Genomic DNA, 107,181 nt, shown 5'->3' on the forward strand with positions numbered 1-107,181 from the left:
GATGTTGCATTTCCACTGCATCGTACAGCTCTACTCAATTAGCACGGAAGATTCTAATAATTGGCTTCTATTAGCAATAGATGTCTATACCTGGAAAGTAGGGCTGCTCAATTAATCATATTTTAATCGCAATTACGATTATGGCTTGCAACGATTATGAAAACAACGTAATCGAAATAAAACGATTTTTTAATTTTTTATTATTATTATTACTTTTTAATAAAAACATTTATTGGTTTTTCAGTTGAGTTATACTTAAAGTTCAGGGTAATCAACTGTTAAAAACATACTGTTCACATTTTTTTTCTCCAATAAATTGATGTTTTCAAAGTAAATGGATAATCGTTTTTAATAATCGTGATATCAATTATTGACCCAAATAATTAGGATTTTTGCCATAATCGAGCAGCCCTACTGGAAAGTGATCAGTCTCTTCGGTACGATGAAGGTTTGAAAAAACGACCTCTTACCAAAAGTACATCATTTGAGCCGAACCATGTTGTGGAAATGAGGCCAGAACTCATGGCTGAACTTCAACCAATTAAAAATATGTTTGATGTAGAGGTATTTAATGGCAGAGAGCTTCACTTTCTGCAGATCCAATATACTTTGAAATGTAAGACCATATTTTAAATCTCTGACCGAGTTGTTGAATCCAAATACTTCCTTGAGTAGAACTTGATTGCTGCTACTTATCATGGAGAAATGGAACACCAATCGCACACAAAGCAAGCTTCATGATGGACAAATGAAAGGAATAATTGGAAGGAAAACAGTGGTTGAAAGAAAGTTTGAGGAAATCAAAATGAACGTCCTCCTGTGTCTGCATTAGCAGCATGTTGCATCATGTCCTAATGGCTTAAATGCTCTGAGAGGAGGGAGAATAGAAGAAGGGATGCAGGGCGAAGATGAATGCGGAGGGCAGGGACACAGAGCCTGACCGCAGCTAAATGGCATTCGCCACTCGATGAGACGCTGCTGATTAAAATGCGCGACAGAACGGTCACTTAGGACTCTCAGAAAAAAACACTGGCATTTTTACAGAAGCTCATTGTGTGTGTGTGTGTGTGTGTGTGTGTGTGTGTGTGTGTGTGTGTGTGTGTGTGTGTGTGTGTGTGTGTGTGTGTGTGTGTGTGTGTGTGTGTGTGTGTGTGTGTGTGTGTGTGTGTGTGTGTGTGTGTGTGTGTGTGTGTGTGTGTGTGTGTGTGTGTGTGTGTGTGTGTGTGTGTGTGTGTGTGTGTGTGTGTGTGTGTGTGCGCGTGAACCAAATATATCAGACACTTAAACAGACATCGGTGTCACACAAATAAAAAGACTAACACACTTACAAACAAAAGTTAGAACAATGCATACAAAATGTCAGCAGACAATGCTCCTCCACCAGAGTACCTCTAAGTGCTTCGTTATATAAATCCTTTTTAACATCGATTCACATTTGTGCTGCAATTTATAAGCTGTTCACTTTGACGCAGAGTGATAAGGCTTGTGAATTATGAATGATTTGTTGTGTTTAAATGGCATGTTCAGTAACAGTAGGTTTGTGGGACAAAGTGAGCTACAGAACTTCTTTTGTACTCGACCTTGATTTTTCTTTGCTGCAGATTTTATGTTTTGCTTCAAAGTAGAAATCCCTTTGTTGCCTAATTTCCTTCACCTAGCATAATCTTTCAAGGACAATGACTCTTTAAACATCCTTTTTTATTATGTAACCATGATCAAACCGCGTCTTCATGAATGTCAGCAGTTTATACGGCATGTGTTGGCAGAGGTTTTGTATCTGTTTGTCGTAGTTAAAGTAGCTGGCTTGACCTTTCAATAGTACAAACATGTGTCCGTCTGTCCTAATATTCTCACTCTGTCCTTCTTTCCTTGCCTTTCCCCATCATTTCCTCTCTCCTTTTATTCCGCTGAATCTCCCACTCTCAAACACCATGGAAAGAACACACACACTCCAACAGGCGGTGACATTAACATCATGCTTTGCTGCTGGAGTCCCGTGTGTTAGAGGGGATTTGATGCCCCTGCAGGCCTGTGTTAAGCTGATCCAAGGGGCCTCTGTTACTGAATCAAACAACTGTCGTATGTTGGTTGCTGCGTTAACAGGAAAACCCACGCACTCCCAACCCTGAAAGCTAGACAGGGGCATGGCATCAATGAGAGTGTCTGCCTGTGTTTCACTAATCTCGCAGGGAAACTGGGATTTTGAATTACATGCGGGAAGATTCAGAGCTCAGCGAATTACTAAAGCATCCTGAATAACCGAAGAAAACACACCTAGAAGCATACTTTTACCCCAGTATGTTATACATCACCATGTCACTCTTTGTTAGAAGGACACCAATGATCTCATACTATGCCACTGTAGGTAAAAAGAATAAATGAAGGTGTATAATATTCCCACAAACATTTGAAAAAATATGAATATTCTCTCGGATTAAAGTGGTTATTTTAGGGGGAAATGTACCAGAAAAACGACTTACTTAAAATGACATCACACTTTAATCCTGGAAAATATCCACTTTTTTCCTCGGAATAAAATCCCCCTTCCCGTGAATCCTAAACTTAGGCGATCAATCTCACCTGTCTTGTTGCCCTTTGGGGGCCGACAAAGTGTTTGTTTGTTTGTAGTTCAAAATGTGGAGCTTTGATGGATGACTTTTTAAGAGATTGTCTGAACGACTCAGTTTTACAAAGTTGTAAGTGGGTTAAGTGTCTTCCGGCCTTCACTAACACTATCGAATGATGTTTCATCATTGGCAGTTACTAATGCTGCAGAGTCAACTCCTGTGGCACTTTGCCTGTATCATTATGACTGTGTGTGGGGGGATACGCTTGCATAAAGCCCTCCTGACCATCTGTCTGACCTGAGCCTGTGCCAGGAATCAGGACAGCATGCAAACCACCCCTCTGTTTATCAGACCAAGTATTACTTAACACCATGTCTCAGAAACACTTGGAGCACATGGGACAATAAACTACACAGCAAAATAATTACAGTGGGGCAAAAAAGTATTTAGTCAGCCACCAATTGTGCAAGTTCTCCGACTTAAAAAGATGAGAGAGGCCTGTAATTTTCATCCTAGGTACACTTCAACTGTGAGAGACAAAATGGGGGGAAAGAATCCAGGAAATCACATTGTAGGATTTTTAATGAATTAATTGGTAAATAAGTATTTGGTCACCTACAAACAAACAAGATTTCTGGCTCTCACAGACCTGTAACTTCTTCTTTAAGAGCCTCCTCTGTCCTCCTTGTTAACTGTATTAATGGCACCTGTTTGAACTCGTTATCAGTATAAAACACACCTGTCCACAACCTCAAACAGTCACACTCCAAACTCCACTATGGCCAAGACCAAAGAGCTGTCAAAGGACACCAGAAACAAAGTTGTAGACCTGCACCAGGCTGGGAAGACTGCATCTGCAATAGGCTTGGTGTGAAGAAATCAACTGTGGGAGCAATTATTAGAAAATGGAAGACATACAAGACCACTGATAATCTCCCTCGATCTGGGGCTCCACGCAAGATCTCACCCGTGGGGTCAAAATGATCACAAGAACGGTGAGCAAAAATCCCAGACGGGGGGACCTAGTCAATGACCTGCAGAGAGCTGGGACCAAAGTAACAAAGGCTACCATCAGTAACACACTACGCCGCCAGGGACTCAAATCCTGCAGTGCCAGACGTGTCCCCCTGCTTAAGCCAGTACATGTCCAGGCCCGTCTGAAGTTTGCTAGAGAGCATTTGGATGATCCAGAAGAGGATTGGGAGAATGTCATATGGTCAGATGAAACCAAAATAGAACTTTTTGGTAAAAACTCAACTAGACGTGTTTGGAGGAGAAAGAATGCTGAGTTGCATCCAAAGAACACCATACCTACTGTGAAACATGGGGGTGGAACATCATGCTTTGGGGCTGTTTTTCTGCAAAGGGACCAGGACGACTGATCCGTGTAAAGGAAAGAATGAATGGGGCCATGTATGTGATTTTCTGGATTCTTTCCCCCCATTCTGTCTCTCATAGTTGAGGTGTACCTAGGATGAACATTACAGGCCTCATCTTTTTAAGTGGGAGAACTTGCACAATTGGTGGCTGACTAAATACTTGTTTGCCCCACTGTACATCTCCCTTTGCCCCTCCCCTCTGACTCTGCTTTTCTTGTGAAAGCTGAACAGGGTATATTGACCTCTGACTCACCGCTCAAGGAGCATCACATGATCTGCTGAATCTGACACTGCTATTAAGCTGCATGGATTTAGCAAACTTTCATCATTCCTGCCGTGAACCGCACTTCCTGGAGATAGGAAGACAGAGACAGACTGGGAGAAATGCAAAGAGCATAAGGCAGGGAGAGGAAGTTAGAGGAAGCATAATGTTGTGCTCCAAAAGGCAGTATATGTGACACCATCAGGTCTGCAGATCTGCAACTGAAGTTTCATTCCTGATCCAAATATAAGGGGTGCTTTGAAGCATACTGTTGCCCCCATTTGGAATCCCAAGACTGACTTGTTCCCTCAACAACTATAGTAAAGCTCCTCTTGAGCAAGGCCTCAATGAAGATGTGTGTAATCCTCTGTGTCATGCTATTGGCACAGCTCTGGTGATGACCTGACTGAAATATCTCAACAATTATAGGATGGATTGCATTCATGGTCCTATTAGGACTTTGGTGATCCCTTAACATTCCTTCGAGCCACACCAGTATGTTGTCATTTTTGGGGTAAAATGTCTTAACTAATATTTGGATTACCACGTTATGCAAACTCCCCTCAGGATGAATTCGAATAACTTTTTGACTTATAATACAGTTTATGACCAACTGCCAGTGCAGCTATACAGAGTCAAACAGACAGAGAGTGGTTATCAGGACTAGATTGTTCCTCCAGAGTATTCTCTTCAATGTTTAACTGCTTGGCGACTCTCCAATTCCCCCCAAGAAACAGACACAATAATGCCTCCATTCAACCTTTTTTATGAAAACCTGCCAAACTCTCCTCAAACGCACCCAAGATCTAGAGGACAACTCATGCTAACCCTGTCTTCTAAAATCTAATGTTCCCATACGACAAAAGTGCATTGTAAATTACATTTTGAGGTAAACTAATGTTCTTAGGGAGGAGGGTCAAACTAGGGACTTTCACATCCCTTATGCAACGAGAAAAAAAAGTCAAGAATTAATTTAGTAACCTACATAACTTAAAGGTGACCTATCAGGCAAAATGCACTTTTGTACATCTTTTATACATAAATATGTGTCCCCGGTGTGTCAGGGAACTCACCAAGTGTCAGAAAACACCACCGTCTCTCTTTTCCTCCATACCCAAATCTCTAAAAACAGGGCTGCAACGGATCTGATACAGATTTGAAATATCTCTGACGTCAGGAACGAGGAGCTCCGCCTACATGGGCAACTCTCCACCTATCAGGAGGAGACACCACGGCCATTGCCGCTCGAAAGCGCTGGAGACGCTGTAGTACATATGCCAGGCCTGTTGGTGGAGCTGTAGTCTGCCACAAAAGCAGCGAAGAAGACTTCTCACAGAATCAGCCCTTGCAAAAACAGGGCTAAAAAAGAGCAAATAGAGCGAAATGAGGCATGGCTAAAATGCATGATCTGTTTGGTATTTATATAGGTATGGCCCTACTATATATATTATTAAAATATAGCATGATAGGTCCACTTTAAGTTACAACATAACCACTTCGTTAGAAATGAAAGAGAATATTGAGATGGAAAACAAATACTCCATCCTTACCTAGAGTTGCAAATGTACTGTAAGGTTTTGGAAAAGTTCATATATTTGGATAAAGCCAATCTCTCTTATATATCTTTCCTCCTACTACTTCCATCTGTTCTAGTACTCCAGGTCCAAGTGAGAAGGGAGAAGCCTTTTAGTCCTCCATGCCACCACAAGATTGATTGGAGTCACGGACTGAATAAGACACAAAATAAAAACCTTAACTTTTTCCCGTTGCGGTCCCTAAACCCCCTGTTGCTCATCTCGGCAGCTTGTTGCTAAGTGCAGGGCTTAATATAGTAGTATCATGTTCAGACCATGTTTGATTGTGAGGCTAAAAAGTCGCATTAATGAGCTTTCTCACTCAGAAAAAAGGAGGTATAATACGAGAGGAAAGGGGGACAATGATGAAGAAGAAGTCATTCATCTGTCACGCTGAAAGAAAGAAGTGAGAGCAGAGGAGGAGGAGGAGGAGGAGGAGGAGGAGGAGGAGGAGGAGGAGGAGGAGGAGGAGGAGGAGGAGGAGGAGGAGGAGGAGGAGGAGGAGGAGGAGGAGGAGGGAGGCGAGGCGAGGCATCTGTGTTAACAGTAATAGTGATGAGCCTGAAAGGATCCATTATTGCTGCTAGGGCATACAAACATGAGGGGGGGAGGGAAGACAGCAAATCCACCATTCTTACAGAGGGGGAGGGGACCTGAAGAATACAGATGATCTCAAGACAAGAAATAAATCAAGGCGAGAAAGAGAGGAAGAGCTCTGGAAACAATTAGTTCCTAACGCGACAAATCTAATTTCTTTAACTACTTCACGAGGATAAATATGCCTCCCTGCATGTGTGTGGGAGTGTTAAACACAGGCTGATGATTAGATATGAACCCTGTATAAAAAAGAAAAATGGCGCTCTCACCGGAATGGTTTTTAGGGTGTCTAACAGGATTATTATTTTCCTTCACTTGAAACCTTAATTCATCCGATAAGCATTCAGTCTAGACGACGCCTCACTGTGCCTCGTTCACTTCTCTGTCCTCATCTCTCTGTGGGTGTAAGCCCAGTCAGACGCCTTTATTCTGCTTTATGATTTTATAATACAGCAAATTGATTAGGTTATTTGTAGGTGTTATTTCATAGGTCTCCTAAGCATGGCACATTCAGCCTCAGAGATTTCTGTTTGAGTAATGCCACTTTGTCCGAACTGTAGCATCACTGCATGATTAATCTGACCCTGCCTGAAGTTAATTGTCGAGAGGCCTTTGCTGCTAGTGTTCAAATCTCAATCTAGTATACAGTGGGGCAAAAAAGTATTTAGTCAGCCACCAATTGTGCAAGTTCTCCCACTTAAAAAGATGAGAGAGGCCTGTAATTTTCATCCTCAAATCAAATCAAATCAAGTTTTATTTATAGAGCACATTTATAAACGATTTTTGGTCGAGCCAAAGTGCTGTACATATGATAAAATTAGCCTACAGTAGAGACACTCTACAGCACATACAACAACACAGATTGTTCAGAATATCAGTATGAGAAAAATGACACCCTCTGTCCTTAGACCCTCACATTGTACAAGGAAAAACTTCCGGAGAAAATCCACAGTTTAAGGGGAAACAATGGGAGAAACCTCAGGGAGAGCAACAGCATCCTAGGTATACCTCGACTATAAGAGACAAAATGAGAAAAAAAAATGATGGTGGAAAATAAGTAATAAGTATCTCAATAGGCGCATTCACACCGCAGCACTTTTCCCACAAAGGTTCATGAGAACTCTTTTGTCGCGTTCACACCAAAAAGATCCGGTACTAAAATTAGTTCATGAGAACCTTTTCAGTCCCTGCTAGAGAGGGAGAAAAAGGTTCCTATTTCTGATTGGCTGGGCGGATTGCAAACCACGCCCCGTAAAACTCCCAAAAAGTTTTGTGAATCCGCCATTTTATTATCCTCGCATTAGCATTATTAGCATTAGCCCAGCGCAGACACGCAGAGAGACTAACTTATGGCAACACAAAATAAAACAAGAAGGGAGCGGTGGAGATGAGGAGGTGTCGGCGTTCTGGCGATTTACTCGGAAGCCAGTTCCCAAATCCGGGGACTTCCGGCCGGGGACTTTGGGCGGCAGTATACGCCGTGAAGTGGTTTGCGGCCTGCCAGTAAACCCAAAGCAGAAGAAGAAGAAGTGACGTCAGCGGCTTCATTTGCCTAATCCACCCCCAGGGACTTTTTCCGGTGTGAACGCGATCTGTACTTAGTTCATGAGAACTAAAGAGTTCTCATGAACTAAGTTCTCATGAACCTTTGTGGGAAAAGTACTGCGGTGTGAATGCGCCTATTACTTTGTTATATACCCTTTGTTGGCAATGACAGAGGTCAAACGTTTTCTGTAAGTCTTCACAAGGTTTTCACACACTGTTGCTGGTATTTTGGCCCATTCCTCCATGCAGATCTCCTCTAGAGCAGTGATGTTTTGGGGCTGTCGCTGGGCAACACGGACTTTCAACTCCCTCCAAAGATTTTCTATGGGGTTGAGATCTGGAGACTGGCTAGGCCACTCCAGGACCTTGAAATGCTTCTTACGAAGCCACTCCTTCGTTGCCCGGGCGGTGTGTTTGGGATCATTGTCATGTTGAAAGACCCAGCCACGTTTCATCTTCAATGCCCTTGCTGATGGAAGGAGGTTGTCACTCAAAATCTCACGATACATGGCCCCATTCATTCTTTCCTTTACACGGATCAGTCGTCCTGGTCCCTTTGCAGAAAAGCAGCCCCAAAGCATGATGTTTCCACCCCCATGTTTCACAGTAGGTATGGTGTTCGTTGGATGCAACTCAGCATTCTTTCTCCTCCAAACACGTCTAGTTGAGTTTTTACCAAAAAAGTTCTATTTTGGTTTCATCTGACCATAAGACCAGTGGTGACTGTGTCAGCAGAAAGTATTAAAAATAATGATTACAAAAAAATGCAAAAGATGTATTAAAAAATATATTAAATATATGTTAAGATCATGGTTAATCATTTGATTCGTCTGTACATTGCTGTTTTAGTCTGTGTTCTTCTAATTAGTGTCTACAGTGTGTGCCTATTGAACCGTTTAGAGCCATGTGGGACAAAACCCGATCCTGCCTCTCCCTCTTACTGTCTAAGACTAAGTCAATGGTGACTGTAAAAACTACACTGCGCATGCTCAGAATATTTTCCTATATAATGTGTGTGGCAAAAAAATAATGACCATAGGGGAAAAGTGCTGCCATCCCCACCATACATCATCTCATATAATTCAGAGCTGATTGGCTGTAAGTACGTGTGCCGCGAAAAGTGTGGTGTGTGAAGAGGAGGAGAGAGAGCTGCAGTGACGCGTCCTAAAACCCGGAAGTAAGCTGCGCATGGCTTCCCTCGACAAAAAAGCAATGAGATTTCTCCATAGGATTTTAGAAAATAGCTCAAAATAAGATCTGTGGGGAACAAACCTGTTAGATAAATGCACGTTTTGTTCAGCCGGATAATATCCACATGTCTACCCTACTTTTATAATTTTCGAATCATAAATCTATTGATTAGATTAGATTTATGATAGACTTTTGAAACTACAAGAACATAAGGAGGACTTTTACAAAAAAGTAATAGAGATTTTTGTCCAGAAGGATAGGCAAATGGACTTCATCTTCAAGTCAAGGTAAGACCACCATTTTATTGAAAATTGGATCTTACTAAGAGAGAACAATCCAATATTTAGAATTTGGGTATCCTTTTTTTTTTAAACAGTCTGTTTAAAATGAATCGAAGCATCAGACTAAAAAAGCTTTTGAAAATAACCGAATATTTCGATAACGGTCAAAATATAATATTTGTAAATCTGACTCTGAAAGAGAAATATTGAACAATTCAATATTTAAATGATAAAATTACATTTTTTGGGTATCCTTCTGTTGAACTGTCTGTTTAAAATTAATTGAAGCATCAGACAAGAAAAGCTTTTGAAAATAATATTATATTTTGATTTAGGTCCATCCATCCATCTTCTCCCGCTTATCCGTGGTCGGGTCGCGGGGGTAGCAGTTCCAGCAGAGAGCCCCAAACTTCCTTTTCCCTCATCAACCAGCTCTGACTGGGGGATCCCAAGGCGCTCCCAGGCCAGCGAAGAGATATAATCCCTCCACCTGGTCCTAGGTCTACCCCTTGGTCTCTTCCCAGCTGGACGTGCCTGGAACACCTCCCTAGGGAGGCGCCCAGGTGGCATCCTAACTAGGTGCCCGAACCACCTCAACTGGCTCCTTTCGACGCGAAGGAGGAGCGGCTCAACTCCGAGTCCCTCCCGGATGACCGAACTTCTCACCTTATCCCTAAGGGAGACACCAGCCACCCTGCGGAGAAAACCCATCTCGGCCGCTTGTATCCGCGATCTCGTTCTTTCGGTCATGACCCATCCTTCATGACCATAGGTGAGGGTAGGAACGAAAATGGCCCGGTAGACAGAGAGCTTTGCCTTCTGGCTCAGCTCCCTTTTCGTCACAACGGTGCGGTAAAGCGACTGCAGTACCCCCGCTGCTCCGATTCTCCGGCCCATCTCACGCTCCATTGTTCCCTCACTCGAGAACAAGACCCCGAGATACTTGAACTCCTTCACTTGGGGTAAGGACTCATTCCCTACTTGGAGTGGTCAGATTTAGGTCAAAATATAATATTTGTAAACCTGAAGAGTCAGTGCCAGTGCCTCACCAGCCATGAACCTCACTGCAGAAGCTTATAGACATCTACGTTTTTTGTGCCCCACCACTTTTGTACATATAAAGTAACGCCACTGCATATGACATTCTCCTAATCCTCTTCTGGATAGCAAACTTCAGACGGGCCTGGACATGTACTGGCTTAAGCAGGGGGACACGTCTGGCACTGCAGGATTTGAGTCCCTGGCGGCGTAGTGTGTTACTGATGGTAGCCTTTGTTACTTTGGTCCCAGCTCTCTGCAGGTCATGGACTAGGTCCCCCCGTGTGGTTCTGGGACCTTTGCTCACCGTTCTTGTGATCATTTTGACCCCACGGGGTGAGATCTTGCGTGGAGCCCCAGATCGAGGGAGATTATCAGTGGTCTTGTATGTCTTCCATTTTCTAATATTTGCTCCCACGGTTGATTTCTTCACACCAAGCTGCTTACCTATTGCAGATGCAGTCTTCCCAGCCTGGTGCAGGTCTACAATTTTGTTTCTGGTGTCCTTTGACAGCTCTTTGGTCTTGGCCATAGTGGAGTTTGGAGTGTGACTGTTTGAGGTTGTGGACAGGTGTCTTTTATACTGATAACGAGTTCAAACAGGTGCCATTAATACAGTTAACAAGGAGGACAGAGGAGGCTCTTAAAGAAGAAGTTACAGGTCTGTGAGAGCCAGAAATCTTGTTTGTTTGTAGGTGACCAAATACTTATTTTACGGAGGAATTTACCAATTAATTCATTAAAAATCCTACAATGTGATTTCCTGGATTCTTTCCCCCCATTCTGTCTCTCATAGTTGAAGTGTACCTAGGATGAACATTACAGGCCTCTCTCATCTTTTTAAGTGGGAGAACTTGCACATTTGGTGGCTGACTAAATACTTTTTTGCCCCACTGTATATGTACACTAGGTGTTAAGGGTGTCTTTTTATATCCTATCAATACATTTTTACCACGTTTTTTTGCGTCTATGCCAAAAACACATATGTTGTTTAAGAAATCACCAAAAGTTTATTTTTTGTCATTTATGTTGTCATACATATATTTCTTTTAAAATATATCAACCACCCAAAAGTGATGGACTTGATATACTTTATCTTTGTATTCTAACTAAGTAATTTAGTAAACAACTTTTCCCTTTAAAGAAGAAACGCTTTAAATGCGGTTTCAAGTGTTTCATCGTTCTGTAGAACAGACACACCCTCCTCCTCAGGTCCGAGTGCATGCTGGGAGTATGGATTAGCCTGTCATGTCTAACCCACGAGTCAGCAGTTCCTCACACTGTCACGGACAAATGAGGGTGGAGGAAGGTGACCCTCAGATGCACGACACGCTTTCCAGATGTGTACACTAACACACAACAGTGCAAATACAAAAATATGAATTATTAATGAGTATTAAACCCCGGATTTGCCGTCTTCAGCAAGATCTTGCAATCCAATGGGCAAAGGAGAGTGAACTGTGCAGTCACACTTAACTCACTCCGCGTGCACCCTTTCCTGCTACACACCCATTAGCTCAGAGGAACTCATTATCTGGCCTTAGCTCTGGGTTTTACGCATCTAAGTGTGTTGCTTGTTTGTATGCAAGCATGCAGATACATGCTCATATTTTACGCACATGCTACACTTAACTGTGCATGCCATCGTTCACATGGCTGCTGCTGCTACAACCTTAGCCCCTTCTCTAATGGTACGTGTCTGGTGTGCGACCAACAACCAATCACATTAATCTCCCGTCCGGACACACAAGCACGCGGTTTGATTGGCTAGGGCTTGTACTGGCATATGATTTGATTGGCTAACGCTTCTGTCGACGCTTGAAAAGTTGAACTTTTCTCAACTTTCGAAGCGAGCAACGGAGGCAAAACGACGGAACCACAATGCAGTTCGGCAAAGCATGACGTCACCCCATTCAAAGTGAATGGGAAGCGTCTCCGTTGAAGCACGTGACGCTGCCGTGTGGACGCTTCACTTTGCTTGCGTTGCTCGCTTCAAAAGTAGAGCAATGTTCTACTTTTGAAGCTTCGGCGGAAGCGTGAGCCAATCAAACCATATGCTCTAGCCAATCAAACTGTGTGTCCGGGGCGGGAGATTCATGTGATTGGTTGTTGGTCGCGCACCAGACACGCCCACCGGCAAGCTTCAACGCACGCCGCCCTGTGGACGCTGTGTAACCCCTTCTTTCACTCTTAAGGCCAAGTTTCACACAACATGCAACATGTGACTCTATTACATCAAGATCTATACTTTTCCTGTGTAAATCAACCAATCTGATTTGGCTCAAACACAACAATCCCTTTAAATCTATAGTGCACTCACACACTTATCGATAAGAGGCTTTAAAATGGCTTATCTGGCATGATCAAGCGTTGGGATTGGTCACCAGAGACTTAAAGCAGTGAGAAAAAGCTGTGATAAATGAAGCTGCTGTTGACACGTCATCTAGTCCTTCAAATGAGTGTCTTTGTTCGCTATTGATTCAAGCAGAATGTGAAACAAAGGCTGAGGGTAGTGAGGCTGCAATGCATAATTAATGATCGACTCTTCCCCCCAAAATGCTGAATAGACGAGAGAGACACGTGTTCATGTACTTGCAGAGCACAGCTAAAGTAATGGACTGGTGAGTTCTCCCGTTTCTGAGTACAGCGGAGTACAGTGACGTAAAGGAAAGATGGCTTTGTGACGGGCTGTTAATAGATAAGACTAGTATCAATCTTTGTAAATCAACCATCAGTGAATACATGATTCTCCCTAGATCCATTTTCACGTTATTGCGTTAATGGTTAAAGCATTGATATTTTTAAATGCTTGCTTATTCGGCGGCATTAGAGAGAGCAAGGCTAGCTTTTTCCGCCTGTTTCCAGTCTTTATGCTAAGCTAAGCTAACCGAGGGATGGCTGTAGCTTCATATGTAGTGTACAATTATAAAAAGGACAAGCATATATTTCCCAAAATGTTCATAAATTCCTCTAATATTAGAACATCTTCACATTTCAACGGCTGGACCCAAGCCATGTCTAGCTTTTCTTACTTAAACATTTCCTAAATAATTAGGTTAACTAATATCATTCCAATAACTTGCATATAGATTCTTATTGCACTATTTCACTTTTTTTAAACTATTTTTCTTCTTGAATTTAATATTTACTTGCAGTATATTTTTGTGTTTATCTGTGTTATTGTGTTGCACTGTTGGAGAAGCCTGTGACACAAGATTTTCATCGGCATAACTGTAGCTATGTTCGTATGACAAAATAAAGAACCTCGAACCTAAACTGTTTATTCGGCTTATTGTTTCAGCACTTCATTCAATTTTCTTTTGGCAATGTTATTGTACTTACGGAGCGTCCACACTACAGCTCCAAAAATAGCTTGGAGCTGGGCGTGTCTGGAGCTTGGGGATTTTATTCAAGCAACACGGCCAACGGCCAATCACATGAATCTCCCGCCCCCGACATGCAAAGCAAAAACCCCCGGGGATTTTATGCGAGCAATATATATATAAACTCCCCAAACAGGCGAAAACCTACCAGTTTCCCCCACTGTCTCTGCCACCTCCCTCCATGCCTGGTTCCTCCGGTTTGTATCCCGGTAGGTGAAGAGGGTCTGGTCATACAAAACCGGGTGATTCGCTACGGCGATAGTTAGTTTCTCCTCCGACTTTTTTTGAAATATAGAAATGAACGGCGGGATATCTCTCCCAGCTTAGACGCGGTTTGATTGGCTAGCGCTTCAGCTGTCAGATTTTGGGAAACGGGATTTGATTGGCTGGCGCTGGCTACTCCGGCGTCCAGGCGACCAGAAGTTGAACAATGTTCAACTTCTGGTCGCCTGAGACGCCTCGCTCTGCTACCCACAATTCAGTTCGGCGAAAAAGCGCGGCTACGTGACGTCACCCCATTGAAAGTGAATGGGCAGATTGGAGCAGCTTGGAGCAGCTTGGAGCTTTCGACGCTGTCGACGCTGTAGTGTAGACGGGCCGTTACTGCTTCAAACGGGCAGCGTAGTACGTGATGTAACTGTCCACTGCCTGCCACTGATAAATAAACGAACAATAAATCATATTTTTTGAAAGAGAGTGAAGGCTGTTTCCTTGGCTGAGAGGAAACATCACTTCCTCTGTGCCAAGATGATTGACAGCCCAGTTGGCCACTGCAGCGCCTCCTCTGCACCTTCAGTGTGGATGAGAAATAGATGGGAAGAGGAGAGATACAGGTGGGAGAGAGAAAGAAACGCTGCGAGAGGAGGGAGGGATAGAAAAGCAAAGGATGGGAAAAAGGATGCCTTATTAATCAGAAGGTGTTGAGAAATATACCCTGGAGATCCTTTTGTCTGTGTGCTAAGCAACAGTTCATTCATCTTTCTTTCAAACACTAAATCCATCATATAGTTGAGGAGCGCACCCCTCCCCCGGATGCCCCCGTTTTCTATCCCTGTCTGTCTTTCAAAGCTAAGATAAGCCCAGCAGGTACGAGTGGAGAGCACACACACATGCTGTGGACACTGGTTTCATAATGCCTTGATGAGACGCTGCAGTGGCCATGACGCCTCATTAAACAGCGTTTCTGACGGGGTATCACTTCCAGCTAGAGAGGATTTGGCTCAGTGTCTCGTGTCTCATTATATTACACTGGTTGTTTTAGGCACTAAGCCGCTCCAGAGTGACCTACAGTGATTGAGCGGGTAAAAAGTTTGAGGGCGGGATGTTTAATGTCCGCCTACTGTTCGACATGCGGGGAAACGGGGATTAGGTAATGGAGAGTCGTAGTAATTGTAGATTTTAGTTGGATATTCATTTCCTGTGAGAGGAGCGAACGAGCAGGCGAACTCTGTTTGACGAGATAGCTGCTGACATGAGCCGGGCCAGCGCGACGATGAGAAACGCTGGTGCAAATGAACACAGCGGTGAAGGTGCCATAAGCAATCACTCACACAGATGTTGCTAGAAAGTGTCCTTAGAGGTAGACTTCAAGCTGCTTTCTAAAGCTCAACAGGGTTTAAAGAAAAAGCTTGTTAGCTTGTTCGTTGTTTTACACAAAACCACATTTTCTGGACTACTTTTTCCAAAAAGATGCTCATATATGGAAACTAAATGTTGAATTATAATATATAAAATGGATTGCTATGTACACATAGTGTACACAATGGAACTGCCACAAACCCAAAAACACTCAAGACTCAAGTCTTTGTTTTCCTGAAATTGATCAAAATGATATGATTTATTTTACACACTCAAACGCTTTACACACTTCTTCCAAATAGTTTTAGCTTCTGTATGAACTCACACACTTATGTATCTGATAACACACCCACATGGATTAACAAATGTCGATTGAATCAGGTAAAAAAGGCTTGAAGATTGATCATTTCAATGGCGTTTCACTGAAGTTTGTTGTGAGAAAAATACTTTCAGTTGATTCAAGTATTTTGTCTTCGTTAACAGTTTCTAAAAGTCGATTCGCTGTTGTTATTAACACATCAGCGGCGGACATATTGACTTCCAGATTGAGTCATTATTGGTTTATTGCGTCCAAGGAGGGACATAGACAGACGGATGGAAAGAAGAGGAGACAGAGGTTTATTCCAGCTGATGTTTTTTATTAATTGAATTATTTTGAACTTGTCAATCACTTACTGAAACTGTTGAATTTAAATAGTAGACTTTTTAAGAAAAAATTCAATTCCTAGCCATTGTTCTTTCAATTTCGTTCGAAGCTTCTCTGCCTACCCACACACACTTTATTATGTGGCAAATGAAAGTTCTGACAGCTGGCCTTAAGTGGCAGCAGAGTGAGTGATCACACACACACACAACCACAGGAGATGAGAGTATTGATTAGTGTGTTATTGTAGTGATGTGCGCAGGGATACGTGGCTCCCCTTAGCTCAGCCAATCTTTTGATGTCTACTTACTAGAGTTCATTCAAGTCGCAATTTGCCTAAATGTAAAAAAAAGTAACTGGAAAAGTAGCCACTCTTCTTCTCCCTTCTTCCCTGCCTTTAATCTCTCTTCCTCTCTGCAATTAAAGTAGCGCAACTCCTTTGAGTCGGTGTACTGCTGGGTTGCAGCAGTCATATTCTGTAAGGCTATGATTCATCAAACACTACATCAAGACATCTCAGTAAACACTGGTTAAAATGATGTTTCAAGATCTGGAAGTGGAAGCCTTACATGCCCTCAAAGACACACACACACACACACACACACACACACACACACACACACACACACACACACACACACACACAAACCTCAATTATACATGTACTCAATATTGTTGTGTCTTTTTGTCCTCAATACTTTCAATATGCCGAGATTATTCCTTTAACTTTAAATGATTCCCAACCTATTTGACAAGTTGCTCCAGCAGGGGTTCATTGTGGACGCTGTGTTTTGGGATTGTGTCTGAATGTTTGATTCCTGACAGATAACACACATTCAAATATAAACTGTGCCAGTGCAGTTGAGGACATTCAGATCGATCTGGCTTTTAGTGAGCTATAATAACAGCTAGTTAGCACAGTCAACTCACACAGAGTTTACTTTGTGTACTAGTGGCCCTTAATGTCTGATCCAGGTACAATATACGACACGTCTCTTTCCTACTCTCTGCTGTTTGACATTTCTCTATGAATCAGTCTCTTCCTGCCGTTAGCAGGCTAACAGATGACAGAAGGATTTCCCGGTTGATTTTGGAGACCCCTTGGTTCTACAACTAACGGATTTCTGGCTTAAAGGTAATAATAATGTGTTTAGTTTTTCTCTCTTCATTAAATATTCATTAGAAATTGCAACAAAAAAATCTAAGTTAAGGTCTGATTTGATCGATTTAATTGTCAACATAAGCAAACAACGCCACGACTGTCATTCAATTCTGATTCAACTGTTTGTTGGTTTTTTACCCTGATTGGCACAAAGAAGTATGTGACGAAATATTTTTCCAACAGAGCCACGCCCCCAGCACGAAGAAAGACTCATGTTACATAAATGAAACTGCTCGACCTTCGGTAGAAACCTGTTTGTTTTGGTAGCCCGTCCCTCAAAATAAGAAGCGACTGGGAACACACAAAGTTCAAAGGACCTTTTAGTGTCGCATTCTGTACTCGACCGGATACTCCAAGGTGCCACCGCGTACACGCAGGATAGTAAATACGGGTGACCTGGACGTGCCTGTTCCCAGGTGTTCGTCCCCCTGGGCCCTTTCAGTTTGTACGGATATAACCGTTAGCATTGTCCAGGAGCAGTGGGGCCTGACCCCCTCTAAACCATCTCGGCCCTGCGGCAATAATGGGAATGCTAAATTGCAATTGTGTATGTGGTGGATTACCAGGCCAGAGGGCACAATGTCAGAGAGAAAGAGACAATGGGGAGGGGCAATTGGCTGGCTTAACTAACACCTGCTTTTTATTTTGGCCACGTGCTTCGGGTTAACACGGGATAAACATGTCCAGGAAGTTACTTGTGGTTGTGGTTGGCCAAACTTCAGAGAATGAATAGTTTGTGATGACACTGGAGGTGGATTGATTTTTTCCAATTAGCAGCTTTAGTGGAGGAAATGAGCCTTGCCGACACCGAGTGTACTGCAGAAAGTGTATCAGCAGTTTCCTCCGTGGCGATCAATAGCCCTGTGATACAACCTCCCTCCCCCCCGCCCAGCCCGTGACCAAGTGGAGCTCAGAGATGAAGCAAGTGGGGGTAGGAGTGGAGAGAGAGAGAGAGAGACGGGGAGGAGGGGTGGGAAGAAAGGGTGGAGGAGCTGCATGTGTTGCCTCTGGATGGCCTGAAGATTCTTGGCTAGTTTTACAATAGGTGTGTGTAATTCACACTGCCTTACATCCTTACATCATTTCCTTTTATCCTTCCAGCTGCAGCAAAGTTACAATCCCTTACTTTTTAAAAGTTCTTATTGTTAAAATCAACACTGGTGGAGCATTGCCTACTGACAAACCAGACAATGTGTATCTTAATAGTGTATTAAGGATGGTGACGTTTCTCCCTCGTCTTACCTGTGGGTGTCATGTAATAAGCCTCTATGTCAGCCATGTCCGTGTGCAGAGCACAGTCCAGATAACTGTGGATAACTTTCCTGCTGTAGAAGTAGCGCGCGCCCATGAGAAAGAGGGGCGCACAGCAGGTCAGCGTGACGGATTTGGTCACGAAAAAGCACATTACTATGGAGAAATGGAAGAAAAATAAACGAAACCTGTCAGAAAAGAGAATCACATGTTTGATTTGGAGGAAATTGACCACACACAGAAGTAGAGCAATATGACATTTCAATAAAGTGAAATTCACATTTACATTTTCCTAAAAAGAGATTAGGATTAGTTTGACACAATGCAGCAAAGAACTGAAGACACATTAGTATTGCAGGGTAAAACTTTCAGTGCATGTTAGTATTAAAATCATTAAATCCAAAAGTCCAAACTCCAGTAATTAGTCGGGTGTAACGCTGGGGGGCGCAACCTCAACAAAGCAGGCTGGATGCTGCATAGCATGTTGTGTTTCATGCAATAACATGAGTTTATTCCAGTTTAGTGTCAAACACGAAGAGGGGGCTGCAATGGGGAATTCTACCTATAAATGTTACATATCCGCACGGAAATAGAATTTGTTTGGGAATTTCACAGGCAGGACTATTGGTTGTGCCTTGCAGTCCAAATATTGCCAAGTGAACACTTGTTTTTGCCGAAATATTCAAAAATGTCAACCGATTCTTTGATGTTGGCGTGCGTAAAGGCACCGTACACGTTACAAGTAGGCATTAATATCAACAAAAGCCAAAAGTGGTCAGTGCATGACTGGCGCAGAGGCGGGGAGGAGGGGTGTGCGCGCAGAGGGAGATTTTAATGTGAGTGTTGGGGTGCGCTGGCGTGGGGGGTTTGGAGTGCTTTTTTTTGGGTACGTGCGCGCACCCCGTGGGCCAATCCTCAAATTCATTCACTCATTCATTCACGGCGCCGACATGTCATCACACAAAATCAGTCCGCCGGTTATACACGTGCACCATGCCCGGCCATGCCTTTTGTTGCGCGAGGAGCAACATGCCGGTGAGTGCCGGTGGAAAGAGGCACCCTTTGGTGATGCTGCAACCATTTTTTTTTAAACTTCAGGACATTTACACGATAGTTTTAAGACAAGTTCCTAAAATAAATCACACTATAGGAATATCAAAAGAAAGTGCAACAGAGATTAGAAATAACTCATTATTGTTATTATAGGAAAGTGGGTCTAAAGATGCATGATGCAAAGTAAAGAGGGGGACTTACCTGTCAGAAGAGCATATAAAAACTGGGTCTTGGGATGCTGCCTGAGCCCCCTAAACGCCGTGTTGGGTATCCTCTCCATAATACCCTCGTAAAAGATGCGCCGCACCTCCTCGTGATCCCCGCACTCGAACTCGCGGATATAAACCACATCTTTCCTCACATCCCTCGCCTCTGCGGGGTTCAGAGCCGCGCTGGCCGGCGCAGAGCTCCACATCATCGACTCTTTTTTGGTCCCAGGTATAGCATCATGTTCGTCCGCAACAATTTTAGTCTCGCAAACCATTTTGGGAGACGAAAAATGCATGCAACTAGCCGCAAAAACCACAACAGCTCGGAAAAAAGTGTGGGGGGGAGAGTGAAAATTGATGAGGTTTTTGTTATAAAACAGAGAAACGATGAATGGGATAAGACGAAGGGGGATGTTCTGCTGCAACCCTGAGCGTTTCTGACGACCAAGAAGTGCCGTTGTGATTAAAGCCGTATTTATATGCCAGCAGGGCGGGTAGATTCAGGTTCAGGGGTTGGGGTGGACCTCTCGGCGCACAGATTGGTGGAAACGCAGAGGGAGGAGGGAGAGGCAGACTGTGGCTCTCTGCATCTGATCAGAGCCCAGAAGTGTGGGCTTTAAAGATGTGAGCCCAGGAGAAGTGGGTGGGATGGCGAGATTGCGTATAGAGGTTGTTTCTGAACAGGTTTGGCTTCTTAATGTCTTTCAGTGAGGAGGATCCCCGGTTTTTTCAGGTGGCTATTAAAGGAGGCGATACAAAGGCGCAAGGTAAAGAGGGGCGATGCGTCAAACCGGAGGAAACCCTCTAACAGGGAGACTGCAGCTTATAATGAAACTCTTAGCTTATTATTATGGAGGTTGAGGATCAATTTGAGGTGAAAATAGTAACTTTCTAATCACCTAGATCGTTTATAAATTACGTAATTGCCCATGTAAATATACTACTTTGACATAAGAAGGTGGGAAATATCTCCAATGGTCTATTCTGATACGAATCAGCGTTCAAATAACAGTTTAATCGTTAAAATCAGCTGTTATTCGCCATATAATGTGTGAGGCAGCCTCCTCCGCCTGTTGACTGACAGCTATGCTGCACTGCAGTGATTCCTCCCCGGCTTCCCTCTGCTGTGTCACCCTGCTCCTGTCATGCAACAGCCTCAACATGGAGAACATATCTCGCCTTACTGCGCATCTGAAACCTCCCATCAGCCATTCTGTCTGACTGAGACTTGCGCCAAAGCACCAGTAGCGACCACAAAACCGGCTTTACGCACGGTGGTGGAGCTGGTGATGCGACCCTTTGTTGTTCCCCCGACCCTCCCCAATTAACCGTGAGTGTCATTAAACACTCAAGCATTCATGAATTAAAGTGGTGCTATGACATGCGCGTGCTTTTGTTTTTGACAGCCCCAATATAACACTGAGATGTGTCATCACCGTCAAAGGTATAAAAGCTGTTAATGCTAAAACAATAATGTCCACTGCAGCACCGTTTTTTTGCATAGTGATATCCCCAAAATAATGTCGTTATTTTAATACCGTAAATAAGAAAATGTGAGGTAATATTTTCATTTAAGTCCAGAGAAGAGCCTCAATCGCAGAACTAGTTTGAACTAGATCAGCCTGCTATTGATAAGGCTGCATCCACCCCCACTCCCTCCTCCTTAAGGTGTCCCCCTCCTCCTCTTCCTCCCACCATATGAAGGAGGAGGCGGAGTGGCTGATAACCTGCATAGTTCTCAAAGTCCTCACAGTCCTCACACACTCTGCTCAGCGCGGGCATTTGTCAAAAAAACATCGAAAGATGTTTTCCACGCATCAACGCGGAGCTCTCCATACCGACCGGGCGGAAGATGCTCTGAGCATGCGCAGTGGGCTCTTCTCTATCGCTCCTGCAAGTGACGCGTTCAAGTTCTGTCGGTGATGTTGCAATCATGAAGTAAGCATGAAACTTCAAAACATCTAATTATCGACCATAAAATAAAATTATTGATAACAAGTACACCAATTAGCACGTGGTGCTGCCAATGTAATCTTGTAAAGTAATTAAAAAAGCCATATATATATGTTTATGACTTGTTATTTAGCTACTGCAGGAGCAAGTCTCTGCCTCAATATTACAACATTTGTTTATCCCTTATTTACATTTTCTCAAAGAACTCCTTACAAAAGGAAACTCGAAAAGCCCAATTCAATGTAAATGTACACACATATTTAAATAAATCACAAAGACAATTAAACATGCACACTTTTAACACTAAGTATGAGTATGTAGTGCGTTCTATGGTATGTGGATTTTGTGTATGCTAAAAATGTAAAAATCCAAACTACATTAGCAAGCATATTTGAGGGTGCATTTCCCTTTATTAAATTATTGATGTTAAATAATTAACATTTAGATTCCAAAGTTATGAGTTGATCCAAATAACGTTTGCTTGGCCGTGTCAGTCACGTGATTAGCATACTTCATTTACTAGCCAGTTTGCAGTACATACTGATTACGTTTGTATGAGGCAGTGTGTTAGTATGTGATTCTGAAGGCAGCCCTTATCTGACCGTCGTCACATGTCTCCTGAACATCTAATAATAATCAATCCGGCTGTCGGTGTGAAGCGAGTCAGCTGCAGAGTGGATGGACTTTCAACAGTGTGGTTAACTCACAGTAAAATAGTAGTGAAAACGCATTATAACCATGTCCAGAGTTCAGTTCACGGTTATGTTCTTTCTCTACGGAAGAAAACAATTACACAACAACCACGCGTAAATAAATCTGTGAGCCTTGTTGCCGGTCCTCAGAGCCCCACATATTGTTCTAATCTTCGTCTGACCTCTGACTCTCTGTGATTTCCTGCAGCTGAGGAACCCCCTCCCCCCTCTGAAGGTCACATCATGCCACTGCTGACTCTCATGCCTCTGCTCCCGCCGTGACCTCTGACCTTTTTCAGCAGGGCGGCCAGACAGGACTCTGCTCTTCAGAAGTCTGTCGTGTGTGGGGAACAAAAGGTTGTTTTTTTATCCTCTTCTCTGGGAAGGTTTTTTACAGCACTTTTTTATAAGAAAAGACCAATTCACATTCCACAAATAAGCAACACACATGAAGTGTTCTGAAGAAGGGTTATGAATCGCTGGGCCCCTGGGCACAGACATATAAACGACCTCCTTTAGTTAACTTAGGTTCCCCAACCCCCACCCAACCACACGCTGCCAATGGTCGTGTTACATCTTATTCTGTCAGTCAACTTGACCTCTAAGTGTCTGCTTTTGGTGGATCACATCCTAAACGTTACTATATTCTCTTGCTGGAGACGAAAAGTTAAATTAAGCTCAAGCTACCTGCTGCAACAGATCCATCCACACACAATCCTCTATGGAATTTAGGAAAACATGTAAATTTGTTATTTAATTCAACTATCTCCCCTAAAAAACCCTCGGCGCCTGTCACCCCCTCCTCTGTCTCCCCAGCCTGAGAAGGTTGTTTGTGTACAAATACAGAAAGCTCTAGTTCAGGGGTGTCAAACTCAAGGCCCGGGGGCCAAATCCGGCCCGCGACTTCATTTTCTGTGGCCCCACAAGAGCTTGCAAAGAATATGTTTGTTATATGGTTACATGGCGATTTACAGAAGCACGTTGCCCATACATGGAGCTACCTCGAAGTGTAGAAACACCCTCTCAAGAATGTGTGTTTTTAACACAGTGCTGAGATGGCTTAAGGTACAAGACACCAACATTTATTTAAAGTTCAATTTAGGCACATTTTTAAATATTAAAGACAGAATAAAAAGTGTGTCTGTGAATGACATCCTAGTACCTGAGGTCTGTCTCCCTCTTGTGGTCAAAGGTTAGCGGCACTAATTTATACTAAAATACTAAAGCATTTCTGATACATGAAATGAGGCCATTTCTGAGGTCATATTCAGAAAGTGTTTTAACTTTCCATTAGAAATTACCCCCAATAACCCTATAGTATTGAAAGTGATTTCCTTTTGAGACCGACTCATACAGCAGCTCGGGCCAATTAGAAGAAGTCCCTTTGACCTTGTTGCTATGGGCGATATAAGCCTTGAGACGTTCATGAATATCGCCTGTTGTTGAGAGATGTGGAGTTTCTTGACCTTGTGGTAGGAAGGGAGCTTTGAAAGAGTTTATATACAGGAAATACGAACAACCACCAAAACTTTGATATGATTGATTTTTTAATGATTGAGCCAAAAAGAGAACATTTTTGATGTTCGGCATGATAGACTGCTTTGTTTGATTGAAGTTGGCTGGGATCACTTGCATAAAAGTGACGTCACACACTTCTTTGAATCGTGTACTGTTGCGTTACATTATCGGGTTGTTGCTTATATTGCAATACAGCCACTGTCAGTCAAATATGATCAGTACATGCCCATTTAAGATCAATCTGAAGTTGTTAAACACATGATAAATAACAACTAAGTACGCTTTTTACAAACGTTTACCCTGAACGTTGCTTATTTATTCATTAATGTTTATACAAGGACATGGAGACTCACTTAAAAACCAAGCCTTCAGGGTTTTTAACAAATACATACAAAATAATAGTCACTTTTATTACATTTAATTAATTGTAATGTATTGAATACTGGACTTTTTTATTAATATGAACTGAATATGCCTAAGCCTAGAGTATATTGTTGCATTACACATACTGTGTGGTGGCAGTTGGACCATAAATAGCTGGGGCTTTATCTTATTTCACAATTCAAACCATGATTTCCTTTCCTATTTGTCCCCTCTGTCCATTTGCAATCTCTCTTGGGTCCATTCTTCCATAGCATTGGGCATGCGTTTTCTAAGATTGTCATATGATGAGTAATTCATGATGGAACAGCAGAAATATATATAATTAATGTATTATCATGCACATCACTTATTCATTGTGCCCTGCTAACATTGGCAAATTCTCCAGCGTGCTCTTGTTGCTGTTGCCAAGAGTTTACACTACTTTTACATTTTGATATCTCTCACACAGGGAGACATCTCCTAGATCAACGAGAGTATCGGGACATATTTAAAACGAGCAACGGGAGACTAGCAGAATATTCACTGTGACTCCAGATGTGCTTGTGTAAGTGTCTGATGACTGAACATCTTCACATATAGCTTGAAACTGGTTTAAGTTACAAAGTGTATGAATTAATGTCCTTTTTAGTTTTTTCTCATTAATCCAGTTGTGACAGCAAATAAAGTTGGGTTGCTTTTGTCCAGGTTGTTTTGTTTTTCTCGTCATGAGGAAAGAGGCATGCTGCTGAACGGCTTTTGTTTTATTTATTTCTCAGTTTCATTTCACACCAGCTGTTTGTCATCTTTCATAGCATCTCATTGATTGTTTCGTAACGCCCACCATGTTAGTCTTTTTTTATTTCTGATTGTTTTGTCGTCACAGACCTCTACAAAAGGCTGTCAACGAATCAGCAGCTCAAGAAGAAAATATACTGCTTGGAGACAAAATCCATACCTCTTGATGGATAGCATTTACCAGAATCTGAGGTAACTATTCCTTCTATAGCACACCACAAATATGCACATGTTTTATGTGCTTGAAAGGGATCTTACCTGAGCCACCAAGAGGCATTGGTATCACATCGCCGTCTCCATCTCTGTTCTCATAATTGGATCAGTGTAATGCTTTGAGGTCAAAAATAAGCTGGGAAAAAAGTCAAGGAAAAGGAATCAACACACATTACCAAGTAGTTACCTTAAAGTTATCAACACAAATGCTAAAATACATTATTGAAGACTCAAATATCTAGCTAATGATTCAGCAATTAACAGTGGAAATGATTCCTAAAATTCACCAATAAACAGTGCAAATATTGAGCTAAAAGTCATCAATGAACAGTCGACATATATATAACAGTCACAATTAAATAATATTTAGCTAGATAGCAGGAAAATGTGCTAAACTTTACCAATACACAGTCAAATATTGACCTTTAAAGTCACCGACATAAAGAGGAAATAGAAAGCTTAAAGTAGTGAATAAATGGTTGAAACATGTTGCCCCTCCAAGTGCTAACAGTGTGACTGAAAACTTACTCCATCCAAATGTAAATCCTCACAATTCAATTATATATGAAAAAGTCACAATATTCACTTTTATATAATAAATAGTTTTAACAATAAATTCAAATGAACATGAAAGGCTGCTTGAGCTCAGCTGACAGGGCAAAAAGGGTTGAACAAAATATCTACTTGTAGTCTTGTGCTCTAACTGTCATCTCATTCCCACTGAGCACACGGCTGAATTATACATTTGCAGGGGTGGGGGGGGGGGGGGTTGCCTTCTGTTATGCAAAATAAGATCCAAAGTTTGATAAGACGGTCCAAACTTTTGTGGCAAGGTCGAATGTATGCCTCAGTAAGATAAAAGAGGAGGGAAACATCGGAGGGTTTTTCCTGCTTGCCCCCGGCGGAGTATCTCAAACAGCTGGAAGGATTCAGTCAGCTTTGGAGCAGATGAAAGAGAAAGTTGAAAAGCTCCTGCAGAGAAAGGGGGAAGAAAGTGGGAGTGCTTGACGACAAGGCTTATCAGAGTGATTCAGCATTTACTTGATGTCCCTCTCAGTCACTCCTTCCCTTAAAAGTGTTAGGCTAAAGCTGCTGAAGCAACAGAACTGGAGTGTAATAAGCTGCTTGTGGTGCAGTAAAGGGGGATTTGCCTCGATATTGCTTGCGGTGCATGGCGGCCCCTCTGGGCTGAGATTCCTGGCAGGACACGGCGGACAGTGCAGTGCTAGGGTTTCATGTTTTGGATCTATTTACAGTGTTTTACCCCATCTGCATTTACAGCCATGGGGTAAGAAGAGAGTGCTGCATCGCTGCGACACAGCTGGCGAAATGCCTTCACTCAGAGCCCCTCCTGCTGGGGGAGAGGAGGAACTACAGGGTTACTTCACTTTAATCTATTGTAAATAGATGGATCAGTAGAGGCTGAACAAAAATACAAGACATACAAAAATACAAGACATACAAAAACAAACTAACAAAGATAATACGATGTAGCAAAATGGATCATTCCAACAAATTATTGGAGGATAACAAAAATAACATTAAAAACACAGGGAATGTATTAAATACCATTATTAAAAAAGGAAATGGAAAGGCACAATACCCAAACAGTTTTCTGTCAAAAAACGATACAGTAATTTATGACATGACCTCAGTTGCTGAAGATTTCAAGAAGTACTTTGTCAATGTTGGTCCTTGTCTAGCTGGGGAAATTCCAAATACTGGTTGTAGTGATGGTGTTGAAAGTAAAGATATTACTTTTTTTAATTTTGTAGCACTTTGAGTTTTGTTTACGCAAATGAAAAGTGCGCTTATAAATAAAATATATTATTATTATTATTATATGTGAAGGAAACTATATTCTTAAGAGGGACTGATGAAAATGAAATTATTGACACAGTTAAAAAACTTAAGAGTAAAAGGTCTACAGACTGTCATGATATTGACATGTATACAGTTAAAAACATTATTGAATGTATAGCCAAACCACTAACTCACATCTGTAATCAGTCGATACAAACCGGTGTATTTCCAAATAAAATGAAAACTGCTAAAGTCATACCAATACATACATCTGGAGATAAACATGTACTGTCAAACTATAGACCAATTTCATTGCTCTCACAGTTTTCTAAAATACTGGAAAAAATCTACTATCCAAGACTAAATGACTTCATCACCAAACATAACATACTCTATGAACAACAATATGGTTTCAGAGCAAACAGAACTACATCATTTGCAGTTATAGAATGTATGGAACACATTACTAAGGCAATAGAAAAGAAAGAATATGCAATAGCGATATTTCTGGACCTTAAAAAAGCATTTGACACGATTGACCATGAATTATTAATTAAAAAACTACAGAGATATGGCATTAGAGGTATTGCACTATCATGGCTATCCAGCTACCTACATAACAGGGAACAGTACGATGAACTACAAAGCCATAAATCACAACTACTGCAGGTTACATGTGGGGTACCCCAGGGCTCAGTCTTGGGGCCATTACTTTTTATTCTGTATATTAACAATATATGTGAAGTATCAAAAATTATTAAAACCATTCTTTTTGCAGACGACACAAGTCTACTCTGCTGTGGGGACGATTTAGAACAGCTATTGGTCACAATGGAGAAGGAACTGAGCAGGATGAAGATCTGGTTTGACCAAAATAAATTAACATTGAACGCAAGCAAAACCAAACTAATAATATTTTGGAATCGATCGACCAATACAGAGAAGAAACTCACTATAAATGGCGTCCAATTAGAAAGCAGGGATGCAAACTTGTCACCTTTCGGTGAAATTCGCCGTTTTGAATCCAAAATAGGTTGTTTGTGTGATTCATGTAGATCTGCAATAAAAATATTTTTGGGGTATGGGGGGGTCTGGGACCCGGAGTAATCTGAGGTCGCGAGCTGTTATGTGCCATCATACACGCATGTTTTGTTTTTTTATATATTATAATGAAGCGCAAGCTATGTGCTCGAGTCGTCCTGCCTGTCGGCTCTGCTGCTCCGCGATGAGGGTCTAGCTTCAGCAGCTACATTACCTACGGGTGCGTTCGTTAATATTAACTGTGTGGTCCGGAGTCACTGTGGCACAGACTGGGACCGCTGGTGAACAGCTGTTAGAACGGGCCGTTCAGGTGTTCAGAGCAGAGCTCCCTGTCGGAGCGGCAGAGCGTGATGTACACTGAGAAGTTTTTCTGTCGCAATATTATTTAAAGAATCATTGAGCTAGCTAGCTAACTAGCATACATTGTCACTATCTGCTAACGTTAGCTTTAGCCTTCGTTTTCTAATAGTTCTTTTCATAGGCTATAAAGAGGTGGTATAAGTATAGATATTGAGTAATAGAAGCACTCAGATCTTGTACTAGAGTAAAAGTAGAAGTACTCAGGTCTTGTACTTGAGTAAAAGTAGAAGCACACAAATCTTGTACTAGAGTAAAAGTAGAAGTACTAAGATCTTGTACTTGAGTAAAAGTAGAAGTACTCAGGTCTTGTACTTGAGTAAACGTAGAAGTACTTGAGTAAAAGTAGAAGCACACAGATCTTGTACTTGAGTAAAAGTAGAAGTACTCAGATCTTGTACTTGAGTAAAAGTAGAAGTACTCAGATCTTGTACTTGAGTAAAAGGAGAAGTACCAGAGTGGAGGAATGCTCTGTTACAGTAAAAGTTCTGCATTCAAAATGTTCCTCAATTAAAAGTAGAAAAGTATTATCATCAAAATATAGTGAAAGTAGCGACAGTAAAAGTAGTCATTGTGCAGATTGGTCCATTTCAGAATAATATATATGATATGTTTTATAATGATTGATCATGAAAGTGTTCTCAAAGCTGGTGAAGGTGCAGCTAGTTTGAATGACTTTGTAGACTGCAGGGTAGCTTGTGGATTTACTCCAGGTGGAACTAAAGTCTGATTTAACACTTGATTATATTTCACATCATTCATCCACATCTGTAGAGTAACTAAAGGGATTAAATACATGTACCTCTGAACTGTAGTGGAGGAAAAGTACACCATGTACCTCTGAACTGTAGAGGAGAAGAATAACAAAGTAGCAAAACATTGAAGTATCTCAAAATTGTACCCAAGTATAGTAGCTACTTGTTGAGTTGATGCATTTACACCACTGGCTATACAGATAAACCAGACTAAGCCTTGCACAGAGGCATGGAAATACATTTTCAAAATGCTCAATAGCCAAAATGATAAACTGACTGCTACACAATTAAAATAAATGCTTTTATATATTTCTATTAGATGTGACTCTTTAATGTTTCTGTTATTACTAACTGCTGCTTTAGTTGTTCTGACGGCTAACATCCTGTTATTCCTCATTTTAAAGCCGATATTCTGTGGGGTCGGGGGATCGGATCCTTGTCACCTTTTTCATACCTGATGAGTTTGCATCCCTGATCTTTATATAGCCTACATATTATAAAAGGGACACACACATTGCTTTACAATGTCATTAAAGCCTGTTATATAGCATGCGATATGAAGTATATCTTTGCCGTATCAGACAGGTATGGGTGTGGTATTGTGTGCATTACAGTGTTAGGCAAATTGTAGTATAAGTGCATTACAAAAAGCTTCACAAATTGTGTTATCATTGTATTTGATGGCAGTATTTCCTGCAGTTTGCTTTTATGCAAATGTGATGCAACTATTTGAGCAGTTAGTCTTTTTTAGAATATATAATTGGTCCAATACATTTAAAGAAATGCACTAGTTTAATCTTGTGAAATGTGCACGAGTAATAGGTGAACTGATGACATAACTTGCACAATAACGTCTAATGGAATCACTGCAGCCATACTACATATCCACACCTCGCTCTTTGGATGCAGGTGAACCTGTTTCTTATTTGATCTGGAGGAATACAATGGAGATTTGGCCCATTTCTGGCAGTTTGTTTTGTTTTCCTGTTTTGAAACGTGTGGACGCTTTCCTTCTGTTTCTGCAGGTGTCCAGTGTGGAGGTGGTGCGGGCTTACATCGACAGGATCCAGGAAGTCAACCCTTTTGTGAACGCTGTAATAAAAGACAGGCAAGATAGAACTATTCTTCTTTATCTGATACTTTAATCTAAGAGTATCGGAAATAAAATTCCTTGGAGTAATCATAGACAATAAATTAAGTTGGAAACCACATATAAGCTATATCAAACCCAAAATATCCAAATCAATAGCAATTCTGAATAAATCCAAATACCTAATTAATCAAGCTTCTTTGTTTATGCTGTACTGCTCCTTCATACTTCCATACATGATGTATTGTGTGGAAGTTTTGGTGAACACATAAAAAACAAATATACATCCTATCTTCATCCTGCAAAAAAGAGCCATACGAGTTATACATAAAACTACGTACAGAGAACCAACAAATAAATTATTCATCAAACTAAAAACACTAAAACTACAAGACCAGAAAAGTTTTTTTAAGCTTCTTCTTGCCCCTGTTGAACATGACAGATTATTTGAGCATTATTATTGTTGTTTTTTTTGTTTTTTTTGTACTTTGTTATAATTATTAATTTGAGTGAGAGAAAAAAAAGAAGAAAAAAAAAGAGGAGAATATATATATATATATATTATTGTTGTATGTTTTTGTTTCTGACATGTTCAATAAACGGACTAAAACTAAATAATTAAAAAGGTGTCAGTGTGGGAGGAGGTGAGGTCAGCTTACAGCTGGACCTTAGACATCACTTCTGTGGCTGGTAACACCCCCTCCCACACACACATACCATGTATACATCACTTCAGGGGACATTACATTGACTGACATGCATTTCCTGGAGACTTATCCTAACCTTAACCATTAACAACACATGCCTAACCCTTACCCTAACTAAGTCTTCACCCAAAAATTAATGATTCCCCTCATGAGGACCTCCATTATGTCCCCATAAGGGAGGCGAGTCCCCACACGTGACACTGTAAACAGATTTAGGTCCCCACAAGGATAGTAATACTAGGCCACACACACACAGCTTGCTCTGCAGCTCCTGAGAGAACAGAGGGGAAGTGCTGCTATGAATCAAGGTGTTGCTCAAAATTGAAAAAGCATAAATAATCATTGATGGAAATGCGTACAGAGGTGGAGACCTACCACCTTTATTCATAACCTACCTAAGTGCTAAAGTTGATCGTAAGATATTTAAATAAGACTTGCATAGTTTTCTGATGCCAAGATATTATTTTTTTCTGGAAAATTTGATAAATGGATGAATAATTTAGAGTGAAATAGTAAAAGAATAGTTTTTGCTTAAAAATGTACATAAATGATTAATGAGTGTTTTCGATGCTTTCCTCTAAGCTTTAAGCAGTAGAGAAACACAAAATGTCCTACTTTTTAATTACAAATCATAACAATGTATGTAAGGCGGCCGGTATAGTGTTGTCATTGATAACAATTGAGAAACCGTGTTTTTTTAAGCAAATATGCAAAGAACCACCTATAACTTTATACTCAAACGCTATTAGGGTTCTGTGACAGTAAACTTAATTTTTCCAGGTATTGGAGAATTTATAACACAAACAATTAATGGATAAATCAAGAAAAAATATTTGTTAAAGCCAATTATAGAAGTGGAGTTACACATAGTCATCACAGTGCTACAACTGCGCTGTGAGGCCTAACAGAGACCAAAACAAATAAAGGTCATTCATTGTTTTTTATTGATAGTGGTACAACATTAAGACAATAAATGTGGCGTCTTACTCTTGTGACACAATGTTAACAAAGTACACTGTTCAAGAACAAGCAACCATAAGACAAATATTATTTCTATCTCTATCCGTCCTACCTTCCCCCGACGATATTGCATTTTATCATACTATATCGTTCGTCACTATTTCTTGCATACACCTCTGTCAGGCAGAGAAAACCCGTGTACATAACAGAATCTATACATACAATCTACAATAACAGCAGTTTAACAAAAAGTGCTGTAAATTCATGCTACAGTGATGTGCTAAATCAAGACTTACAAATACGCTTTCTCCACCTAAAGAAAAATTAAAAAAGATTAGTTCGAACTTCTGATAACAAATTATTTGTTCTGATGTCGTTACAAATAAATCTTCATTGTTTGTTCCAAAAGATATATTACTTTCTTTTAGTTACCCAACTTTTTTTGCAAAAGGCAGCAAATAATTTAAATAATTTAAATGTTACCGATTCATAATAAGTGATTTTTTTATGTTTTATTGAAGTATTTTGAGCCGTTAATAAATAAATTCCATGTGATGCTACAGTTTGATGTGTATAATCGTCGTAAACATGAAATCTCAAACAACACATTCAACGAGTTAAGTTTATCGATGCATTCTACTGTATCTACATTATACAGTCAAATACTAAAAAGTACAAAAGATAGTTTATGCTTCATAGATGAGAAACTGACCTAGATCCCGTGACGATGAAGACAAACTAAATTCACAGGCATGTTTCACAATGTAAAACCTCAGTGGTATAAAAGTCATCCCCAATAAGGAAAAACAACAACATGAGAGAAAAGGAAAATAAAGTGCCTATTGCGTGAATAAGTTAACATGAAGGTCGCTGTACATGAGTTTAGAGGTTTAGAACAGGGTGGGTGTCAGTGTGTGGAGGGGGGGGGGGGTCTTCAGCGCAGAGAGTTGACGGGCATGCAGTCACACAGAGCCCTCCTCTCCGCCCGCAGCACCAGCGTCTCTGTCTGCAACAAACAACAACAAACATGTAAACATCAGTTAAGTCTGAGGGTGTCACTAGTCCTATTTCTGTCCTCCTCACTGTTACAGTTTGCTTAAAGGTCCCCTATTATACTGTTTTTCATCGATATATTATAGGTGTCAGATATATACAAAACATGTCTCAAGTATTTGGCTGAAACACCAATCAGATCATTGCAGCATTACCCATAATCCCCTCTGTTTCAGCCATGTTTCAAAAGTGCTGATTCTCTGTCTGTTACTTTAGATGAAAATAAGGAGCCACGCCCCTCTGAGAGATATTTGCTTAAAAAGAACACAGGTTCACACCAAGTACTTTGACGTACTTAATTCCCAGCACTTAGTAAGAGCCGATCGCATTCACACCGGAATAAGTTCCCTGAGGGAAGATTACGTAAATGAAGCCGCTGATGTCACTTCTTCTTCTGCTTTGGGTTTACTGGCAGGCCGCAAACAACTTCACGGCATGTACTGCCACCCGAAGTCCCCAGCCGGAAGTCCAAGGAGTTACTTCCGAGTAAATCACCAGAACGCAGACACCTCCTCATCACTCCACCGCTCCCATGTTTGTTTGTTTTTTGCCATAAGTTATTCTCTCTCCGTTGGTGCGCGGGGCTAATGCTAATAATGCTAATGCCAGCAAATACAATGGCAGCTTCAAAAAACGTTTCCGAGTTTTACGGGGCGTGGTTTGCAATTCGCCCAGCCAATCAGAAATTGGAACTTTTTCCTCCCCAGGCTAGTCCCACCTCTCTAGCAGGCACTAAAAAGGGGGTAAAAGTTCTCTGAACTAAGTTCTCTTTTTGGTGTGAACGCAAAATCCCAGGAACTAAACGGGAAAAGTACGGGGAAAAGTACTCCGGTGTGAAAGCGCCTATTGGTGCTCTAGGAGGAGATTCAGGTGATAATGTGGGGGGGGTTACCTTGGTTGGTTATAGAGTGGAGCAGGGATGACGTATTTACCCGGAAATAAGCTGCGCATGATTTCCCTCGACAAAAGAGCATTGGGATTTCTCTATAGGATTTTGGAAAATAGCTTGAAATAAGGTCTGTGGAAAACGAAGCTGTTTGATAAATGCACGTTTTGTTCAGCCAGATAATCTCCACATGTCTACCCTACTTTTATAATTTTCTAATCACAAATCTAATCGCCAGAAGCAAAATGCTAACGTTATGCTATAAACGAACTACAGTCGAGTACAGCAGCACGACTTCACCGTCACGCCGACTTAAGATCCATATTCAAAAATAAAGATTCAAAATTGTAAAAGTTGAAGCGTTTGTTTGAACAGTTTGCAGGAGGCAGGGACTTGCTTTCAAGCAGAACAGGGGCAAACAAACTTAGCGGGAGTGTTTACGTGTTCGGCGTAATGACGTACAACGTCCTCGACAACTTCTGTAGTCCTATTCAGCCACATGTTAACAATAGGGCTGTCAAACGATTACAATTTTTAATCAGATTAATCACAGCTTAAAAATTAATTAATCATGATTAATCACCATTCGAACTATGTCCAAAATATGCCATTTCTTTATGTATATTGTTGTGGGAATGGAAAGATAAATGCAAGAAGGCGGATATATCCATTTAACATACAGTATCTATGTTTATTATAACATTTTTCTGCATGTCAAAATGAAAGACAACCCACACACCTATCAATCATCAAACCGTGGGGTCTTAATTCATTACGTGTTGATTTCTATCAACGGGGGAGTACTTCAGGAAAGTCGACAGAGGGGGGGGGGGCTAGTGGAGTACTTCGTGACCACAGTGTGAACGTTGTGATCAGCTGTTTTAGCGCAGTTCTCCAGTGAAGGGGGGAGTCTCCCTCCGCAGCCGGTTGGCGTAGTTTTGGCACAGTTCCGTTTAGTTGTACAGACCGACTTAACAGCAGCCCTGTCTGTGCACACGGAGACCGACTCTGTCGTCCGGTGATCTAACCGCCTTCTGGAAAAGCTTCACAAGTACGTCGGTACGCAAATGCGCTTTGTGACACAAGTGACGGTACGCATTTCAGATTACGCACATAACCTGCGTACCAGTTATGTGCACCCCTGTACCAGAGCCATATTATTACTATTATATGGCTCTGCCCTGTACTACAGCAAAAGTATTCTGCGTCGGGACTTCCTGCAACAACACCACACCGTTATCAAAGATGTTCTATTGAGAAGACGATCACTACGTGACAAAAGTTTTCAAAACCGTGGCGACTGAAATCAATCTTACTAACTGCTGTCTGTGCAATTTACTCCGCGCGAGTTGACAGACCTCATGAAAGACGACACAGGAAGTGAGGATACCCGGCCCGGAGGAAGCCCGGGGTCCCCTTCTGGAGCCAGGCCCAGAAGGAGGACTCGTCGGCGAGCGTCTGGTGGCCGGGCTTGCCACGGAGCCCGGCCGGGCCCAGCCCGAAAAGGCAACGTGGGCAACACCTCCGCTTCTCCGTCCCGCGGGCCCACCACCTACGGGAAACATCGATGGGGTCGGGTGCGCTGCCAGAAGGGTGGCAGTGAAAGCGGAGGGTCTCGACGGACCAGACCCGGGCGGCAGAAGCTGGCTTTGGGGACGTGGAACGTCACCTCTCTGGGGGGGAAGGAGCCGGAGCTTGTGCGGGAGGTGGAGCGGTACCAGTTGGATCTGGTTGGGCTCACCTCTACGCACAGCGTCGGCTCTGGAACCTTACTTCTGGATAGGGGTTGGACTCTATTCTTCTCCGGAGTTGCTCAAGGTGTGAGGCGCCGGGCGGGTGTGGGGATACTCACAAGTCCCCGGTTAGGTGCTTCGTTGTTGGAGTTTACCCCAGTGGACGAGAGGGTCGCCTCCCTACGTCTGCGGGTTATTGGGGGGAAAACTCTGACTTGTTGTGTGTGCTTATGCACCCAACAGCAGTTCAGAGTATTCGGCCTTCTTGGAGACCCTGGAAAGAGTCCTGTATGGGGCTCCTGAAGGGGACTCCTTAGTCTTGCTGGGAGACTTCAACGCACATGTGGGCAATGATGGAGACACTTGGAGGGGCGTGATTGGGAGGAACGGCCCCCCTGATCTGAACCGGAGTGGTGGTTTGTTACTGGACTTCTGTGCTAGTCATGGATTGGCCATAACAAACACCATGTTCGAACATAAGGATGCTCATAAGTGTACGTGGTACCAGAGCACCCTAGGCAGAAGGTCCATGATCGATTTCGTTATCGTATCATCGGACCTGAGGCCGTATGTTTTGGACACTCGGGTAAAGAGAGGGGCGGAGTTGTCAACTGATCACCATCTGGTGGTGAGTTGGGTCGAGTGGCGGGGGAAGCCTCTGGATAGACCTGGTAAGCCCAAACGTGTAGTTCGGGTGAACTGGGAACGTCTGGAGGAGGCCCAAGTTCAGGAGGCCTTCAACTCACACCTCCGGTGGAGCTTTTCGGGCATTCCTGTGGAGGTTGGGGACATTGAACCAGAGTGGTCGGTGTTCAAAGCCTCTATTGCCGAAGCCGCGGTGGGGAGCTGTGGTCTCAAGGTCCTAGGTGCCTCAAGGGGCGGTAACCCTCGAACCTCCTGGTGGACACCGGTGGTCAGGGAAGCCGTCCGACTGAAGAAGGAGGCCTTCAGGGATTTGTTATCCCGGGGGACTCCCGAGGCAGTTGCAAGGTACCGACAGGCCCGAAGGGCAGCAGCCTCATCCGTGGCCGAGGCAAAGCAGCGGGTGTGGGAGAAGTTTGGAGAAGACATGGAGAAGGACTTTCGGGCGGCACCAAAGTTGTTCTGGAAAACTGTCCGACACCTCAGGAGGGGGAAGCAGGGAACCATCCAAGCTGTGTACAGTAAGGATGGGACGTTGTTGACCTCAACTGATGGAGTGTTGGGGCGTTGGAAGGAACACTTTGAGGAACTCCTGAACCCGACAACTCCGCCCTCTATGTTAGAGGCAGAGCTGGAGTATGACGGGGGATCAACACCAATCTCCCGGGGAGAGGTCACTGAGGTCGTCAAACAACTCCACAGTGGCAAAGCCCCGGGGGTGGATGAGATCCGCCCGGAAATGCTGAAGGCTCTGGGTGTTGAGGGACTGTCATGGTTGACACGTCTCATCAACGTTGCGTGGAAGTCGGAAACAGTACCGAAGGAGTGGCAGACCGGGGTGGTGGTCCCCCTTTTCAAAAAGGGGGATCAGAGGGTGTGTGCCAATTACAGAGGCATCACACTACTCAGCCTCCCCGGGAAAGTTTACTCCAAGGTACTTGAAAGGAGGGTCAGGCCGATTGTCGAACCTCAGATTGAGGAGGAACAATGCGGATTCCGTCCTGGTCGTGGAACGACGGATCAGCTTTTTACTCTCGCAAGGATCCTGGAGGGGGCCTGGGAGTACGCTTATCCGGTCTACATGTGTTTTGTAGACTTGGAGAAGGCGTATGACCGGGTTACTGTGGGAGGTGCTGCGGGAGTATGGGGTGAGGGGGTCTCTACTCAGGGCCATCCAATCTCTGTACTCCCAAAGCGAGAGCTGTGTCCGGGTCCTCGGCAGTAAGTCGGACCCATTTCCGGTGAGGGTTGGCCTCCGCCAGGGCTGCGCTTTGTCACCAATCCTGTTTGTAATATACATGGATCGGATTTCGAGGCGTAGTCGTGGGGGAGGGGGTCTGCAGTTCGGTGGACTAAGGATTGCACCACTGCTTTTTGCAGATGATGTGGTTCTAATGGCTTCATCGGTCTGCGACCTTCAGCACTCACTGGATCGGTTCGCAACCGAGTGTGAAGCGGCTGGGATGAGGATCAGCACCTCCAAATCTGAGGCCATGGTTCTCAGCAGGAAACCGATGGACTGTCCACTCCAAGTAGGGAATGAGTTCTTACCCCAAGTGAAGGAGTTCAAGTATCTCGGGGTCTTGTTCTCGAGTGAGGGAACAATGGAGCGTGAGATGGGCCGGAGAATCGGAGCAGCGGGAGCGGTACTGCAGTCGCTTTACCGCACCGTTGTGACGAAAAGGGAGCTGAGCCGGAAGGCAAAGCTCTCTGTCTACCGGGCCATTTTCGTTCCTACCCTCACCTATGGTCATGAAGGATGGGTCATGACCGAAAGAACGAGATCGCGGATACAAGCGGCCGAGATGGGTTTCCTCCGCCGGGTGGCTGGTGTCTCCCTTAGAGATAAGGTGAGAAGTTCGGTCATCAGGGAGGGACTCGGAGTTGAGCCGCTCCTCCTTCGCGTCGAAAGAAGCCAGTTGAGGTGGTTTGGGCACCTAGCCACCTGGGCGCCTCCCTAGGGAGGTGTTCCAGGCACGTCCAGCTGGGAAGAGACCAAGGGGTAGACCTAGGACCAGGTGGAGGGATTATATCTCTTCGCTGGCCTGGGAGCGCCTTGGGATCCCCCAGTCAGAGCTGGTTGATGTCGCCAGGGAAAAGAAAGTTTGGGGCTCTCTGCTGGAACTGCTACCCCCGCGACCCGACCACGGATAAGCGGGAGAAGATGGATGGATGGATGGATGGAGTTGGCAGACTTTATTTTGCTTACTTTAACATAATTTTTCATGGTGGGGCTAAGCCATTTCTTGGTATGGGTGTAGCCTACCCCAGCCATACCCTGGCGCTGCCACTGGTGGCACGTATGGGGCGGGCCATTCTGCACATGCGTTAAATGCGTTAAATATTTTAACGCAATTAATTCAAAAAATTTATTACCGCCGTTAACGCGATAATTTTGACAGCACTAGTTAACAACCATCGTTTTTCATCGACACGTAAACTCTTCAAAAATCACCAGTGGGGGTCACTGCTGATGTATTTAATGTCGTAGAACAAAACGTGATCCGTCTCTTAAATTTGTGTCAACCACAGACCTTATTTCCAGCTATTTTCCAAAATCTTATGGAGAAATCCCATTGGCTCTGAGACCAGGGAACCGGAAGTGGTAAAATGCTAACTCACTCCCGGGTTTTAGGACTCGTCACTGCACCACTCTTTTGGCTAATGGTTACACAAGCCAAAACATCTTTATGACATCATAAAGTGGGCAAAATCTGATCAGCTCCTTTTCAGACAGGTTTTTATAGAAATGGATCAGGACAAAAAAAGAGAGAATCTTTTTTTCTGAAACTTTCGGAATCTCTTTACACAGAGGGGACACATGTTGATGTAGAAGAGACATGAAAAAGTGGATTTTGCATAATAGGTGACCTTTAAATAACTGAAAGTCCAATGTCCTCTTACGCAATATGCTCACATCCACATGGGAGAAACTCTTGTTCCATTAAAAGGTTAACGTGCAGGCTTTTTGTCCTAGATTCGGCATCTCCAGCAACATACATGCTGCTGTGCTATTTTAGTGTGTTGGGGTTATATGCAGCTTGTGAGGACAGTGCAGACACTAGTCAATGCTGCATTATGGGGAAAAAACTAGAACTTTATTTAGCCTTTTTTATTAAAACATAATTTTCTTACAAGATGCATGAACTAATGATCAATTAAAGCAGTAAAATGCAGTGCTCTCTGGAGTAAATAAAACATATCATTATTTATTTTTTGTATAGGTTCAGTTTTGAATTGGGAAATATTATTTTACATTTCAGTCAAACAGTATGTGATTGTTTGACAATAAATTATGTTTTTCTACCAAACGTACTAAGGGTCTGGTGATAATAAATGAATGTGATATTGTCATTATAATTATTACGTTAATGCATTATAAGGAACTTTTCTTGTGTGTACTAACAGCATAATAACCAATGTACCTTTAATTCAGTTATTTCTAGTTCATTTAATGTATAAAAATGAAGACTTATATTACTTAAATACTTCACCTAAAGAAGCTGACTTTATTGTGAATTCTACCAAATAACTTTACATTATAATGTATGTTAAATTACAGCATTTCAATTAACCTGCAATATTAAGCCATCATCCAGCATAATAATAGCGTATGAATCATGAGCATTTAACAGTTTCTCAAATAAAAATATTGAAAGTATTTATTCTCCTACCCTGGCGTCGAGGTTGAACGCAGTCTTCTTTAGATCTTGCAGGGCCCTCTGCATAAACTCAAATGCATGACAGTCCACACATGGGCGACCTGCAAATACAAGGGACATTTTCAGAAACGTGTCAGTTAGTTACACAGACATATTTACCTGAGGTTTGCTTACATCTAGAACTGCAACAAATAGTCGACACTGATTAGAAATGTATATGCCAACTACAAAGTTATCGAATAATCCTTTAGGTACTTTTTCATGCAAAAAATGACACTTTTACACCTCTCAGATATGGAGTTTTCTCTATCATATAAAATCTGAACATTTCATTTAAAGACATTAATTGGCATCTGATAAACTTGGGTTGTACAATATATTACTGATATTTTACAGACCCAAAAGTTAACCATTGTTATCATAAATGGTGCCTGCAAAGGAAAAAAAATCGTAGGTATCTGCCTTTACATTTCTATGATATTTGGGTCTTAAAGTAGCAGTGCCCATTTTCTTGTTGTCACAAATAGGCAATTAGGATGACCTACAATTCCCACCATGACACCTGTGTGGGGACCTATGAAAACACCACCGAGGCAGATTCCCACCACGCATATATTTATAAACCTGCACTGAACATGGAGAAAAATCCATAGGCTATTTATATTAAATCCACCTACTTTCAGCAGGGATGACAGTCCCAGTCTCATGATCCGCATCAGCTGCACCGAGACAGATGAGCTGCACCGCCAGAAGGAGCACCGCTACCTGCAGATATCCACTGGACGTCATGGTGCTGATCAATTACCTTTTGGAGCTAGAAATAAAATTGCCCAGGTGTTTGGTCAAATACATCAACAGAAAATGTTCCACACGGCCGTCAATCAATGAAATAACAGCATCTGATTGGCTTTGTTTGGAAAATAGTCCCGTTTTCATCCGTTAATATGTGTATGTATTTAAAAGTATGAATACACAGACTATAATCTCTGTTTATTTTACAAATTACGTGTTATCCTACCGTGAATCAGTCGATGATATTTGCAGAATCAACGCAAAATGCCTACCAAGGGTTGTTTAATGTGGAGTAGGGGAGTGCGCATGCGTGTGCCTATTTGCTTTGGGGACCAGAATCAAGTCTTCCGGTGAAAATATTCAAAATAAAAGCCTAGAAAAACTTAGAATTAATAGACTAACTGTACAGATTTATTTACTCTGCCATACATTGTTTTATTTATGGTTAATGGTACAATAAACAGTTGTACTTAGTACAAGTACTTAATATTATTTTGAAGTACTTGTCTTTTTCTCGTTTTCTGCAACCCCTAAACAGACCAAAGGAAAATATCGAACTGTAGGCCTACTTCACTATATTTTATACAACATTTCTCGTTATTTCTTATTTTTCAGATCAAAAACGTGGTATGTTTTAAAAGAGAGTAAACGTCACACATAATGGGATATGATTAGCCTATGTTATAAAGTGTCCTAAGTATCAAGCTGTAAACATGTGCTCTAGCTCAAACAGCTGTCACATTGTTGCTTATACGCTTCATTTGTAATAATATAGATACACTCAAGCCAATCTACGTAATACTTATTAAATGCAACATTTCTACTTTCACCTGAGTTAGGGGGACATTTGTTATCATTATAATATATTATAAAAAAGCGCATTGCATTAGTGAAACAGAGCAATTACATTCATATATCAGATAAGACCACATGTAAAGTATTTTCCAGTTTTTATTTATTTTGGTGTGCTTCAATGTTGTCAAAAGAGCCCGGTGTGGGCGGGGTCCTGACTGTTTTCTTAGGTGGCCCGTTAAAATGCCCGAACTCAAAACACTTCTTTTTCCAAGATGGCGTCGATGAAGGACAGCGACACCGGCCTGTGGCTTCACAACAAATTGGGATCCACGGACGAGCTTTGGACGCCTCCGAGCATCGCTTCTCTCCTCACTGTGTCAGTAATTGACAACATACGGCTGTGCTTTTCGAGTTTGTCGCCGCCGGTGAAGCTGAAACTGCTGCTCGGGATGCTGCATCTCCCCCGGCGGACCGTGGACGAGGTGGGTCGCTTTTCGGTAGCTTTCTGTTAGCCTGACAGGTAAAGTAGGCTTTTAACTTAAAAACACAGCTAAGTAGTCAGCTCAATGTAAGACTAGTAGTTCTAAATCGAAGCATTACTTGTTCTGTTGGTGTTTAACTACAGGTGAAACGTCTAAACATGCTTAATCACCTATTTAGTTAGCATTAGCTTGCTATCTCTAACTGATTATTTGCAACGGTTAATATAGTTAGCGAACTAACGTAAAAAACTATAACATGATATTCCTGCGCCGGGCCGATTTACATCCGTTCTTGAGAAAGACGTCTACACGTAAGTTCGTTAACTAGCTAAACGACCGACTTGACGATATAATCGCGTTTTTTCTGCAGTGGTTGAGCAGCGACACCGGGAAACATTAGCCTAGCTGTCCTCGTTCAGACATTATGGTGGGATGGGCACAAGAGAGCAGAGTGGCCGAGCTGGAGGCGGTCCCAGCATCTAGTCCCACTCATCACTTGATAAACTGCCTCAACGTTAGACACCCGTCATATTTGTCATGCATATTCAGAAAGTGTGTTACAGACAGACTGTCACAATTCCCTTCTTCTGCAAACTACGAATACTCAGATGTTGTACTTAAGTAAAGTAGAAGAACAACAGTGTAGGAATAAATTGGCAACAAAATAAACTTAAAGTACCAAAATTAAAAGTACTTATTATGCAAAATCATGTATTAAATGACTGGATTATTATTTTTGATGGATTCATTTGTTTATCACCGCTGTTAAAAGTGAAGCCAATTTCCTTATTTAATAACGCATATTCAGAAAGTGTGTTAAAACTCAGACTTATATGTATGTACACAACTTTAGTGAATGTGCGTGGCTACATTACCCCAATAAGTCAGCCCTAGTTTCTGTTTTGTTTTGCTTTCAATATAAAATTCGGTTAAGTTGCTCATCTGCAAACATTGCCAAGCGATGAAGAGTTTAGGAATGTTGTGCTTGTACAGTCAGTAGAGCTCTCATGTACTTCACCCAAGGAAATCAGATGAAGTGTAACTAATGCTGCTTGTAACTCAAATGATCTGACATGATTTGATTGCTGCCAGATGTCTGCCTTCATTGTAGTCGATGGTGTTCTTTATTTTAGATACTGTAGGTCGCTCTGATCTTTACTGTTGCTAACATGTCGTCAATGTAAACAAGCTGCATGTAAATAATAATAGTTGACAGATGCTTCACAAATCCTGTTGCATCATTTTGTCACAAGCGGCAGATACAAATCTTGGTGATCAATCGGCGATTACATGGAAGCCATTTGACCTCTAAGAGATCTTCAGCTTCACTGAAGTGACACGGCAACAGGCTGGGAAGGATCAGCAGAAACGAAACAGGCAGCCTTTTGTATTTGTTCTTGTGAATGTAATGCATTTGCGATTTTCTTGCCATTGGTCAAAAGACTTAAAGACAGTACTTTGGGTTTTACATGACTGAAAGCTCAAGACATTAAACTGCAAATAAACAATAATAACGTCAAGTCCTCCCTTTATCATGACCTCCTCAGGTAGGGACAGGTGGTTGTGTTTGGTTTCACGTATAGTCTGAGTAACTCATTTTGTCAAATAAATGTAGTGGTGTGAAAGTGCAATATTTTCCTCTGTATTGTAGTAGAGTCGAAGTACAAAGTAGCAGTAAATGGAAATACTCAAGAAAAGTACAAGTACCCCATCATTATACTGAAGTAAAGTACTTGATCCGAAAGTGTGTTAAAACTCAGACACAACTTTAGTGAATGTGTGAATAGTTTTATTTCCTTTTTATCTCCTCTGTAAAGTGTCTTTGAGCGCTTATAAATGAAATGTATTATTACTAACCCCGTCTTCCTCTCTAGATGAAGGAGGCCCTGTCGGAGATCATCCAGCTGGCGACGGTGGATTCGGAGCCCTGGGTGCTGATGGTCGCAGACATCCTCAAGTCCTTCCCAGAGACCGGCTCTCTCAACCTGGACCTGGAGGAGCAGAATCCAAATGTGCAGGATATCCTCGGAGAGCTGAGGGAGAAAGGTAGGCCCTGTGTGACTGTGTATTTGGTTGTGGTGGACCCACAGCATTGTAATACTAATGTTGTGTTACTCAGCCCGCTGCTCTGGAACAAAGAGTGTAATTACAGCAGAGTATGAACTTATGGTTAATACATAATGTTCTGATACAGTCTGGAAAATAAGAGGGTATTAGAATCTACTAAACACTTGTATTTGTTCTCTGTCAGACCCCTGTCTTTTGATACTTTATGAATAGCTTGAGGGGTTCAATATCTCACATGTGGATATGGTCATAACGTTTGGTGTGTGTGGGAATAGTGAGCATATGTCATTGTTTTGAAATGGCATGTTATGAATGTATTTCTTTTTAGTATTTACGGTACTTTTTTGGTAAAAGCTAACCTCTTTATGCACGAGGCCTTCAGAAGGTTTTCATTAACGATGTAAACCCTTACTAAAGTGTTGCTTTTATCCTTTATAGAGTGTGTATACAACTTTTATTCCATCTGGCCAAAATTGGCATATGGATCCTAATATTTAGTGATATTTTGCGAGCTTGTTTGCTAACATTTTTCATCTGCTAAACATGGGCAAGTGAGGTTGTGAAGCTAGATCCTCCATCTGTCCTTCTGTAAATCTGCTGATTAATCTCTTCCCCTCGTCTTCTGTCCCCCCCCCCCCCCCCCTACCAGTGGGCGAGTGCGAGGCGTCGAACATGCTTCCTCTGGAGTGCCAGTACCTGAACAAAAGTGCGTTAACCACTCTGGTGGGACCCCTTACACCCCCCGTCAAACATTTCCAGCTGAAGAGGAAACCCAAGAGTGCGACACTCAGAGCGGAGCTGCTGCAGAAATGTAAGTTAACCTTCAACCAATACATTTCTCTGCAGTATTTGGAAGCATCAGTGTCATTTCTTCCCTTTGGCTTGATATTGGCCTATTTGTACTTGTTAGGCATGGTTTACGACCGTGTGCAAGATCAGCGCGTGTACTTTGTTGATTATTTGTTCACTGTGCATTACTTTCTTTTCCCTTCTAGCCATAGAGACGGCGCAGCAGCTGAAAAAGACAGCCGGAGTGCCTTTTCACGCCAAAGGGAGAGGACTGGTCAAAAAGATCGACACAACCAGTGAGTTGAATATCAATTTCATTCAGTGCTTCTAAAAAAGTACCATCATTTTGACCTTTTTACTCAGACTCTTGTTGCTGATACATTTGTTACTCTCAGCTCCTCTCAAGGGGATTCCCAACAAGGCCCCGTTCCGCAGTCCCACGGCCCCCAGTATGTTCAGCCCGCCCAGTAACCGCACGCCTATCGCCCCGGCACGGACGCCTCTGCGCAAGGAGAGGGGGGTCAAGGTAAAGTCAGATTCCAGAAAACCCTCCAAGATCAAACTCAAGTCTGAGTCGGTTTATTGTGGGCTAATTTTATCGTGGGCTAGTTTTATCGTGGGCTAGTTTTATCGTGGGCTAGTTTTATCGTGGGCTAGTTTTATCGTGTGCTAGTTTTATTGTGGGCTAGTTTTATCGTGGTTTAGTTTTATGGTGGTTTTATCGTGGGCTAGTTTTATCGTGGGCTTGTTTTATTGTGGTTTTTATCGTGGGCTAGTTTTATTGTGGGCTAGTTTTATCGTGGTTTAGTTTTATTGTGGTTTTATCGTGGGCTTGTTTTATCGTGGGCTAGTTTTATTGTGGTTTTTATCGTGGGCTAGTTTTATTGTGGGCTAGTTTTATCGTGGTTTAGTTTTATTGTGGTTTTATCGTGGGCTTGTTTTATCGTGGGCTAGTTTTATCGTGGGCTTGTTTTATCGTGGGCTAGTTTTATCGTGGGCTAGTTTTATTGTGGGCTAGTTTTATTGTGGGCTAGTTTTATTGCCTAAATGTGTTATCATTTTGGACTTTTTCCTCCTTTTTTAGCTCTTAGATATTTCCGAGCTGGATATGGTCGGCGCTGGAAGAGAAGCTAAGAGAAGAAGAAAGACTTTGGGTAACTATATATCCAGTCTTCTTCCAGCCCACATTTTAAAGCTGCACCATGAGGTCATGAGTTGGTGTCTTCTGCTTTAGAAACGGAGGCGGGAGAGAAAGCAGCCAAAGAAGAAGCGGCAGCCGCAGCGGTGGTGGAGAACACCACGCCAGACTACGCCGCAGGCCTGGTGTCTGCACAGGTACTCTACTGCAAAGCCTTTAAACATGGTCTCAAATGACCGCCTCTCTGACCATCGTAACTAACACCGTTTCGTTTGACAGAAACTGGGGGCGTTGACCGAGAATCCTCTGCCGTCGACCAGCTACCTGCCGGCCACACCCAGCATGGTCCCCTCCTCCTCTTACATCCCCAGCTCCGAGGCACAGCCAGGTTAGACGAACACAGAGAACTGTATTGTTTGCTGAAATAAAAAGTGCTTTTATGTTCTCGCAGAAAAAGACCTCCCTACGGAGCAGGAGGGCATTTCAAGATTCAAATGTGTTACTGTCCTATGCACAAAGCAGCTACAGTGTAGACATGGCAATGAAAATCTTCTGATCTGAGCTCCTCCAACAATGCAACACATATAATAAAATACAAAATAAAAAGTGGTGCAGAAAGTCTATACGCATGTAAATAGAGTTTGTGACCCGCTCTGTCGAAATCAGTCGGAAGTCGCAACGGCTCATTTCAAAATAAACGTGGATTTGCGTAAAAAACAATTTTTTCGTGGTTCGGGTGTTTTGTTTGATTTTAAATAAACAAAGTCTTGGCTTTCAGAATATGAACCTTTTATTTCCAAAATCACACGATAGATAAATGTTTGAAGCTTGTAAAGGGACGAAGACAGCTCTCCCTCGCACTCTGCTCTTCCGCAGCGCCGCCCCCCCTCCCTCCGGCTGAAATTATGAATGTAAGAGTATAATAATCATCGATAACACGGCAGGGTCCGTTACAGTTTGTTTTCATCCGGTTTCAATTAAACAAAGTCTTGGCTTTCAGAATATTAAACTTGTTTCGGCAAATTCAGGTGATAAATACAACTTTGAAGCTTCGGCATAATTACAAGCGGAGAACGGAGTAACTTAACGTCACAGCAGGCACAACAACAGCCGGTGTTTCTCGTGAGTGGTTTCCCCGGGAAACAAACACGCGCTCGCGAGCTTCCCCCAGGCCGGTAATCCAAACGAAAATATGTTTTCCTTCGTATTACTTTGATCATTTCGTAGCCGCTAATAATCAATCGGATGGATTCCAGAGAAGAGGAAACTTTTCTCAAAATGATGACTCGGTGACAGTCAATGTGACGATAGAGCAGGTCACATATGATATGTACAAGAACAGAATATGAAACAAAATAATGTAAATTGAGACAAAATGAAATATGGTTTATTGCGTGGATAACTATTTCTATAAATCGGTATATTACAAAATGACACACAGGAATGTTTATCGGGGCGCTTAGCAGAGCTCAGGTGTTTGCATCATGTCAATCTCACAGTGTCTCTTCTTCTCCACCCCCCTCTGAAGCGAACGCCGGTGGGTCGGGGCGGGACACGCTGCAGTCGGCACGCCAACCAGAGGAGTCGGCAACAGCGGGCGCCGGCGCCACGGCAACACTACCGGGCCAGTACAAACAGAGGACGCCCATGTACAACGCCAGCAACACGACCAACCCCGCGACCCCCACGTCTCCAAGCACGCCCGTCTCCACCCCCGCCAGCAACGGGCCCCCAGCAGCCGCCACCGCCAGCCAGCCAGAGACCCCCACCCAGCCCCCCAGCACCCCTCAGACCCCCACCCCCACGCCACCACAGCCCCAGCCCAAAAAGAATCTGTCCCTCACGGTAAGGTGGAGGTGGAGGTTGCTGGTGGTTCAAAGACACAATCATAGTTTAATTGTAATGTATGGATCTTTAATTCCCTTCTGCTGTTCCTGCTCCTCAGAGAGACCAGATGTACGCCGCCCAGGAGATGTTCAAGACGGCCAACAAGGTCACCAGACCGGAGAAGGCCCTCATCCTGGGCTTCATGGCAGGATCCAGAGGTACAGGAGAAAATGAAATTCTTTACAAACAGTTCTTATGTTTATGCCTGTTCTTTATTCAGTGACTGACTGAATGCAAAGAGGTCAACCACACATCTGCATAAGGTCAACGTTTCTTACCTTAATGAGGAGGACAGTGACTCTGCAACGTTTCCTAAAGAACTACGAAGCTAGGACACATTTGTATTAGGTTAAGTTGGGAGATGAGTCAGAGGTCATATTCGATGTCAGGATCTTGTTCAATTGAAATAAAACCAGTGGCATAAATGCAGGAAGTTACAGGAAGTATCCCGGGTAGTTTCTTAACGCAACAAACCAACCTGTTGGACCCTTTGATAACCCTCTGCTTCCTCCTGCCGTCCTGCAGAGAACCCGTGCCCGGAGCAGGGGGACATCATCCAGATCAAGCTGAGCGAACACACGGAGGTTCTCCCCAAGGCGGACGGCACCGGCAGCACCACCATGCTGGTGGACACAGTCTTCGAAATGAACTACTCCACAGGACAGTGGACCCGTCTCAAGAAATACAAACCCATCACCAACACCTCCTGAGGAGCTTCAAGGCCTCAAAGTCACACATCCCAAATTTCTTATCCCCCGCTTCAATAAAAAAAAAAACTTGTTTACAAGTATTTGCATACACATTTGGGCGAAATCCAGCGCTCGTGCGTCGAGGAGAGACGGGTCCTCCCTTTCCTGCACCGCCAAGATGCAGGACTGAAGAATATTTCTGTACTTTTTGTTCGGTTGTTACCCTTAGCCTTTTTATTGTTTCAGTTTTTATGTCCCATTCCTGAATGATGCTCGGGAGGGGTGAGAGTTATACGAGTTGGAGCAGAGGAGTTGTTCTTACAACAGGTACCTTTTCAACATTTGTACTCCGAGGTACAGGCGTGTCACGGAAAGGAGAAAATACGAGCTGTCTGTATTTTTCTGTATGAAAAACTGAACTTCAGAACTGAATCATAGTTTGACAAAAAAGTTTGACAAGAGAACAATAACGAGAAGTCGTCGTAGAGGTGACCGTAAACGCAAAAGATTTCTCAATGCTGTCAAGTTCTGTTCGGAGCCTTCCGGTTGATGTTTTCTTCGGTTTTTCATCCTTTTTCCGAAGAAAGGAAGAAAATAAAGTGACAACAGACTCCAGGGGGCGTTTCTCATCCTTCTTCCGCAGAAGCTTGGTGTTGGTGCTTCAACTTGGCTTTCCCTGATACTATACATGACATGTTGACAGGCTGATGAACATATTCGGGAGGTTTTTTAAAAATTGCGTGAATGAAGTCAGAGATCCCAGATGTTCAGCTGTAAATCATAGTGACATCATTAAGATAACATATTAAGCTAGTGCTCTAATATGATAGGCTAAGGGGCGGGACATCTCTAAGTGGTGGAGCAATCACAACAGAGGGCAGCTAACCAGAGCAGACTGGGTAATCTATTACATTTTGAAGCTTGTTTTCAGTAAGTATATGAATGGTCCAAAGAGGTTGTATTCTAAAGTCTGCCTGAATGTAATCACTGCGTAGGTGTGTAGTGTGATTCTGTGTAGTTTATTTATGGCATCCCGTTGGGTTCGAGGTCATCTGAACAGGACGTCGCACGCTCACTGCTTGATAGCGCGCGAAGGTCCGTTTACGCCGGTTGACAACATCGTTATGGGGAAATGCAAGTCTGCGTCCAAATGGTTGGAAGATAAGGAGGAAGGACAATCAATACTGAGTGTATATAGTAAATGTGAGGTGAAGTGTGTCGCCAATGTAACCGGTTGAAAAGTGGCGATGAGGTCTTAAAATGTATGGAAAGGGTCTTAAATTACATTTGACTTCAGGATTAGTAGCTAAATACAAATCTGAAAATGTGCATAATGGGACCCCTTTAAATTGGTATTCCAGTATTTGTTATACCAGGTGTGGCTGGAAGGAATTTCAGAGCCCCGGGTGAAACCTCAACCTGACGTTTATCCCACTTCAGTTCTTGTAAAGATTAAGCAAGCAAGATATAAGCTGTAAATGAGTGAGCCATTAGAAGTGCAGGTAGGTGGTGCTACATTTGGACCGAGTCCAGTGCTAACTGTTACCCTTAGTTACAGTCTTAGCTGCTAAACTATGTTAATCCTCTGCTGAATGTAGGACTATTTGTACACACATCAAGTTTTCTCATGTAACTCTCAGCCAAGAATAAGTGAATAAGTAAGTGTCCCGAAAAGACAGCTTATTCATTTAAGTTAAGAAACGTGTTCTTTACTGTTTAGCAAGCGGTGAAAAATAGCAGTTGGGAATTTCATTAGTTTTGAGTGAGTTAAAAGAACCACAAATATTTTGCTGAAGTTATAAATAAGAACAAATATTCCGTTTTTTATTAAAAGAAACAAATTAGATGCAGCATAAACCAGGCACAATTATTATGTGACATTCACATTACCACACAACTAACATTTTGTCACCATACTTAGTGGTTTTATTTATCTCTACATCTGCACAAGTGTGAGAGCATGGCTGTGGTCAAATAGTCTATTATCACTTTTCCATGACGATGATGGAAACCGTCATGACAACTCTAATGTATAGACAATTATAACGGTGACAAACTCAATGCTGTTTTTTTGCAATTGAAGTATTCCTGGTCATAATCTCACCTCCTAAGAAAGGTTGTTTTCTATCGATCCAAAATGTAGAATTAAGTTAAGAATGTTCGCTTTGTATGTGTAACTGTACAGACACACACAAAAACGTGGAAAAATGAACTGTCCATGTTCTATAAGAGGTAGGTATCTACACTGCATTGTTGTTAAACATATTGGAGACCCATTCACCAACAGCACAGAGCTGTTGATATGAACACACACACACACGTGAAAATCTATCTTTTTTTAAAGCTTGTGCTCATGATTTGAACTGAGCAAATTATAAAAGAATGACTGACATTTATTGGTACAACTCAGTAGTGCAAAAAATCTCGTCACTTCAACATCCAGTGATCTGATTGTACCCCTTTGTGAACTACAGCAAGCAGCCAGGCAGATAAGTCCCACAATCTTCAGTCTGGAGATTTGGTTGTGTGTGTGTGTGGTTTTATTTGGCCCCAGGGTCCCTCCAGCCTCCGAACGTTTTCTCTAGGAAGACAGCCACCTCGAGGGTCAGGTGGTCCTGCAGCTTCCCAGCGACCACCTGCAGCCCCAGGGGAAGACCCTCCTCGTTCAGACCCAGGGGGCACTGAGTGACCGGCAGACCCAGGATGTTGATTATAGCTGCAGGCAGAGGAGGGGGAGAAAATGTTTAATGTTTTTCTTTCACAACTTCAAAGTCAACTTATTGTCAATCTTTCAGTTTGTGTGTAGACAGAGAGATCGAAATACCATTTCCCACAATCCCGAATACAAAATACAAATATATACACAATCAGACACGTTTATACATAGTCACACATAAAGACATAAATACAAGCACAACAATCAATATATACAAAACAGTCACTGAGAAATGTACATTAGTGCAGGACCGTCCATAGCAGCACACTTTACAGGAGGACGGCAGTTATCCTGGAACCCACATATGACGTTTTGTGTTTGTCAAGCTTTCTGATGGATTTAGAAGCCTTTATTATAATAGTCTGAATTGTAGAGATGTTGACGATGTCCCAATGGAGTTCCCAACAATTCTATTATGTTGGGCTTTTGTGTCATTTCTTATTATTAATCTGCAGGAACATCTTTTTTAAAAAATGGCCTTATAATCAGGGAAGCCTTGTTCGAGTCAACACAGTAAATTAGCAGGGAATTTAAATGTTGTCAAAACTAATGTCATTGCCGATTGGAGAAAAGTAAGCCTTTTTATTGAAACAAATGTTTTTCTAAAATGACTTGATACTAAAACTCGAGGCAGTAATGTCAAAAGTATGACGAGGACTGACCTGTGTAGGCGAAGTCGAAGGGTCTGAAGAGAGGGTGGTGGTGTTTGGGGGCCACCCTGGGGTGCGTGGGGTACAGGAAGACCCCGTCAGTGCCCAGCAGCTCGTCTACCTTCTTCTGCAGCTTCTCCTTCTGCTGGAGGATGAAGGGCGACGGTTTGGGGTGCGTCATCTCAATCAGGGCCAGGCCTAAAAACGGGATTAATGCAGATTAATACCAGACAAAATAAATGATAATAATCAATGTTTTTGTCCCTCTTACCGATAGCAGCCATGGTATGCTCTGATTTCCCCACCATCCATTTCAGCAGCTCCCACAGAGGCCATATGGGACGTCCTGGTTCCCCCATCAGCTCTGAAAAGGCCTGAGGAGGCTGAGGCAGGGAAAAACACACACTAAGTACTAATTACATCGAGCAGGCGGGATGAGAAAACTAAAGCCCTTTTGTACTTAAAGCATGTAAATGTCACAAAATACTAATATGAACCTGAAAATGAGCATAATATCTCCTCTATAATATAAGTTACTTATTAGTCTTAAAGTATCGAACCGCACCGCACTGAAATATTGCTTTGAGTTAAAAAAAGAGAGACAAAGTAAAGCAGAATGAAGAAGTGATTGTGTCACTATAATCTGTTTAATCTCACAGGGTTTTTCTTTACTGCAGCAATACCCCTCTTCCACATGTAGTGGCCTGTTGATACTAGCGTACACACAGGGTTGGGTTGTAACGGAATACATGTAACGGTGTTACGTAATCAGAATACAAAAATCAAGTAACTGTATTCAGCTCGCGTTATATTTGAAAACTAGTAATCTGATTATAGATACTTTCGTAAACAGACAGACATGCAGACAGACAAGCAGGCAGACATGCAGACAGACATGCAGACAGGCAGGCAGGCAGGCATGCAGGCATGCAGGCAGGCAGAGAGACAGACAGACAGACAGACAGACAGACACACACACAGACAGACACACAGACAGACACACACAGACAGACACACAGACAGACAGACATGCAGACAGACAGACAGACAGACAGACACACAGACACACAGACAGACAGACAGACACACAGACAGACAGACAGGCAGACAGACAGACAGACAGACAGACACACAGACAGACAGACATACAGACAGGCAGACAGACAGACATACAGACAGACATGCAGCGTGTCTGTGAGGCCCCGTTTAAAATATATTGAAAGTTAGAAATGGAGATGGTTCGATAAAATGTGCAAGATAACGTTTATGTAGCACTCCTTTGATGTTGAAATGGTGACATTTCATAACAGATCAAATCAAAGTGAATGGCCTGCTGCTGCTGAATGCATGGGGCAAGTGACTAGAACACGTTTTTAAAGTTATTACATCGTTTCAGATAAGAATAATGAATTACAATAATAATTTATTCTATTTAGGGACGCCTTTCAAAGCACCCAAGGACACCTTACAATTTATAACATATTCTAAGGAAAGGTTTAAGACAGGACTGAAGGACTATTTCACCAAGATGTTGTGTGAGTTCTTGATAAGCCATTAAAACAGTCAAATGAGTGTCTCCTGTGCACCAAAACATACCCATCGGTTATGGAAAAGAAAGTATTCCAAAAGTATTCTAAATGTAATCTGAACACGTAACTGTATTCGGATTACTTTCAGAGCCATGTATTCAGTATTCAGGAACTAATTGCATTTACAAAGTAACCCTCAACCCTGCGTTCAGTAATGTTCTGCTGTTCTGTTCTAACGGTTGAGCCGCTTCGCCACACATCAGGGCGAATGGTTTACTCTTTAAATAATATAATAATAATTCATTTATTTTCTTTATCAGTGAAATGAATTTGAAAGCTAACCAATGTTTTTAAGTCACAAACTAAAGCTTTCAGAGAAATGCAGAAAAAAGAGAAAGAAAAGAGTTTATCCTTTTAAACTGTCAAATACAATTATTTAAATAAATAGTAAGATATGTCAGACCAGGATGATAATGACTTATCAGACTAACGAAGGACCCTGCAGAAGTGTGTGTGTGTGTGTGTGTGTGTGCGTGTGCGTGTGTGTGTGTGTTGTGCTGTGCCCTGGCAGCTAAACGCACTAGTGATCCCTTTCCTGACAGCAGACCACAACAGGTGCTGTGACTCAGACTCATATGAAATGTTCTCCCTAAGACACACTGTTCTGGACAGGCATGCAGCGGGCACTCTGCTCTGCTCCACCCACCTTGCCCTTCTCGTCAGGAAGACCCATGTACGTGTTCCAGATCTGGAAGCTGTAGCGGAGCTCAGGGAAATTCACTTCCTGCACCTCCACTCCGAGGTCGGCCTCCAGACGCTGCACCACCTGGGGAACATCACATGACGACCTTTAAATCTAAAAACAACTCCCGATAAGCGCCGTTTCTCCAGCACACATCTGACGCACCTTCCTCTGAATCTCCAGGAGGTCTTTGCTGATGGGGAATGTCATCGGAGAGCCGCCATCATGAGGGATGGTGAAGAACCGAAGCTTCTTGAGCTCCACCTTCGTGTTTAAGGACAACCTGAGCACACATGTAAAGAAGTATTGTAGATTAAACATTAGCCGTTACAGCTCAAAGATTTACACGCCGTCAGCTGTTGGCCCTGGTAAGCACTTTGGATTGTGGCTCGAGCTCTGTGCGTTCACTTCAGGGATGAGGGTGTAAAGGAATACAGCATTATTTACACTTCTAAATGGCATATCTGCACACTCACATATACCCGAGGAAGACCGGTTGTGATGGATACTCGTAACAGAGATGAATTGTATTGATATGACTGCTTTGTCTGTCAGTGTGCTCTTGGAGACACTTTTTCCAAGGTTCACGGATGTATTATGTTTTTTCTTCCGGTCATACTTAGTTACTTATCTTTCTGTCTGGTGTTTTGGGACATAATGTTCCCCTGCTTTTTACTCTTTGGAAAACATTTTGTGACCCACTTTCCCAGGAGAACCGCTTCATAAGGCAGTCCTACGTGGATGTGCGGCGGCTCAGAATGGGATTATACAAGCCGTTAGATAACACCTGCTTTGAATGCGAGTTGGATAAGACTGTGAGCTCTTACATGTGAGCTTTGGGGCCCGCCATGATCTTGAGCATGGGCAGCAGGTCTTCAGCGTAGCGGCACATGGGTCCGCTGCTGACGTACTCTGATTGTCTGCCAGTGGGGGGGGGGTACTGGTTGTCCGGGGACACGACACCTGCAGAAACACATCACAGTGTCCAATATGTACATGCACTGTTTTTTGCATTATGGTTCAATTGACATCCGGTGTTCTCTCACCAGGAGTGGTTTTATGGCCAAATATCCCATTGAAGAAACACGGCATACGGATGCTGCCGCCGATGTCGGATCCCACGCCGATGACGGCCCCTGCTGCTCCCAGAATACTGCCCTCCCCACCTGAGAGGGGAGGAAGGGGGACGGAGAGAGAGGAGAGATAAGTGAGTGGATCTGCTTAATCAACTGTCGAAAATTCCACTAGGTACATTTTCACTTCCACTTTATGACATTTTTGAAGATGTAGAAAATGTCATTGTTTTACTTCTGGGTACATTTAAAATGAGACATGGTGAATGAAATATTTGTATGTGTTTACCACTATCTTAAACTTATTGTTGAGGAAATATATCACTCTACCACCATTGTCAGCGTTCAGGCATCGAGATACAACTCTCTCAGAATCAATTTGTTGATTCAGCAAATGTCTTCGTCCAGCTGTAACTTTGATAAATCCTCAGTGTCTGACATCCGTTTGAGCTCTCCAGGGTTTCCTTGTGTTCCGAGTCCTTGCTCCAACAGTTTCATTTACACTAATATTTTCTCCTGACCCAAATGTTTGTCACACATGATTCGTTCGTGAATATTCTCCGATCATTATCTGTTTTTAGACTTGATGGCTTTGAGCAATTGTGTACTGTTGTTGGCCTAGGTCAGAGCCTCTGTGTTAGTGGATGCAATGTAGTGTCATGTGATTATCAGGGGACACCGGAGCTACCCATGAAGACACACAGAAAGATATCCGTTCTTATATGAATGCTTCTTGACTTGAAAAACATTTGCCTAAAAGAGAGGTCCTTTGTAAAACTCCCCCTCAGTTAAAAGTTCAAGCAGCAGTTGCTACCTGAGCTTCCTCCCACGATCCTCTCCAGGTCGTACGGGTTGTTGGTGATGCCGCTCAGATGGTTGTGGGTCTCGGACCACATGCACAGCTCGGGGGTGTTGGTGACGCCCAGTGGGATGGCCCCCGCTCTCTTCAGCAGGGCCACAGGAGGAGCGTCCACAGTGGCCACCACTCCTCTCCTGGAGACCAGACCGGTGGTAAAGGGCATGCCTGCAGGACGGACAGGTGGGAAAGTGCTGAGCTGCAGCGTTAAATCAAAACCAAAGGGTATGTTTCACGGTGTGCTCCAACTATCAAAGCTTCTTGTTATTGATGTATGTGATCAGGAGCGTTCTGGAGGTTACCCTGCAGGGCGAAGGACTCCTTGACAGAGAGGGGGACTCCCAGTAGAGGCAGCCGGTCCTCCAGCACCTCCTCCCCCCCTGTCTCCTCCTCGATCAGCTTGTCCACCTGGCTCGCCTCCAGGAGGGCAGCATCAAACCTGGACGCAGAATGAATGACCCAAATCTGTTTAATTTAGGATCATCAAAAAAATGATAGCACAAGTACATATTGTACAGAAGTATAAAGAAAATTGCAGAATAAAAAAAAGTATAATAATTTAGCTGCAAAAACCCACAAGTTAGTACATATTGATAAAATGGCACAATATAGAAGCCCAATTCTATTATAAATGTATCTTATGGTTCATCTCTCTATAACTACTTAATGGTCTTTTGTAATGTTCAGAAAAAGGGTGAAAAAAAGCCTTTTTTACTTACAATGTTTCTTTGAACCGTCACATTTGAGAACCAGCTAATATTTGTCTAAAAATATGATTAAAACTTTTATCCGATTTTTTTTCTGTCAATCAATGAATTGGTTACTCTTTGCTTCTCTAGACGCACATAGAACATACAAGATTAAAGTACCAGATAAAGAAGAATAGTTCTATCTTGCCTGTCTTTGATTACAGCGTTCACAAAAGGGTTGACTTCCTGGATCCTGTCGATGTAAGCCCGCACCACCTCCACACTGGACACCTGCAGAAACAGAAGGAAAGCGTCCACACGTTTCAAAACAGGAAAACAAAACAAACTGCCAGAAATGGGCCAAATCTCCATTGTATTCCTCCAGATCAAATAAGAAACAGGTTCACCTGCATCCAAAGAGCGAGGTGTGGATATGTAGTATGGCTGCAGTGATTCCATTAGACGTTATTGTGCAAGTTATGTCATCAGTTCACCTATTACTCGTGCACATTTCACAAGATTAAACTAGTGCATTTCTTTAAATGTATAGGACCAATTATATATTCTAAAAAAGCATCACATTTGCATAAAAGCAAACTGCAGGAAATACTGCCATCAAATACAATGATAACACAATTTGTGAAGCTTTTTGTAATGCACTTATACTACAATTTGCCTAACACTGTAATGCACACAATACCACACCCATACCTGTCTGATACGGCAAAGATATACTTCATATCGCATGCTATATAACAGGCTTTAATGACATTGTAAAGCAATGTGTGTGTCCCTTTTATAATATGTAGGCTATATAAAGAGCAGGGATGCAAACTCATCAGGTATGAAAAAGGTGACAAGGATCCGATCCCCCGACCCCACAGAATATCGGCTTTAAAATGAGGAATAACAGGATGTTAGCCATCAGAACAACTAAAGCAGCAGTTAGTAATAACAGAAACATTAAAGAGTCACATCTAATAGAAATATATAAAAGCATTTATTTTAATTGTGTAGCAGTCAGTTTATCATTTTGGCTATTGAGCATTTTGAAAATGTATTTCCAGTGTTAAATCAGACTTTAGTTCCACCTGGAGTAAATCCACCAGCTACCCTGCAGTCTACAAAGTCATTCAAACTAGCTGCACCTTTACCAGCTTTGAGAACACTTTCATGATCAATCATTATAAAACATATCATATATATTATTCTGAAATGGACCAATCTGCACAGTGACTACTTTTACTGTCGCTACTTTCACTATATTTTGATGAGAATACTTTTCTACTTTTAATTGAGGAACATTTTGAATGCAGGACTTTTACTGTAACAGAGTATTCCTACACTCTGGTACTTCTCCTTTTACTCAAGTACAAGATCTGAGTACTTCTACTTTTACTCAAGTACAAGATCTGAGTACTTCTACTTTTACTCAAGTACAAGATCTGAGTACTTCTACTTTTACTCAAGTAGCCTACAAGATCTGTGTGCTTCTACTTTTACTCAAGTACTTCTACTTTTACTCAAGTACAAGACCTGAGTACTTCTACTTTTACTCTAGTACAAGATCTGAGTGCTTCTATTACTCAATATCTATACTTATACCACCTCTTTATAGCCTATGAAAAAAACTATTAGAAAACGAAGGCTAAAGCTAACATTAGCAGATAGTGATAATGTATGCTAGTTAGCTAGCTAGCTCAACGATTCCTTAAATAATATTGCGACAGAAAAACTTCTCAGTGCACATCACGCTCTGCGCTCCGACAGGGAGCTCTGCTCTGAACACCTGAACGGCCCGTTCTAACAGCTGTTCACCAGCGGTCCAGTCTGTGCCACAGTGACTCCGGACCGCACAGTTAATATTAACGAACGCACCCGTAGGTAATGCAGCTGCTGAAGCTAGACCCTCATCGCGGAGCAGCAGAGCCGACAGGCAGGACGACTCGAGCACATAGCTCGCGCTTCATTATAATATATAAAAAAAGAACACCATGCGTGTATGATGGCACATAACAGCTCGCGGCCGCAGATTACTCCGGGTCCCTTTGTCCTACCTATGTGCTTTTTTATTTCCTTTATTATGATGCTATCACACCTGTGGAATAAAGGTGACAAGTTTGCATCCCTGTAAAATGCAGGTGTTGTTATTCCACAGGTGTGATAGCATCATAATAAAGGAAATAAAAAAGCACATAGGTAGGACAAAGATCCCTTGACATTGCACACGAGTTTAGAAAGCTTTGGCTGAAAAACGTATTTTGTATTAATTGTAAATAGCTATGCTGCCAAGCCAGATGTTGAGACTATCATCCAACTGCTTATGAACAGTTTGATCATCTAAAATCACATTAACCTAAAATATATAAATAAGAAAAAAATATTGGTCTATTAAACACGCTAAATCTCGTGTTTCCAGCAGCGGTTGTCCCGCAGTTTGACCCCGGGAACACACCTCTTTCCTCCGGATCTTCTTGGCGAGCTGCGTGGCGGAGGCGAGCAGCAGAGGGTCGCTGACGGGCGGCAGCTTCTTCCCGGGCATGGAGGTGCTCCGGGGCGACAGGAGTCGGAACAGCATGAAGAGCAGCCCCATGACCGCCTTGAAAAGCCACACCTGGGCCTTTTCCAGCCGTCTCAGTGCCATGTTTGCACCGCGGGGGGAGGACGGAGAGTCAGCGGTTGTTCGGCCGTGGTCGTCACGCCGGCTCGGTGACACTCAGCTCGGATCTCCTCCTGTCACACTGCCGCTGGACGATAAATATAAACCTGCTGAGTCAAGCTACCACAGGTTAGTCAGGGTACAACCGGAAGTGGTGCTTTTGCCTACTTAACCCATAAGAACCCGGACCCATTTCTACTTTTGGGGAAATTAAGGGGAACATAATTTAGACTAAATAGACCACCTAGAACACATTTCTGACAAGTAACCCCCCCCCCCCCTAGTGACATAGCCTATGTCACATTCGGCTTTAATGGTAAAATAACTGTTATATAACTTCATTAATGAGGATGATTTGTTTTGGTTTAAATTAGTTTGAACATTCTTTGAATTAAATAATAAATAATATATTAACTAAATATAATTGAATCAGAAGATCATAATCATATTTCTAATTGTGCATATGTCACTCCGGGTTTACTGTGAAAGTTTAGGGTTAAAGTCCCGATGTTTGTCTCGTGTTTCATATCAATTTGATCAAGAAATGTTTCCACAACAGGTTAAATGTAATAAAGGACATGTTATGTAAGCATTGTAATTTTCAGGGATGAGCGAAGCAGGCAGATTTCTCAGAAAAAACACCTTTATTCCAAGGCTAAATGAAACCAAACAGAACTCTTCCCCGTGAACAACGTCAAACTACAACAAGGAACTCACAAAGACTAACATAAAACACAGAACCTAAATGCACACAGGACTAATCAAACAAACAAGAGACAGGTGAGGAGGGAGGAGAAAACACAAGGGCACCAGGTGAACACAATCGGGTAATCAGGGAGGGAAAACAGACAGAAAGCAACAGGCAAGACAGAAGGTGAACACTTTTCAAAATAAAACAGGAAACCAAAGACAGAAAAAGACAAGACAAAACACAACACAGACAGATCGTGACAGTAATTCTTAAATGGCTTGAATTTTACCTTTAGCTCGTTCTGTCACACTTGTTAGCCTGGCACATGGACATCTTGGACGTGTTGTTATGGGAACATAACATCACATGACCTGGACCTGGACCCACCAGACTGTTCAGTGTGTGTCACTTGGGGACAGGCCCAGTTCTACGGGGTGCATAAGGGTGCATTGCACCCTCAGTTGAGTCTTTATGCACCCTCATTTGAAAAATTAAAAGTGAAAAAAAAAGAAGTGAAAAAATAAATAATCTAAAGTAAAAAATATTACATATATAATAACAATAATAATAATTGTAGTAATAATAAGAATATTAAGAAGAATATAGTCAATGATGGACATCAGAAAATGGTTAAAACAACCAGCTCTTATCGCCAGCAGTAACACTGCATCTACTGCAGGTAATAACAGTTCAGATCATGCGGACATTACGTTAGCCGCGGCCACTGTCGTGGACACTAACGTCCTCCCGCCCGACTCGCCGGCTTTGCCCGCCTCCCCCACTGAGGCAGAGCACCCGCAGCCGTCTTCGTTGCCCCAAACACCGCCACCCCTCGGCGGCCCGCAAGTGCCAGAGGACCTCGGCAAAACAGAGCCTGCCCAGGTATATTTAAAAAAGTACCCAACTCGCCTGTACAGTGGGGTAAGGCGCTCATTTTGCAGCTCATGGCTGGAATATTCATGTAAAAAGATGCCATCTTCTGCTATGCATGTAGTCATTTCGGTTCAAGTAGGCCTACGTCAGATGCCTTCACCACAACTGTACCAGAGTACCAACCGCTGTCTCCTGGTACTCATCTGAGTAACTCACTCACTAAAAATAAAATACTATATGACAGTAAAACAAGAATACAGTTTAAAAGGGGAGTGATTTGTAAAATATCCATAAAGAAAAAGTAAATCTGTTTACAGTTCTGTTTCATCTGGGTGTTGAGATGTATCCATAGATCTCTTCATTTTGCTCTCAAAGTTGCAACCCTCAATCGCCAATATTTCATCATAAATATGTTTGTTTATTTTAGCAAACCATGCTCCAAGTAAAATTGAATAGAAATGATAATGTATAATCTTTTTGAAAAATAGAGATCGCACATCAGTCCTGTGTACAGATCAGTTCGATAAAGTCATGCCTAAACAGCGACATTTTACACGATAAATACGGGTTTAAATAGCTGCATTTTCCACGGAAGGCGAGTGGCAGCAACATGCTTCACACAAAGCTTCGGGGATTACTCGACACACGCTCCGAAGCCTCGGCGCAATAAGTAACATCACTATTTAGAACCAAATCGTGCAACAGCTAACTCACCATAACAAAATGTGCTTTTGTCTGCAATGGGGTCCACAAACACTGAGTGCAACAGCTGTTTGCAATGGCGTGACAGCCTCTATAATTAACGAGCCCATATGATATTAAACCATGATTAGTAAGGCTTAAAACTATAGAACAATATGTTTCTGCATGTGAATAAAATAAATAAACACAGACACGAATCACTCACCACGTTCAGGGGCGACGCCAGGGGGTAGCTTGGAGTTGCTATAGCAACTCCAACAATTGGCCTAGCAACGGCTTAGCAACCCCATTGTTTTGTTATGAAAATGTATCTATACACATTCTCGCGAGATCTATCAGGGGTCGTTGTTCGCTCCCATCGCTCTAGTCGCTCGAGTTTGACCGCGGCTGCCAGCTGTGTTTACTGGCATCATTCAAACAAGACGCGCTGGCTCGGGAGCTACAACTACAACAAAATGAACATATTTTACTGTGATTAAATTGTAATACACGTTTCTAAATGATGCCGAAGTAACAACATACTGATACCGGTTAGTAAAAACCATGAATTAATGCTTGACAAGTCTGCAGACAGACGGCAGGCAAAAACCCTTTTAAAACGCTTGTTTTATGAATGAAGATCGGGTCGACCAGGCTAAGCTAACGTTGTATATGCTCACACTCATAACAACGGCCTACAGACATACATAAACCAGCGACTGTATTCGCCATGACATAGACAGTCTGTGGTTTGTACTTGTTTCACTTTTGTCCAGTTTCTGAACAGATATGAGGAGCTGTGAGCTCTGTGTGCTAACAGCTAACGGCTGATGTTTTCTGGTTGAATGTCAGTGACGGCAGGCTGAGATCCTCACCACTGCTGTGTGTGTGTGTGTGTGTGTGTGTGTGTGTGTGTGTGTGTGTGTGTGTGTGTGTGTGTGTGTGTGTGTGCGCGCGCGTGCGTGCGTGCGTGCGCGTGTGCATGTGTGTGTGAGATGATGAGGTTAAATGCCACAGCATGCCAGTTGAAACAGTGAACGATTGCTATTGTGTACTTGTAGGCTCAGTGTGTAATGGTATTATACAAACATATTGTAGGAGCACAGAAACAGTGTTCAAATTCTGCTTTTACAAACTTATTTTGGTTGTGCTTACCTTGCGAAGTAATGTTATATAAGCTGTAGCGTTTTGTGAAATGCTGTGGTGTTTTCTGAAATGCTGTGGTGTCTTGCACTTCAGGGCCACCGTAGTTATAAGTGTCAAAGGAATGTTTTTAATGTAAATAATATTAATGATAATATCGTAGCGTGTCCAAGTTATAGTTATTTCAGTTATCAGATGTGCACAGTTTTAGTACATTTGTAAAGTTATTTAGGCAATGTTGTTGGTGGGAGTTAGGGAGAGACCGCCCCTTCCAGGGGGGTATACTGCGAAGCAGGATTTTCGCTTAGCCGGCTAAATTCAGGGAAAACTCCGGCTTTCCGGTCATCCGAAACTGGTTCTCTTTTTAGCAGGCTAGATCTCCATGGTAATATATGCTAAACAGCTAACCTGGTCGGGACCAGATTAGGTTGCAGGCTAAGAGCTCAACTCAGTGAAAGCACCGCCTGCTGACCAATCAGAGCTCAGTGTGCGGAGTTTAAAGCGATCAAGTCATATTACAGGAGAAAGGAAATACAGAAAAGCTGCCGTTGCAGGAAAGACGGCCGGCGAAAATCACCGACTGTGTGAACGTGAACATGAATAGAATATCTCCTCCATCTTCAGAGCAATCTGACTATTATAACATTAGCGTTAAGAAAGCTTACTGAAATATCGGCCACAACATAAGTAACCGGATCAGAGTAGGCTACATTAAGTACAGTCCGCGGCATATCACTTCATAATGTATCATATATCTCCTGATCTGAGTCAGCTGAGCCGTATCTGGCCGTGCAGCACTCACAGCGTCACAGACTGTATGCAGAAGTATTATTTTAAGCAACACATAAGTTGACGAAACACTCGAGACAAATGTAATTGAAGTCAGATCGTGTTTTAGACGGGGCAGTGATATCATAAACCTGTTAATGTACGCATTCAAACACTTTTTCTTTTGCCAGCTGTATTCACCTTGCAGGTGCAGCTATGTGGCTTTGATCCTGGATAAAGTGTTTAAGTCATGGATGTTTAAAGTTTAACTTCTTCATTTTTGACTAGTATTAAAGTTCACTTTTCATTCAGGAAGTATGACGCTGCGCTGTCAGTACGCTTCTCCATGTTTGTGATTGGTCGAATGCTCCAGATACCACCCCTTTCATGTGAACGCGCACCTAACTAGATAGGAAACGGCTGGCTTGAGCGATCCACTTGATAACCAGCGTCGTAGTACAGTTTAGCGAGAGCGCGTATGTTTTGGATTAGGCCAACCGGCTAACTCAAACATATCCAGGTTAGGTTGAACCAGCTTCGTAGTAGTGTGTGTGTGTGTGTGTGTGTGTGTGTGTGTGTGTGTGTGTGTGTGTGTGTGTGTGTGTGTGTGTGTGTGTGTGTGTGTGTGTGTGTGTGTGTGTGTGTGTGTGTGTGTGTGTGTGTGTGTGTGTGTGTGTGTGTGTGTGTGTGTGTGTGTGTGTGTGTGTGTGTGTGTGTGTGTGTGTGTGTGTGTGTGTGTGTGTGTGTGTGTGTGTGTGTGTGTGTGTGTGTGTGTGTGTGTGTGTGTGTGTGTGTGGAGGGAGTACGGTAGGAGTTGTGTTCGAGTGTGGGGAAAAGTCATAATGAGTGTTATACTATTGATTGGTTCTGTAAGGCGTGGCTGTGGCCGTCAATACCAGAAAATAAAGAGAAGGTTTTGGACATTGAAGGCTCGAGATCTGTGATCTTGAATAGCGGTGAATGCTACAATATGAACAGGCTTGTGCTTGGTCCACTGGTATTGTTTGTTTATTTATTTTGAAAATTAACTAGCAACGCCGTGCTGTCATATAGCAACTGCTAAGCTACTGCAGCAAAAAAATCCTGGCGCCGCCTTTACTATATAACTACTACATTGTTTAATATCCCCCAAACTCAAACCCACCCTAAAACATGTCTGACTAGATAAAGAAAATTAACATTTATGTAATCATTTATCAGCTCTGTTTTATGTCTCCTTTCTGATGGTATAAATCAGTGGTTGAAACATAGTACGACTTTGAGGTACTTCTTTTTATAAAATCCTTATATTCCTACTTATCGGAGGCAAATATTGTACTTTGTACTCCACTGCATTTATTTGACAGCTTTAGTTAGTATTTATTTGGCCTATTCAGATTAGTTCCAATATCTTCTTATCAAACAAAGCCTCTACTTTAAGGTACTTGTACTATACTTGAGTATTTCATTTTGTGCAACTTTATTCTTCTACTCTATGACACTGTGTGCCCTGTTGATACACTAATTGAATTAAATAAAACAATAATATGATGAAGGCTGTTACTGATCTGTAGTTAATATATATATATTATATATATAGGGGACAGAGAAATAAATCTGAACAGAATGTCTAACTTGATGATTTGACAAGTAGGGTACGAAATACTGCTTTAAATAAGGGGGATAGTTAAGATAAATGCATTTAAATATCAGCTGAAGGCAATGTGTGTCTTCTTAAAGAAGGCCATTTAAGTTGGTTCTACAGTGTGCAGTGATGTGTACGAAAAGGACAACCAAGAACAAATCTGCATAGTCTGTTGTAGGCTATGTTGAGTGGAGCAAGATCTGATTTATGTGCATTTTGGTAGACAACATCACAATAGTCCATAATCGGAGGAATAAGTTGAGAAGCAATTCTCTTTCGGACACTGAGCGTAAAACAATTGTGAGAGCGGTGTAAAACACAGATTCCGTAATTGACTTTTTGTATTACATGCTTTATATGTAGTTTAAATGAAAGTTCAGAGTCTAGCCATACATCAAGATATTTAAAGCTATCAACTTTATGCAGAGAAGTGCCATCCTTACATGTTATTACTACATTAGGTTTGGATTTGAGCTTCTGCCTGGTACCAAAGACCATGGTATAAGATTGTGTTTTGTTAACAGTAGTTTATTGTGTGATAGCCAGTCCTGTAAGATATTAAAATCCGATTGAAGAGAGATCTGAATTTGTGAAAAATCTGATTTGGATGTATATATGACAGTGTCATCAGCATAAAGGTGAGTACAACAATTAATGAGACAAGAAGATAAATCATTTATGTAAATAGAGAACAGAAGTAGGCCCAGAGTTGATCCTTGGGGTACACCCTTTTGTTGGATCAACAGGTCAGACTGTTTCCATTAACAACCACACATTGCTTTCTACTGTGAAGGTACGAGTTAAACCATAACACTGTATTATTAGAAAGGCCAATGCCGTGAAGTTTATCCAAGAGCAGATATTGATCAACAAAATCAAAGGCTTTTGTCAAGTCAATAAAAATGGCACCTGTGAGTTCCCCATCATCTGCAGCAGAGTACAAGTCATTCGTACATTTAAGTAGGGCAGTTGTTGTGGAGTGATTAGGCCTGAAACCAGATTGAACCGGAGATAAAATATTATAAGTATTGAGATAATGTGACAGTTGATTATAAATTATTTTCTCCAAAACTTTGGAAATAGAGCAGATTATAGAGATTGGTCTATAATTATTTGTATCAAGTAAATCACCACCTTTATGCAGTGGAGTGATGCGTGCACATTTCCAAATAGTCGGCAACTCACAGGTGGACAAAGACAGGTTGAACAAATCAGCAAGTGGGTACATGAGAATATGTGACGCCAATTTTATGAACCTGTTTTCTATACCATCGAGTCCTGCACTGCCATCCACTTTTAATTCAGTGATAGCATTATGAACTTCGTGTGGTAGAATCTTCTTAAAAGAAAAAGAACTGTTGCAGTATGAATTACTATTAGAAATACCTGTCGTCAAATAGGAGTCAGATAGTAGTGTGGAACATACATTAGCGAAATGCTGATTAAATATTTGGGCAATGGATCTGACTCCTATTCGACATGAATTATTGTATCAGCAGTTCTTATTTTATTAATAGAATGTTTACCTGATTTATTTAAAATAGATTTAATTTTAGTCCAAAATTGCTTGGGATTCTTAAAGTCCGATGTGAGAGATTCTGTATAGTAGTTCGATTTAAGGTGGCCTATAGATGCTACCAATAGTTAAGCATTTATTTTCATGAAAAATTATTTTAAGAAAAATGCATTCAAAATGTAGAGGCTCTATAGAAGTAGCAATTAGTTCAGTCACAAGGTCAGAGGAGACATACATAGCCACACCTCCACCCCTGCTGCATCTATCAGATCTGTAAAGCAAATAATTTGTGATTTGTAGTTCACTATCGGAAATGTTACTACTAAGCCACGTTTCAGAGAGTGTGATGATTTTAGGTTTATGTAGAACAACCCATATCCGAAGTAAATCAATTTTGGGCAATAGACTCCTGATATTCAAATGAATTATTTGTATATCCTTTAATTCATCCAGTCTGGAAATAATAGCAAATAATGTTCCTGTCACTTGTTACGCATAAATGTGATTCATGATTGTAAAGATTGTTAAATTCAACCATAAAGTTGGCTACAGGTATTCATTAGTGATATTAGAGAATATATCAATATTGTATAATAATAATACAGTTTGGTTAAAAGAGCCATCATGATTATAACACAAAAAAATTCTGAACATTATTCTGACTTTATTTCATATCAGAAGAGACTATATTTTATTTGTACACTGACCAAATAGGCTTCATTGAAGTTCCTGTGCGTGAACACTAGGGGGCAGCATGGCCTCCAATTCACCTGTTTTCATCATGTATTAACAAACAGATCACGTAGCAGAAATGTGCCTCCTCTGCAATGCAGGTCAGTGGGTTAGTGGAGGATCCATACTGTCTGCTGCTGCTGTGTGACACTGCACCATCACACATCATTATCTCACCATTTGAAAGACTCCTTTTCAATCTAAATGGATAACATGTTGTCAGTGAATGTCCTTGACTTTTAGTATATTTGTATTTGCAATGTATCTGTAATATCAATATAAGACCTAGATCTTTAAAAAAGCAGTAGGCCTACCATAACTAGTTTATACTTATTACTCTCAAACATTATTCTGGCAGCTATCACATTGCAGATTAAGATTTTACAAATACCAAACGATTATATATTACACATTAAATGAATCAACAGTATATTTATATAATGTAGTTAAAAACAGCAAGTCCTTCCACATATACGCTTTGGTAGCAATCATTTTATATGTATTATATTTTGCTGATACTTTTGCTGATGTAATGCAGTATTTGTACCCGTTTGTATTGATACTTTTATTTAAGTAAATGTCACTTATGGTACTTGTATCACCCTAAATTGCATTTGATTATTTTTGGTGTATTCATGTTAAAGGTCCCATGTCATGCTTTTCTGGTTATCACCCGTCCCCTTGTGTGTTATGTAGCTTTTTCTGCATGTAAACGGTCTGCAGAGTCACAAACCCTCAAAGTACACCGAGTAAAACTCTAACACAGAAAAGACCTGTCTGTGCTGCCCCAGAACGCCTCGTTGGAGATTTCTCTTTTTCCATATGTTTACTTCTTGGGTATAGTGACGTATTTCGGGTATAGTGACATAACGTAACGGCTCTGCAGATTGGTGCAGTTACGTTACGTCCGCGGAGCCGTTTGGACCAATCCGCGGACTTCCTCACACTTGGCGGGACGTTTGCGAGGCTCACTGCTGCCAGGAGCGGGACACTGTGAGCCGGCTCACTGGTGTGGGGTCGGCGAGGCAGCGGGACACCGCGGAACTCAGCCTGAGCACACACACAAACTCCCAGCCAGGCTGCGGGTGTGTGTGTGTGTGTTCAGGCTGGGTTTCGTGGTATATATAATAATATAAATGTAGTAGACCTCAACAATGGAATTATGATCAGTAGAAATGGCCGTGACATGGGACTTTAAGATTACAACTACATCTATTATAGCATCTTAACCCTATATGCCAAGTAAAATGATCATTATGTGATCTGATTTATTTTAAACAGTAACTTTATGACATATTTAAGTGAAATAGTAGCTCCTGTGTCTTCAAGTTATGTTTAAAAAGCATCTCCATTAGCCTGAAGTGTGTAACCTGATGAAAGGGCGTGAGTGCATTCATCATATATGTTGAACACTGCATATTAATGCCCTTCTGTGTGAGTGAAAGAAATGTAAAATCAATAATGTCCTCAGAATGGCAGCAACACCCTGCTGAGTTATTTATTGATTCCCTTTTTTCAGAGGGACCTAATTTCACGGCCCGTTTTGAGTTTTCGAGATGAAGCTCAAAGGCAGGAAGTTTTCAGCAGAACGAGGTGAGTTCTCTTTCAAATCTGTTAACGGAAGTGACTGTTTTTCTGCAACCTTTTGCTCACAGGCGTTGACCTACAACCAGTTTAAGCTATTACCACGTCGCTGAGAGGCAATACACAGCACTATCTGTTGACAAAGTGACGTGATTGTCACAGAATTAAAAGAGAAATACTCCTGCCCAGTCCAAAAACATCACATAAACATATCAGGGACTTAACTGAGTGCAGAAAACAGATCATTCCTTACCTGTGAGGTGAAACCTGAGGCTCAGAAACCACCGGGCATGTAGAGACAAGAGGGAAGAGCGGGGAAAACACACAATTTCCCAGTGTTTGTACTTCTGTGTGGACAAATGCTGCCGTCTGGGGAAAGTGCATAACGTAAATGTATAGCTGCTCATAACTGCCCATTATTTTGAGATGAAGTGGGGTCTTTAGCTTGTGCTCTGGCGGGCTTTAAGGGAACCGTAAAGCCCGTGAATGCAAGGGCCTTCAGGGTAAAATGATACGGGGTCGCTGAACAACAGAGGATGGCTTTGGGCTCTTTAGTATCGATTTCCATCTTCTTTCCTGTCTTTGTTGTCACGGGATAAATGCCACATACCTTCTACCTATAGATCATGATTGTGTCTTTCACATTGTGGAGAACAACTGTCTGAAGTCGGATCATTTTACACTCTCAGTCAATTGCATATCGGGTTAATTTTCCTAATGAGGTAACAGACAGTCTCCCCTCTGGTTCCAGTCATCTCTTATTGGACGGTCATTTACTTTACTGGCACCCTGTGGATGAAGCACTTCACTCTGATTCACTTTCCAGCGCCTAGAGACCAATGCAGCCGTCCCTGGAGGTTGGAGAGCAGACTGTCTTTGTGGTCGTTTGGGAGCTCTTCAATTACTTAAAATCACAAGTGTTCAGTCTTTTACCCAGACTCTTATTTGCAGGGTGGAAGAAGCAGGTTTAACTTCCTGGAATTACCCTTAAAGTCACAATTTATACTTATTTTTTAAGGTAATTTATAGGTAATGCAAGTGGCCTTTAAATTAATATAAAATCTAAACAGAAAACTCAAAATGAAATGAATAGAAAAAAATGATGTTAACAAGGAGATTATTTTTAAATATATATTTCATTGCTTTTTTTAAATATTTGTTTATCTCAAAACATAACACACACATATTTAATTTGTTCCTTTCACTCATCAGCCTCACCTTCCTTCTCAAAGCTTTATAAACATGTTATAAAAATAAAAATGGAACAAAACATGATGAAAAATAATACTGCATTACATTTTTTTCTTTTTTTTTAAACTGACATTTGACTTACAACAAATAACATGAATACACATTATTTTCGTTTTTAGATACCGCATTTTATGCAGCAGCTCCTCCACTTGTCTATTTGTCCACTCAGCAGAAGTCTTTCATCCAGCCTGGGAGGAGGGGAAAGAGATGGGGGGGGGGGGGGGGGGGCCATGTGGCGCCTCCTCTCCCTCCCCCTCCTCACCCCTCTGCTCCTCCTTTGGGGACAGGCGTGCTGGCACATGAAACAGCTGGTGTCCCCTGAAAACCAATTATAAAGGCCCCTGGCCCCCCACCCGGCTGCATGTATGGGCCGGTCGGGGGGGAGAGTGTGATCGTTAGCTTCCACAGATGAGGCGTAACGAAGGGCCGCCATCGGGACCCTCAGATGGGACCCCCAGGATATAGATTTTACTGTCCAGACATGGATGTATAGGTGGAAATTGGACATTCAGATGCAGGAGGATGATGTTTTATTTATTGTGAACACTGTACATCCAGCATGGGTCCCGACTGGAGCGCTGTTCAGATCTGGGGCTGTGGAGCATGTATTCTTATACATTTTCTAGACATGCAAGCGTCTTTTTGCATGGAAAATAAATCAAAATCAAAAGTGAGAGAGACTTGTTTCTGCAAGCGGAAGTTATTTAATGGAAAGTTCTCTTTTAATCGATGTTCCTAAAAGGTTGTGGATCACTTTTGGACATAATGAACTATAATAAGGGGATCCGAGCAGGAGCGTGTTATTGATCCACTTCCTGCCGGGTGTTGTTCAAACTTTTCAGCAGGGGATCTGAACGAAAGCCAGCCTCATTAAAATACATTGGTTTGGTCCCTCGTGAGACCAAAAGAAAGATGGACTCGTTGGTTTTTAGCCTGGTGTTGCTAGAATTGGGAGACAAAATAAATTATAAGAGATTGAGGATTTTGACGCTGCTGTTTTCCTAGATATACTCTCTTAGATAAATACTGAGTCCCGTCTGTTAGTAGAAGACCCGATATTGATTCAGGTATTACAATAAGGTGAATTGGTTTCTTTGAGGGTCTTTGGTTTTCTTTGATTTATTGACAACCTATCAGTAAGTCTAATCAAGATGGAGACAGGCTTTCAGCGACCTTATGGGCTTCATTCAGGATTGTGCATTCCACTTCTAAAACATCATTGCACTCAAGAAACATTTTTAAAAGAATCTAAATTGATGCAGCAGAGATGTTGTCTTTCCCCCCAGAGGAACTTTTGACAAAATGAGAAGCCAGCATGGAGCCAGAGATGAGGTCTGCAGAGGTCTGAAGTATTAAACCCACGTCTGCCTCAAAGGAGATCACATGAGGCACTTTATCAGATGTTGCACATCGTGGAGCTACAAAGGGATTTACACACACTTTATTTATTTCTTCCGCCCAAAAAATCCCCTGAGGGGCACTGGAAAGGGAGTGACGCGTTCTTTCTGTGTAGTACTACACACCGAGCCCTGACTTAACAGAATTTGTCCTGTAACACGTGTAGTTTACAAAATATCAGAAAAAGAAACTAAAATGTGCATCATCTTAGTTTAACGTGCTGGCATGCTAACATGTACTTCTTGGCACTTGCGGAACGTGGCTCAGAAGGTAAAGCCACCAATTGAAAGGTGGCGGTTCGATCCCCATGTTTTTCTTGGGCAAGATACTTTACCATCTGTGTGTGAATCTATTTCGGAGCCTTGAATGTCAGCTTCTGCCACTGTAAGGCAAGGCAAGGCAAGTTTATTTATCTAGCACCTTTCAACACAAGGCAATTCAAAGTGCTTTACAAAAAACGAAAGACATTAAGAAAATGGCATTTAAAATCAGTCATTAAAAAGAAAAGATAATAAAATAAACATTAAAAGAAAAAACACATGGATAAAAGTCACAGTGCAGTTTAAGATGTGAATAGTTCAATTAAAAGCAGCGACAAAAAGAAAAGTCTTCAGCCTGGATTTAAAAGTAGTCAGAGTTGCAGCGGACCTGCAGGTTTCTGGGAGTTGGTTCCAGATATTTGGAGCATAGTAACTGAACTGTACGAGCGTGGATGCTGACATGTATATGTACAAACACGCAAAGACTGGAAAAACCGACATATGAATAAACAAATGCTGTTTACCATTTAGCACAGAGTACAGCTGAGGCTTAACATTTTCACATTACATAAGGGGATTATCAACGAGCCATTGTTCAGCATTTGCCGTAAAGTTAGTGTAGGGATTGTCTCGTTGTTTGCTCTTCACACACAAAGTTTAGTTATTTGAGCGGCCGGTCAATGAAAGACAATAGAAAGTCATGAGAGAAGAATCTCTGCCCGGGACTATACAGCCTCTCTGGGTGATAAATTAACCCTGAGCCTCGTCTTAAAGGTCAGCAGGAGTCAACATAATCTCCTGTCACACACCCACACACACACGCACACACGCACACACACACACACACACACACACACACACACACACACACACACACACACACACACACACACACACACACACACACACACACACACACACCCACACGCACGCACGCACGCACGCACGCACGCACGCACGCACACACACACACACACACACACACACACACACACACACACACACACACACACACACACACACACACACACACACACACACACACACACACACACACACACACACACACACACACACACACACACACACACACACACACACACACACATGCATGAATGCTTGCACATAATCCCTGTACACATGAAGCCCAACTTGGACAGATATAACAATCTGTGTGATGAATAAGTGATCGGTACAATAAATAATAAATAGTACACATTATTATCAGCAACAATGGTGTGACTTTAGTGTTTTCCCTCTGGCTTCAGAGCCCATACACAGATTGATACATAATGCAGAGACTGCAGATCTGTACAGAGGACCTCATCACACACCTCCAGCCCAATGTGTTAACGGTGTGTCATCTCTCTGAGTATGTGGCGGTGAGGTGTGAGATGACTTCTCGCTGTATAACACACTTTTTCATGGCTCTTTGGCTTCGAGGCACATTTTGGGTTCCCCGTGCAACGTTCACAATCAACTGCAGAGCGTTAATATCCTCGCCTGAGTCCTCTTTTAAATCTCTCCTTACACAAACATCTCTGTATCACTAGAATTAGGTAGTACCTATTTTATTCTGGGCCTGTTTTTGTCTCTCGTTACATAATGTTCTCCATTTGACGAATGTTCCATCTTTGTGTGAAGCACGTTGCAGCCTCGGTTTTGAAAAGGGCTTTATGCAGCAGCTACAAAACATAAAATAAAAGCCCTTAAAGAAGCCTCCTTTGAACCGATATATAAAATATGTAGTAGATTTGTTATCATTCAGGCCAGTTAGGAATAATTGCGACACATCCCAACTGTACTTGCCAATTATTTGTTATGCTCTTATTTAATAACGTCTTAGATGTCTCACATAGGGCAGACAGTATTTGAACTGCAACGTTTCTACGGAGACTTTTATTGCCTTTTTAGTCTCAGTCTTCAAATGAGTTTAATGAATACTAGTTTAAAGTCTAAGGTGTATTTGCAAGACATCAGACATCTGGTTTCCAACCCTTAACAGTAACACATGCTTCTTTGGATCCCCTTCACAGGTTGCATAATTCTCTATGCTCATTAAGTTTTAATATTTCTCAAATAAATCTAATATTTAGCATTTGAAAACAATCTGAAAAACTGTTTTTGGTCGAAGTGTTCCCCTGGGTATCACAAGATTCACCGCATGTTACTTTATAGCAGAAATAAAGTGTTGTCCTGGCTCTCTCACTGGCTCAATATGCATTTCTCTTCAAATCAGAAATGTATCGTGCAAATTCTTCCTTCTTGTAAGTATACTTCCAGTGATGAGCACCTCACCCCTTGTTGGGCAGTCATTTTATAGAGTTTTGCTTGAATAAAAATGTCTTAATTTGCTCTAATTAAGCACAGTATTAATTGAAGCAGGCCCTGGCCTCTGTCACATCAGTTGAAATAATTAATAATGTACTTATTGTGCTTAGCCTACTTGCTAAATATTCCCAAATAAATGAAGTTGTGTTTTATATTGTGTCCTCTGCCTGCACTTTTTAATTGGAGCTTGGAGGAAACACGTGACACAGGATTAAGATGGTGGTCTCTACAAAGGGGTCCGACTGCTAATTGTTGCATCAGGGCCCCTAGACCGCTAAAGAAGCTAGACACAAATACATATTTTAACAAGCAAATATATAACTTCAGCATAATGAATCCAGTTTTTATTATTATTACTACAATTCTAAGTATTATTATTGTTATTATTATTGAATCTTTTCTAGTTAAATAGAATGTTGACAGCAATGATGCACAACCATGATAATCAAGTAAAAAGGGGGCCCGGTTCCAACGCCCCCCAGGTGCATTTTTTGCTGTGATCACGTGTTGGTCCCGCCCCCTTCTTGCCGCCTCCAATAAAGCACAGCAAAAGTCACCGCTCCCCTTCTTCCTTCATGCAACCGAGCCCACAGCGAGGCAGGCAGCGCGGGCACGTAAAACGAAACCACCGGAGCCCGCGTGCTTGAAGCCTGCGCACAAAGATGATGAATTAGTAAAACAAGATCTCCGGTAACAGGACGATCCGGACTCTGGGTTTCATCAGAGGACACATGTGGAGGTTATGTCCCTAGAAGAAGGCCAGGTGAGTCCTCCTCTGCGGGCGAACACGCGTCGGTGCATGGTGTGCGTCAGCGTTTTTTCGGTTTGACTGTGAATTATGAGTCTCCGTAGGGGGACTGGAGTTCGTGACAGATGAGCCCACAAACTCCTCTCATCTCGGCATCCATAATTCACAAGCCGCAGTCAGGCAGGTTGGACACGCAGGTTCCTGCAGAGCATCTCCAGGAGGTGCTCTTTAGAGACTCCCAATAATAATACTGTGACTGCGCGAGCATTAGTGCAGCAGCCATGAATACAGCCGGGTGATTGGATCAGCTTTAAGGCTTCCCTGTGTGTGCAAAGTGCAGTAATAACAATAAGAGGCGATATCATGCTGCATTCAGGGCTGTTATCACTGAGAGCAGATAGCACACTCTCATTTAGGCCACTCTGACTTGATTTATTTTTAATGACATTATTGTTTTCACCATGTCCTCATTGAATTCTGATCCTGTTTGCCTTCATGGTAATAAAGCCCAATGTTTGAGTGGCGTTAAAACAGCTTCATCATGCCTCGGTGCAACGTGCGTCAGATCTTGTGACGTCTAAAAAGGAGCATTAGATGTTGCATACATTCGAAAAGTTTTATAGATTCAGCCAGTGTGAGTTTGTAGTGTCGGATTATCATATGCACACACTTTATGATTTAGTGTATTAACGCCCCTCTTTCTGCCCCCTCTTTAGCTGTAATAGGCTGCAGCGTCACGGAGGCAGCGCTGTGCGCACTGGAAACCCGGGATTCAATTGGTGGAACCACGAGGGGAGCCCCGGCCTTTTTCACTGCAGGAGGAGCAGACTTAAGGGAACCGAGAGAGAGGAGGAAAAGAGAGCGAGAGACTTCACTGCCAAGACAGCAGCAGCAGTGTGCGCAGTTTCCAAATCGGCACAGCCTCCTCTGCTGCACGGCATGAGGGACTTCACCCAAACTGCGCATTGACTCTGCAGGATGCACCTAGGCGCGTGCTTACTTTGTTAGACAGGCTGTTCAGGAATTTGTGACACAGCCTGACCACAGCTGCGACATCCCCCCCCCCCCTCCCCTCCTCTCCCTAAACTGAGAGTTTCTCACCCCCTGCGCTGTGGCCTTGTGGTGGACATGGGAAATGTAAACAGTAGTCGGGCTGGATTGTAACTACGCACACTTCCCACGTCCTCCTCCCACCGGGATGGAGATGGAGACGGAGAGGGTCGAGCCGGAGAGGGAGGCAGAGCCGCCCATGCACAGCGTCCACGGGACCAACCGGATCCGGCCGTCCTCGTACCGGGCCCTGCGCAGCGCCGTGTCCAGCCTGGCCCGCCTGGATGACTTCACCTGCGAGAAGATCGGCGCTGGCTTCTTCTCAGAGGTGTTCAAGGTGAGAGAAAGTGCCATTGCTTTTTCTTTCCTGCAGGTTCAAAGTTTGCATTTTCAACTCTTCCAGGTCTCCAAAATCAAATATATGTATGCATTAGATTATGCAAGATGGTTAGGCAAGAGTGTGTGCAGAACTACACTTTTTTTTGACAGATCTGAGGAACTTCCTCACTTCATCCCTCACCCTCTATAACAGAAGCTGTATCCATGGCAACCAGTGCATCCTAATAAGCATGATGCTGCTGAGTAATTTCAGGAGGAAGTTGGTGATGGGAGTTTTTCTTTTTAAAGGATGGCGTCATGTACACCTCAGTGTCCTTCCTTAAGGTGCTCCGCTCTCCACACGTGTGTGCTCCGCACTGACCCACATGTTGCGCAAGGTGGACTCAGTGTGTGTTTTGGTGTGTAACTGGATCCGGTCAGGACAGGTAGATCTGACACACGTGGAGGTAACACTATCCCGGGTTCAGGACAGCAACCTCACCCCCCTTCCTGTCACGCTGCCGTTCACTTGCATAGAGGCTAACTCTGAGTCGCCTGATTCGCCTCATTAAGAGTCGCCACATACAGAACAACAGTGTGATGGTTTGAGATGACACAACACAAAGGGAGGCTGGTCAGGGAGCAAACGGCTTCATGTTGGGAAGTGAACTTGGTTTATTTTATATAATGTTTGTTTAAAAGCAGAGAAAGTTGTGGATATTCATTTAACCCACGAATAAGGAAGAAAGAGTTAGGAGTCCAACCAGTAAATTCACATAGTCCTTTAAAATGGATGCAGGTTTATTTATTTTTATAGATTTATGGATTAATTGTTTCAGCCCTACTTTATGTGTGAAAAGATGTTGCATAAAGCAGTGCCTTGTAATCCCATGTGTGATCAGCCAAATGTAAACAAACCTTTACCAAAGTTGATTCAAACGACTGTATCACAGACATTGACATTTCATCAAGCAAAGTAAACACTCTGAATTAAATAAGCTCTCCGTCTGAACACTCGAGCCTTGGAAATGTAAGGCCAACTTAAGCCTCACCTCATTAACTTAAGACTTTTTGTGATGTGACTCAGACTCGGTGTTGTGAAGCCACTCCTTCAGCTGTGCCCTTTGCATGGCCAATGAGCATGCAAATGTCACTGTGGTTTATGGCTGGCTTTTGAAGTTAGCACTTAGGTTTGGATCGGCTGCCCTTTTGATAGCTCCATATAAATGCAAAATTGTTACCGTGGCTATCAGTCACATTTATAAACTTTGCTTACATGGCTGAGCGATTGTTCCTGGTTCAGCTCTGAGTAAAAAGGGCCGACTGTTCTGCAGAACAAACATCCATCTGATGTTTCGTTTGTTTCATTAAGCAGTCACTTGCGTGTAAAGTGCATTTCCTTACATTCAGGCTTTGAATCGGACGTCTTAGCACTTGGTGGGTGTGTGGGTGTGTGGGTGTGTGTGTGTGTGTGTGTGTGTGTGTGTGTGTGTGTGTGTGTGTGTGTGTGTGTGTGTGTGTGTGTGTGTGTGTGTGTGTGTGTGTGTGTGTGTGTGTGTGTGTGTGTGTGTGTGTGTGTGTGTGTGTGTGTGTGTGTGTGTGTGTGTGTGTGTGTGTGTGTGTGTGTGTGTGTGTGTGTGTGTGTGTGTGTGTGTGTGTGTGTGTGTGTGTGTGTGTGTGTGTGTGTGTGTGTGGCTCCTCAGGGCAGATCAATGGAGGCTCGCAGCAGCCATTCACCTCCCATGTTCAATTGTGCAAAACCTGGAAAAAAAATAAAAGGGGAAGACAACAAGAGGGAGAAAGGAGGGGAGCACATGTGTCAAGAGAAATCCTACAGGTGCTCTTTTTAACTTCCTTTTAATATTCTTCAAAGGAAAGTTCCTTGAGTGTTTGCCTTGTGTAAGACTCCTTTAGTTTAGTTTCTTTTCCAATTGGCCTTTAACTCAACCTGAAGGCTACAAAGCAATAAAACCCCTCGATCTCAAAGACATCGCACCATTGCTCAATTAATTTAATTACAGGGCGTATTTATTTGTGCTGTGTTTTACTCAGGGCTGCAGCTTCCTTAACAAACAAGTTGGATTGATTTTTAATTGGATTACTGAGTCATGTCCCACCTGTATCCGTTCTGATGATGCATGTGTATATTTGCTAATACAGATAACACCTGCTGTCTAAGAACAAGGAACCACAAGATCAGGCTTCTTTTGGGTTTGGGTCTCATTTGGCCCTCCTCCATCATTTGCATGAGATATGGACACATGTCCATGTTGTCTTCAAAAGCTTTTACCGTTTGGTTAAAAGTGGAAATGTTTGGATCTGTAAAGGCCTTTCATAGGCAAGCTTGTAGCAGTGTGGCTAGTTGCTAAAGTCTTACCACACTAACATGTTTTAGGGTTTTAAAAGTAATAGTTTTGGGGGAAAAGCAAGTTCACTTTCTTGCCAAGAGTTGGATGAAAAGATTTATGCCACTTGTATGTCTGTATCATAAATCTGAAGCTAAGCAGATAAGCTAGTTTGCTTAGCCAAAAGTAGCAAATTCCACCTGCTAGCACTGCATGCTTAAGCTCACAAATGAGACAGACTACTTACTTTCAGTGGAAGCCATTCAAATATATTACAACAACAAATAAACTGTAAAATGTTGGATAACACAACTAAAAAGCTTTCCATTCATATTAAGCCCCCATAGTGTTTGTGCCTATAGCTATAGCCTATTAAGGTAATGGCTAATTGCTGGCTGTAGGCATATGTTTACTATGATCTTCCAAAATATTGATGGTTAAAATTAGCTTTAAGATAAGTGTGGTACAATTATAAAAAAATTATTTATTTTTGTGAAACACTTAAAGGTCTCATGTCATGCTTTTCCGGTTATTACCCGTCCCCCTGTGTGTTATGAAGGTTTCATGCATGTAAACGGTCTGCAGTCACAAACCCTCAAAGTACACCATGTAGCGAGTAAAACTCTAACACAGAAAAGACCTGTCTGCTGCCCCAGAACGCCTCGTTGGACATTTCTCTTTTTGTTCCTGGGTATGGTAACGTGCCCATACCCAAATGGACCCCTTGGTCACACACTCTCTCTGCGGTGACGCGCTGGGGGGGGGGGGGGGGGGGCTCGTGGAGCCTCGCAGTGTCTGGTGTTAGCGTGGTCACACCCTGGTTCGTGTGCAAACAGCCCAGGTTGGGAAGGTCTGATTTTCTGGTAGCTACAGTTCCTAGAGAATGTCAGAGTTGATGGGAAATGTTTATCTTTTAATTGTTGCGAAAAGTGGGAGGTAAAACTGAAATCAGCTGCATTAGTCACACGGTGAAGTAAGTAGTCATCATGGTAATTATCATACAGGCTGTGATTGAGCCCGATTAGAGTTCGTGTGTGTGTGTGTGTGTGTGTGTGTGTGTGTGTGTGTGTGTGTGTGTGTGTGTGTGTGTGTGTGTGTGTGTGTGTGTGTGTGTGTGTGTGTGTGTGTGTGTGTTCACATGAGATATGCTGATAATAAGCTGAAGGAGAGTAATTAGATAAAGAGAGGATTTGAAACAGACTGGCGTCTCCAAAGTACAAATACTGTCAACTTGAGTGGTGGTGGTGATGATGTGTGATGTGTTGTGGGTGTGCGCTTGTGTGTGTGTGTGTGTGTGTGTGTGTGTGTGTGTGTGTGTGTGTGGTCCTATTGATATCAAAAAGTGGATCCCAGCCATTTAATCAAAATCATTTGTCACATCCTGTCAGCTTCGGTAGCATTTCTGCCAAGACTCCTCGTGCTGATAGAAATGGATACTGATGGTGGGACTCTCCGCTCAGAACGTGTTGGGATGCGACCAGTATTTAGTGATTCCCGGTAACAATATCCGCTCTGAAGAAAGCAAAACGACAACAAAGGAGTTTGTGCAAACACTCCCCTCGATCCATCGTCACCTGTCGCCTGTGTGTTTTGTTATGAACTTCAGAGTTGGGGCTTCAGCGTGTCAGCGCTGCCATTGGAGGATGGTGTTGGTTCGGCGGAGCCAGTGCAGACTTGAACATTAGCGGCTTCGTGTAACACTTTTCTCTCATCGTCCCTCTCTCCAGTCGGGGCCTGCTCTGCTGCCGCTCGCCGCACGAGTATTCAGCTTTGTTTATGTTATGCACAGCCGCACACACACGAAGCGCTGAGCTGTTTGTTGCTTAAAATATTTAAGATGAACTAAGGAGTAAATAGAGAAATGTTGGGTAAGAGTCGCACAACGATCTGGTTTCAGATCCCTCCTCCTTTCCATTATGTTTACCAGTGTGTTTATCAATTAATCTCAAGAGACGCAGCGTTGTGTTTACATCAACACACAATGAGCGTTTCCTCCGCTCCACATGTTGGCAGCGTGGTGGCTAAACCTCGAGGAAGGCCGCTCCCATTTTAAAAAGTAAAGAAATGGCTCCGGGTTTGCGTGTGACCAAATCAGAAGTTGTGAAATGTGGTAGTAGAGCTCGGTGGTTTTTATCAAGAGTCGGTTCACCTAAATTGGGGGAAAAAATGTGTCACGCCACTTGTCTGCCTCTTCAAGCCCATCTGCCCCAGAAGGACTAACAAGTCATCAGGATTCTGAGAAATGTTCATAGACTCTCGGAGAAATTCAAGGTGCACTCAAAGGATTTTAGTATTAAACAAAACACGGATATAAAAAGGATGGTTAAAATTCACTCTGCAGAAGCCTGGATATCCTGACTTCCTGGTATCCAATAAAACTCAATCCTACATTTCCCAACATGCCACGCCCTCTCTGCCTGGCATACGATCAGACAGCAGTGCCGTCTTTCTGTCTGTCTCTTTAACCTGCTTCTGCTAAACCTCCACTTACTCTTGTTTAGGATAGTGTGTGGCGGGGGGGGGGGGGGCAGTGTTGTTGTTGTGCAACGGAGTGGGTGAGCTGTTGTGTGTCAGCTTGTCTGCTACCTATACTGTTTGCCTCCTGGACCAGGTTGTGTTTCTGAGCCCGACTCGACCGCACACGGGGGGGGGGGGGGGGGGGGACCTCCCTGCTCGCTCGCTGACGGCTCAGTGCCTCATTTCAGCCCCCCCCCCCCCACACACATGCATTCATACACTTCTTCACGCTATAACTGAGAGCAGAGCCTCAGGCGGCGGCTTAGGCCTTAAGTTGGTTTGAACAAGAAGCTAATTTTCTCAAATTCGCACATACAGAGTGAGTAGACTTCACCCCCCCCCCCCCCTCAGGGAATTTTTCACTTGCATTCCCTTCACACTTTAGCTCAAAGCTCGCCTGTCAAATTGTGCGAAGGGTTCCTTTTTTGTCCTGTAGTGATGGCCTGAAAGCTGGTTCTCAGGCAAGTGTTGCTTTGGTCTGGGGACAGCGCTGCACATTGAATGGTGACATTTCTGTTTTTCAAGGGTGTGTACTGAGCAGTGAGACTAAAGTACCATACCACAAGAACATGCCCGTCTTATGCGGATAAGCAACGGATTCTAAGGTAGTCTTTGGCTATTTCCATCAAAAATACCCATCATTTACTTAAAGGTGTTTGGGTATTGGAGCATCGGGAGGTTTGGAAGTTGAAATCCACGAGGCAAAAGACGCCTTGCAGTTGTCCCAGTCGCCAGAGGCAAAGTCATTCAGCTGTGTGTGTGTGTGTGTGTGTGTGTGTGTGTGTGTGTGTGTGTGCGCGCGCGTGTGTATGTAGGTAAGTAGTTTGGTCACACTCCACCTCTGCACACTGAGTGTTCTCCTCTTCAAAAGCACTTGCACTAAATGTTGGAAGCCCACAAAGTGTCATTAAGGGGAAACGATCATCAAAGCAATGAATAAACACAGGACTGTATCTCCCACTGAGGACGGGAAGTTGGGCACTTGATAGTGTTTCAGGGAACGTGTCTATTTTAAAGTCATGAGGATTTTATATTCTACAATTGAACATGGTGAGTGTTTTTGAAATGCTCGGTTAGATCTTTACATTTGATGATTTAGAGGCGTAGAAATGGCAGGATTTGGTATTTCTCAAATAATTGTATTTGTTGCAAAGAAGGAAATGCAACCACAGAATTTAGGGAATTGTGAATGGAGAATAAATTGGACAAAAATATATATTGTAGCTGAACATTTGGAAATAGGAAATGTTGTGTTTCTGGTGGCTGTATCCTGGAGTCTCGTATTCCCAGTATACTGGCCCAGTGGCCCTGGACAACACAACTAACAGAGATGACCATCGGTTACTTTCACCCTTTAAACAAATCCTTCATCCTGATTGGTCTGGATTCTGAGAAGAGTCTGGACAACTCTTTTACAAAGGTCCAACTCATGTCTCTTGCCTTTTGGTTTCCTCCTCCTCCTCCTCCTCCTCCTCCTCCTCCTCCTCCTCCTCCTCCTCCTCCTCCTCCTCCTCCTCCTCCTCCTCCTCCTCCTCGCTGTGCTTCAGTCGTCCCGCCGGGCCGCCGGCTAATGACAGACATCACTGCACATGTTCACCGAGCGAGGAGAGAGATGCCTGCGACCTTTCCTCTGCCGACTGCAGCACTTTACAAGGCCGAGTGTGTTTTGAAGGAGAGCTTTAGGGTGTGTTTTAGCAGCGCATGTGTGTGTGTGTGTGTGTGTGTGTGTGTGTGTTTGCTACATACCATGGTGTAATCTTGATGTAGGCGTGGACATTGGCATTCCAGTGGCGAGTCCATGGAGATGACCAGTAAAAAGTGGTTGGCATAAAGAATTTGGGAGAAAGAAAAACACTATACAGACCTCGTGGTGGCTTTGCAGGGTTAAGACTCTTTCAGAGGACACACACACACACACACACACACACACACACACACACACACACACACACACACACACACACACACACACCACACACACACACACACACACACACACACACACACACACACACACACACACACCACACACACACACACACACACACACACACACACACACACACACACACACACACACACACACACACACACACACACACACACACACACACACACACACACACACACACCACACACACACACACACACACCACACACACACACACACACACACACACACACACACACACACACACACACACACACACACACACACACACACACACACACACACACACACACACACACACACACACACACACACACACACACACACACACACACACACACACACACACACACACACACACACACACACACACACACGAGAAAATATTGCCCTTAATGATGAGGCTAAAAACTGTCAGGACAAAACAGTCAAATGAGGCAGAGTTGCATTTCTAACTTCTGCCGCTTCAGCATTTGGCTGACGTCTGCACTGTAACCTGCCTAAGTGAATCATAGTGTGTGTGTATGTGACGTGTGTGTGTGTGTGTTGGCAGCTTTTAAAGTCCCAGGATGCCAGACGAGCATGTAAGAGTTTCTTCACCTAATAGTGAAGGCAGACAGTGTGATGTAACTCCCCGGCCATGCAGCGCCATCCGGCCAGAGAGCTCCGTGCTAACGGCAGCAGGGGGAGGCTGTGTGTGAAAAGAAACCTAATCGACTGCAGCTCTGTCTCCGCCTCCAGGAGCCCGCTCATCCTCTAGAGCTGTGATTACATAAAGATTAGTCCTGCAGCATCTTTTCCATTTCTGCTCCAACATCCTCTTTCCAGGAGGAAGCCACTACTGCTCACACACTGACATGTGGTTTAGCCAGCACTTTGCCCCGGGCTCCAGTAGCTCTGTGGAGAGAGGATTCCAAGCGGATGCAAAGAAGGACTCTTATTGACTGGCCGGTGAGATGAGGTATGAGTGTGGCGCTAATGGCATTACTCGCTGCACTCTGTCTGGTCTCTAATAGGCTTAGTGGTTGTTTTCCATCACCGCTCTGATCCAGATCCAGCACTGGCTTCAGATCAGCACTTCTGACTCCAGACCTTGACCCTTCACACACTCTCCCTCCTCCCTCACTCTCTTATTCTTTCATTACACACCCATGCAGTCACAACCTGAACTCCTCCCATGCCGGTTCAACTTTATTATTAGCTCCAAGGAAATGTGGTGAGCTTTAAAAGCTTGATTTCACATCCTAAAGCAAACACAAGTCACTCAAGACACAAGATTACAGCCTGCTGTTATTTGCAAAACACTATTGACTGTCTCTTAAGTAGGGTTAGCTACGCGCGGCGTTAGCGATACCAATACGGTCCTTTATTGACACCTTGATTTGAGAGATGGCCACGTGTTTTCTACTAAATACTTTCTGTTTATCGAAGTGAGGGAAATGGAGCAACAAATATTTGGTGGATTCAAAATGGTTGGAGACGAGACGGACAAGTTTGAACCCAAATCACCGCATAACTAACGGAATTTCCATCAGCTGTTCTGTTTTTAGTGCTTTAAGCAAATGAGAGCATGCGCACATCACATCTAAGCATATGGGAAATATAAAGTGGAAGTCCTTATTCGTGGTTGTTGCATAATGCCTTCAATCAGTTTCCAACACTGGAAATGACGCACACGCACACGCACACGCACACAGACTCGAAAACCTCTAACTTCTCCTCTCGGACAGAGTTGTAAGTGCTCGTCTGCTGCTCGGTGCATTTCTTTGCAGGTCAACCTACTTGCCCAAGCAAATATGCACTAACATGTAGCCTGAGGGGGGGGGTGTAACATGTTGCGTCACTATGGTTACCATACCAGACGGAGCCATTACCATAGCAGTAGCAGCCAAAACAAATGAAGACAATGTTTCATGGCCAGTTTCCAAAAAAGGTGTAATCTTTGTCGAAGACTCCTTTGATGACTTCAGATGGTTTTCACGGATGTGATTTATGTATCTTTAATGAAACATAATCATAAATACTGCTGGAGGACCTTTTTGTTTTGCTATACATCTTTTATATGTGCTCACGTGTCCAATGAGATGTATGTTTAAATCACAGGGGCCCTCTTATGGTAATGTTCAGTTTCATATTTGTGTTTTGTGTCTCTGCGAAAAGCTCTTTATTTTTCTTATACTAACTCTCTTCCCCCCTCTGCTCTGATTGGTTAGCTGGACGCCTCTGTTGCCAACCGCTTAGAGATGTCCCGCCCCGTAGCCTATCACGTACAATGTGTTGGAGCGCTAGCCAATAGAAGCGCAACGTTGCTCACTGTTAGGGATGTAAACAAAGGAGTCCAATGGAGGCGTTTCAGGCAGGGGGGGGGGGGGGGGGGACAAACAAAAAGCACCTCTTTTTCATATGTAATGTCAACTGTCGCGTTTCTTTGATAACTGAGGAGGGTTTTTACATTTGGTACTGCATTGCATAATTTCTTTGGGTTTCCAGTTTCCACACAGACAATGTTGAGTCTACAGTTTTGGAACCAATGTGGTGTCACTTATGGATGAAAATACAATCATTTGGGGGATCTGTGTTTGATCCAGGTGCAGCACCGAGTGTCCGGTCAGGTCATGGCTCTGAAGATGAACATCCTGGCCAGCAACAGAGCCAACATGCTCAGGGAGGTCCAGCTCATGAACAGACTGTCGCACCCCAACATACTCAGGTAACTCAAACATCGCTGTCTTTTTTATTTCCTACTTTCTGGTTTAGATTCTATTAATGCTGGTCATGAATTATATTTGTGAAAAAAACAGTTTCTCTTCTCTTCCTTTAGGTTTATCGGAGTGTGTGTTCATGAGGGGCAGCTCCACGCCCTCACAGAGGTAAGGCGCTAAGCTCCAGTGTAGTTATGTCAATGAAGATCTTAGGTCAAAGGCTCTTCCAACAGTGCAACACAATAAAACAGATAAAATAGTGCAAGTAATACAATAAAATAGAATAGAAGTAGTGCCTTAAGAGTGATACATCATGTGTGTTATGGATGTGCTAGTTCAGGTGTTTCACAGTCTTATGGCCTGGGGAATCAAACCACTGTGTTACACAAACTGAGGTTGGGCCGTTCATGACTTTCCCCCCGTTTCTTGCTTATGATGGGTTTACCTGGCGTTGCCGTGGTAACTGAACTGCTCAACATTGAAAGGTGGATGAGGGGGGATTTGGTGTCTGCTGTCTGTAGAGGTGGTGTTTGTGTGACCCGTCATCGGAGCTCGATGCTGTAGGTCAGCAGGTTTCAGACATGATGGGGATTAAGAATATGTGCTGCCTGTTGAGAGGTTTAGCTGATGGACGGGGACATCTCCGTTATGGGGCTGGGATCGACTTGTGTCACATCTGTGTGTCCTGTTTTTAGATCTACTTTCACTATCCAGAAATTGCTCGTACTATTCTTAAAACTTTGAAAAAGCTACGCTATGGTTGCACGATTTCCCACAACTCGATTGTTTTGTCTTACAGCACTTTAAACTCATGGATATTACATGTACAGTGATTATAAACTAAGAAAAGCTGTCAATTGTCACATTTATAAGCTTTAACAAACAAATATTTAGGCTTTTTTTTGACAAACAATTTACTTTTTTAATTGTAAGCTTCAAAAGGAGCAGTGAAATAAACTGGTCAATTAGACAGGACAATAGAAGATACAACAATATGACTTAATATGTATTAATTGAGATGTGTAAGCGGCTTTCATATCGACATCCAAGCAGCTTCAAAGTGGAAAGTGTTCCTGTGTTAATAATGACCTCTCTGTTTCTCCTGATGATCCAGTTCATTAATGGCGGTAACCTGGAGCAGCTGTTGGGCAGCGACGTGTACCTGTCGTGGAGCGTGAGGATGAGCCTGGCGCTGGACATCGCCCAGGGACTGCAGTACCTACACAGCATGGGCATCTTCCACCGGGACCTCACCTCCAAGGTGACGACAAACACACACGCCTCAGTGCCCTCATACAACACACACGCACACGCACACACGCACACACACACACACACACACACACACACACACACACACAGACTCGAAAACCTCTAACTTCTCCTCTCGGACAGAGTTGTAAGTGTTTTGGAAACAGTAAAAAGCTCTAGTGCAGATTAAGAGGCTTTGTGGGTGCGTCACAAAAATGGCAACTACGTCAACAAAAAGGATCTGTGGGAAATGTTAAGTCCATTCAGTAAAAGTATGAATGGAAATTAACATTGAGCTCCTGCCTCACATGTGTACTTTAAAGAAATGAGGGGAAATCAAATCAAACATCATTTACTCAGCACTTTTTACAACAGAACATTTTTAATAACTAAATAAACTGGACTGGTGATGAAGGATAAAGTGTGCAAACCACAACATATAAAGCCATTACACATTAACAAAGCAAGAGATAAATTGTTCTGATGCTATCTTTATCCTGTATTATATGGATCGATAAGAGTCTCTGACATCTCAAGTCGAGTCTGCAAAAGAAAAGACGAATCACTTGGGAAATGGGACAGAAACCATTTCCGCTCATTTTGAGTGAGATCTTTTGAAAGGGTGGAAACAGCAGTTCATTTTTAATGTGCTCCTACAAAGCCTTTGCAGCAAGTCAAAAGCTCTGCATAATACATCTGTTGAAACACAAAGGCGCCACATGCAGCCATATTAGAAAGCAATGCTGGACACACACTCAACAGCAGTAATCCTGATGTGTGTGTGTGTGTGTGTGTGTGTGTGTGTGTGTGTGTGTGTGTGTGTGTGTGTGTGTGTGTGACCTCTGACCCCTCTGCAGAACTGCCTGGTGCGCTGGGAGGGCCGTGTGTGCTCCTCCGTGGTGGGAGACTTTGGCCTGGCGGAGAAAATCCCAGATTACAGGTCAGTCAATTCATCAACACTCCTATCAACGCGTGTTAGATAAGTCACGCTCAATAAATCCCATTCTTCCACTTCTCTCTTCGTCTCATTGGATCCCTCGTGCCACGTCTGAGCAAAGTGTGAACAACGTCTCCCAGCTTCTCTTCTCTCAGATGAGACACAGTCACACAGTGAAGGACGCGTTACTCACAGGTTTCTCCAAAGTGTGCATGTCCTGTGTTCACAGACGTCCTCCCCCCCCATCGCTCACTGTTGAGGGAACTTTTCATTAATATGATAAAGCGTCATTTTAAAGGCGGCCATGACTCCACCGACTCCCTCGTCTGTTTCCTTCGTCTCGTTGTGTTTCCTCCTCTGGGACTGCAGCTGTGTTTTTAATATGCCGTGGCATTTTTTTATTCGACGCTAGCAATTAACCGCTGGCTTGTTCTGACTGTAAATGACCAGCGACGTTACAACTCTCTAGTTTTATTTTCTCCAGCTGCTTTTCCAGTGACATCATATCTCCGTAGAAATAGGAATACCACAATAAGGAAGGTACTAGAAGGCGAAGAATGGAAAAGTCCTGAATTAATTAGGTTTGACTCGAGACATGTCAAGGGAAAAACTCTTCAACTGTTGGTATTAAAAACTCTATCTGGAAAAACTTTAGGTGCCCTCAAATATTGGCTTTAAACACTTGAATGTACAGAAATGAGTTTAGTCTCTGTCTAGTCTTCAATTTGTAGGCACAAAAGAAAATAGGTGTTTCACTAAATGTTAAACTTACTATTTCTCATTGTGTAAATATATGAATATTCCATTTAAGTTCCACTATGTCACTTAAGTTCAAGTACTTTCTCTTGTCCCCAGTTGATCTACAATGTGACGTCACTTCTCCTTAACGTCCGTTTAAGACCACAACCCAAATTAGACAGTTAGCCGATAAACAGTTCAACGGTCAGGCAGTTAATTCATAACAATATAAAGCAAGGAAACTACACACACACACACACACACACACACACACACACACACACACACACACACACACACACACACACACACACACACACACACACACACACACACACACACACACACACGAGCACACACGCGCACACACGCGCACACACACACACACACGCGCACACACACACACACACACACACACACACACACACACACACACACACACACACACACACACACACACACACACGAGCACACACGCGCACACGCGCGCACACACACACACGCGCACACACACACACACACACACACACACACACACACACACACACACACACACACACAGTCCCGTTAGCTCCTCGTCCTCCACTCCTCTGCACTTAGTAAACACACAACTCTCGCTGAGGCCAGACAGCTGCCACTGTAACCCGGCCTGCCCTTTCTGTGTGTGTGGTGTGTGTTTCTGCTGGTTCTGTTTGTGCCCGCTCACCTTTTGTGTTTACATAAGTGTGTGTGTGTGTGTGTGTGTGTGTGTCACTGTCAGCGAAGAAAAGCTTGTAACTTTGCTTGTTTTTCACTAAAGAAGAATGCATATCCATCCATCTTAAAACAACGTAACACATTTCGATTATTACACATGCATGGCTTCTACAAAATGTGTCATTGGGTTTTTTCCCAGCTATAAAACATGACGCCTTTGTTTGCTCCAGCCTCTGTTTCAATGGCAGCTGCTGATTTGTGTTTCCGTCATTTTCATTGACATGTTTGCTTTGTATTTTAGTCAAGTGCCGTTACATCCTGTAGCACTGTGCTAACGGAGAATGGGCGATGTTGACAACCCTTCCCGAATGTTTGCGTTGGAGTTCTCCACTGGCATAAGGGAAAGTAGGGAGGAGGGGAGGATGAATGGAGGGAAGGAGAGAAGGAGAGGAGATGACAGGGGTTAAGGAAAGCACTCCAAATAAGGTCAAGGTATTCCAGTCCTCCTGCTTTCGCTCTTACTGGATCTCTGCCCCTCCATGCAGCAAGCCACTCCTGTCCTTTATTATGCCATCATTCCTCTGGTGTCCGAAACTATTTCTCTTTATGATGATTTTTCTGTCTCTGTTTTCACTTCGTTCTGATCTCCCTCTCTGGTTTCTTGCTTCTGTCGGTCCACTTCTCCAAATGGTGTTTACATTGGGAGCTCCTCATCTCTCCCTCTGCCATCACTGCCATTTTTTTTTGTAGTATCATAGCCCACATTAGCAGATGGAAATAGCACAGGAAGGAAGTATCTGCCGTGTGTGTGTGTGTGTGTGTGTGTGTGTGTGTGTGTGTGTGTGTGTGTGTGTGTGTGTGTGTGTGTGTGTGTGTGTGTGTGTGTGTGTGTGTGTGTGTGTGTGTGTGTGTGTGGTGTGTGTGTGTGTGTGTGTGTGTGTGTGTGTGTGTGTGTGTGTGTGTGTGTGTGTGTGTGTGTGTGTGTGTGTGTGTGTGTGTGTGTGTGTGTGTGTGTGTGTGTGTGTGTGTGTGTGTGTGTGTGTGTGTGTGTGTGTGTGTTTTTTATTCAGCTAAAATTGCACAACGATATCTGCACATAACTGAAAAACACTGCGGTTTCTTAGATACAGAGGAAACACACAACACACTTCTCTCCCTCTAACTTGTTTTAGTTCTGCGTTTATAAAAAAAGAACGTGATGCCTGTTTGGCTGGACTGTTTTTGTCACAATGTTTGCTTATTGTCTGTTACTACAGATCTCCTGAATGGAAAATATATTTTTTAATAAGTGTGTATTCTTAACTGTTGGGATGCAAATCTGCCTTTCAGATGTTGTTGACCCAATGCCTTTTTTAAGGTTTTTAATTGTTTTTTTAGGCAGTTTTAAACCAAACCCTTTAGACTTTAAAGACCTAATTCTTACGACTAAAAGAGCCCTTAAAACAAACTGTATTCTTGCGCTTAGCTGTGACTATTTTAAAAAGAACATCCCCATAATGAATCATAAGATTATTTTAAACTCTGGTTTACTGAAAAAGATTTGAGAGGTTTCGCTTGAGCAGTGGCGGTTCTAGACCAATTTGAATGGGGGGGGGCACTGGGGGGCCAGTTATTTTCTGAGGGGGCACAATAAATGCAGGACGCAAAAGAGAACTAGACAGTATGAAGTAATTGCGCATACGAAAACAATGCAATACAGTTATTGGTATTTGTTTCAGTACACTTATTTATTTCAGATAGATCTTATAGTTATTACTGTTATCTTCAGCTTAAGTTATAGTGCAATGTTTGCACTAACACCATATTTATATATAAATATATAATAAAGGCAATGAACAGTTACATCTCTACTTTACATAAGGGTGTCTACACAATCTCACATTACAGCAACAAAATCCTGCGGTTTATGGCAAACCGAGTACCAGAAAATATACATTTAAAAAAATAAATCATTGTTAGGGGGGCCACAGGGGGGTCAGAGGTCAGTGTTAGGGGGGCACTGGCCCCCCCTAGAACCGCCCTGCGCTTGAGGCTCACGTACTGGCCTGCTGTTTAACATGAAGCCTCCCTCCTCTTCCTCTCTGCAGCGATGAAGAGGACCAGGAGCCGCTGGCCGTGGTGGGCTCCCCCTACTGGATGGCCCCGGAGGTGCTCAGAGGAGAGGTGTATAATGAGAAGGTACTGACTGATCTCCGCCTTTCAGCTGCAGATTGTTGAGTTCAAGGTCCACTGTGGGTGTGATGAAAGAAAGTCCAATAACCCGGGAAGTGGAGTAAAGCAATAAATATTTGATAAATCAGGAATGTTGAAAGCAAACGGGTATTTAGTGACGTAAGAGGTGCACTTCTTGACCTTTATTTCTCTATTCAGTAAAGTGGACTTGCTGATAGCTGGTTAGGGTTGCGTTTAAGGAATCATGAAATGTTATGGGTCATGCAGCCGGCATGGGCTCACAGGAAACTACAAATTAACATAAACCAGTTTCAGTTAATCCTGCAGAAAATAGTATAAATCTACATAATCTAGATTTTCAGACCGTTATGCCTACAATAAAAAGCACAAACTTCATAAACTACTCCCACATGCAATTGTTACAGATGAAATGCATTTATATTTTTGATTTGTTCCCTAGAATATAAATGTCAGTGCACGTACTTAAAAATGCATGATCATTTACGAACGTTTTTTTAAATAAGAAGTTTGCACAAGTAAAAAATAAACTGTATAGTCTCGTCTTTTATGTCCGTGTGTGTATCCTCTTGAAACGACTCGTCTCTCTGCAGGTGGATGTGTTTGCGTACGGGATCGTCCTGTGTGAGGTCATTGGGAGGATCCAGGCCGACCCCGACATCTTGCCCCGCACCGAGGTACCTGATGTGCTGTCATCACACACTCATCATCATGCACGTCTCCTGTCTTACAGCGCTGCATGAATACCCTCATGGCGAACATTAACTGTATTCGTTTATTGCCAGATATCTGTCAGTGTTTCAAGATCACAGGGCTGTTGGGCAAGCTGCAATTTCACAATGACTTGAGATGAAGCAACAGTTTCACTACCAGATGTGAATTATGTAAAATGTTCCTATCTTATTTTGGACTCTTAACAGCCGATTGTCATCTTGAAAAAACAGGAAGCTGACTTTCTTATCTTTGAGAAGCTTTCATGTGTCCAAATGCTCAAACATAGGGCCGTATGATCTGTTTATTTATCACAGTGTTCAAGCTGTGAGCATGTCCTGAGCACGTAGAGAACATGTTAAAACTGCTTTCATTTGAATTCTGTTGACATGTACCACCATGCAGCACAAAGACAAAAAGGGGAGCTGCTAATAACTGCAAAGCATTGAAAACTGTTTAAAGATGGTAGTGAAAGAAACCAAACAAACGTTTATTAAACAAAATAAATGTGCTTTTATCTATGCATTAGCACTCCACATTTGACATGTGCCATTTTACGTATTGCAGCATTTCTTAGTTGTCGAATAAAGGCACCCATAATGATACAATTAATTCTCTGTACAAAATACATGTTGGGTAAATGTACTCATCATTGTTAAATCTTTGTTAAAAGCCCTTTCCTCATGCCAGCATTTCTCCCCCTTGTGGCTTTTTAAGAGTGCAGCAGTTGAGCAATCATATAAAGGGACTTTTTTCTTGCCATGTCATTTTTTTTGTGGGCTCATGAAATAATACATTTTCTTTAATGTGTAATTTCCTCTGTTTCTGTACAGGACTTTGGTCTGGATGTGGTGACCTTTCAGCAGATGGTGGAAGATTGTCCTCCTGACTTCCTGGAACTGGCCATCTCCTGCTGTAATGTAAGGAATACTCATCTCACACACACATATACACACACACACACACAGGCGCACACACACATCCCTTGACTTTTCTTTGTATGGGGTCACTTTATTAGCTTTGTTTTATTAGCTTATTATATTGTTCATGGTGGTGGGGAAGACTGAGGAAGTTGTCAGTTTTGATTGTTGGTGCTTTACGGTAATGCCAGTGCGATACAATTTAATAGCACCACTAAATACTCTTCAAATGACCATGCAGGTACCTCAGTGTACCTCAGTGTACCAGGTATCTACAGCGTTATTTGGGAGGAGAAGCTTTTGCCTTGCTTCTTTATACCAAATGAGTAAAGTACCCGTAGCGTTGTCGGTTTATCTTTAATGGGGCTGTCATGTTTAAACAAAGCATATCTGTAACCTGTGTTTAAGGCCACACGGAGACGAGACAAAAACGAACCTTAGTCGTGTTCAAAAAAGTCTTCCGTCCATACGGAAACGGCTCAAACGCTGGAGACGCTGTAGTAAATATGCCGGGCCTGTAAGTGGCGCTGTACTTCCGCCACAAAATACACCAAAAGCAGCGAAGATGACTATTATTATTATTATTATTATTATTATCATTATTATTATATTATATTATTGTTGCTGATGGTTGTGGTAGTAATTGCTGCAGGTCTCCCTTGAAAAAGAGATCTATGATCTCGAGGGACAATTCTGGATAAATAAAGTTTTGAAAAAGGAGAGGTGGGGTGAGCCGGGGTTATGGCGTCATCGTTTTCAGGAAATTATCATATAGGGCCGGAAGCGTTTCGTCCTCAGACCTACCCACTTTGGGAGCCGTTATCAAAGCGTGTCGGATTCGGGCTCCGAATCCGCGTTTCCGTTTCTGCCTCGTGTGGACGAACCGTCTATACGATAGAGCAGGGGTTCCCAAAGTGGGGGTCGCGAGATGATTCCCAATTAAAAATTGATCATTTTTATCCAATTTCTTTTTATTATTATCAATAATAACGTGTGCATAGACATTTTGCCGGGGTGGACTGGCCATCTGTAGAATTCCCCCCCCCCCCCGTTTTGACGGGTCGCCAGTCCCTGGCACTGTTATTTTGGGGGTCGTGGGCTGAAACGTTTGGGAACCCCTGCGATAGAGAACGTTAGCGGATTCAACTGATATCGTCTCCGTGTGGACAGGGCCTTAATTACTGAAAGCCATCATTTTATAAGATGGATCGCATGTTTGAAATGTGTGGGCGCAATCCACCTTGTTACAGCCACACCAGGTTTCTAACTCCTTCATTTCTTTAGATTTGTTGCCAATTAAAATTAAAAATTATCACGTATTAAATCAGTTTTAGTTTTGCACTGCAGTTTTTATCTCGGAGTTCAATTTGTTGAATGTGTTTCCCCCTCCTGCCAGATGAACTCAAAGCTCCGTCCATCCTTCTCTGAAATCGTGGTGGAGCTGGAGCGGCAGCAGGCTGAGACGAAGCAGAAAGATGAACCAACAGTCAAAGGTGAGTCATCAAACCGTCAACACACAAAAGTTTAAAAAACACAAAAGTTTAAAAAACAAATAATAATAATCTCCATTCTCCCTTTTTCTCTCAAGCTGTTTCTCCATCCATCGGCCCTCTCAGAAGGCGGTCCCTCTGCCTCCCGTCGGACCCTCGCCTCTCACGCAGCAAATCGGACATGCTGCTCCCCCCGGACATGCCCCCCTCCGTCATCAACGCCATCCCTGCTCGGATCAACCCCTTCTCTCAGAGGGAGGACCTCAAGGGGGGCAAGATCAAGCTGTTCGATACCCCCAGCAAGTCGGTCATCTCCCTCACCTTCACCCTGCCCCCCCTTCGGGACTGCGAGGACCCCTCTGTGTCCGACACTGATGGCGTTGTCCTGAGGAGACACCGGCGCTGCCACTCGCTGCCGTGTACGCCCCCTCCTCACCTCACATCGGCACCGAACACCGTCCTGACCGAGGAGGAGTCCCTGTCTGAAGTGGATGCTGTGAACTGTGAGACAAAAGAAGAAGAGACACTGTTGGAGAAAGAGAGACTATTGGAAGAAGAGAGACTGTTGGCAGAAGAGAAGGAGATCAAGGAGGGGAGTGATTCAGGTCTGCCCGGTCTGTCTCTTGAGCCCCTGTCCATGGACCAGGAGGACGGAGAGCCGATGGACTGCTCCAGCTCCCCGGACACACAGGACAGTGCTTCATCTCCGTACTCGAACATCTCCCCTCATCCTGCTTACTCAACTCCAATCCAACCCTCCACCCCTCCCTTCTCAAACGGCTGGGGGTCGGCCATCTCCAACGGGCCGCCCTGCCTGCCTCCCCTCTCTCACTTGGACAACAACAACGTGGTCGTGAGTCGACAATTGACCAACAACAACGGTTACCACTCCCCTCCCAGTGACCCCACAGGCTCCTCCCCCTACGGCTCGGGCAGCGTTCGCTCTCTGGACCAGGAGGAGGGGGTCTCCTGTCCTCTGGACCAGGAGGAGGTGGTCTCGTGTCCCGGCTGCTGCCTGGCCGGCCTCCGCTTCCCCTCCATGTGTCTCAGAGCTCCGCCGCGCATGAACCCTTACAAGAACTTGAATGGGGAACATGCAGCGTCCCGTGGGCTGCTCGCTCCAGGACCAAAAGACTCTCCCTCCCCCACCACCACCGCCTTGCCGGGGGCACAGACTTAAACTTCTCAACAAAGAGTGTGGAAACTCTGCTACCAAAAGCTCCCCTGTTGGAAATTAAGCGGGTTTTCTTAGAATTTGCACAGATTTTAACGCAGCAATACCCTGCTTATTTTCTGGACTCACTTTTGGGTGCGGATGAGTTCAGAGGAACAGACTCCAGGCTGAAGCTGTGGGACGAGGGCCTCTCTGCTGTTGCATGTCGCCCTCTGCTGGGCTGAGGACGACATGTTGATCTGACTGATTATCCACAGCGTCCTGAACTGTTAAGCATGTAAGCAGTTTGTTTGGATCCTGTATATCCAGAGATAAAAAGACTCATGACTGATGATGCTGAAATGAGGAATGTTAAGCTTTGTATTATTACGGCTGCAATTACTTTTGTTGATTGTTGCTGAATGAACAGGCAGTTTTTGCTTTCATGTCTTTAATTACCAAGAGGGTGTAGTGTGTGTGTGTGTGTGTGTGTGTGTGTGTGTGTGTGTGTGTGTGTGCGTGTGTGTGTGCACGTGTGTGTGTGTGTGCACGTGTGTGTGTGTGTGTGTGTTGTACACCGTTCTTTTGACCTTTTTTTGTTGCTGTATGATCTCTGTTGGCCCTGCTGGTCGCCTGGTTAAGCACTTCAACTGTATTACTGTTGTGAATAAGGAAACTATTGATATTATTATTACGACTTTGTGGAATGAATGGTCGAAGACCTGCTTATGAGATGTACAGATTCTTATTATTTAAAGATGGCATTGAATAAAAAGATAGAATGTTATTTCTCCTGACACGTCTGTTTTTTTTTTTAGCTATATTAGATCAAGGCTAAAATATCTGGATGGATCAAAATCTGTTCAGACATTAATGTTCCCCTCATCATAACCTTGATTTCCCATCTAGAGCCATAACTATGTCAACATTTAAATGTCTTACTTCAAATTATTTGTTAATTACATATACAGCCCCAGATGTACCTGGTGCTTAATTTTCAAACATTAGCTTACTAGAAATGATGGTGAATGGTACCTGCAACATTAACTTGTTAGCATGTTGCCGCCTACATTAGCTAGTTAGCATGTACTACAAGAAACTAGCAGACGACTAACTAGATGAAGATGGCGTCCTTGCTAAACCTTTTTCTGCTCAGAATCATCTTTTTAGCTAGCTTTGGACATATTGACGCTTAGCATGTAGCTTGTTAGCATCATACAGTTAGCATTTGCAACAAAGTCGCTATTAGCCTTATGTGCTACCTTTGGTGGGAAAAATCTACAGAACTCCACTTTGAGCTTTTAGTAGTGTAAATGACAAACTAATCCAATACATGTTTTATTACTCCATGTTTTGTTTCAGTTAGGTCAAGGTTGATATTTAAAATGGTGTCATTTTCTCATTAAAAGAGAAATAGTAAAAGTAAAAATGGGAATTCTATACTTTGTGACTTTCCCCATGAATCAAGTTTGTCCTCTGCCTCTAATTGTCTGTCGGCCAAACTTCTCATCCTCCTCTTAAGTAGATTAAAGCCTTTCATCTCTCTTACAAATCACCAGCTTTCTATTGAATCCTTATCTCTCCACCCCTTCCACCTCCGTGTTCAACTCCAGTCTATCACTTCCCTCCGCAGCTTATTACATCTCCTCCTCGGTGTTTCTTTACAGGTTGTCTTGCTCTTTAAGGTAGTGTTGGGTCACCTGCAGCACCGGACAGGCTGTGTCTGTCCTGCTCTCTTGAACCCGAGGTCATGGAGCTATCCACGGTGGGATTGTTTGTTGTGGTCGCCCTGCTGATTGCTGGTAAGTAGCCTACTGAAGCTTTTATCACAAATTAAACATATCTGTATTTTACTTCCGTGTAGCTGCTCCTGTGTTTCAATAAGCCATCATTCTCCGCTGTGAGCGCTCAGTCTTCTTATTATACATCCATGGTCTTAACGGGTCAATAAGCATCTGAGTGACTGAGCTATTTTGGTGTCCATGTTTCGTGCGAACGTCCCAGGATCGAATGGGACAGTCTGCTACGCTGCTGTGGAATCACTGGACTTAAGATGCCTCCTGCAGTGGGATTGTCCCCATGCCAGTCCTAATACCACCTATACGGTGCAGACAAAGACGCAGGGGTAAGTCCTTCTGTGTGTGTGTGTGTGTGTGTGTGTCTGTGAGTCTACAGTAAGCAAGTTCAAAAACTATTTATTTACAAAAAGAAAACATTTTACCCCACAATTAATTGTATGTATCAAATGTTTTTTAATTAGATGTTCTTACAACTGACTTCCCTTTTTCAATACACTTTTGGTTTCAATGTGTACTGGTGTCTGTATGTTTATACAGTATATTTAATGTAGCTGTATGCCGCATTCTGATTATAGTAGATGCTAATAATGAAATATAATAGCCTAGTTTCAAAGTTGTTTATATCTATAATAATGGCTTCTGCTGCTGTTACACTACCTTTTTTAGATGTACATAATTTGCTAATTACACTACAAAATAATGTTTAAGAATTTATATTTTACTTTTCATGCAACAATGTACGGAGCCCCTAAAGCAGCGTTTCTCAAAGTGTGGGGCGCAGAGATGTGATAGGTGGGTCGCGAAAAAAAAAATTATTTAAAAAAAAAAAAAAAAAAAAAAAAAAATCCAATTTCCCCCCCCCACATTTATTTATTATTTATACACTGGTGGAATATCAAAACAACGGCCCGCCCGGGGTGCAAAACGTATCAATGAAAAGCGACCCTCTACCACACAAAACAACACCTGTAGATAACCCAATTTGTGTTCTTTGAAATTGAAAAGGATATTGCATTGTGTTTGTTACTTTCGTTGCAGTTGTATGTCTTAAGTGTAATTTGGCATGCTTTTATTTTGAAGGCAAGTTTACGCTGTTGACAGTTGTTGTTGCTATGGAAACAAGAAACGTTTCACAGCGGGCGGAACTTGTCATAAAGTCCGCGATAATAAAGCCCATCCATTTAGAGGGAAGATATGATTGGTCAATTGTACTGTCATTTGACATTACTCTCGTTCAGCTGGCCCTCTGTGAATTCATAGCTGGACGTCCAATCAGCTCCTGTCTTCACAGACTCGCAGAGAGGAGCTTCTTTCATTTAACTCTTCACATTCAAACAGAAACTGAATAGGCAGATTCAAAGGATTTATTTCTTTGGAAATGTTATTTTAAATAGAATTTAATCAAGTTATTTTTGGTAAAACTATTGACAAATATTACTAAAAACATATTTTAAAAAAATATATAAAGAAAAATATAATTTGTTTTAATGTTTTTAAATATTATTTTGTAGAATATCTTAGGCCCTCAGAGACAGGCTCGCCACTGGTAAAAATCTCTCATACACACATGTGAAACGCTCTCACAGACACACACAACAGCGTTGCAGTCGGGAAGAAAAGCAATGTGGAGCGAGAGAGCGAGAGAGCAAGAGAGAGAGCACACCTTTATCTATTTAATAAAGTTGTACAAAATAAAGTAAGAAATCATTCCAATGTGTACTATAGGACAGTAAAAAGTTTAAAATGAGAGTGATTAGTCAAATATGCATAAATAAAAAGAAAGAATGCTAACTAGGTAACATAAGATAAGAATAAACAAGTTTAAATGATTTGTTGTGATCATATTCTAAAGATGTTTGGATTATTGAAAAGTATACAGCTCCCTTTCATCTGAGTGTTGAGAGCTGTATCCATAAATTCATGTTGGGCTCAAAGTAGGGCTGCTCGATTATGGCAAAAATCATAATCTCGATTATTTTGGTCAATAATTGATATCACGATTATTAAAAACGATTAACCATTTACTTTGAAAAACATCAATTTATTGAAGAAAATAATTTGAAAAGTATGTTTTTAACATTTGATTACCCTGAACTTTAAGTATAATTCAACTGAAAAACCTATTTAAAAAATAAATAAAATCGTTTTATTTCGATTATGTTTTCATAATCGTTGCAAGCCAAAATCGTAATTGCGATTAAAATACGATTTAATTGAGCAGCCCTAGCTCAAAGTGCACCAGATTGATGCATTCAACTTCAACATTTAAAAAAAATCTTCCTGGGGGTGCATTCCCCTGGACCCTCGAGGATGTGACGTCCACCACCAAATAAAGCAGGTTAAAATAATTAAATTGCATACATTTTATTTTAGTAAACACTGAAAACGGGTCCCACAGACCCAAACAGCACTCAAAGGTTAAAGGTAGCATATAATAATGTTAAAATGTGCTAAATATATACACTGCAAAAAAACAAAAAAGAGGAGTAAAAGTAGCTCACGACTTGTTTTATTTTTTGAAAGTAACCCTCATCCTAAAAAAAGTTGGAGACCCCTGTTATAGACAGATACATTTGACAATGTTAAGCTTGGCCTACCATTTTATTGGAGCAATGAGGAACAGGTGGGGCTTGAAAAGGCCCACCTGTTCAAAGTGGGGAATGACAGAAAAAGTTTGAGAACCACTGCCCTAAAGGGACATGAAAAAAAAAAAAAAAAAACAGAGGGAGAAAAAAAAAAGTCAGGATAACGGGTTAGTATCTCGTGCGCACGAGAAACGAATCCGTTATCCTGACTTTATTTTTTTTTGAGAAAGTTACCGATGCACCAAGGAGGAAGTGGAACACGAGACAACCATGTCATTGCAGACTGTTATGTTTACGTGGGGAAATGACAGTGCATACATTATTTGAGATATATATCGTACTTAGACTTCACTTTAAGGACATTTCGGCCAGGGGTGTGTGGTCACTCCAGGAGGCAGCGGGAGGTGTAACTCAGAGAAGAGCAGCGCCAGCGCTCAAAGAGCTTTTACGCACCGCCTACACTGTGTTTACCTTCATTGAACAGCTATAAATCATGGGCGGACTGGGACTAAAAATCAGCCCGGGACTCGCACCCAGCCCAGCCCACGTAAACTGTCAACGGGCGGCCCACTTCGGTACCGGCCCAATGGGAATCGTCCCGATGGCCAGTCCGCCACTGGCTGTGTGTGTGTGTGTGTGTGTGTGTGTGTGTGTGTGTGTGTGTGTGTGTGTGTGTGTGTGTGTGTGTGTGTGTGTGTGTGTGTGTGTGTGTGTGTGTGTGTGTGTGTGTGTGTGTGTGTGTGTGTGTGTGTGTGTGTGTGTGTGTGTGTGTGTGTGTGTGTGTGTGTGTGTGTGTGTGTGTGTGTGTGTGTGTGTGTGTGTGTGTGTGAGACAGCTGCGGGCAGCAGGTACTCTGAGAGTCACGGACATTAATTCATAGATCAAAGCAGACTGGTTTACAGACTCTCCTGTTTTTGGCCAATCCGGTGCTTAAACCAATAGCTCTACACCCCTGGCCGAAATGTCCATACAATTAAGTCTGACTTCAAAATATATCTCAAATAATGTATGCACTGTCATTTCCCCACGTAAACATAACAGTCTGCAATGACATGGTTGTCTCGTGTTCCACTTCCTCCTTGGTGCATCGGTAACTTTCTCAAAAAAAAATAAAGTCAGGATAACGGATTCGTTTCACGTGCGCACGAGATACTAACCCGTTATTCTGACTTTTTTTTTTCTCCCTCTGTTTTTTTTTGTTTTTTTTCATGTCCCTTTAGGGCAGGGGTGTCAAACTCAAGGCCCGGGGGCCAAATCCGGCCCGCGACCTAATTTGATGTGGCCCGCAAGAGCTTGCAAAGAATATAATATACAATACAATTGGTGTAATTGTTGAATATTTACTTTCAATTATTTGCCCTAGACTTCTGCTTTCAGACGTAGTTATTTAGGAAGATATTACCAGATGCAGGGACAACAATGTAATATAATACATTATTTAATATATATTATATATTTACATATGTATATTTATATAAATTACAACCGGCCCTTTGAGTGCAACCATAATGCTGATGTGGCCCGGGAAGAAATTGAGTTTGACACCCCTGCTTTAGGGGCTCCGTAACAATGTGTACATACTCGTAGGAATTATATTTTCCATTTTAGAGATGAGCTCTGATTTTTCACTGCAGTAGCCTACAAGTAAAGTAAAAAACATAATGTTGACACAAAGAAAACCAAATCGGTGTTAAAATAGATTGATATCAACAGATCTATAACACTTTCCCAGTTATAACAGCTCATTTGTGAAACTTAATGACATTTAATAAGCCACATTATTCTGCTGAATGCATTAAATGACTTCGTTTAAACCCTGAAAGCCTGTGATTCCTGGTTTTGCTTCAGGCAGCACAATGTGACTTCCTTTGTTTGCAGGGACCCCTGGCATGAAGTACCGTGGTGCGTTTGGATCTCGTCCCGCAGCTGTGACGTCTCGCCGGCTTTCTCAAACTTTGAGTTGTATAACATGATCCGTCTGGGCGTCCACCTCAGCCCCAGCTCCACCGCCTGGATGAGGCCGCTCAAGTTTGACTACAGTGACTTCAGTCAGTGACAAACTGCAGTACAGTCATAACATTTATAAAAACATGTGATACAGAGTGGGAAAGCCTGCTGGCCCCCTCTCTGTTGCACATGGTTTTAAACTGTTGCTTTAAAAGTACATAATGTGTTCAGCATCATGTAATTAGGGGGTAGAAGTTTATTGAAAACGGAGCCAAAAGGATGTGTATACTCTAGTTTTCTGGCAGACCACTTGAATTAACAGCTTTAAAGGGGACCTATTATGCAAAATCCACTTGTTCATGTCTTTTTTACATCATGTGTAAAGAGATTCAGAAAGTTTCAGGAACAAAGATTCGCTCACTTTTTGTTCGGATCCATTTATATAAAAACCTGTCTGAAAATGAGCTGATCAGATTTTGGCCACTTTATGATGTCATAGCGGTGTTTTGGCTTGTGTAACCATTAGCCAATCACCAACCAAGGTAACCCCCCCCCCCCCCCACCCCCTGAATCTCCTCCTTGAGCACCATTGTGTTCTTTGTAACCAAATATCTCTCAGAGGGGCGTGGGGAGGGGCTCCTTATTTTCATCTAAAGTAACAGACAGAGAATCAGCACTTTGGAAACAGGGCTGAAACAGAGGGGATTATGGGTAATGCTGCAATGATCTGATTGGTGTTTGGAGCCAAACACTTCAGACATGTTTTGTATATATCTGACACCTATAATATATTGATGAAAAACAGTATAATAGGGGACCTTTAAGGATGATATAACATTGTTAGCCAATGACCCCAGAGCTTTAAGATAATTGACCTTCCCTCTGTCTTTTCTTTGCCCCCTCCAGCCTTCAGCCCCCCCTCTGTCTCGGTCTCTTTGAAAGAAGACCATCTCACGGTGGAGGTGCAGTTCCCCTGTGCCACCAACAGGAGGTGCTCTCTGGGGCGCTGCTGCCCCATCTCTGAACTGATCCACCCATGGACCACTGTGACTGTGTACAACAAGCAAAATCACTCTGAGTACCAGGTCTGCTTTTTGCTGAGTTGATACTGATATATATGTTTACAAAAAGCCTGCATATGTTAGCTAAAGTTAGTGCTGGCATAGTAAATCAGCCATGAGTGAACAATGGATGCTGCTAGGTGCATCCAGATGTGCAATGACTTACCAGTAGAGCTGTGAAAAATAAACTATTTTGGATCAAAACCCATTAAGTGAATCCCTGTGAATTGATGCATATTTCTAAAGGCCTGCAATCAGATGCAACAATTCCTGAAGATGATTATTAACAGGATAATACTGATGTTGTTAAATTAAATATATTTAATTTGTTTACCCTTTTCTGATGGCATACTTAATCCTAAGAAAGATCTCTGGTTTTAATTTTCAAAAGCTGAGTGCTTTGTGTCCTTGCAGAGACGCACGGTTTGGACCCAGGAGGTGGTGTCCCACGTGGAGTTCTCCGGCTTGGCTGCGGGTCAGAATTACTGCGCTGTGGCCAACTTCTCCTTCCCAACGTTCTCCATGGCGGCTTCTCCAAAGTCTTCCCCTCAGTGCGTCCAGACCGTTTCCCAGTCAGGTTAGAGAACGACTGACGATGGGTCACAAACTATAGCACCCTCCTGAAATGACCTTAAATACATCACATGTTAACCAATAGGAGGGTTAATAAGTAGACGGAGGACGTGAAGGATCCTCATGGCTCAATGGGACAGGCATTCTCAGTATGTTAGTATCCATTGATTAGTGTTTGCCAACATGAGGAACAGAACCTCTGAAGTGCCAGTTTAGGGCCATCTACTGGCCTTGTTCATGTGTCGCTAAGGAAAACTATAAACTTGTGATGCCTTGAATGCACCATTTTATTGAAGATCCCCTCAGTTTACCAAAGCTTCCTTCCATTTGCTTTTTTTTTGGCTCGTCAAAAAGCATCTTTTTATATCCCTAGTAATTTTTGCTTAGTAATTCTAGCAAAAAACATTATTTGCTTAATACAACTTTGGGTCATTGTGCAGTTTAGAGGCGTTAAGAAATGTTCTGGACTTGGCACATACTTTTTTTTTTTTCTTAAAAAGGACTCTGTGCAGAGGTCCAATGCTGATTGATTCTGCATCCTCACACTTTATTTATCTTGTCCCCTGTGTCTTTGAAAGTCTGCAGTATTGTTTGTTTATTGGGATAACATTTGTGTTAACTTATATATTGTGTTTCAGTGCTGCTGCCCGCGGTGTGTCTGGGAATCGGACTGACTTCCCTGCTCCTTGTTCCTCTCCTCGCTGTGTTTCTGAAAAGACCAAAGCACACTGCACTAACCTCTGAAAACCAACCTGAGACTCTGGTACGATTTATCTGTCTTTGAACTCTCCTCACAAACCATCGTTTTAACAGTGAGCTGGATATTTCTCATTGACAGATTGTTTATCTTTATTTGTATTCTTTCACTAAGGCCTCTGTTCAGGTTCCAGACTCTTTGGTTCCTCTTTCCCCGGTCCCCGTGGACCCTTGTGACATCCAGCTGGAGTTTCGCGATACATAGACGATGTCTACACTGCTGAGACTTGAGAGGTCTGGGTGAACCCATCTTGATCACTTTGGGGGGAAGAAACGCTGAGCTAATCCCAGGATGCAGTGGCGAGCCCTGTCAACGTGACGAAATAAAGTCAGCTGATGTGAAGGAGAATAATGTCTGAGGTAGGTGGACAAAGGCAGGATTTTACGCACAGTCGAACTCCTGTGAGACAGACTAGGAGCAAACCTCGACACACGGTATCATAATCCCAGCTATGTCTCTACTAAGGGTAACTATGGGACACAGAAGACCCATCTGAGTGTTGTTCAATAAGGGGGTCTGAAAGGCTTCTCCACGTCCATGTGAAGTTTTAAAAGGAGAAGGGAGTTGAAATGTCTGACAGTACATTTTTTTTAACTGATATGATATACTCATATTTATTGTAATGATTGTTATCAAACATGTTAAGGAATACAAATATCTGTTAATATATGCAAACTAGTTTCTTTCAACCTCTGGTCACTAGCTTCGTTTACAGACTGAGATAGCAAACTGTGCTAAGATGTTTTTCATTAATGGATCCATTTTTTAGCTCTGAACAGGCATGTACTTTATATTTATTCATTTCATCTTTGAATAGTCCATTACTACTTGGATGAAGATAAAAGGTCATGACCCAACTTTGAATTCCTCGCTGAAAGCCACCAAATGACCTCTAGCATGTAATTCTGTTCAGCTGGCGCCTGTCATCCCATTTTAATCATGTAAGCACATTCCTCTGGCGCTCGCCGCCTGTCCGATCTGAGTCAGAAAGAGAAATTGGGTCCGAGGATCGACTGCTGAGTGAGAACTTCCAATGGAGCAGCAATAGTTTATCTGACACGTCCAAAAGTAGCTGTTTTTCTGTGCATGTACCACAGATTCAGTGAAACGTCTAAATCTGGATGTGGTTCTTCCCCCTCTGCGTTTTTGCGCCGAGGTCCAGTGACACTCAACAGGCCGGTTCAAAACCATAAGCTTCATAAACAGGAATGCCTGACCCCCCACGCGCAGCCATCAGCTCCTTTTAAAGTGATAACAGAGGGTAACTTTTCCTATCATTCCTCGCTCTCTCTGACTCACTCTTACCCGTGACTGACGCCTCATTCTGCCTCCTGCATGGAAACAAGAAACATCTTGACATCTCGCTTTTTCTGCCTTCTGTTTTGCTGGTGTTGCATTCTTTCCGCAACATTGGGGAGCCTTTGGGGGTTTGGCCATCCAGCATTGTTTGTTTCCCCTTCTACCTGTTCCAGAGTCCACAGAGACCTGGGGGGTTGTCCAAAGCTCAACGTACAAGTATGGCTTTTATTAATAAGCATAGTGCTGATTATGCTCGTGGAGATGATTAACGCATGAAGCGAGAAGCTGGCTGTGAGCTCGAGCACCTGACTACACAACAGTGGAGCTGTGTGTTGGACCTTTGTTTTTGTTCTGCTATGTGCTGTAATAACTCTGAATATATCAAAGCCATTGCGTCGACAAAGTCGTGTGGATTGAGTTCCTGAGGTGACCTTGGTATGCGTAACACACTTTAATCAGCTCATGATTATTGTGCATGAAACTGAACATGTGTGTTAAGGAGGAGGAGGTATATGCCAACAGTGTGAAACTACTCATTTTATAACTCAAATAAATTATGTAAAAATGTATCACGTTTTTTTTTAACTGTTTATTGTACTAGTTTAGTAAAACAATTTTTGAAATGTCCAAATATTGTCGGAAAACGCGAACAAATTCTGAGATAAATAGTATGTCGAACATATCACAAATAACGACATAGTATACTATGGCGTTTTTCTCAATGTCGACATATCTGTATATATTTCCGACTACATAGTTTATCACAAATAACGACATAGCATGTTATGGAGAAAGTATATCACAAAAAAACGACATGTTATGTAAATAAACATTTTGAGAAAAATAACATAGTCAGAGAAATCGAAAATAAAGTATTTCAAGATAATTATAATAAGCGACGTTGCTTTTTTGTGCAAATATCTTTATTTACAGGTAGCACAATCTTACATGTAAACGTTGTGAGTGTAAGAGAATATCTCCCTTGGAAATGTAATGGAGAAAAAGTAACAATCGGCATGAAAAACAAGAACACTGAGTGAAGTTCAAGAACCTTGACATTTCCACCTCAGTTCAATAACCCAATCATTTTAAAGGCCCCTGT

General features: G+C 42.6%; 5 protein-coding genes and 1 long non-coding RNA gene across 9 annotated transcripts in view; 3 read left to right on the forward strand and 3 right to left on the reverse strand.

Annotated features, from left to right (window-relative positions):
• The window catches only part of nat8l (N-acetyltransferase 8-like), a 27,211-nt gene extending 7,003 nt beyond the window's left edge, over positions 1-20,208 (reverse strand). Inside the window, exons 1-2 of one of the 2 annotated variants that reach the window (XM_034106365.2) lie at positions 19,706-20,206; positions 18,443-18,607 (exon numbers count right to left, since the gene is read on the reverse strand). In XM_034106365.2, the coding sequence (XP_033962256.1) occupies positions 18,443-18,607; positions 19,706-20,009 (469 nt within the window). In that variant the 5' untranslated portion in view covers positions 20,010-20,206. Of the gene's footprint in view, positions 1-18,442; positions 18,608-19,705 lie in introns of both variants that reach the window. The other variant, XM_034106366.2, reaches the window with a different exon arrangement.
• An 11,718-nt stretch (positions 20,209-31,926) lies between these two features.
• Positions 31,927-41,089, reverse strand: nicol1 (NELL2 interacting cell ontogeny regulator 1). Its single transcript, XM_034106175.2, has 4 exons — positions 40,955-41,089; positions 40,614-40,750; positions 39,949-40,037; positions 31,927-32,966 (listed from the first exon to the last, which is right to left on the reverse strand). The coding sequence occupies exons 2-4, from the start codon at positions 40,723-40,725 to the stop codon at positions 32,895-32,897; spliced, it is 273 nt and encodes a 90-aa protein (XP_033962066.1). The 5' UTR covers positions 40,726-40,750; positions 40,955-41,089; the 3' UTR covers positions 31,927-32,894.
• A 591-nt stretch (positions 41,090-41,680) lies between these two features.
• nelfa (negative elongation factor complex member A) lies at positions 41,681-49,190 on the forward strand. 2 transcript variants are annotated; one of them, XM_034106638.2, is made up of 11 exons: positions 41,681-42,005; positions 43,880-44,051; positions 44,722-44,883; positions 45,068-45,157; positions 45,257-45,387; positions 45,946-46,015; positions 46,096-46,196; positions 46,279-46,387; positions 47,528-47,844; positions 47,945-48,044; positions 48,412-49,190. In XM_034106638.2, the coding sequence occupies exons 1-11, from the start codon at positions 41,796-41,798 to the stop codon at positions 48,594-48,596; spliced, it is 1,647 nt and encodes a 548-aa protein (XP_033962529.1). In that variant the 5' UTR covers positions 41,681-41,795; the 3' UTR covers positions 48,597-49,190. The 2 variants fall into 2 exon arrangements, with proteins under 2 accessions (XP_033962529.1, XP_033962530.1); XM_034106639.1 differs by having other exon boundaries at positions 41,912-42,043.
• A 1,181-nt stretch (positions 49,191-50,371) lies between these two features.
• On the reverse strand, positions 50,372-59,568 carry faah2b (fatty acid amide hydrolase 2b). Its single transcript, XM_034105675.2, has 11 exons — positions 59,286-59,568; positions 57,039-57,121; positions 56,444-56,580; positions 56,100-56,309; positions 55,259-55,378; positions 55,040-55,175; positions 54,378-54,495; positions 54,177-54,296; positions 52,213-52,324; positions 51,954-52,139; positions 50,372-51,291 (listed from the first exon to the last, which is right to left on the reverse strand). Exons 1-11 carry the CDS (start codon positions 59,472-59,474, stop codon positions 51,116-51,118), a joined length of 1,587 nt encoding a protein of 528 aa, XP_033961566.1. The 5' UTR covers positions 59,475-59,568; the 3' UTR covers positions 50,372-51,115.
• On the forward strand, positions 54,493-56,218 carry LOC139435721 (uncharacterized). The gene is made up of 3 exons (XR_011644934.1): positions 54,493-54,580; positions 55,262-55,419; positions 56,128-56,218. It is a non-coding gene; the product is annotated as an uncharacterized lncRNA (long non-coding RNA).
• tesk1b (testis associated actin remodelling kinase 1b) lies at positions 59,529-96,845 on the forward strand. Of its 2 annotated transcripts, XM_034105674.1 has the most exons (12): positions 59,529-59,618; positions 69,037-69,110; positions 75,806-76,476; positions 85,859-85,980; positions 86,092-86,140; positions 87,087-87,233; positions 88,081-88,163; positions 91,682-91,772; positions 92,378-92,461; positions 93,329-93,415; positions 94,812-94,908; positions 95,004-96,845. In XM_034105674.1, the coding sequence occupies exons 3-12, from the start codon at positions 76,288-76,290 to the stop codon at positions 96,083-96,085; spliced, it is 2,031 nt and encodes a 676-aa protein (XP_033961565.1). In that variant the 5' UTR covers positions 59,529-59,618; positions 69,037-69,110; positions 75,806-76,287; the 3' UTR covers positions 96,086-96,845. The 2 variants fall into 2 exon arrangements, with proteins under 2 accessions (XP_033961565.1, XP_033961563.1); XM_034105672.1 differs by lacking the exons at positions 59,529-59,618; positions 69,037-69,110 and adding an exon at positions 74,820-75,104.
• The last annotated feature ends 10,336 nt before the right edge of the window (positions 96,846-107,181 follow it).

The sequence above is a fragment of the Pseudochaenichthys georgianus genome, chromosome 18, assembly GCF_902827115.2.
Source record: "Pseudochaenichthys georgianus chromosome 18, fPseGeo1.2, whole genome shotgun sequence".
Classification (NCBI taxonomy): domain Eukaryota; kingdom Metazoa; phylum Chordata; class Actinopteri; order Perciformes; family Channichthyidae; genus Pseudochaenichthys; species Pseudochaenichthys georgianus.

Bases quoted from the DNA above. Each gene is read 5' to 3' on its own strand.
- nicol1 (XM_034106175.2), bottom strand. From the start codon at position 40,725: ATGACGTCCAGTGGATATCTGCAGGTAGCGGTGCTCCTTCTGGCGGTG. The intron at 40,038-40,613 runs GTAGGTGGATTT...TTGTATTTGCAG, and splicing joins GACTGTCATCCCTGCTGAAA to GTCGCCCATGTGTGGACTGT. The intron at 32,967-39,948 runs GTAGGAGAATAA...TGTTTGTTGCAG, and splicing joins CGTTCAACCTCGACGCCAGG to ACAGAGACGCTGGTGCTGCG.
- nelfa (XM_034106638.2), top strand. From the start codon at position 41,796: ATGGCGTCGATGAAGGACAGCGACACCGGCCTGTGGCTTCACAACAAA. The intron at 46,197-46,278 runs GTACTCTACTGC...TTCGTTTGACAG, and splicing joins CAGGCCTGGTGTCTGCACAG to AAACTGGGGGCGTTGACCGA. The intron at 48,045-48,411 runs GTACAGGAGAAA...GCCGTCCTGCAG, and splicing joins CTTCATGGCAGGATCCAGAG to AGAACCCGTGCCCGGAGCAG.
- faah2b (XM_034105675.2), bottom strand. From the start codon at position 59,474: ATGGCACTGAGACGGCTGGAAAAGGCCCAGGTGTGGCTTTTCAAGGCG. The intron at 56,581-57,038 runs GCAAGATAGAAC...TTCTGCGTCCAG, and splicing joins AACGCTGTAATCAAAGACAG to GTTTGATGCTGCCCTCCTGG. The intron at 52,140-52,212 runs GTAAGAGGGACA...TCCCGTTTTTAG, and splicing joins GCATACCATGGCTGCTATCG to GCCTGGCCCTGATTGAGATG.
- tesk1b (XM_034105674.1), top strand. From the start codon at position 76,288: ATGGAGATGGAGACGGAGAGGGTCGAGCCGGAGAGGGAGGCAGAGCCG. The intron at 76,477-85,858 runs GTGAGAGAAAGT...TGTTTGATCCAG, and splicing joins TCTTCTCAGAGGTGTTCAAG to GTGCAGCACCGAGTGTCCGG. The intron at 92,462-93,328 runs GTACCTGATGTG...GTTTCTGTACAG, and splicing joins ACATCTTGCCCCGCACCGAG to GACTTTGGTCTGGATGTGGT.